The following is a 144,179-nucleotide window of genomic DNA, read 5'->3' as shown; positions in this document are numbered from 1 at the left end:
AGACACCTATTAGAATTCATATCTATGAAGTCTAGGAAGATGGCATTTTCTGCAAGGTGCTTGCTTTGTAAACATGAAATCTGACATTGGATCTCAACAACCATATAAAAACATGGCATGGTAACAATCTGGTCAGGTAGCTCTGTCAGTTTTGAACTCTCTGAAAAAAAATCTCAGAAAATGAGATGGAAGTCCTGAAGAGAAGACTCTATTGTTAAGAACACCAACTCTTACAGAGGACCTTAGCTCTGTTTCCAGAACCTATCTCGTGATTTACAACCATTTCTTACTCCATTTTTATGGGGTACAATACCTTCTTCTTTTCTCTTAGGGCATTGCACACATCTGGTGCAAATGCAGGCATGCAGACAAAGGCACATATTCACCCAAATTAAAAACAAATAAATAGATTTTTTTCAAGGAAAGAGCAGTTGAAAAGACACCCAATGTGAACCTCCATAGTCCATATGCATGTGCGTTGTAACCCTGCCACACTCACCCTCCCATCTACATATCAAGCATGTATTTGCAACATCTATGTAATACAGTGGGTAGCAAGATTTCTCTGTCTCTTTTCTTGCTTCAACAACAAAGGCATATGAAAGAAAAGTCATATTTCATGAACAACATTATCCTGAGTCACTCTTCTTTATCATGGTAGAACATACCATGAACGCTTTAAGGTTTAATTTATTTCTTTTTCTTTGAAGTTCCAGCAACTTACAATGATAATTTTCCTTTTCTTTTTTCCTTCTATGCTCAATATGCTTGGGATTCACTAATGACCTTAGACTTGTGGCTAGAAAATATTCTTTACTGTTCAGTATATATTTGTTTAAAGATTGTCTCTGTGCATTCTTTCTATTCCATGTTTTTTTGTGCTTGTAGTCACACATATTAAATCATTAACTCATGATCAAAATATATGAGAGAAATTAGAAATTATTTTATGTGTATGCAAGAGTTCTGCATATATGTATGTGCCCCACATGTGAACAGTGACCTTGGAGGCAAGAAGTCGACATCAGATCTTCTGATACTGGAGCTAAATTTCAAGACTACTGTGGGGATTCTTGGAACTAAAACCTTATCTGCTGAGTGCTTTTAAATACTGAACCATTTCTTCAGCCCCATGTATTAAATCTCCGTACATTGTCTTTTGTATAATGTTTTTTTTTATCTTTTTATGGCTCTAGGTTGGATTTTGTTTTTAACTAACCTTAGAACCTCCTTCCCCTGTACAGCTATTTCACATCAATATCAAAATCAACCTGTTGACTTCTTTTGACTCTTCTTACACAAATTTTATGATGTATGCATATATCCAATTGCATACCATGGTGCACAAATGGAGATTTGAAAGCACCTTCTGAGTAAATTCTGCTTTTGTGATTTGAGTCTTGTGGAACAATCTTAGGACCTCAGATATGATGGTAAACGTTCCTAAAACTTCCCACCAGCCCCCATCTATTAATTCTCTCTCTCTCTCTCTCTCTCTCTCTCTCTCTCTCTCTCTCTCTCTCTCTCTCTCTCTCTCTCTGTGTGTGTGTGTGTGTGTGTGTGTGTGTACATTTTATCGGATATGTTTTTATTTACACTTCATATGTTATTCCCTTTTCCAGTTACCCCTCCTGAAATGCCCTATCCCCTCCCATCTCTCCTGCTTCTATGAGGGCACTCCCCCACCTACCCAGCACCTCATACCTGCTTGCATTGCATTCCCATACACTGGGCATCCAAGCTCCACAGGACCAAGTTTCTCCCCTCCTATTAAAGCCTGACTAGGACATCCAATGCTGCACTTGTAGATGGAGCCATTGATCACCCCATGTCTTCTCAATTCTTGATGATTTAGTCCATGGAAACTCTGGGGATTAATCTGATTGGTTTATATTGTTGTTTTTTTATTGGGTTGCAAGGCCATTCAGCTACTTCAGTCCTTTCTTTAACTACTCCATTGGCGACTCTTTTCTCAGTTCAATGGTTGGCTGCAAGCATACACCTCTGTTGTTGTCAGGCACTGGCACAGCTTCTCAGGAGATAGCTATACCAACTCCTGTCAGCAGGCACTTCTTGATATCCAAAGTACTGTCTGGGTTTGGTATACGGGATAGACCCCTTGGTGGGGCAGTCTCTGGATGGCTTTCCTTCAGTCTCTGCTCTAGAATTTGTCTCCATATTTCCTCCTGGGAGTAATTTTCTTCCCTCCTCTAAGAAGGTCTGAATTACCCAAGCTTTGGCTTTCGTTTTCTTAAGCTGTATGTGGTCTATGGATAGTATTTTGGGTATTCTGAGCTTTGGGGATAATACCCACTTATCAGTGAGTGCATAACGTGTGTGTGTGTGTGTGTGTGTGTGTGTGTGTGTGTGTGTGTGTGTGTGGTGTCTGTTTGTGATTGGCTTAACTCGCTTAGGATGATATTTTCTAGTTCCATCCTTTTGTCTAAGAATTTCATGAAGTCATTTTTTTAATAACTGAGTAGTACTCCATTGTATAAAAGTACTACATTTTCTTTTTTTTTAAATTTAGAGAATACTTTATTAGTTTTTGTAATCAAACCCACGTAGATAAGACCTTACATATTTAATACAGTGTGTTACCCTTGTACAAATGGAAAAAACTTAAGTTCAACATTTCTAGACCAATATGGCTGTTAATTTCTGTACAGTGCCAACTCAACACAGTAAACGGGGATACTTTTTTCCAAAGTTGACAGCACAGCTAAAGTTTCAAAAAATTCAAATTATATATCTGTATATATATATATATATATATATATATATATATATATATATATACCAATAATAGCAGTGTGTTATGCATCAACAGCAGCAACAGCTTTTCCAGGTTCTGCAAAACTCTCAATTAACATAGATGGAGAAACCAAGATATTCCATGACAAAACCAAATTTACACAATATCTTTCTACAAATCCAGCACTACAAAGGATAATAAAGGGTAAAGCCCAACATAAGGAGGCAAGCTATACCCTAGAAGAAGCAAGAAACTAATCATCTTGGCAACAAAACAAAGAGAAGAAAAGCACACAAACATAACCTCACATCCAAATATGAATATAACAGGAAGCAATAATCACTATTCCTTAATATCTCTCAACATCAATGGCCTCAACTCCCCTATAAAAAGACATAGATTAACAAACTGGATACGCAATGAGGACCCTGCATTCTGCTGCCTACAGGAAACACACCTCAGAGACAAAGACAGACACTACCTCAGAGTGAAAGGCTGGAAAACAACTTTCCAAGCAAATGGTCAGAAGAAGCAAGCTGGAGTAGCCATTCTAATATCAAATAAAATCAATTTTCAATTAAAAGTCATCAAAAAAGATAAGGAAGGACACTTCATATTCATCAAAGGAAAAATCCACCAAGATGAACTCTCAATCCTCATCTTCGGTTGGTTTATATACAAGTGTGCAATTTCTAGGCTTGAAAGTAAAATGATGCTATCTGGTGCTGGATAGAGGAGCCTTATTTTTTATTATGGCAGCTTGCTATTTTTGTAACATGGTGATTTGGTTGAACACAATAAAGTACAGTGGTAACTGATCTCCCCTTCTTCCTGGATGAGTGAAGAGATGATTAAATGTTGATGTCAGCATCCTTGAGCATATTCAGATGAGCTTCTGCTTCTGTTGAAAAGGATGCTGTGTTTGATTGTGGTCCGAAGCTTTGAAGCACTACTAGGCACCTCTTCCTTGGAGGTCTCACTGTTTAAACATAACAGATTTGATAGCTTGTTGGTAAGGTGAGGTCCAGCTTGTCTCCACTAGGTCATCTTCATGTGAATCCGGTGGTTATACGGTTTTGTTCTAGGGATATTTCATTTTTTTAATAACGGTTTTAGCTGACATTCATGGAGAGAATGAATCCTTAGAACTGTGCCACTAGTGAAAGGAAATCCTGTCTAGAGTATGTTTCTTTACAAAGCTGTGTCACACCATCCTTTGGGCCCTCTGCTGGAAAAGTAGAATCAAGTCTCAAATAATGCCTTTTAAATTGTATCCTCTAGTATTATAGATGTAGGACAGTACTGTATCATACCTCTGTGGATGTAAAATAGCTTGTACCTGCTTTATGATACGTAGTAGTGACCGTGCTTTATCAGAGCTGTTTTTAATGATGTTGCTCAGAATGTTTTCTTTCCAGATGATGATTGAGAAGCTAATTTAAAAAAATGGTGCCAGGTACCACAAGAGTAACAGAACTGTGCTGTTTTCTCGGGTTTTGTTTTTTTACTTTTTTTTTTAATGGAGTGTGCTGGATGTCTCTACAGTTTTGTTCAGATGACTGCAGAACCTGGAAAAGCTGTTGCTGCTGTTGATGCGTAACACACTGCTATTATTGGCCTTTTTATATAAATAAATAAATATATATATATATATATATATATATATATATACAAATATATAATTTGAATTTTTTGAAACTTTAGCTGTGCTGTCAACTTTGGAAAAAAGTATCCCCGTTTACTGTGTTGAGTTGGCACTGTACAGAAATTAACAGCCATATTGGTCTAGAAATGTTTTTTTTTTCAGTTACTCCTGTACTTTATTGTGTTCAACCAAATCACCATGTTACAAAAATAGCAAGCTGCCATAATAAAAAATAAGGCTCCTCTATCCAGCACCAGATAGGATCATTTTACTTTCAAGCCTAGAAATTGCACATTTGTATATGAACCAACCGAAGATGAGGATTGAGAGTTCATCTTGGTGGATTTTTCCTTTGATGAATATGAAGTGTCCTTCCTTATCTTTTTTGATGACTTTTAATTGAAAATTGATTTTATTTGATATTAGAATGGCTACTCCAGCTTGCTTCTTCTGACCATTTGCTTGGAAAGTTGTTTTCCAGCCTTTCACTCTGAGGTAGTGTCTGTATTTGTATCTGAGGTGTGTTTCCTGTAGTCAGCAGAATGCAGGGTCCTCATTGCGTATCCAGTTTGTTAATCTATGTCTTTTTATTGGGGAGTTGAGACCTTTGATGTTGAGAGATATTAAGGAATAGTGATTATTGCTTCCTGTTATATTCATATTTGGATGTGAGGTTATGTTTGTGTGCTTTTCTTCTCTTTGTTTTGTTGCCAAGATGATTAGTTTCTTGCTTCTTCTAGGGTATAGCTTGCCTCCTTATGTTGGGCTTTACCCTTTATTATCCTTTGTAGTGCTGGATTTGTAGAAAGATATTGTGTAAATTTGGTTTTGTCATGGAATATCTTAGTTTCTCCATCTATGTTAATTGAGAGTTTTGCAGGATACAGTAACCTGGGCTGGCATTTGTGTTCTCTTAGGGTCTGTATGACATCTGTCCAGGATCTTCTTGCCTTCATAGTTTCTGGCAAAAAGTCTGGTGTGATTCTGATAGGTCTGCCTTTATATGTTACTTGACCTTTTTCCCTTACTGCTTTTAATATTCTTTCTTCATTTTGTGCGTTTGGTGTTTTGACTATTATGTGACGGGAGGTGTTTCTTTTCTGGTCCAATCTATTTGGAGTTCTGTAGGCTTCTTGTATGCCTATGGGTATCTCTTTTTTTAGGTTAGGGAAGTTTTCTTCTATGATTTTGTTGAAGATATTTACTGGTCCTTTGAGCTGGGAGTCTTCACTCTCTTCTATACCTATTTTCTTTAGGTTTGATCCTCTCATTGAGTCCTGGATTTCCTGTATGTTTTGGACCAGTAGCTTTTTCTGCTTTACATTATCTTTGACAGTTGAGTCAATGATTTCTATGGAATCTTCTGCTCCCGAGATTCTCTCTTCCATCTCTTGTATTCTGTTGGTGAAGCTTGTATCTACAGCTCCTTGTCTTTTCTTTTGATTTTCTATGTCCAGGGTTGTTTCCATGTGTTCTTTCTTGATTGCTTCTATTTCCATTTTTAATTCCTTCAACTGTTTGATTGTGTTTTCCTGGAATTCTTTCAGGGATTTTTGTGTCTCCTCTCTATGGGTTTCTACTTGTTTATTTATGTTTTCCTGGAATTCTTTCAGGCATTTTTGCGATTCCTCTCTGTAGGCTTCTACTTGTTCTCTAAGGGAGTTCTCCACGTCTTTCTTGAAGTCCTCCAGCATCATGATCAAATATGATTTTGAAACTAGATCTTGCTTTTCTGGTGTGTTTGGATATTCCATGTTTATTTTGGTGGGAGAATTGGGCTCCGATGATGCCATGTAGTCTTCGTTTCTGTTGCTTGGGTTCCTGCGCTTGCCTCTCACCATCAGATTATCTCTAGTGTTCCTTTGTTCTGCTATTTCTGACCGTGGCTAGACTGTCCTATAAGCCTGTGTGTCAGGAGTGCTGTAGACCAGTTTTCCTGTTTTCTTTCAGCCTGTTATAGGGACAGAGTGTTCTGCTTTCGGGCGTGTAGTTTTTCCTCTCTACAGGTCTTCAGCTGTTCCTGTGGGCCTGTGTCTTGAGTTCACCAGGCAGGTTTCTTGCAGGTGAAAAGTTGGTCCTACCTGTGGTTCCAAGGCTCAAGTTTGCTCGTGGGGTACTGCCTAAGTCCTCTCCGCGGCGGCAGCAACCGGGAAGATCTGTGCCGCTCTTTCCTGGAGCCTCCGTGCACCAGGGTTCCAGATGACGTTTGGTGTTTTCCTCTGGCGTCTGGATGTGCACAGAGTGCAGTCTCTTCTGGTTTCCCTGGCGTGTCTGCCTCTCTGAAGTTTTAGCTCTCCCTCCCACGGGATTTGGGTGCAGAGAACTGTTTATCCGGTCTGTTTCCTTCAGGTTCCGGCGGTGTCTCAGGCACAGGGGTCCTGCCGCTCCTGGGCCCTCACCTACGGGAGCCCAGAGGCCTTATACAGTTTCCTCTTGGGCCAGGGATGTGGGCAGGAGTGGGCAGTGTTGGTGGTCTCCTCCGCTCTGCCGCCTCAGGAGTGCCCACCTGATCAGGGAGGTCTCTCTCCCACGGGGTTTGGGAGCAGAGAGCTGCTGCGGGCCGGGATCCGCGGGCGTGGGACTTCCGGTAAACACAGGAAGTGCCCGGTCCTAGAGGAATTTTGCCTCTGTGTGTCCTGAGTTCACCAGGCAGGTTTCTTGCAGGGGAAAAGTTTTTCCTACCTGCGGTTCCAAGGCTCAAGTTTGCTCGTGGGGTACTGCCTAAGTCCTCTCCGCGGCGGCAGCAACCGGGAAGATCTGCGCCGCTCTTTCCGGGAGCCTCCGTGCACCAGGGTTCCAGATGGCGTTTGGTGTTTTCCTCTGGCGTCTGGATGTGCACAGAGTGCAGTCTCTTCTGGTTTCCCAGGTGTGTCCGCCTCTCTGAAGGTTTAGCTCTCCCTCCTATGGGATTTGGGTGCAGAGAACTGTTTATCCGGTCTGTTTCCTTCAGGTTACGGCTGTGTCTCAGGCGCAGGGGTCCTGCCGCTCCTGGGCCAGTACTACATTTTCTATATCCACTCCTCTGTTCAAGGAAATCTGGGTTCTTTCCATCTTCTGGGTATTATAATCAAGGATGCTATGAACATAGTGAAGCATGTGTCCTTTGTAAATGTTGGAGCACCTTCCAGGTATATACCCAGGAATAGTATAGCTAGGTCTTCAGGTAGTACTATGTCCAGTTTTCTGAAGAACTGCCAGACTGTTTTCAAGAGTATTTGTTCCAGATTGCAATCATCCTTGTCAGAAACTGCTATTGAAAGACCCTCAGATTAATGAGATTCTCGCTCCAATCTTGAGGACACCCACCACCCCACAAACATGCGGGACTCAGTCTTGATGTAGAAACAAGAGGTTTACTTTGGAATACCAATGCACTGGGGCTCGACATGGTCCTCATGCAGGAGGGATATGAACAGCCTCGAACAGCAGAAATGTACAGTTTATATAGTCACACAGCTTCATTAGCTCAGCTATTCCAGTGCCAAGGATATCTGACTAGGCAGATGTTTCTTGTCCTGGAGTTCCCAGGACAAGGCTGCAACTAAATCAATGCAGCCATTTCAGGACCAAGGACATCTGACTTGATATATGTTTTCCCATCCTGGGGCACAATCTATAGTGGTCAGTCAGCTTCCCGGAGATATTTCCTGCCTTGTAATTGCCCTGCAGTAAATATGATCTATACCATCTGTTCTTATGGTCAGGCAGCTTCCTAGAGAGTGGGTGGGCATGTGCTTTCTGTACTTTCTGCTCTACTGTCTAAAGTCTAGGGGCTACACAAGGGCCAGCTTAAAAGATTCTCATTCTTAAGAAATGGCTGCACTAATATCAAACGGGGATTTTTCATTCCCCCATTTTCTTTTGTGCCAAGTTCTAATCATGGAACTTCTGAATCTATGTCCTCTAGGGCAAGAGCTTGGTACTGTTGTCTCAAAATTAATAATTGTTAATGGTGCTAATTTTTTTCTCTAATAAAAGTCACCAGCCTATTTAATATATATGGTCTGAAGGTTAGAATTAACAAAAGAATTATTAGGGGTCTCATTAGGGTAGAAACTAGGGTAGTCAAACAAGGGGACCCAATGAACTAGTCTTCAAACCATCCTCGATTTGTTTCTCTCTCTATCTATCTAGTTGCTAGTCTCTAGCATCAGGATCCTAATAGTTTAGTACATCTTTTTAAGGATGGTATAACAGTCTAGTGACTATCTGAACTAACACACAAAAGACACGACTGTCTTTTAGAACTTCTAAATTTATTTAAGTTGTGATCCCTGACGCACAAGCCTAAGAAGTGTTAGGACATATGTAAAGTGTTAGGACATACTATAAAGGCATATGTAATGTCTTTATAGTAAGGGGGTGTTACATCATTTGTAATAGAAATTATACACGTACATTTGAGGGCCTTATCATGATAGAACCCAGGACAAACATAAAACTTTTGTTTCTAAAGCACACTCTTGAAGTGAGCCTTGTAGAAATCCCCTAGTCACATCTCTGCTGTATCCACTTATCTGATGTGCAAGTCTAGGGAGCTTTTATAAAAAAAAAATATGAGTGTCCCTCTAGGTCTCAGCCCCCCAGTCCAACTAGTATATGACTGGTGAGGGCTAACACTTGATGGCTGTGGGGGTGATCAGCAGCACCAGGTACGGTCCTCTCCAGCAAGGCTCAAGTGTCTGGACCTCATGTTGTCGTATGTGGACAGAGTCTCTAACCTGGAACTGGTGAGATGTCTCAGAGGTCTCCAGAACGTAGGCTATTGCCATTTGTGACCAGACTTTTTTCTGTATCACCTGTAGGTCTTTTAGTCTGGCATACAAATCATTATTACTATGATATGTTTGTTTAATAACATCATCTAATACAGTCAGAGGAGCTGAGGCCCCATATAATATATCAAAGGGAGTAAGACTGAATCTGGAAGGGGTATTTCTTGTTCTGAAGAGGGCAAGAGGGAAGGAGTGCCAGTCTCCATGGTCAATTTGGTCAGGGTCTCTTTTAGAGTTTTATTTATTTTTTCTACCTGTCTTGAACTTTGAGGTCTGTAGATGTAATGTAATTTCTAATCGACCTCTAAATACCTGGCCATACCCTGGCTTACCTTGGCAACGAAAGTGGGGCCGTTATCTAACCTGATTACCTTGGGCACTCTAAATTGGGCAAAGATTTCTTCTAGTATCTCCTTGATGACTATTGGGGCTGTCTCTTGTAGGCAATTGTTGGCATCTAAGAGATAGCAAAGGCATCTGCGCTGATGTGCTTGGGGGGTAGAGGTTTGTCCATTTCAGATGATATTTGTGTTGTCTACCATGGCAGCACCCACTCATCTCTGACCATCATGAAGAGAACTGTTCTTGTCTGTAGACAAGGTAGCCTTGGCTTTCAGCAGGGGTCGATTGGTCAGTCGCAGAGGTCTTTCCTCCACTCATAGGCTTCTGCCAGTACTTGATACTCATGCTGTGGTGGCTCCAGGTCAGTATTGTGCAGCAAGGTGACCAGATTGCCCGCAAACGGTGGAGAATCTAGTTCATGTCAGCTGACTAGTGCTCCCGTCCTCTGGGACATTCTATTCAAAGGCAAAGCATTTTTGACTTTGGGGTACTCAGCTCAGGCAGAAGAGAGCACCTTTCAAGTCTAAAATGGTGTACCAAATTCTGGAAGGTGGCAAAGAACACAGAATTTAGGGGTTAGGCATAGTAGTGCAGAAATCAGCCACTCTACCACAGTTTTAAGTCATGGATTGGGTGGTGATAATTGTTAGTGTCCAGCTTGTAGGAGCAGTGTGTTCCAAGCAGAATGGCACTAAGCCACACATCTCCCAGCATCAGGTACTGGTGCACTGAAACAGGATTTAAGCTCCACACACACACTCTGCAGACATGCATACACATGGCCTTACCCAGCCATTTCAGCCCACATAAGCCATTTCGGAAAGCAAATTTCTCATGAGCAGGGGAAAGGGACAGTCAGGGATGACCAAGAACTAGTGGGTTACTTGGCCCACTCCAAGGTCCACTGTTCTTCGGGTAGCCCAGGAGTATTAATTGTTGTCAGTATCCCCCTGTACCCAAGGTCTTATGATGTACACTGGCCTTTCTGGCGTAGAAGCACAGAGTATTGGGCCTCTGTATCCACAAAACACTGAGTGGGCTTCCGCTCTATCCTGGGGGCAGTCCCTGACCCAGTGTCCTTTTTCCTTATAATAGACACACTGATCTTTAGCCAGGAATTCTCTTCTGTTGCCAGGTACTGTCTTCCTAGTTTCTCTAACTACTGTGGCCAGTATACGTTCCTCTTCTGTCTTTTATATTTCTTTAGCTCTTTAGCCTTTTCTTTTTTCTGTCTCTTTTTCTCTAGCTTACTGCTCTTTTTGTCTTCTTTTCTCTTTCTCTTTCTCAGTCTCTCTGTTAAGATATATTCTGCCTCTTATTCTACAGCTACTAGATACAGTCCACTTATGTGCACAGACCATGAACCACACTTTAACCCTACTTTCTGTACAATTTACACTAACTCTCTCAGCAACTTAACCCCTCAAGTTTCTGCATCTTTCTCTTCATATCTTGTCCATACCTTAGCAAAATTGGTGTGGCATTTTCCAGCCCCTCAGTGATGCACCATTGGAGCCTGGCGATAGACCTGCACACTCCCTACCTTCAGGGATATTGACGTCAACAGGTAAGAATGGGGGCCTTCTGTCCATGTCTGAAATATCTTTTCTGGCCTCTAGTAGGATTCTGTATTTCCTTGGTGGTAAAGAGGACCTGTAACAGCTATTAACAAGCATCTCAAGTTGGATGGTGACAAAAAGAAGAGAATCTAGAAAATAGAGGTCCACTGAAGAGGACAACCAGCATTTAGTCACACAGCTAAATGAGGAAGCTTTCTTGGGACAAAAAGGCCAGTGCGAAAATAAGCAAAAGCTTGGTGCCTGTGAAACAGAAAGGTGAGCAGAGGGGCAGCTGGTCTATTACAGGCTCTCTTCTCTGGTCTTTGATTTTACCTTAAGGCCTCTCTACAGTGTCAGCTCAGTGGCCCCCAGAGGGGGAGAGGATTCAGTAGGTGGAGGGTAGGGAGATAAGGAGGATAAGCAGGATAGACCTGGAGGAGCCGGTCAGGAAGACTCTCCCTCGGAAGTTTGGACTGCCAGAATCTGTGAGTCTGGCAGTCTCTGGGGTCAATTATCCCACAGTTTTACCTAAGGAGGCAGCATTTGAGTTAAATCCTCCCAGACTAGGATGTAGGGCTGCTGATCAGGATGTCTGTGCGGCCCTGACTGGAATGAAAAACGACTTTTTTAGCACACTTTATAATTTTTATATTAAAAGATCCCTGAGGGGGCCAATCGACCTTAAAAGTTGGCCACTCAGAGGCACAGATGGTCTGCCTTGGTCCCTTTTTGACCTCCACCAACACGTTGTGTACTCTCGCCCTCACTTCTCCCCAGTGGTCTAGGGCAAGACTGGGGGGGGGGAGTAATCTTCTGACCCATTGTTCCAAAATACACAAGGATGAAGACAAAGAAAAACAGATAAGAGACACAAGGATCCACAAGACACAGGCCGTTTCTACATTTTGAAAAATCGAAAGAGAAAAAGTCCTGGACAGCAGATGCCCAATGGAAGTGTCCAGCTGCAGAAATACCAGATCAGGTTTATGTTTAACAAACCTTACCCTGGAGGCTACCATGAGTGAAAGGCAACAGAACCAGGCCAGACACTCTCACAAGTGAAAGGTAGAAGAACCAGGCCAAACACTCTCAGGAGTGAAAGGCAGTTATAGGCCAAAAAGCAATGCAGGCCAAATGCTCTTAGGAGTGAAAGGCAATTACAGGCCTAATGCTCTTATGAGTGGCAGGTAATTACAGGCCTAGGCTACTGAGTTTGGACACACAAACAAAAAGACAGAACAGTTAAAGGTACCACCTTACCTCCAAGAGTGGTCTCAGTGTTGAGGGGTGGTCGTTCATTCCGGACGAGCCCCCAAATGAAAGACCCTCAGAATGAGGAGACTCTCGCTCCAATCCTGAGGGCACCAACCACCCCACAAACACGCGAGACTCAGTGTTGATGTAAAAGCAAGTGGTTTACTTTGTGATACCAATGCACTGTGGCTCGACACGGTCCTCACGAAGGAGGGATATGAAGAGCCTTGAACAGCAGAAATGTAAAGTTTATATAGCCACACAGCTTCATTAGCTCAGCTATTCCAGTGCCAAGGATATCTGACTAGGCAAATGTTTCTCGTCCTGGAGTTCCCAGGACAAGGCTGCAACTAAATCAATGCAGCCATTTCAGGACCAAGGACATCTGACTTGATATATGTTTTCCCATCCTGGGGCACAATCTATAGTGGTCAGTCAGCTTCCCGGAGATATTTCCTGCCTTGTAATTGCCCTGCAGTAAATATGATCTATACCATCTGTTCTTATGGTCAGGCAGCTTCCTAGAGAGTGGGTGGGCATGTGCTTTCTGTACTTTCTGATCTACTCTCTAATGTCTAGGGGCTAAGCAAGGGCCAGCTTAAAAGATTCTCATTCTTAAGAAATGGCTGCACTAATATCAAACGGGGATCTTTTACTTTCACCTGAGCTGTTGAACTTAATCACTCTGACTGGTATGAGGTGTTATCTCAGGGTTGTTATGATTTGCATTTCCCTGATGACTTAGGCTGTTGAACAATTATTTAGGTGCTTCTCTGCCATTAAGGATTGTTGAGAATTATTTGTTTAGCTCTGTACCCCATTTTTTTAAAAAAGGGTCATTTGATACTCTGTAGTCTAAATTGTTTAGTTTTTGGTATATATTGGACATTAGCCCTCTATCGGATATAGGACTGGTAAAGATATTTTCTCAACTGATCCTATTGACAGTGTCATTAGTGTTAAAGATGTGTTGCAATTTTATGAGGTCCCTTTTATCAATTCTTTGTCTTAGAGTATTATCTCAGTTCCAAGTAGATCAAAAACTCCAAATTCAACCATCTGTTAATTCTGATATTCAGTTCTGACCTTTTACCTTACTTTTTCTCAGTTTCCCTTGATTGTTCAAGCTGTCTTCTATTATCATTGAGCACATTTACAAAATTAATTGTTACTCTTAGCATGAAAATCTTTCAACACTGATTTCTGCCGAGCCAGAGTGCTAACTAGTATGTTCTCCTGAAGACACCATATACTGAGGTATAATAGACAATCCACTGCACTCAGAGCATTTGGTAAGAACACTCCTGAAATCCCTCAGCTTCCACTGGGAACCCAGTGGACTCAGGAACCCATTATCTCCCCACAACCCTATCTTTTGAATGCCACCCTCCTCCTCCTGGTCTTTTCTGCTGAGACAGATTGCTAATTAGTTTGCACCCTGGAAAACACTATAGCCTAAGGCATCCGAGAAGATCCACTCCACTCAAGAGTATTTGATACTTTACCCAGAGACATCCTAGAAGGTCTCCTGCTCTCAAGGTATTTGACACCACAGCTTTAAGGAATTCTAGGAGTTCCTTTGTACACAGGAAATCTAGGCAACCAACACCACAGTTTGAAGACTTTTCCAGGGCCCTGTGGTATGCAGGACAAATATCTAAAACTTTCAAAGTCTCCCTGGAGTTTTGACACACAGAGGGAAACAGAAATCACAGTCCATATCCTCCACCCACTCTGGGGAACAGCTTCACACAGGACAAGAGCTTGACTCCTCCTCTGAAAATCCAACAGTCTGAAGGTCTCCCAGGAGATCTACTGCAGCCAGGGCAACAGATCAGTAGCTTCTCTGAGCCTCTGAAGATATTCCAGTTGGAAGGCCCCAGAGGAGTTCTGCAACAGCCAGGACTGCAGGCCTAACAGGAGACCTGAACCAATCCACTGATGAAGGATGCAGACTCCAGACAGAGTCACCTAACCAAGGAAATACAAAGGATAACCAGATGGCAATAGCCAAGCACAACATCATAAGCAACAGAAGCCGATATTTTGTGTCAATTTTTTTCATCCATTTACTCTGAGGTAATGTTTATCTTTGACTTTGAAATGTACTACTTGTATGCAGCAGAACAATGAATTAGATTAGGAAAAGCATTTTACAATATCAACCACCACTTCATGATAAAATGATTGGTACCATTAGTGATATCTGTGAATTACCCAAAAATGATGTTTATAGTTTACATCAAGTAATAGTCAACATTAGTAAGGGTGACATCATTTAAAACAATCTTTAATTTTTACTTCAGTTTTTTTTAATTATTAAGGATTACATGAGTATGAATGATGCATTAGTAATCAAAAGTAAAATAAGAGTTGAGATAGAATATGAATCTAACCTCACGGGTAAGTTAATAGGGACCAAATAATACATCGAGCATGTTAATTTTCTTTGAACTTTCATGATAAATTCTAATTTAGAATAAAACTCACAAACCAAACTGATAAATTAGAAATGTAGAAATGCTTGGAAAAATGAATAAAATCAAACGAATACCAAATCTGGGTCATGGACATAAAATGTTTACAGTCACATAAGAAAGGTTTCTAGATATTTGCAAGAATTCGATGATGTTTTCAATAAAAATTGCATATCAAACAAGGAGGTCATAATTTTAAACTAAAGATTGTTTAAGAAAATTCAGACTATTCTGAATTCTGAAGTAATAGTGCATGTCCTTTTATAAGGGGTGTGTGTGTGTGTGTGTGTGTGTGTGTGTGTGTGTGTGTGTGTGTGTATGTGCCTGAATCTTCTTTTGTGTGTTTGCACGTTTTTGCACAAAGGAAGTAGGATAGGCATAATTTGAGAACAGAAAAAGCATGAAGGTATTGAGAATGTATGTATCCTGTAAAGCCAGAATTAAGAAAATATAAACAAAAATATCTTTCCCCCTCCCCCTGCCTCTGTGAGGGTCCTTTGCCACCTGCAACCCACTCTTATCTCATCACCGTATCATTCCTTTATCCTGAGTCATCAACTCTTCAAAGAAACAAGGGCAATTCCTCCAATATTGCCATACAACACAATCCTTTACTATACATCCTACTGGATAAATAGTTGGAGCTAAGCCTTGCCTCAACTCCCATGTGCTCTCTGGATGATGGGAGAAAAATATCTTGAATTAAAATTATGCATGAACACAGAGTTTCATGAAAGAAACGGAGGTTGGCTAAACTGAGGCATAAGTCAATAGCAAGGTAAGGAACAGATATGGGTAATGGAAGGGCAGGTACCAGAAAAGTACATGGTATCTTGGTGTCAGTGTACCACAATGAAACCCAAGATAATGTATGGTGTTTAAAAAAAATAAAAATAATTAACCACAGAAATAACTGATGAGTGTACTAAATCTGGACTACTGGAAATTTCTTTTGGACTCTTGAAAGACAACGTTCCTGTGCATTCTAATGAAAGACTTCTCTATTCACATTCCTCTAGATACAAGTCTTATCATTCTAGAATAGCATATCACAGATCCAGAAGACATTCATATGAAAAAAATTGACGTTCATAGCAATTACCTCTGCAAAACACTAAATGTGGTTGTGTCATTCAAACACAAACAGGGTATATCATGCAAATCCATGTCCTGCCATATATATATGTTCTGCTTTCTTTCAATCCAAATTCAAAGAAAGAAATTCATGAGTGTACAGGCTTCAGTAAACTCTCCAATGACCAATTTTGTTTCTGGAAGACAACCAAGAATGGTTGTGTAGAAAGATTGTATAAGAAAAGCTTAAACATTAAAACAGAGTTGCTTTACAATCACTACTGGCTTCTAAGATCCTGAGAAGAAATTTCTAAACAAGACTTCTTCATGGCCACTACTACAATGAAAATGATCAAAGACAAATTAGGAAATCAAAAGTAATGTAGAATAGATGAGTCAGAACAAATTATAAAATTGAAATTTCTGAGTATCTGAGAAGAAGATCATGATTTGAAATTCAAACATTGAGAATATTTTCTCTTTAGTATTAAATGTATGGAAGATGGAGTGATCTTTTTGTTTTAATTGATATAAAGATATAGCATGGCATTTTCTCTGTATCTTTCTGAACATTTAAATCTTGATCTTTAGAATGGAAATTAACTTTAGATCTGTGATAAACTGTATAATTTTGGACATAGCTGGATTAAATATACTTCATTATTTGTTGTTAATTGATTCTCAAGGAAATGGAACCACATGTCTTATCACTGGTAGGACATAGTCCACAGTGTACATGGTCTACGGAACACAGTGACTATAAACTTGAGACTCCCTGTGCCTGATTTGGACTTTGTAGTACAGTGCTCTGTGTTTCTCCAGCAGCTCCAATTGCACCATTACTGGATGTCTCCCAGTGAATCATCAGAACCAATCAACTGACATCATTTCTAATTGTGTTCACATAATCAGCTTGTTGAAAATTTACAAAGACTAAGTCTGAACAAAAGTGCTTCCTCCAAAGCATTCACAAGCATGAATAATATCATAGAGCCTGAGAATTAATTACCCCCCTAAGTATTTACCTACCCAGGTTTACTCCTTTACTGTGGTCATCAGTTGCAGACCCCTACATATGAGAGTGATTTAAGAATGCTCCAGGACTCAGGTGCAATCTGAAAAAATAACTAAACATGACTATGCAGTAAACCTCTTCTCTTACCAGAAAAATAAAATCAGGCAGAAATTTGATGTGCTGATACTCATTGCAGCCCACAATCTACTCTGTCCAGGTTGTGTGTTTTGACACTAGTCTTCGTCCTCTTCAATATTTTATGTTCCATGGCCAATTGCATTGACACCAGGTGCTTTTGGAGAATAAATTTCAATGATATTAATGAGAATTTGGGGCCAAGTTGTTTCTTCATCCTTGAAGCAGTTGTGTTGTCTATGGAAAAAGAGTATTTCAAACAGACTCTGAATGACTTGTAAGTGCATTTGCTTTTTCCACGTAAATGTAACATGAGTATTTCATGAATTGTCTAAAGGTGAAGATGAAAATTAGAAAAATCACTGAGGTTTCTTTCCTGTTGCCAAGTCTAAACACAAAGGAATAATCTTAATTCTTTTACAAAGTCAATCCTATTTTTGACTTTCAATTAATCCATTGCAGGTTTTGTCTTTTCTTCCAGGTGGCCTCTGACTTAAAGATTGGGAGCTGTTGAGTGAAGAACTATCTACATTGGTACTTCATATATATCCATCCCTCTTATTAACAGATTATATTGCGTTCTAGACAGTGATGACTTATTGAAATAGATCCTTTAATATTTCATTTTTTATCATGAATGCATGCATATAAATGGCCATAAACTCTGCTGACAGTCCTTCTTTCAGTGTGTTGCTCCTAATGCATATGCTGGTCCCAGTAATATGCATGGCACATAAAGTTGTCAAGTACTAGCACATACATATTCTCTCAAATTCATTGCATGTGTTCACTTCTTGCCTTCAAAGCCTTTATCATGTTTGGAAATTGAAGATCTTTACAATCAGATATTTATACAGCATATGGAGAATGGAGTCACAACCACATCCATGTGACTCCATGCTTCACATGGTTCATGTACAATCACTAACCTTTAAGTTTCTTAAAGTTCAATTTGGCATAGTCCCTTTAGAGTAAAAAATATAGAGAGCATGTGGAATCAAATGTTATGTTTCCATTCTTCGGATAGTGAGCCTATCAATAATTATGGTGACTATTTATACCCTTTGTAACTGGCATGAGTAAAAGTTTTGGTGTAGGTTATTTTTAACTTTTAAGAACAGTTATAGAGGAGTTGCCCACTAGTTATTTTTTTGGTCATGATTTAAGTGACATAGGTATTCTTTCTTCATGTCTAAGTTGGCTAATCATGACATTTTTATGATATTTATGTCTTGTGGATTTTCATCAGTAATTTTAGGAAGTATAGGTGCAAATTTTATGAATGTGCTAAAGGAACCCATTTTTGCAGATTGCTGATTCTTGTTTTAAAACACAGCACTTTAAACTGCTAGGGTGCGCAGACAGCTTAAGTAACTGATGCTTCCTAAAGTTTAGTTGAGTGAAGTAGTTTGTGCATTGCACAAGATCTATTCTCAAATATCATTTGTGTATAAGTAAAAATTTTAATTGAAATTTGTATGTGGTTATGCAGAATATTCTACAACATTCTATGTTGATTAAATATAGAATGAAAACACCACATGAGGACAAAATTAAGTGAAAAACTGATTGAATCTAACTCAAAGTAAATCACTAAATATAAAGATATATGTTTAGTTTTCATGGATCAAATTGTATAAAATCACAAAGATAGGCATGAGAAATTATTCTTTTCATAGACATAAACACAATTTGGTATTATTTCATCCCGACTGACTCATTGTACACTCTTTTTTTTTTATTAACTTGAGTATTTCTTATATACATTTCGAGTGTTATTCCGTTTCCCAGTTTCCGGGCAAACATCCCCCTCCCCCTCCACTTCCTTATGGGTGTTCCCCTCCCCAACCTCCCCCCATTGCCGCCCTCCCCCCAACAGACTAGTTCACTGGGGGTTCAGTCTTAGCAGGACCCAGGGCTTCCCCTTCCACTGGTGCTCTTACTAGGATATTCATTGCTACCTATGATGTCAGAGTCCAGGGTCAGTCCATGTATAGTCTTTAGGTAGTGGCTTAGTCCCTGGAAGCTCTGGTTGCTTGGCATTGTTGTACATATGGGGTCTCGAGCCCCTTCAAGCTCTTCCAGTTCTTTCTCTGATTCCTTCAACGGGGGTCCTATTCTCAGTTCAGTGGTTTGCTGCTGGAATTCACCTCTGTATTTGCTGTATTCTGGCTGCGTCTCTCAGGACCGAAATACATCCGGTTCATGTTGGTCTGCACTACTTTGCTTCATCTATCTTGTCTAATTGGGTGGCTGTATATGTATGGGCCACATGTGGGGTAGGCTCTGAATGGGTGTTCCTTCAGTCTCTGTTTCAATCTTTGCCTCTCTATTCCATGCCAAGGATATTCTTGTTCCCCTTTTCAAGAAGGAGTGAAGCATTCACATTTTGATCATTGGTCTTGAGTTTCATTTGTTCTACGCATCTAGGGTAATTCCAGCATTTTGATTATAGCCACTTATCAATGAGTGCATACCATGTATGCTTTCTGTGATTGGGTTAGCTCACTCAGGATGATATTTTCCAGTTCAAACCATTTGCATACGAATTTCATAAAGTCATTGCTTTTGATAGCTGAGTAATATTCCATTGTGTAGATGTACCACATTTTCTGTATCCATTCCTCTGTTGAAGGGCATCTGGGTTCTTTCCAACTTCTGGCTATTATAAATAAGGCTGTGATGAACATAGTGGAGCACGTGTCTTTTTTATATGTTGGGGCATGTTTTGGGTATATGCCCAAGAGAGGTATAGCTGGATCCTCAGGCAGTTCAATGTCCAATTTTCTGAGGAACCTCCAGACTGATTTCCAGAATGGTTGTACCAGTCTGCAACCCTACCAACAATGGAGGAGTGTTCCTCTTTCTCCTCATACTCATCAGCATTTGCTGTCATCTGAGTTTTTGATCTTAGCCATTCTCACTGGCGTGAGGTGAAATCTCAGGGTTCTTTTGATTTGCATTTCCCTTATGACTAAAGATGTTGAACATTTCTTTAGGTGTTTCTCAGCCATTCGGCATTCCTCAGCTGTGAATTGTTTGTTTAGCTCTGAACCCCATTTTTTAATAGGGTTATTTGTCTCCCTGCGGTCTAACGTCTTGAGTTCTTTGTATATTTTGGATATAAGGCCTCTATCTGTTGTAGGATTGGTAAAGATCTTTTCCCAATCTGTTGGTTGCCTTTTTGTCCTAACCACAGTGTTCTTTGCCTTACAGAAGCTTTTCAGTTTTATGAGATACCATTTGTCGATTCTTGATCTCAGAGCATAAGCCATTGGTGTTTTGTTCAGGAAAATTTTTCCAGTGCCCATGTGTTCCAGATGCTTCCCTAGTTTTTCTTCTATTAGTTTGACTGTGTCTGGTTTGATGTGGAGGTCCTTGATCCACTTGGACTTAAGCTTTGTACAGGGTGATAAGCATGGATTGATCTGCATTCTTCTACATGTTGCCCTCCAGTTGAACCAGCACCATTTGCTGAAAATGCTATCTTTTTTCTATTGGATGGTTTTGGCTCCTTTGTCAAAAATCAAGTGACCATAGGTGTGTGGGTTCATTTCTGGGTCTTCAAATCTATTCCATTGGTCTATCTGTCTGTCTCTGTACCAATACCATGCAGTTTTTATCACTATTGCTCCGTAATACTGCTTGAGTTCAGGGTTAGTGATTCCCCCTGAAGTCCTTTTATTGTTGAGGATAGTTTTAGCTATCATGGGTTTTTTGTTATTCCAGATTAATTTGCAAATTGTTCTGTCTAACTCTTTGAAGAAATGGATTGGTATTTTGATGGGGATTGCGTTGAATCTGTAGATCGCTTTTGGTAAAATGGCCATTTTTACTATATTAATCCTGCCAATCCATGAGCATGGGAGATCTTTCCATCTTCTGAGGTCTTCTTCAATTTCTTTCTTCAGTGTCTTGAAGTTCTTATTGTACAGACCTTTTACTTGCTGGTTAAAGTCACACCGAGGTACTTTATATTATTTGGGTCTATTATGAAGGGTGTCGTTTCCCTAATTTCTTTCTCGGCTTGTTTCTCTTTTGTGTAGAGGAAGGCTCCTGATTTGTTTGAGTTAATATTATACCCAGCCACTTTGCTGAAGTTGTTTATCAGCTTTAGTAATTCTCTGGGGGAACTTTTGGGATCACTTAAATATACTATCATATCATCTGCAAATAGTGATATTTTGACTTCTTCTTTTCCAATCTGTATCCCCTTGACCTCCTTTTGTTCTCTGATTGCTCTGGCTAGAACTTCAAAAACTATATTGAATAAGTAGGGAGAGAGTGGGCAGCCTTGTCTAGTCCCTGATTTTAGTGGGATTGCTTCAAGTTTCTCTCCATTTAGTTTAATGTTAGCAACTGGTTTACTGTATATGTCTTTTACTATGTTTAGGTATGGGCCTTGAATTCCTATTCTTTCCAAAACTTTTATCATGAAGGGGTGTTGAATTTTGTCAAATGCTTTCTCAGCATCTAATGAAATGATCATGTGGTTTTGTTCTTTCAGTTTGTTTATATAATGGATCACGTTGATGGTTTTCCGTATATTAAACAATCCCTGCATGCCTGGGATGAAGCCTACTTGATCATGGTGGATGATTGTTTTGATGTGCTCTTGAATTTGGTTTGCCAGAATTTTATTGAGTATTTTTGCGTCGATATTCATAAGGGAAATTGGTCTGAAGTTCTCTTTCTTTGTTGGGTCTTAGTTTGGTTTAGGTATAAGAGTAATTGTGGCTTCATAGAAGGAATTCGGTAGTGCTCCATCTGTTTCAATTTTGTGGAATAGTTTGGATGGTATTGGTATGAGGTCTTCTATGAAGGTCTGATAGAATTCTGCACTAAAGCCATCTGGACCTGGGCTCTTTGTGATTGGGAAACCTTTAATGACTGCTTCTATTTCCTTAGGAGTTATGGGGTTGTATAACTGGTTTTTCTGTTCCTGATTTAACTTCGGTACCTGGTATCTGTCTAGGAAATTGTCCATTTCCTGCAGATTTTCAAGTTTTGTTGAATATAGGCTTTTGTAGTGGGATCTGATTCTTTTTTGAATTTCCTCTGAATCTGTAGTTATGTCTCCCTTTTCATTTCTGATTTTGTGAATTTGGACACACTCTCTGTGTCCTCTCATTAGTCTGGCTAAGGGTTTAAATATCTTGTTGATTTTCTCAACGAACCAACTTTAGGTTCTGTTGATTCTTTCTATGGTCCTTTTTGTTTCTACTTGGTTGATTTCAGCTCTGAGTTTGATTATTTCCTGCCTTCTACTCCTCCTGGGTGTATTTGCTTCTTTTTGTTCTAGAGCTTTTAGGTGTGCTGTCAAGCTGCTGACATATGCTCTTTCCTGTTTCTTTCTGCAGGCACTCAGCGCTATGAGTTTTCCTCTTCGCACAGCTTTCACTGTGTCCCATAAGTTTGGGTATGTTGTACCTTCATTTTCATTAAATTCTAAAAAGTTTTTAATTTCTTTCTTTATTTCTTCCTTGACCAGGTTATCATTGAGTAGAGCATTGTTCAATTTCCACGTATATGTAGGCATTCTTCCCTTATTGTTATTGAAGACCAGTTTTAAGCCGTGGTGGTCCGATAGCATGCTTACGATTATTTATATCTTTCTGTACCTGTTGAGGCCCGTTTTTTGACCAATTATATGGTCAATTTTGGAGAAAGTACCATGAGGAGCTGAGAAGAAGGTATATCCTTTTGCTTTAGGATAGAATGTTCTATAAATATCTGTTAAGTCCGTTTGGCTCATGACTTCTCTTAGTCTATCTACATCTCTGTTTAATTTCTGTTTCCATGATCTGTCCATTGATGAGAGTGGGGTGTTGAAATCTCCTACTATTATTGTGTGAGGTGCAATGTGTGTTTTGCGCTTTAGTAAGTTTTCTTTTACGTACGTAGGTGCCCTTGTATTTCGGGCATAGATATTTAGGATTGAGAGTTCATCTTGGTGGATTTTTCCTTTGATGAATATGAAGTGTCCTTTCTTATCTTTTTTGATGACTTTTAGTTGAAAAATGATTTTATTTGATATTAGAATGGCTACTCCAGCTTGCTTCTTCCGACCATTTGCTTGGAAAGTTGTTTTCCAGCCTTTCACTCTGAGGTAGTGTCTGTCTTTGTCTCTGAGGTGTGTTTCCTGTAGGCAGCAGAATGCAGGGTCCTCGTTGCGTATCAAGTTTGTTAATCTATGTCTTTTTATTGGGGAGTTGAGACCTTTGATGTTGAGAGATATTAAGGAATAGTGATTATTGCTTCCTGTTATATTCATATTTGGATGTGAGGTTATGTTTGTGTGCTTTTCTTCTCATTGTTTTGTTGCCAAGATGATTAGTTTCTTGCTTCTTCTAAGGTATAGCATACCTCCATATGTTGGGCTTTACCATTTATTATCCTTTGTAGTGCTGGATTTGTAGAAAGATATTGTGTAAATTTGGTTTTGTCATGGAATATCTTGGTTTCTCCATCTATGTTAATTGAGAGTTTTGCAGGATACAGTAACCTGGGTGGGCATTTGTGTTCTCTTAGCGTCTGTATGACATCTGTCCAGGATCTTCTGGCCTTCATAGTTTCTGGCGAAAAGTCTGGTGTGATTTTGATAGGTCTGCGTTTATATGTTACTTGACCTTTTTCCCTTACTGCTTTTAATATTCTTTCTTTATTTTGTGCGTTTGGTGTTTTGACTATTATGTGATGCGAGGTGCTTCTTTTCTGGTCCAATCTATTTGGAGTTCTGTAGGCTTCTTGTATGCCTATGGGTATCTCTTTTTTTAGGTTATGGAAGTTTTCTTCTATGATTTTGTTGAAGATATTTATTGGTCCTTTGAGCTGGGAGTCTTCACTGTCTTCAATACCTACTATCCTTAGGTTTGGTTTTCTCATTGAGTCCTGGATTTCCTGTATGTTTTGGACCAGTAGCTTTTTCCGCTTTACATTATCTTTGACAGTTGAGTCAATGATTTCTATGGAATCTTCTGCTCCTGAGATTCTCTCTTCCATCTCTTGTATTCTGTTGGTGAAGCTTGTATCTACAGCTCCTTGTCTCTTCTTTTGGTTTTCTATATCCAGGATTGTTCCCATGTGTTCTTTCTTGATTGCTTCTATTTCCATTTTTAATTCCTTCAACTGTTTGATTGTGTTATCCTGGAATTCTTTCAGGGATTTTTGTGACTCCTCTCTATGGGCTTCTACTTGTTTATTTATGATTTCCTGGAATTCTTTCAGGGATTTTTGCGATTCCTCTCTGTAGGCTTCTACTTGTTCTCTAAGGGAGTTCTTCACGTCTTTTTTGAAATCCTCCAGCATCATGATCAAACATGATTTTGAAACTAGATCTTGCTTTTCTGGTGTGTTTGGATATTCCATGTTTGTTTTGATGGGAGAATTGGGCTCCGATGGTGCCATGTAGTCTTGGTTTCTGTTGCTTGGTTTCCTGCGCTTGCCTCTCGCCATCAGATTATCTCCAGTGTTACTTTGTTCTGCTATTTCTGACAGTGGCTAGACTGTCCTATAAGCCTGTGTGTCAGGAGTGCTGTAGACCTGTTTTCCTGTTTTCTTTCAGCCTGTTATGGGGACCGAGTGTTCTGCTTTTGGGCGTGTAGTTTTTCCTCTCTACAGGTCTTTAGCTGTTCCTGTGGTCCTGTGTCTTGAGTTCACCAGGCACGTCACTTGCAGCAGAAAAGTTGGTCTTACCTGTGGTCCCAAGGCTCAAATTTGCTCGAGGGGTGCTGCCCACGAGCTCTCTGCGGCGGCAGCAACCAGGAAGATCTGTGCCGCCATGTCCAGGAGCTTCAGTGCACCATGGTTCCAGATGACATTTGGTGTTTTCCTCTGGAATCAGTAATGTGTGCAGAGTGCATTCTCTTCTGGTTTCCCAGGCGTGTCTGCCTCTCTGAAGTTTTAGCTCTCCCTCCCAGGGGATTTGGGTGCAGAGAAGTGTTTATCCTGTCTGTTCATTCAGGTTCTGGCGGTGTCTCAGGCGCAGGGTTCCTGCCGCTCCTGGGCCCTCCCCCACGGGAACCCAGAGGCCTTATACAGTTTCCTCTTGGGCCAGGGATGTGGGTAGTGGCGGGCAGTGTTGGTGGTGTCTTCTGCTCTGCAGCCTCAGGAGTGCCCACCTGACCAGGCGGTGAGGTCTCTCTCCCATAGGGTCTAGGAGCAGAGAGTGGAAATCCCGGTAAACACAGGGAGTGCCCGGTCCTAGATCATTGTATACTCTTAACACAAAAGCGACGGACATTTTCTACAAAATTTCCACCAAATATTCTTCTACTTTACAAACATGTAATACTAGAACATATAAATATCACTACAATTTCTTTAACATCCTAGTTTGTAGGGAGCGGAGCGGTAAAACAAAGATGGCGCCGACATCCAGTCCCGTCCTGTAGTAAATGACTTATCACGCATGCACAGGCTTGTCCCCTTGCCAGGACGGGGTAGGATAATGAGGTGATCCGGCGCTGACCTGTGGTGAACAATGGTACTGTGCATGAGCGGGTTTTGCACCTGGTGCCAGTTGGCCGGGATGTTAATATGCTAATGAGAGATTAGCATAGCCTCAACCTGCTGTGTATATAAGGCGAGCGCTTTTGCTGCTCGAGATCCCCGTATCAGCAATGAAATTGGTCCTGCAATAAAGGCTGTTGAGAAGAATCCGACCATGTTGCTTTTTCCTTGCTGGCCGAGGTGGGCGCGACACTAGTTCTCAATAGGATGCTAGTATTGTTTTAGTGTAATTGAAAGGGTAATCAAAGAGATATCATAGAAATCAATTTATGTTGCTGAGAAGTACCTACAATAAATATATAACATTCTCATGTAAATGGAATATAGGTGAATTACACTTGGATGTTAGGGCAAGCCCTTAATCTCTGCACTTAGTACCTGGCCAAAGTACATACCTGTGCATTAGAAGCTAGGATATTTTACAGCAAAGTGTCTTTTAAAACACTTGGATATATTGCCCTTTTATGACCTAAATATTATTGCTCAAATACATACAAATATATGCCTAGAGGCATGTATATTTTGCCAAATGAATGTTTGATACTTGAATTTATTTTAAAGATGATTCATTAGAAAATATTTTATTTCTGCAATATATTTAAAGAAAAATTATACATGATAAGGAGCAATAAAGAGGCCATGTTAAGAATATTGGCCACTAATTATAAGTGATTTTAAGTACAGGAACCAAAGTGTGGAAAGACTATTATGGAATAAAAAATCATGTTTTCACTGCTTTAATCAAGTCAGTTAATTTCACAAGAAATTCTGTTTAGTTCTATACCCCATATTTTGATTGTGTTGGTTGGTTTTTGGAAGTTAGCTTCTTGGGTCCATTATATATTTTCGATATTAGCCCTTTATTGAACCTGTGGTTAATGAAGATTTTTTTCCCCAAATCTTTCATTTGTCAATTTGTCCTATTGACTTGGTCCTCTGCATTACAAAACATTTCAAGTATCATGAGGTCTAATTTATCAATTCTTACTCGTAAAACCTGAGCCATTGGAATTCTGTTTAGTAACACCCCCACCCACATGTCAATGACTTAGAGAACTTTCCATATTTTTCTTCTTTTAGATTCAGTGTATCTATTTTTAGTTTCAGGTCCTTGATCCACTTTGACAGGAGCTTTGTGTAAGTTGTCAGATATGAATCTATTCTCATTTTTTTACATACCCGTGAGACCAACACCATTCATTGAAGATGTTTTCTTTTTTCCATTGTATTATTTTGGCTTCTTTGTCAAAGATCAAGTGTCCATAACTGTTTGCTTTTGAGGTCTCCGATTCTATTCCATTGATTAACCTGTCTATCTCTGTACCAATAAGATACAGTTTTTTAATCACAGTTGCTCAGTAGTATAGCTTGAAGTAAGGAAATTGGGAAGTGGTCTTTTCAGGTCTTTGAACAATTATGGTGGGATTTTGATCTCACCATTTTCTGAAGTATTCTTTGATTTTTTTTTCTTGAGATTATTGAAGTTCTTTTCATACAGATCTTTAACTCATTTGGTTAGAGTTATCCTAACTTATTTTATATTATTTGCAACTATGCTGTAGGTTGTTGTTTCACTAATTTCTTTCTCAGCCTGATTATCATTGGTATAAAAGGATACTCACCTATTTGAAAGAATTTTATATCTAGCAACTTTGCAGAATTTGTTTATGAGCTATAGAAGTTCACTGGTAGAATTTTTCAGGTATATTATCATCTGCAAATAGTGATGCTACAACTTCTTGGCCGATTTGTATCCTATTGATTTCCTTTTGCTGCCTTATGGCTGTAGCTAGAACTTTGAGTACTATATTGAATATATAAAGGAAGAGTGGGTACACTTGTCTTGTTCCTGCTTTAGAGAGATTGCTTCAAGTATCTCTCCATTTAATTTGATATTAACTCTTGGTTTGCATTATATAGTTTTTATTATGTTTTGGTATGGGTCTTCAATTCTTGATGTCTACTTTTAACCTAAAGGGGTGTTGTATTTTGTCAAATGCTTTTTCTGTATCTGAAGAGATGATAGTATAAGTTTTTTCTTTGAGTTTGTTTATACAGTAGATTAAATTAATGGATTTTCAAGGATTAATGGATTTTAAATTAATGGATAATGCAAGGTAGAACCAACCTTGCATCCCTTGTATGAAGACTACTTGATCATGGTGAATAATGGTTTTAATGTGTTCTTGGATTCAGTTTGAGAGAATTTTATTGAGTATTTTCGCATCGATATTCATAAGGAAAATTGGTTCAACATTCTCCTGTTTGGTTGGAACCTTATGTGGTTTAGGTATTAGAGTAATGTGTGTGTGTGTGTGTGTGTGTGTGTGTGTGTGTGTGTGTGTGTGTGTGTGTTTCCTTTAAGGGATTTATATGTTTCCTCTTTAGGAGCTTCTACCTATTTATGCATGTTTTCCTGCATTTCTTTCAGTGACTTATTTACATCTTCCTTAAAAGACTGTATTGTCTTCATGAGATAGGAGTTGGGTCAACTTCCTGATTACCAGGTATGTTCCTGTATATAGGGCTTCCTGCGGTGGGTAAACTGGGTTCTGATGATGCCAAAGTATTTTGCTCTCTGCTGCTTATGGTCTTGTGCTTGCCTCTCACCATTTCAGTATCTCTGTGGTTAGCTGTCCTGGGTGTCCCTGTCTGGAGCTTTCCACCTGTGTCCCTGGGTTGGTACAGGTCTCCTGCAAAGCTTGTGTAGTCAATAACTGTAAAAGACCTTCTTGAGACCTTCAGACTGTGGTGTCTTAAGAAGTGCATGCACACAAGTAATATGTTGCCCTGGATGCGGCAGCTCATCTGGGAGGCCTACAGACTGTAGGGTCTACAGAGGAGCAGATAAGCGGCTGATTTGTTTTCCTGTGTGCAGCAGATCTCCTTGGAGGCTTTCAGTCTGTAGGTTCTGTTGCACTGTGTGTAGAACATATTCTGGTAGGCCTTCAGAGTATGTGATCAATTGCACTTCATGAAGCAAGAATTCCAAAAGGCCTTCAAACAGTTGAGTTTTCAGAGCAGTAGACAAGATGGTGACTTGCTCTGGCATAATGGACAGGCCATAAGGGGTATGACCTTAGAGGATATTGAGGGATGAGGGGTCCAGAGTCCACTGGGCACCACAGTGTCCCCAGCAGCTGGGTGTTTTGGGGAGAGTACCTTTCCAGTTTTCAGGTGTGCAGTAGAATTCTTCGAGGCCTTCAGAATGTGACATCTTCAAGAAATAAAACTTTATGAAGTATATTTGTGTACAGTATATTGGCTAAAGAGTTAAATTCCATAACACTAAATATGAACTGTGTCCATCTGTTGGATCATTTAGTAACATGAGACAGCTTAATCCGATATGGTGCCTTCTGACCTCCATACATTTTCATATAATATATGATATTAAATAAAGTGTTATGAAAATTATGTACAATAAAGCAAATAAGAATATATCCTATTTAGAACAATAAATACAACAAAATTGTAACCAAAATTGTATTTAGTATTTTACATATGTGTATGTGCAGGAATTACAAAAGTGCTTGTATGTATATACAAGTGTAGATGCAAGTCATTGGCATTCAGTGATCCTTCAGTAAGACACAGAGATAGCTGTACAACACCTGAAATGGATAGAGGAGCATATCTCAGATATTCAGCATGGAAAGTATATTCTATGCACAGTTGATCCAAATACCCAGCCCCATAAAAACATTAAATAATAATTGCTTTCAATAAATGCATTTTCTAAATAAATATAAATAAATAAATAAATAAAACCCTGGAAGCATCACAACTTCTCTGTAAATAGTTGAATATTCAGTGCAAATACAATAACACCTCTTAGACTTGTTACATGCATATAATATATAATGATTGGGTTCCAATTGTTCAATAAGAACATTATATTTTACCATTCTGAATTGATAATTGTTTTTTCTTGACATGGTTATTAATCAATATAATCATCACTACATGACACTTAAGTGTAAGTCTCATTCACATACCAATTAAAGAATCAGAAAGCCAATCCTAAAGACTATCCTAAAGCCAATAGAAACAGGATGTAGGGATTTCCAAAGATAAAAGAAGATAATTTTCCCAACTGATTGATAGGGTTACTGCTGCTTATGAAAAGGACTCAAGGATAGTTTTAGCTAATCTGGGTTTTTTGTTATTCCAGATGAATTTGCAAATTGTTCTGTCTAACTCTCTGAAGAATTGGATGAACTCAGGAAGGATTACAGAGCAACAGTGATAAAAACTGAATAGTATTGGTACAGAGACAGACAGATAGACCAGTGGAATAGAATTGAAGACCCAGAAATGAACCCACACACCTATGGTCACTTGATTTTTGACAAAGGAGCCAAAACGATCCAATGGAAAAAAAGGTAGCATTTTCAGCAAATGGTGCTGGTTCAACTGGAAGTCAACATGTAGAATAATGCAGATTGATACATGCTTATCACCCTGTACAAAGCTTAAGTCCAAGTAGATCAAGGACCTCCACATCAAACCAGATACACTCAAACTAACAGAAGAAAAGGTGGGGAAGCAGCTCGAACACATGGGCACTGGAGAAAATTTCCTGAACAAAACACCAATGGCTTATTCTCTAAGATCAAAAATTGACAAATGGGATCTCATAAAACTGCAAAGCTTCTGTAAGGCAAAGGACATTGTTGTTTGGATAAAACAGCAACCAACAAATTGGGAATAGTTCTTTTCCAATCATACAACTGACAGAGGACTTATATCCAAAATATAAAACTAACTCAAGAAGTTAGACAGCAGGGAGACAAATAACCCAATTAAAAATGGGGTTTAGAGCTAAACAAAGAATTCACAGCTGAGGAATGCCAAATGGCTGAGAAACACCTAAAGAAATGTTCAAAACTTTAGTCATAAGGGAAATACAAGTCAAAACAACCCTGAGATTTTACCTCACACCAGTGAGAATGGCTAAGATCAAAAACTCAGGTGACAGCAAATGCTGGCGAGGATGTGGAGAAAGAGGAACACTCCTCCATTGTTGGTGGGATTGCAGACTGGTACAACCATTCTGGAAATCAGTCTGGAGGTTCCTCAGAAAATTGGACATTGAACTGCCTGAGGATCCAGCTATACCTCTCTTGGGCATATACCCAAAACATGCCCCAACATATAACAAAGACACATGCTCCACTATGTTCATAGCAGCCTTATTTATAATAGCCAGAATCTGGAAAGGACCCAGATGCCCTTCAACAGGATGATGGATACAGAAAATATGGTACATCTACACAATGGAATATTATTCAGCTATCAAAAACAATGAGTTTATGAAATTCATAGTCAAATGGATGGAACTAGAAAATATCATCCTGAGTGAGCTAACGCAATCACAGAAAAATACACATGGTATGTACTCATTGATAAGTGGATATTAGCCCAAATGCTTGAATTATGCTAGCTGCACAGAACACATGAAACTCAAGAAGGCTGACCAAATTGCGAATGCCTCACTCCTTCTTTAAAATGGGAACAAGAATGCCCTTGGGAGGGGATAGGGAAGCAAAGCTTAGATCAGAGGCAGAAGGAACACCCATTCAGAGCCTGCCCCACATGTAGCCCATATGTATGCAGCCACCAAAGTAGATAAGATGGATAAAGCATAGAAGTGCAAGCCGACAGGAACCGGATGTAGATCTCTCCTGAGAGACACAGCCAGAATACAGCAAATACATAGGTGAATGCCATGATTAAACCACTGAACTGAGAACAGGACCCCCGTCGAAGGAATCTTAGAATGGACTAAAAGAGCTTTAAGGGGCTTGAGACCTCATATGAACAACAATGTCAACCAACCAGAGCTTCCAGGGATTAGGCCACTACCCAAAGACTATACATGGACTGACCCTAGGCTTCAACCTCATAGGTAGCAATGAAGAGTGTAGTAAGAGCACCAGTGGAAGCAGAAGCCCTTTGTCCTCCCAGTGAATGTGATTGTTGAGGGGAGGGTGATAATGGGGGTAGGATGGGTTGGGGAATACCTATAGAGAAGGGGAGAGGGCAGGGTGAGGGGTATGTTGGCCCAGAAACCGGGAAAGGGAATAACATTTGGAATGTGAATAAGAAATGCCCAAGTTAATAAATATGAAAAAAAAGAAAAGGAAGAAGAAGAAAAAGACTCGAGGGGTCAGTGACCCTACCATCAGACAAGCTCCCAATTGATCACATATTTTAATTTTTTTTGCAGTTTTCAAATAATAACATTATAAGTTACTGCACACATCTCCCAAACTTACACATTCCCACCTCACATGTAAAACTGAATTACTCCACATTACTTTTCCTTGCAAGCACACAGACACACAGACACACAGACACACAGACACACACTACAGGTTGATTTAGTATTGCAGTGAAAGTCGGTGTTTCAGTATGTGAATTTAAACTATAAAACTTATTTGATGACTTGCTCTACTAAAAGATAGTGTTTCCATTTTTCATGGGGACAGTTTTCATTAAAAAAGTGAGTAAGACATCAAGAGGCACCAAATCCCTATGAACTCTAACCTTAATATATACTCATCTTGATCTTAGTTCCTGTGAATTTACCAATATAGGTTGATTCATAATAGCTTTGATAATGTACTAAAATTGGTGATTACTGAAACATAATAAAAGGACATTATATTCAAAATATAGTGGAGTAGACAAAGAAATGATGGATTCATTTTCCTTTCTGTAAAGATAAAAAGCATTTTGAAACCAAATCCTTGTTGTGCTGCAATGTCATTCTTTCAGATACTTGGCTGACAGATGAGTATCTGTGTATATCTATGAGATATATATATCTCATATATATATATATATGTATATCGAATGTATGATATATATTTATATGTATATGTATAACTAAAGCTTCTTCAACACACTAAAGAAAAATGGGTTATCTATAAATCTGTTCTTTTCTCCATCAGATAAGAATTTGTGTGTGGGGGGTTGGGGATTTAGCTCAGTGGTAGAGTGCTTGCCTAGCAAGCACAAGGCCCTGGGTTCAGTCCTCAGCTCTGAAAAAAAAAAGAATTTGTGTGTGAAGTGCACAAGGGAAAAGTATGCCCCAACACAGAGCAGAAACATGCATTCAGGAAACTGTAATCTTTCTCTGTTCTGAAGATCCATCTCCTTTAATTGCCTTCTGTTTTTCTACATTCACAACTTGGGTCTTGAGGCCTTTTTGAGCACCACAGCAAAGCACTTGTGAATTCTAGTAACCATACCTTAAAACACATCTTTCTCCTCAACTAAATTTTTTTCTGTTCTTGCTTTTTGTTGGACATTCAGACATAGGCTACTGGAACCTACAGTAAATCCAATTTTCAGTTATACTTCCAGTTGCTGCTTAGGTTGTGCTCAGCAAAACAATTACTATATGTGGCTTTCAAATAATATCTACTTGAAGAAGAATGAAGTACACGCTCATGTTATTACCCAACTCTATCATTCACATTTGTTCTCTCACATTAACTATTCTTTATTCAATCAGGCTGGAGATTTCCATTCTATCTGTTGATGTGGATGCTCAGTGTGAAAAGGTCTGTATTGTCATTGTTTACAGCAAGGTTACTGTATATTTTTCTCTCTTGGTAAACCGGGTTTCCCTTGCCTTACTGATCTACATGGTGGCATTTGAATATTAGAAGCAGAGTTTGCCAGGTTCAGGCTAGGTACCTGAGATTTTGAAATCAGAGCATGATGAAAGTTGGAAGCATATTAGGGTGAAAGGTAAGCTGATGCCCTGTCCTGCTCCAGACACTTTACTGCCAGGAACCCAGAGTACCTGAGTGAGACAAGGGATCAGGAACAAGAGATAGCAGTACGGACAAACAAGTTCTACCATCTAAACCACTATAGAACTTCCTTGGTGCTACACAATAACATTCAGCTTTTCCAGTTTTTGTACAGCACAGGTCTGCTAACAATGATAGCTTTTCTGATAGTGAATTCACCTGGTAGCTGATAAAAGTACTAGTTGAAAAGAATTTTAAAGAAGCTATTATATTGTATGGCTTCATTCTCAATTTGTTAAAGAAATGCTAAATACCTGGGCTATGCATCATAGGGCTTTCCCCCAATATTGGAAAAGATTGGGTTCAACAGTACTAGAAGCTGGACAGAAGTTACAATGGTTATCATGGTAGAACCACAAAAACCTAAAAATAGAACAAGAAAATTATGCAAGTGGAATGCAAATGTGACTAAGGACCTGTTTTATGGTGAAGTGCATTAAGCTGACTTTTGAAAATATATATAATGTGATAATGTCATTATGGAACAATGTCTTTGTAGGTTAATGGTGTGGGGTGTGATTGAGGTGGCATAAGAAATCTGCCTCATTTGTTAAGATAATAAAGGATTTAACAGAAGCCTTTACAAACTTCATACAGAGCTTTGCTTCAGCTGTGAATAAAGCCATATCAGACCCTAAAATCAGACAGCATTGATAGAAACATTGTCATTAGAAAATAAAAAAAAACACTGAATGTAAGAGAACAATTAGACCTTTAAAAACACAAGGAGCCCTGATAGATGAAAGGGTAAGTGAGAAAACTGGTCTCGGTTCTCAGTAGCATAATGACAATATCATAGGTGAAATCATATCTACAAATTTTGGAAATCAAAATGTCCAAGGCTTTATTTGTGGTGAATTTGGCCATTACCAAGGAAATTGTCGGGATATAAGTTTAAGAACCCAGAAATAGAAAGAATATTGATTCTAGAAAATATGATATTCAAGGAAGAGAACAAGCAGGTTCTGGTTCCTATGTGCCACAAATTCATACAGGGTACTTTAGCTACTGTGGGGAGAGAAAAACACTGGTCTAAAGATAGTCAGTCCAAGAAAGACATACAGGGTTACATCTTAATATTGGGAAAATTAAGAGGGTCCTGTCAAAGCAAGGCACAGCAGCAAACAGTAGAAGCAATTTTCCTTTGGTCAGCCAGACAGTCCCACATGGGCAAGAAAATAAAACTAAGTAGATCTGATCTTATTCATGCTACAGTAGGAAATACAGCTTTGGATCTGGCCAGATAAACTAATTCAACACTATCTAGAAAAATTTGATTTTACAAGTTCAACAATGGTATTTATGTTCCTTTGCCCTCAAGAACAGTGGGAATATTCTTGGTAAGAAATGGATTACCTTCCCAAATATTTATGTCATGCAGTTATAGTAGATGAAGATAGCAAGGAAGGAATACAAATCATGGAATATGTTTCAAAAGAGTTGTAAATTAATGTAGGGGATATAATGTTTCAACTATTTGTGGACAGCCTTTGGGACCACTCAGCAAGAATTTGACATTGGAACAAAACAAAGAAGTAGGGTTGCTCCAGGCAGGAAATTGACATGGGGCCAAGACAGAGAAGTAAGCTCAGAAAGGAATCTAATTTTAGGCTAGAACAAAGAATTAGGCTTCAAACAAGTATATGACTTTGTTCTAGGACAGGGAACTAAGCTCAGGAATTATGGTCATTATGATAAACCCTTAGAAACAGTGCTCATGGGTCTTTGTTTATTTTCTTGCTTGTTCCTTGACTATTTGTGTTTATTCCCTTACTTTTTCCCTTCAACTAGAACTGACATTATTACTTGCATGTAATTAAAATGATATAGAAGTAAAATGGGAAAAAATAAACCAGCCTCAGCCTCAGAACTGGCTGGGGTCATGCTACAATGTTGACTAATTATCTTTTTTTTTTAAATCGTTGCTCCTACACTGGAGAACCTGTTGACTGACTGAGCTAGCTTAGTCAATTATTGTTTCTTAACATCAAGAGCAAGGATGTTCTAGTAGAAATTATAGGGGCTTTTGGGAATTCTAGAAAATGTGTGATCTGGCAAGCAGTGGTTAATAATTAGAGATCCAAATTAATGGTACAAATGATTGGTGTTGACATAAAGAGTTTGGTATATATAGGAGCTGACGCTAACATCCTTTTCCTAAAGACTGGGAATCCAGTCTTTCCATTTCAGAATGATTATACAAAATTTATGCAAATTAGTAAATTATCAAGAATAAGATAAAGTGTCTGATAAATAACCTTTGTGAAAGTAGATTTCCAAACAAGAAAATTGAGACCTCATATAGTTATATACACATAAATATTCTGGGAAAGGATTTTTTTACAACAATGTGGAAAGAGAAATAATATTTCTGCAATTATAAGGATAAAAGTTAGGAAATAAGGGGTGATAAGGTAGATATTTCTGGAAAAGTATTTATAAAGGTGATTGAGAACAAACACTCTGTGACAGTTGTTTAAAAAGGACATCATATGGATTGAGTTTCCAAATTTATAAAAGCAGCCACTGCTGAAATAGCAACAGTTTTTCACTAAAATGATTATCAAACAGACATGCATGGATATAACAGCAGGTCATAACAAAATACAAACCTCAGGCCCTTGAACAAATTGTACAAGAGCATTTGGAGGCTCAACATATGGAACAGTCTACAAGCCTATGGAATTCCAACTTTTGTTGTAAAATGAAGTCAGGATTTAAGGCCAGCTAATAAAGAAATTCAACCAATAAGTCTGGAACAGCCTGGGCTTACTTTATTATTTTTATGACTGAAATCATGGCCTCTTAGAAAGCTGAGACATCTCAGAAATTGAGCTGCCAACCTTTCTTCAAGTACCATCTGCTCTGCAGCCCCAGACATGTATACAACAGAAGAGTGCCTGGTCTGCCATCAGTGAGAAATGATGACCCTCACCCTTGAGAGACTTGTCACCCCAGAAAATAGGAAGACCAGCTAAGGTATTGGAGTGTGGGTAGATGGGGATATTCTATTGGGGATGAGTGGAAAATGGGATGAGGTACTGTTAGAAGACAGAATAGGAGAGGGATAAAACTGACCTGTAAAAATGATTAAAGATAATAATAAAATATTTTCAGTTCATTATTTAGTTAAATATTTTGTGTACTGTACTGAGCAGTTATGTTAGTGGTTAACAATGTAAGATTAGGATACTGTTCTCAGAACACACAGTACAGCTTACAGCATACTGTTTCATTTTCCCAAGATATCTCATAACTTTTTCTTATTTCTAAACTTAATGTATGGAAATATATGGATATATATTGTAACAAGATTTATACATGCACAAACTAGCATATACACATGCACCACACACACACACACACACACACACACACACACACACACACACACACACACACACACATCATATCATTTGGCCACATTTTTTTTTTATTAACTTGAGTATTTCTTATATACATTTCGAGTGTTATTCCCTTTCCCGGTTTCCGGGCAAACATCCCCCTCCCCCTTCCCCTTCCTTATGGGTGTTCCCCTCCCAACCCTCCCCCCATTGCCGCCCTCCCCCCATAGACTAGTTCACTGTGGGTTCAGTCTTAGCAGGACCCAGGGCTTCCCCTTCCACTGGTGCTCTTACTAGGATATTCATTGCTACCTATGGGGTCAGAGTCCAGGGTCAGTCCATGTATAGTCTTTAGGTAGTGGCTTAGTCCCTGGAAGCTCTGGTTGCTTGGCATTGTTGTACTTTTGGGGTCTCGAGCCCCTTCAAGCTCTTCCAGTTCTTTCTCTGATTCCTTCAATAGGGGACCTATTCACAGTTCAGTGGTTTGCTGCTGGCATTCGCCTCTATATTTGCTGTATTCTGGCTGTGTCTCTCAGGAGCGATCTACATCCGGCTCCTGTCGGTCTGCACTTCTTTGCTTCATCCATCTTGTCTAATTGGGTGGATGTATATGTATGGGCCACATGTGGGGCAGGCTCTGAATGGGTGTTCCTTCAGTCTCTGTTTTAATCTTTGCCTCTCCCTTCCCTGCCAAGGGTATTCTTCTTCCTCATTTAAAGAAGGAGTGAAGCATTCACATTTTGATCATCCGTCTTGAGTTTTGTTTGTTCTAGGGATCTAGGGTAATTCAAGCATTTGGGCTAATAGCCACTTATCAATGAGTGCATACCATGTATGTCTTTCTGTGATTGGGTTAGCTCACTCAGGATGATATTTTCCAGTTCCAACCATTTGCCTACGAATTTCATAAACTCGTTGTTTTTGATAGCTGAGTAATATTCCATTGTGTAGATGTACCACATTTTCTGTATCCATTCCTCTGTTGAAGGGCATCTGGGTTCTTTCCAGCTTCTGGCTATTATAAATAAGGCTGCGATGAACATAGTGGAGCACGTGTCTCTTTTATATGTTGAGGCATCTTTTGGGTATATGCCCAAGAGATGTATAGCTGGATCATCAGGCAGTTCAATGTCCAATTTTCTGAGGAACCTCCAGACTGATTTCCAGAATGGTTTTACCAGTCTGCAATCCCACCAACAATGGAGGAGTGTTCCTCTTTCTCCACATCCTCGCCAGCATCTGCTGTCACCTGAGTTTTTGATCTTAGCCAATCGCACTGGTGTGAGGTGAAATCTCAGGGTTGTTTTGATTTGCATTTCCCTTATGACTAAAGATGTTGAACATTTCTTTAGGTGTTTCTCAGCCATTCGGCATTCCTCAGCTGTGAATTCTTTGTTTAGCTCTGAACCCCATTTTTAATAGGGTTATTTGTTTCCCTGCGGTCTAACTTCTTGAGTTCTTTGTATATTTTGGAAATAAGGCCTCTATCTGTTGTAGGATTGGTAAAGATCTTTTCCCAATCTGTTGGTTGCCGTTTTGTCCTAACCACAGTGTCCTTTGCCTTACAGAAGCTTTGCAGTTTTATGAGATCCCATTTGTCGATTCTTGATCTTAGAGCATAAGCCATTGGTGTTTTGTTCAGGAAATTTTTTCCAGTGCCCATGTGTTCCAGTTGCTTCCCTAGTTTTTCTTCTATTAGTTTGAGTGTGTCTGGTTTGATGTGGAGGTCCTTGATCCACTTGGACTTAAGCTTTGTACAGGGTGATAAGGATGGATCGATCTGCATTCTTCTACATGTTGCCCTCCAGTTGAACCAGCACCATTTGCTGAAAATACTATCTTTTTTCCATTGGATGGTTTTGGCTCCTTTGTCAAAAATCAAGTGACCATAGGTGTGTGGGTTCATTTCTGGGTCTTCAATTCTATTCCATTGGTCTATCTGTCTGTCTCTGTACCAATACCATGCAGTTTTTATCACTATTGCTCTGTAATACTGCTTGAGTTCAGGGATAGTGATTCCCCCTGAAGTCCTTTTATTGTTGAGGATAGCTTTAGCTATCCTGGGTTTTTTGTTATTCCAGATGAATTTGCAAATTGTTCTGTCTAACTCTTTGAAGAATTGGATTGGTATTTTGATGGGGATTGCATTGAATCTGTAGATTGCTTTTGATAAAATGGCCATTTTTGCCATATTAATCCTGCCAATCCATGAGCATGGGAGATCTTTCCATCTTCTGAGGTCTTCTTCAATTTCTTTCCTCAGTGTCTTGAAGTTCTTATTGTACAGATCTTTTACTTGCTTGGTTAAAGTCACACCGAGGTACTTTATATTATTTGGGTCTATTATGAAGGGTGTCGTTTCCCTAATTTCTTTCTCGGCTTGTTTCTCTTTTGTATAGAGGAAGGCAACTGATTTATTTGAGTTAATTTTATACCCAGCCACTTTCCTGAAGTTGTTTATCAGCTTTAGTAGTTCTCTGGTGGAACTTTTGGGATCACTTAAATATACTATCATGTCTTCTGCAAATAGTGATATTTTGACCTCTTCTTTTCCGATCTGTATCCCTTTGATCTCCTTTTGTTGTCTGATTGCTCTGGCTAGAACTTCAAGAACTATATTGAATAAGTAGGGAGAGAGTGGGCAGCCTTGTCTAGTCCCTGATTTAAGTGGGATTGCTTCAAGTTTCTCTCCATTTAGTTTAATGTTAGCAACTGGTTTGCTATATATGGCTTTTACTATGTTTAGGTATGGGCCTTGAATTCCTATTCTTTCCAGGACTTTTATCATGAAGGGGTGTTGAATTTTGTCAAATGCTTTCTCAGCATCTAATGAAATGATCATGTGGTTCTGTTCTTTCAGTTTGTTTATATAATGGATCACGTTGATGGTTTTCCGTATATTAAACCATCCCTGCATGCCTGGGATGAAGCCTACTTGATCATGGTGGATGATTGTTTTGATGTGCTCTTGAATTCGGTTTGCCAGAATTTTATTGAGTATTTTTGCGTCGATATTCATAAGGGAAATTGGTCTGAAGTTCTCTTTCTTTGTTGTGTCTTTGTGTGGTTTAGGTATAAGAGTAATTGTAGATTCGTAGAAGGAATTCGGTAGGGCTCCATCTGTTTCAATTTTGTGGAATAGTTTGGATAATATTGGTATGAGGTCTTCTATGAAGGTTTGATAGAATTCTGCACTAAACCCGTCTGGACCTGGGCTCTTTTTGGTTGGGAGACCTTTAATGACTGCTTCTATTTCCTTAGGAGTTATGGGGTTGTTTAACTGGTTTATCTGTTCCTGATTTAACTTCGATACCTGGTATCTGTCTAGGAAATTGTCCATTTCCTGAAGATTTTCAAATTTTGTTGAATATAGGTTTTTATAGTAAGATCTGATGATTTTTTGAATTTCCTCCGAATCTGTAGTTATGTCTCCCTTTTCATTTCTGATTTTGTTAATTTGGACACACTCTCTGTGTCCTCTCGTTAGTCTGGCTAAGGGTTTATCTATCTTGTTGATTTTCTCAAAGAACCAACTTTTGGTTCTGTTGATTCTTTCTATGGTCCTTTTTGTTTCTACTTGGTTGATTTCAGCTCTGAGTTTGATTATTTCCTGCCTTCTACTCCTCCTGGGTGTATTTGCTTCTTTTTGTTCTAGAGCTTTTAGGTGTGCTGTCAAGCTGCTGACATATGCTCTTTCCTGTTTCTTTCTGCAGGCACTCAGCGCTATGAGTTTTCCTCTTAGCACAGCTTTCATTGTGTCCCATAAGTTTGAGTATGTTGTATCTTCATTTTCATTAAATTCTAAAAAGTTTTTAATTTCTTTCTTTATTTCTTCCTTGACCAGGTTATCATTGAGTAGAGCATTGTTCAATTTCCACGTATATGTGGGCATTCTTCACTTATTGTTATTGAAGACCAGTTTTAGGCCGTGGTGGTCCGATAGCACGCATGGGATTATTTCTATATTTCTGTACCTGTTGAGGCCCGTTTTTTGACCAATTATATGGTCAATTTTGGAGAAAGTACCATGAGGAGCTGAGAAGAAGGTATATCCTTTTGCTTTAGGATAGAATGTTCTATAAATATCCGTTAAGTCCATTTGGCTCATGACTTCTCTTAGTCTGTCTACATCACTGTTTAATTTCTGTTTCCATGATCTGTCCATTGATGAGAGTGGGGTGTTGAAATCTCCCACTATTATTGTGTGAGGTGCAATGTGTGTTTTGAGCTTTAGTAAGGTTTCTTTTACATATGTAGGTGCCCTTGTATTTGGGGCATAGATATTTAGGATTGAGAGTTCATCTTGGTTGATTTTTCCTTTGATGAATATGAAGTGTCCTTCCTTAACTTTTTTGATGACTTTTAGTTGGAAATTGATTTTATTTGATATTAGAATGGCTACTCCAGCTTGCTTCTTCTGACCATTTGCTTGGAAAGTTGTTTTCCAGCCTTTCACTCTGAGGTAGTGTCTGTCTTTGTCTCTGAGGTGTGTTTCCTGTAGGCAGCAGAATGCAGGGTCCTCGTTGCGTATCCAGTTTGTTAATCTATGTCTTTTTATTGGGGAGTTGAGGCCATTGATATTGAGAGATATTAAGAATAGTGATTATTGCTTCCCGTTATATTCATATTTGATGTGAGGTTATGTTTGTGTGCTTTCATTCTCTTTGTTTTGTTGCCAAGACGATTAGTTTCTTGCTTCTTCTAGGGTATAGCTTGCCTCCTTATGTTGGGCTTTACCATTTATTATCCTTTGTAGTGCTGGATTTGTAGAAAGATATTGTGTAAATTTGGTTTTGTCATGGAATATCTTGGTTTCTCCATCAATGTTTATTGAGAGTTTTGCTGGATACAGTAATCTGGGCTGGCATTTGTGTTCTCTTAGGGTCTGTATAACATCAGTCCAGGATCTTCTGGCCTTCATAGTTTCTGGCGAGAAGTCTGGTGTGATTCTGATAGGTCTCCCTTTATATGTTACTTGACCTTTTTCCCTTACTGCTTTTAATATTCTTTCTTTATTTTGTGCGTTTGGTGTTTTGACAATTATGTGACGGGAGGTGTTTCTTTTCTGGTCCAATCTATTTGGAGTTCTGTAGGCTTCCTGTATGTCTATGGGTATCACTTTTTTTAGGTTAAGGAAGTTTTCTTCTATGATTTTGTTGAAGATATTTACTGGTCCTTTGAGCTGGGAGTCTTCACTCTCTTCTATACCTATTATCCTTAGGTTTGATCTTCTCATTGAGTCCTGGATTTCCTGTATGTTTTGGACCAGTAGCTTTTTCCGCTTTACATTATCTTTGACAGTTGAGTCAATGATTTCTATGGAATCTTCTGCTCCTGAGATTCTCTCTTCCATCTCTTGTATTCTGTTGGTGAAGCTTGTATCTACAGCTCCTTGTCTCTTCTTTTGGTTTTCTATACCCAGGGTTGTTTCCATGTGTTCTTTCTTGATTGCTTCTATTTCCATTTTTAATTCCTTCAACTGTTTGATTGTGTTTTCCTGGAATTCTTTCAGGGATTTTTGCGATTCCTCTCTGTAGGCTTTTACTTGTTTATTAATGTTTTCCTGTGCTTCCCTAAGTGTGTTCAGGTCTTTCCTGAAGTCCTCCAGCATCATGATCAAATATGATTTTGAAACTAGATCTTGCTTTTCTGGTGTGTTTGGATATTCCATGTTTGTTTTGGTGGGAGAATTGGGCTCCGATGATGGCATGTAGTCTTGGTTTCTGTTGCTTGGGTTCCTGCGCTTGCCTCTCGCCATCAGATTATCTCTAGTGTTACTTTGTTCTGCTATTTCTGACAGTGGCTAGACTGTCCTATAAGCCTGTGTGTCAGGAGTGCTGTAGACCTGTTTTCCTCTCTTTCAGTCAGTTATGGGGACAGAGTGTTCTGCTTTCGGGCGTGTAGTTTTTCCTCTCTACAGGTCTTCAGCTGTTCCTGTGGGCCTGTGTCTTGAGTTCACCAGGCAGCTTTCTTGCAGCAGAAAATTTGGTCTTACCTGTGGTCCCGAGGCTCAGGTTTGCTCGTGGGGTGCTGTCCAGGGGCTCTCTGCAGCGGCAGCAACCAGGAAGACCTGTGCCGCCCCTTCCGGGAGCTTCAGTGCACCAGGGTTCCAGATGGTCTTTGGCTTTTTCCTCTGGCGTCCGAGATGTGTGTGCAGGGAGCAGTCTCTTCTGGTTTCCCAGGCCTGTCTGCCTCTCTGAAGGTTTAGCTCTCCCTCCCACGGGATTTGAGTGCAGAGAACTGTTCATCCGGTCTGTTTCCTTCAGGGTCCGGCGGTGTCTGTGGCAGGGGTCCTGCCGCTCCTGGGCCCTCCCCCACGGGAGCCCAGAGGCCTTATACAGTTTCCTCTTGGGCCAGGGATGTGGGCAGGGGTGAGCAGTGTTGGTGGTCTCTTCCGCTCTGCAGCCTCAGGAGTGCCCACCTGACCCGGCGGTTGGGTCTCTCTCTCACCGGGTCTGGGAGCAGAGAGCTGCTGCGGGCCGGGATCCGCGGGTGTGGGACTTCCGGTAAACACAGAACGTGCCCGGTTCTAGAGAAATTCTGCTTCCGTGTGTCCCAAGCTCACCAGGCAGCTTTCTTGCAGCAGAAAATTTGGTCTTACCTGTGGTCCCGAGGCTCAAGTTCGCTCGTGGGGTGCTGCCCAGGGGCTCTCTGCAGCGGCAGCAACCAGGAAGACCTGTGCCGCCCCTTCCGGGAGCTTCAGTGCACCAGGGTTCCAGATGGTCTTTGGCTTTTTCCTCTGGCGTCCGAGATGTGTGTGCAGGGAGCAGTCTCTTCTGGTTTCCCAGGCCTGTCTGCCTCTCTGAAGGTTTAGCTCTCCCTCCCACGGGATTTGGGTGCAGAGAACTGTTTATCTGGTCTGTTTCCTTCAGGGTCCGGCGGTGTCTGTGGCAGGGGTCCTGCCGCTCCTGGGCCCTCCCCCACGGGAGCCCAGAGGCCTTATACAGTTTCCTCTTGGGCCAGGGATGTGGGCAGGGGTGAGCAGTGTTGGTGGTCTCTTCCGCTCTGCAGCCTCAGGAGTGCCCACCTGACCAGGCGGTTGGGTCTCTCTCTCACCGGGTCTGGGAGCAGAGAGCTGCTGCGGGCCGGGGCCACATTTTTTTAAAACAAGAAACAAATGGACAATTAGATTCTCTTCCTTCTTTTCCATATCCTCTTCCTTTTCCTCTTCTTTTCTTCTTTTTCTCCTCCTCCTCTTCCTTCTTCTTCCTTTCATCACCTCTCTCTCTCTCTCTCTCTCTCTCTCTCTCTCTCTCTCTCTCTCTGCCCTTCCTTGCTTCCTTCCTTTCTTTTTTCTTTCTTTCTTTCTTTCTTTCTTTCCTTCTTTCTCTTTTACTTACTCATTTTGCATCCTGTTTACAGCACGGCATTTCTTCACACCAAACCACTACCCTTCCATCATCACACGTTTTCTTCTGGTCTGAACAGGTAGATACTCCCTGCGTATCTTCCCAACCATGCACTACAAATTTCTGCAAGAATAGGTGATTCCTATTAAACTTAGGAGGTACAAGGCAGCCCATCTATAGAACATAACCCTCATGTAGGCAAAAGCCCTTGGGATAGCCCTTGCTCCAATGTTAGGCACCCACATGAAGACCAAGCTGCATATTTTACCATATAGTCAGGGATGCCTTGTTTCAGGCAGTGTATGCCATTAGGCTAGTGGTTTAGTGTCTGAGAGCCTGAAAAGTCCAGGTTAGTTAATTCTGTTGGCATTTATATGGAGTTCGTATAATTTTGGGGGCTGTAATCTTTTCTCATATAACCTCATAAGAACCACCAAGCACCATGCACTGTTTGGCTATGGATGTTTTAATGTGTGTCAGATGCTCTCCTGAGCCTCTCAGAGTGTAACCACTTTTGGTATTTGTCTACAAGCATAACCAATCATTTCTTATACTGTCTATAACTGGTACTTGCTCATGCAAAGTGTCTCATGTTAGTCTGGTTCCCTGAATCTCTGCTCCATCTTGTTCCATGCACAATCTAAGAATTTCCTGTAGAATGGGTAATTTTGAGTTAAAATTTTGTGGTTGTTCTGATATCCTTATAACACCACTGAAGTTCCTGACTTGAAACAGGAGACAGTCTACCTTGGTTTCATATCCTTGATTCTGTTAGTCATAGCTAAGGTATCTCCATTGATTCCTAGGAACCTCATATATCCCAGGATTCTATCTCTTCCTGGAGATGTTCCCTACCTGCCCCTGCCCATTGGCTGCAGATTTCCATTCATTCTAATGGACTCAAACCATTCATCTTTGAACTTCACACATCTGACTCCAGTATCTGACTTCCCTCACTATCCATCCTCCCCTTCCAATTTTATCTCTCAATCTTCCTTCCATGAACATTTCATTCCTCTTTCCAAATGAGGCTTAAGTATCTGTTCTTATGCCCTCCTTCATGTCCAGTCTCCTTAGGGCTGTGGAGTGTAGCACGGGTATCTTCTATTTTATGCCTAATATGCACTTATAAGTGAATACGTACCATGCATGTCCTTTGGGGACAGGGTTACCCCATTCAAGATGTTATTCTCAATATCCATCAATTTGCCTGCAAAATCCATAATGACATTTGTTCACAAATATTTCATGGTAGATGTACAGTTCCTACTTTGTACAACTGTTTACAAAACAACTTATATAAAATACAGTCTTCTCTATACATTCTGTTCCTGAAATATTTCTAAAGCATGGCATATGGGAAAAAGAACTTAAGGAGAACCTAGAGAATATCTGATCTTCTTTATTTGCATTTTATTTAATGAAATATAGAGTTATCTTTCAATATTTGAATTTTAACTTTTCTATTTATTCAAAATGAGGTCAAACATGTCAAAAGTATCAGTTCTTTAATCCACTTTAATTCTTCTCTATCTATATTAAACATAATCATTATTTATTTCTGTAAAATAGACACAAAAGAAAGACAAGTTAGAGATCAAAAGAGATTTCATATTAAATAAATATTTCAGCATATTTGATAAAACATTTTTCTAATACATTTTAAATAAAATATAATTTTGTAATTATTTGTATTGTATATAATTTATAAATGTTAGAGCAAGGCCTTTGGTTGGATTAAAAGGGGGAAATATGAAGAGAATCTCTTCTGCACTGTATAGACACTTCACCTGTCAATACAAGAGCCTAGGATCAATGTGCTGAGGCAAGATAAGAAGGTAGGACATCTGACAGAAGGAGAATTTTCTTTGAGATGGTCAAGTCCAGAGGAATACCCCAGACACAGAAGACAATGGTCACATGAGAGTGAGAACCAGGTTACCAGTAATGTGGTATTACTTAAAGAGAGATAAATGACTGATAAAATTATGACATAGTTGTGGAAGAAAAAACATTTTGGCCTAGGTATTTATTCATAAAATAGTATGAGTATTATAATTTTATATATAATTATAAATTATATATATATGTATATATATATATATATAATTTTGTCATTTCTACACTTCCTGTCTTTATCTGATCCTTTCCAAATCTTCCCTCATGCAACTTCTTTCATGCCCATTTCAAACTGTTAGCTACTTCTTCACAAATATTTCATGACAAAGCAAAATTTAAACAAAACCTTTCTTATCATTCTTCCTGCCATGAAAATAAAAGTTTAAACCTCTGAAATGTAACAGAGCTCCAAACAAATGCAAATATATATATATATATTTATATATATATATATTTATACCAGCCTATAAATATTACCTGTTATGCCTCTTTTTGTACTTGGTGTGTATGCATTTTACCTCCTTCAAACAATCCATTAGGCAGATCATTCTTGTGAAAGCTAACTGCCCCTAGCTCTCTATTTATCAAGTATCCTCTAATCCTTTTCCAGAAATGTTACCCCAGAAAATATTCTCACTTAAGCATTACCATGTCTATTAGTATTTCCATTGTCCATATTATATTTATTTAGTAATTTTGGGAGGGCAAGTCTCATGACATATTTTCTGATATTAGGACTTTCAATCTTTAGGCTCTCTCTTCTGTAATGTTCTCTGAGCCATTGATGAAGCACCTATGATGTAGATGAATCCATTGGAGTTAAGCTCACCAATTTTTTTTTATCTGTACATTGTATACAGTTTTGGTATTTTTGTGGTGTTCCCCATATCTGACTAAGAATAGCTTCTCTGATGAAGGGTGTTAGCTAGCTACATTCATTGGTGGGCCTAAAATTAAAACTTAGTAATGGTTTATTCAATTCTAATAATATGCTATTAGTTAGGTGACAAAACATTCTTAGGTAGACACAGAGAACTCTTTATTCATCAAAATATGGATCCCATGACATACCAATATATGAGTAATACCAAAGTGCAAATTAGGTAACATTGAAATTACCTACAGGAATGTGGATGCCTTAGAGTTCTATTGCTGTGAAGAAAACACATGAGAATACGACATTTATTTTAAAGGAGCATTTGATTGGAGATCTGTTACATTTCAGAGGTTAAACCTTTATTGTCATTGCAGGAAGGATGATGACATTCAGGCAAACATGATCCTTGAAATGTAGATGAGAGTTCTATATCTAGATCTGCAGGAAGCTGAAAAAGAACTGTGAACTACTTAGCATTGTTTGAACTTTTAGATGAAAACTCGCCCTCTAATGATAAACATACAACATTAAATACGCAAGTACACACTAAGGCCAAGTCTGCTAATATTTATTATTCCTTATGAGCCTCTGGGCATCATTTCTATTAAAACTAGCACAATATCAAAGATTGAGAGAAAGTTTGATTGGTTATTTGAGGAGTAGATATGACTCACGAATATCTGTATATCCAAGGCTACTCCAGCATATGAGACAGCTTCCAAAAGCTGAAAATATTGAGTTCAACTATGAAACATTCTGGTTCTGGTAGAAAAACAGTTTTATAAGTGTTCTTTCTAAAAATCTCAATTAGTCTATACCTTTTCCACTCAATTCTGCTGTGTTTTGTTTCTTCCCATCAACTTCTCTGGATGCTAGGGTAATCTATGCATCTGGTTTTGTCAGAAAGGGACTATCATTTTTCTTGAGATAGGGTCAGGTATTTTCTAAAAGTATTTTGAGTTGTACACCTTCCTGCTTGCTGTACTTTAAATCAAAATGTTCCATATAGGCACATAGAGCATAGCAATATTAAGAGGAGAGATGAAACCAGAAGTATTCCTTTGTAAAAACAACTGTAGGAAAAATAATGGAGATGAGATGGGGGGAAAGGAGATCCAGTGACTGGCCCAAATTGGGATCCAGCTCAAGGGGAGGAACAAAGCCTTGGCATTATTTCTCTTGCTATGGTGTTCTTACAGACAGAAGTGTGAGGAGCTGTCCTCACATACGCCATTACAGGATGGCACCGGCATCCAGCAGAACGCACCTAGTAAAAAGGGCAATACGCAGGCACCTGGTAACTTCCCTACTCAAAGGGACACGTACGCTTTGATACGTCATCTGGCATAATTGGCAGCGACCAGTCAGAGAGTGACACGTCCTAGGCTAGGATAGTTTCCTATATAAGGGATGGTTATTCCTCACTCGGTGTCTCCGCATTGTAAGCTTATGCTCTCCCTCACAAGACGCATTACAGCTTTTCTACAGAAGGATCCTGTGTGTGCCATGTCGTTCCTGCTGGCGAGACGTAGCGCGGGACATCTGGTGCTGAAAACCCGGGAAAGACCTCGCCATCGTCAGCACCTTCGGAGATCCCTTGGCGACAAGGAGGATTCAGAACTGCAGGTAGGTACGTTCAGAGAGGCAGGCCTCTCTTGGACTTTGGTCTGGGGTTGTCACCGCCTTGGGAAGGATTTGTTGAGGCTATAGTATTTGTCCTGGGAGCCACCCTACTCTTTCTTATTATTATGTTCTGTTTTCACCGTTTTCGCTGTTAAAAGGACGATCACAGCAGCTGAAGGCACGTCTCAGTCTCTCGTATATAAGTGAGCTTCGCGCAGCTCCCTTTTACCTTCAGTTTTGACTATTGAGGAGCAAGGATGTGATAAGGCCGACGTAGATAAGTGGCACTGTCCGGGGAGGCATGTGTAAGACTCCCGTACATAAGAGAGCAGCATGTCTGTCTCTACCGTTTCACCTCACGCCTTGTCAGACGGACGTAGATAAGCCGCCGGCATTCCTGGCCCATCATGGGATCCTCACAGTCTGTGGTCACGGCCTTGGAAACAGTGTTAAAGCAGAGGGACATCAAAATTGGAGGAAGAACACTTAAAAACTTTGTGAAGGAGGTGGAAAGGGTGGCTCCTTGGTTTGCCTGTTCAGGCTCGTTTACAATTGCCTCATGGAACAAACTTGGAAAGGACCTTGACAGAAAATTGGCGGAAGAGGATCTGTGCCTAGGGACCAAAGCTATATGGAAGCTGGTTAAGAATTGTTTAAAGGATGAAACGTGTAAGGCAGCAGTAGTAGAAGGACAGGCCACTCTCGAGGTAGTCCGGGACAGTATGTCAGAAACCGAACGTAGTGAGAGGTTGGGCACGCGCAAGAAAAAGGACGTCCTAAGAAAGAAAAAAGGCCCTCCCGGTATGTCCGCAGACAAGGGAGCGTTGAAAATTTCAGATTCCAGCACTTCCTCCTCTACACATAAACCAGGAGGGGGAGCCAGCCTATACCCTGTGAAAGAGTTAGAAGCACTGAACCTCGACAGTTCTGAAAGCTCTGAAAATGAAACCTTAGACTCAGAGGAGGAGGCCGAGCTAGATGAGGAAGAAGCTAAATATGAGGAGGAAAGATATTACCCCGATGAATGTAGGGGAAGTAATAGAAGGCTTCTAGCGCGGCCGCCACCAACGGCGCCCCCTCCATATGAGACACGCTCACGCGCCTTCTCACTAGTCCCCGAGAGGGTGAGAAGAAAGCTGAGTATGACATTTCCTGTCTTTGAGACTCTGGAGGGAGGACGGGTCCATGCCCCTGTTGAATATAATCAGATTAAGGAATTAGCGGAATCAGTTAGAAAGTATGGAGTCACGGCCAACTTTACTCTAACACAACTCGACAGGTTGGCCATGACGGCATTGACACCAGCTGATTGGCAGATGATTGCTAAGGCAGCCCTTGCCAGCATGGGCCAATACATGGAATGGAAAGCGCTCCGGTATGAGGCAGCCCAAACACAGGCCAGAGCGAATGCTACGGCCTTAATACCTGAGCAACAGGAATGGACTTTCGAACTCTTAACAGGACAGGGCCGCTTTGCAGCTGATCAGTCTGCTTACCACTGGGGCGCTATGCTCAGCTCTCCATCATGGCTATTAGAGCCTGGAAGGCACTCTCCAGGAGAGGAGGGATCGATAATCAACTTACAAAAATCATTCAGGGACTCCAGGAAAATTTCTCAGATTTTGTAGCTAGAATGACAGAGGCTGCAGGACGAATCTTTGGCAATCCTGAACAAGCAGCACCGCTTATAGAACAGCTCGTTTTCGAGCAAGCCACCCAGGAGTGCCGAGCAGCCATAGCCCCCCAAAGAAATAAAGGGCTACAGGATTGGCTTAGAGTCTGCATGGAACTTGGAGGGCCCCTTACTAACTCAGGCCTGGCGGCCGCCATTCTCCAATCCCAGCGATGCCCCGTTAAAGGGACAGATAAAAGATCATGCTTTTAATGTGGGAAAACAGGCCATCTAAAAAGAGACTGCAGGATGACAAAAGGAGACAGGGTCTGCAACTCTCTGTGTCTGATGTGGCAAAGGCTACCATAGGGCTGACCAGTGCCGATCAGTGAGAGACATTAAAGGCAAACTACTCCCTCCTTTGGAGACTCGGCCTAATGAGATGTCAAAAAATGGGCTGGTGGGCCCCCGGTCCCAGGGCCCTCAAAGATATGGGAACCGCTTTCACAGGGCCATGACCCTGGCAGAGGAGGTCCCCCAAGAGGCGACACAAAATTGGACCTGCGTGCCGCCTCAGACTTCTTTCTAATGCCCCAGTTGGGCATTCAGCCAATTCCTGCTCAGACTGTGGGGCCTCTACCCCCGGAAACCATAGGCCTTGTCCTTGGGAGAGGATCTCTCGCCCTACAAGGACTGATAGTCCATCCAGTCCTTGTTGAAGCTCAGCGCTCTCTTGATGTTCAGATTCTTTGTTCAAGTCCCGATGGGGTTTTTTCCATAAGTAAAGGAGATAGAATAGCACAGTTACTACTCCTTCCGTACTGCCAGGCCACGATACAGGATACCAAGGGACCCATGGGGGTCCACTGGTCATGATTCGGCATATTTGGTGGTTCACCTTAACAACCGCCCAAAATTGAGCTTAGAAATTAATGGAAAGAAATTCGAAGGCATACTGGATACTGGGGCTGATAAAAGTATAATTTCCTCAAAATGGTGGCCTCAATCATGGCCTACCACAAAATCTTCTCACTTGCTACAAGGATTAGGCTACCAGTCATGCCTTATGATCAGCTCTGCCACTCTAACTTGGACAACTGCCGATGGCCGACAGGCACAATTTATTCCTTATGTACTTTCCCTGCCTGTTAATCTTTGGGGGAGGGATGTTATGCAGACCATGGGACTGACCTTTTCTAATGAATACCCCCCACAAGTGTCCCACTTGATGTCAAGGATGGGCTATAAGGAAGGGAAAGGCCTAGGGCGATTAGAACAGGGTCATCTCACGCCGATTGAACCAATCGCCATCCCCCATAAACAAGGCCTGGGTTTTTCCTAGGCGCCATTGGGGCAGCACGACCCATATCATGGAGGATGGAGGACGCGGTGTGGGTTCCCCAATGGCCATTAACCTCTGAGAAATTACAGGCAGCTACAGGACTGGTGGATGAACAATTAAGATTGGGACATTTGGAGCCCTCCACCTCTCCTTGGAACACCCCAATTTTTGTAATAAGGAAAAAAAATCAGGAAAATGGCGACTACTCCATGACTTGAGGGCCATTAACGATCAGATGGAATCCCTTGGACCCATTCAGCGGGGACTTCCTATACTCTCGGCCCTACAAAAAGATTGGAATTTGGTAATAATAGATATCAAGGATTGTTTTTTCTCTATTCTGCTTTACCCCCCTGATAGGCCCAGGTTTGCTTTTACTGTCCCATCAATTAATCATACTGAACCTGATAAAAGATACCAGTGGAAGGTCCTACCTCAGGGCATGGCCAACAGCCCTACGATGTTTCAGTTATATGTTCAGGAAGCCCTCAAACCAGTCAGGGAGACCTATCCAAATTTACTGTTAATCCATTACATGGATGATATATTGATGTGTCATAAAGACTTAGAATTACTCAAACAAGCCTATTCCTTATTACAAAAAACCCTTAAGCAATGGGACTTACATATTGCTACAGAAAAGGTCCAAATTGCTGACACAGGTCATTTTCTAGGATCCATTATTTTCCCTGATAAGATTATACCCCAGAAACTGGAAATCCGTAGAGACCACCTCCATACTCTTAATGACTTTCAGAAGCTCTTGGGAGATATCAACTGGTTGAGACCATTTTTGAAAATCCCTTCCGCGGAATTAAAACCTTTCTTCGAAATATTGGAAGGGGACGGCCACATCACCTCCCCTCGTTTGCTAACTCCCGCTGCAACCAAGGCCTTACTAAAAGTAGAAGATGCCATAAAACAGCCCCAATTGCAACGCATTGATTGATCTCTACCTTTTTCACTCTGTGTACTAGATACCAAGGATTTACCCACTGCAGTTTTATGGCAACAAGGTCCACTGTTATGGATCCATCCACATGCTTCCCCTGTGAAGATTATTGATTGGTATCCAGCCGCAGTAGCACATCTGGCTATGAAGGGCCTAAAAGCTGCCATCTGTCATTTTGGGAATCCACCCCAATCCTTGATTATCGCATATACATCCTACCAGGTCCAAACTCTAGCCGCTAACTCTGATGATTGGGCAGTGCTGCTCACATCCTTTACAGGGAAGATAGATAATCATTATCCTAAACACCCCCTATTGTGTTTTGCAAGAACACAACCTGTTGTTTTCCCTCGCGTCACATCCCACAGACCATTAAAGGAGGGGATAACAGCGTATACGGATGGGTCAAAAACAGGGGTGGGAGCATATGTGGTAAACTCCCAAGTATTCTCACGACAATATTTTGAAACCTCACCCCAAGTGGTAGAATGCCTAGTGGTCATGGAGGTCATTGAAAAATTCCAGGTTCCTCTAAATATTGTTTCAGATTCCTCCTATGTGGTTAATGCTGTTATTATTCTTGAAACCGCCAGTATAATTAAAACCACTAGTAAGGTGGCATATATTTTCCGAAAAATCCAAATTATCCTATTAAATAGAAGATTCCCTGTATACATTACTCATATACGGGCCCATTCTGGACTCCCTGGCCCAATGAGTTCAGAGAATGATTTGGCTGACAAAGCCACAAAAATGATAGCTGTGGCCCTGGCCTCTCCTTTAGAGGCCGCTAAAGCCTTTCATGGCAATTTCCATGTCAACTCAGAAACTTTACGCCGCCGCTTCTCTATAACTAGAAAAGAGGCACGTAATATAGTCACCCAATGCCAACAGTGCTTCCAGTTCCTCCCAGTTCCTCACATCGGGGTCAACCCAAGAGGAATACAGCCATTGCAAATCTGGCAAATGGATGTTACTCATAATTCTACTTTTGGAAAATTACAGTATGTGCATGTATCTATAGACACATGTTCTGGCATTCTACATGCCACCCCACTTACAGGAGAAAAAACAACACATGTCATTCAGCACTGCCTTGAAGCATGGAATGCTTGGGGAAAGCCAAAATGTGTAAAAACTGACAATGGCCCTGCCTACACATCTCAAAAATTCCGTCAGTTTTGTGCTCAGATGCAGGTTACCCACCTGACGGGCCTGCCCTACAACCCTCAAGGACAGGGAATCATAGAGCGTGCTCATCGGACGCTCAAATCATATTTAATAAAACAAAGAGGGGGAATTATGATAGAACTCCCCCCAACACCCCAAGTGGCCACTGCTCTGGCCCTTTTTACCTTAAATTTTTTAAATCTTGATGAAGCTGGACAAACAGCGGCTGATCGACATTGCTCAGAGCCCAAGAGGACAAAAGAATTAGTGAAATGGAAGGATGTATAGACAAATGAATGGAAAGGCCCGGATCCGGTTTTAATAAGATCCAGTCAGAGAGTGACACGTCCTAGGTGAGGATAGTTTCCTATATAAGGGACGGTTATTCCTCACTCGGTGTCTCCGCATTGTAAGCTTATGCTCTCCCTCTCAAGACGCATTAAACCTTTTCTGCAGAAGGATCCTGTGTGTGCCGCGTTGTTCCTGCTGGCGAGATGTAGCGCAGGACAAGGATGGGGAGGGGAAGCCCATATAGAAGGGGACAGGAAGGGGTTAGGGTTATGTTGGCCCGGGAATAACAATCTAAATGTAAGTAAGAAATACTCAAGTTAATAAAGATAGAAGAAAAAAGACTCCTCTGTTTTGAAATTTCATTTTAGTTCTATACCCTATTTTCTGATTGGGATGTTGATTTTTTTTCCGTGGTTAGCTTCTTGAGTTCTTTATATATTTTTGGATATTAGCACTCTATCTATCAGGATGAAGAAACATAGCACCAATTCAACATAGAAACAAATAGATGTAACCACTAAAATCATACTCTTCCTAATACTCTCTGTCTAGACACAAGCATTAAAATATAAAAATATATGACAAAATGTTTCTTGTATAGCATAAAATCCCTGTCACAGTCATACCCATATATTCAGACTTAAATAACACACCAGAAAATGATCTTAAAAGAGCACTCCAGAATTGAATAGATGATTTTAAAAATTATTTTACATACTTACATTCTAAATATTGCTCCCCCTCTGGAGACTTCAACCCATCACCCTTACTTGTCTTTGGAGAGGAAGTTCTTCAAACAACCCACACACCTCACACCCACAAGCAAAGACCTTTGCTAGGACATCAACTTTCTTCAGGATTAGGCAAATTCTTTCCTACTCAGCCCAGATAAGTCAGTCCTCAGATTCAAATGTGCCAGGGTCCATAGTCCAGCCCAATTATACTCTTTTGTTGGTGTCTTAGTCTCTGGGAACTCTCATGGATACTTGTGAGTTGATACTGTAGGTTTTCCTCTAGGGTAGCAATCCTGTTCAGCTCCTTCAGTCCCTCCCATAACTCTTCCAAAGGTATCCCTGTCCTCCGTCCAATCCTCAGCCCTAAGAATCTGCACCTGTCCTAGTGAGCTCCTATAGAGCCTCTCAAAGGAGAGCCTGACTAGGTTCCTTTCTGCAAGCACTACTTGGCATCAGTAATAGTCTCAGGCTTTGGTGCCCATGGGGTTGATCCCAAGTTGGGCTGGTCACTAAGTGACTTTACCTTCAATTTTTGAACCATTCCCTGCACTTCCTTAAGACTGAATCATTTCTATGTCAAATATTTAGAACATGACTGTGGAGTCCCATGCATGCCCTGGGGGCTATGTCTCTCACTAGAAGTAGTATATACAGATTCCTTCTGCACACTGTTCTACATTTCAGCTATGGTCATTCTCATTGGGTCCTGGTAGCCTCTAGCAACCCAAGGTTCCTCCTACATTTCACCTCACAGTACTGTCAATTTCCGCTCATGTCTCTGATTTTCTAGACTTCTTCTCTTTCTCAACTTGATCCTGCCCTCTCCATCTTTCCCACCCAGGTCCTTGCTTCCCTTTCCCGCCCATGATTATTTTATTTCTCCTTGTAAGAATTATTGAAATATCCATATTTTGGCCGCCTCCTTTTTAAACTTCAAAAGGTCTAGTGTTGTGTCATGCATGTTCTGTACCTTTAGCTACTACTCACTTCTCAGTGAGTACACAGCCTGGATGTACATTTTGGCCTGTGTTAAATCACTCATGGTGATATTTTCTAGTTCCATCTATTAGTCTGAAATATTAATGATTTCAACATTTTTAAAAAGCTGAATAGTGTCTATTGTAAATGAACAGCATTTTTGTCCATTTATCAATTGAAGGCCAATTGGGTTGTTTCCAGTTTTTGAATTTTACAAACAAGGCTGCTATGAACATAAAGAATGTGTATTTGTGCTATAGTGCAGCATCTTTTGGGTATATGACAATGAGTAGTATACCTGGGTGTTAAGGTAGAACTATTTGAAATTTCTGAGGAAGCAGTGGATTGATTTCCAGAGTGCTTACACCATTTTGCAATCCCACCAGCAAGAGAGCAGTGTTTCCCATTCTTCACATTCTCCCCAGCATGTAATTTCACATGTGCTTTTGATATTAGCTAATTCTATTAATGAAAGGTATAATCTGGTGTCATCATTTTGATTTGTCTTTCCCTGATTAATATTGACGTTGGACACTTATTTTTTATTGGATATTTTATTTACTTACATTTCAAATGTTATTCCCTCTCCCTGTTTCTCCTCTGGACATCCCCTATCTCATCCTTCCCCCCCTGATTCTATGATGGAGCTCCCCATACATCTATCAACACCCACCTTCACACTCTGGCATTCTCCTACACTGGGGCATCAAACCTTCATAGGGCTAAGGGTTTGTCTCCCCTTTCATTGATATCTGACAATTCCATGATCTGCTCCATACGCAAGTGGAAGCATGGGTGCTCATTGTGTACTGTTTCATTTGTGGTTTTGATTTTGAGAGCTCTCAAGGTTCTGGTTACTTGATATTTTTGTTCTTTCTATGGGTTTGCAAAACACTTCAGCTCTTTCAGTCCTTTCACTAAGTGCTCCATTGGGTACCCGATGCTCAGTCCATTTTTTGCTGAGACAATCAGTCTCTGCAATTGATAGGGTCTGGCAATTATCAGGCTCCTGTCAGCATGCACTTCTTGGCATTCACTGTACTCAAGTTTTTCTAGGGGATTAGAAATTACTCTGGTGAAAATTCTCTGCCGTTAAATTGGGTTATTTGAGTTTTTGGAGTCTAACTTATTGAGTTTTTGTATAATTTGGATATTGAGCCCGTATAGGTTTAGGGATGGAGAAGAACATTTTCCAATCTATGGGGCTTGTCATTCTGTGAAATTGTTAAATTTCTATTCTTTACAAAAATTTTCATTTCTATGTTATCCTGGTTGTCAATTTTGATCTTAAAGCCTGAGTCATTGGTGTTCTGTTCAGGAAAATTTCCCCTATGCCAATGTATTCAAGGTTCTTTCCCATTTTCTCTTCTATTAAATTCTCTATTCTACTAGATTCTTCTATAAGTTTCCATCCAGAGGTCTTTGATCTATTTGTTCTTGACCTTTGTACAAGATGCATGGATTTATTTTCATTCTTCTGCATGGATATCACCAGGTAGATTGGCACTATATGTTGAAGGGGATTTCTTTTACCCACTATACAATTTTGAATTATTTTTCAAAAATGAAGAGTCCATAGGTATGTATTTTTATGTCTTGGTCTTCAATTTTATTTCACTGATCCACTTCTTCGTTTACTAATTCAAAGTTTTCTTGCATACAAAATAACTTACAACAATTTTGGTAAAATGTTTGTTAGAGAAATAAATTAATATTTGATTTTTTTAATTCCATCTCATCGATGGAACCTTTGATTGATACTGCTTGAATGGCCAGTAGCCAGAAACTTGACACATCAGAGACCTAGGAATAAATAAAATATTTCTGAACTTTAGCAAATTTACTGATGATATGAATTAAGACTGATAACATTCTGCTAAATTCATTGGTCAGTGACTTATTCGGCAATGATCAGGTAAGTTTCCCCTTGATTATATAAGAAGACATTCAAAATGAAGACATTACAAAGAGAGATAGAGCTTGGAAAACAAAACTCTAAATTTGAGGTCTCAATTTCATTCCCCAACTCCGAGCTGAATGTTCCCTACACCATGTGGAAGAGAAAAAGGGTAAGTGTCAGAGTAGAAGGATGACTTCAAGAGAAAAAAGTGCCTGAAAATCAAATTATGAAATCATAAATGAACTCACAGGATCTGAAGAAGAAAGCATAATGAAAAGTATAGCATGGATGTTATACACTTCATGCTAATGCTACCACATATATACTTGAGAATAGAACACACTGAGAGTACATGTGAGCTTGATTGCCATACTTTTGCTCACACTTATAACTAACACTGGATAGTTTGATATGCTCTACTTACGTAATTTCTAAAAGTTTTTACAAACTCACAACTTGTTGACTCTGACATGGTAAAAAGTTATCCAATGAAGCCTTCTTTCTAGGGGTTCAATTTGTAGGTACATAAATGATGTCACAGAAATAAACACACACACACACACACACACACACACACATATATATATATATATATATATATATATATATATATATATCTTGAAATATATTTTCCAAACTCCAAATTTTCATCACTACTTTGGACTTTGGAGGGAGACCCAAAATGTGGAGAGAACCAGGCATTCCTCCAGATATTATTGCAAACTGAAAAGAAAAACATCACTCTGGGAACAGGAAGATAGGTGCAGTCAAGCTGCAGGAGTCCTTGGGTCCAGACTGTGTCTGAAATTGAATGGACTGGTCTAACATCTCCCTGCACGCAAATCCCATGGGCTAGACCTTCAGAGGGGCAGACAGGCCTGAGAAACCAGAGGAGACTACCCACTGCCCCCATTTCTGACTCTAGAGGAAAACACCTAGCACTATCAGGGTCTGGTTGCTGCCCTCATGGAGAGCTGAAACCTAGACCCAAGGAGCGATTTCAGGCCCGAGACCAGAGGAAAGACCAACTTTTTTGCTCCAAGTGATCTGCCTGCTGGACTCAGGACACACGCCCACAGGATCAGCTGAAAGCCAGTGGAAAAGAACGACTACCCGCCTAAAAGCAGAACACTCTGTTCCCATAACTGGCTGAAAGAAAACAGGAAAACAGGTCTATAGCACTCCTGACACAGAGGCCTATAGGATGGACAAGCTACTGTCAAAAATAGCAGAACAAGGCAACACCAGAGACAATCTGAGGCAAGCGGCAAGCACAGGAACCCAAGCAACAGAAAAAAAGTGTACATGGCATGATCAGAGCCCAATTCTCCCACCAAAGCAAACACTGAATATCAAAACACACCAGAAAAGCAACATCTAGATTTTAAATCACATTTGATCATGATGATGGAGGATTTTAAGAGAGACATAAAGAACTCCCTTAGAGAAATGTAGGAAAACACAAGTAAACAAGTAGAAACCCTTAGAGAGGAAACACAAAAATCCCTGGAAGAATTACAGGAAGACACAATAAAACAGGTGAAGGAATTAAAAATGGAAATAGAACCAATAAAGAATGCACAAAGGGAGACAACCCTGGATATAGAAAACCAAAGGAAGAGACAAGGAGCTGTAGATACAAGCATTACCAAAAGAATACAACAGATAGAAGAGAGAATCTTAGGAGGAGAAGATTCCAAAGAAATCATCGACACAACTGTGAAAGACAAAGTAAAATGGAAAAAGCTACAGGAAATCCATGAAATAATGAGAAGATCAAACCTCAGGATAATAGATAGGTAGAGAAGAGAGTGAAGACTCCCAACTCAAAGGACCAGTAAATATCTTCAACAAAATTGTAGAAGAAAACTTCCCAAACCTAAAGAAAGAGATGCCCACGAGCATAGAAGAATCCTACAGAGCTCCAAATAGATTGGACCAGAAACTCCTCCCTTCACATAATAGTCAAAACACCAAATGCACAAAACGAAGAAAGAATATTAAAGGCAGTAAGGGAAAAAGGTCAAGTAACATATAAAGGCAGACCTATCAGAATTACACAAGACTTCTCACCAGAGACTATGAAAGACAGAAGATCCTGGACAGATGTCATACAGACCATAAGATAATACAAATGCCAGCCAGGTTACTGTATCCAGTAAAACTCTCAATTAACATAGATGGAGAAACCAAGATATTCCATGACAAAACCAAATTTACACAATATCTCTCTACAAATCTAGCCCTACAAAAGATAATATATGGTAAAACCCAGCAGAAGACAAGCTACGCCCTAGAAAAAGCAAGAAACTAATCGTTTTTGTAAGAAAACAAAGAGAAGACAAGCACACCAACATAATCTCACCTCCAAATACGAAGATAACAGCAAGCAACTATCACTGTTCCTTAATATCTCTCAACATCAGTGGACTCAATTCCCCAATAAAACGATGTGGATTAACAAACTAGATACACAATGAGGACTCAGCATTTTGCTGCCTACAGGAAACACACCTCAGAGACAAAGACAGACACTACCCCACAGAAAAGACTGAAAAACAACTTTCCAAGCAAATGGTCTGAAGAAGCAAGCTGGAGTAGCCATTCTAATAGCAAATAAAATCGATTTTCAACCAAAAGTCATCAAAAAAGATAAGGAAGGACACTTCATATTCTTAAAAGGAAAAATCCACCAAGATGAATTCTCAGTCCTACATATCTATGCTCCAAATACAAGGGCACCTCCATACATAAAAGAATCCCTACTAAACGCCAAAGCACACATTGCACATCATATAATAATAGTAAGAGATTTCAACACCACACTCTCAACAATAGACAGATCATGGAAACAGAAATTAAACATAGACATAGACAGACTCACAGAAGTTATGAACCAAATGGACTTAACAGATATTTATAGAACATTCTATCCTAAATCAAAAGGCTATACCTTCTTCTCACCAGCTCATGGTACTTTCTCCAAAATTGACTATATAATCGGTCACAACACAGGGCTCAACAGATATAGAAAGATAGAAATAGTCCCATGCATCCTATCAGACCACCAGGGGCTAAAACTGGTCTTCAATAACAATAAGGAAAGACTGCCCACATATACATGGAAGTTGAAAAATAAGCAATTTAATGAAGATGGAAAAAAGATAAATTACAAAACTATGTATATATTTTATTCATATAAAGCTAAATATAAATGTATAAAGAAATATCAGAATCCTGTTATATACATTAAAAAAGAAAAGAAAAACATCTTATCACTACAGTGAACTCTCCAGTGGCAAGGCTAGTTGAAACAACTGTATATACATCAGTGTCCATTTGATATAATGATGTCCATACTCAATACCCTCTCCAAGGGTTTGGGTTCTGTATGCATATGAAGAACCTCACAGTAAATATTTAATCTTTTTCCTGAGCATCCTGTATTTTATGCTGAATTTCAATAAGAGTGAGTTTCGAGAAGGAAGCAAATTGAAAAGTGAAAAGATACGTAGTAAAATTTGTGTCTTACAGCTTCTTAAAAATGTATTTTAATTGATTATAGGCATGCCATAATATAACTAGTAATTTCTTTGTTTATTTTATTGTTTAAAATGAATATAGTGATGCAAATGAGTAGAGAATGATGAATGTTTTTCATGTTCTTTCAACCTCCTAACCAACAACCAAATCAAGGAATGTTTTGATTTTAATGTTAGCATTTATTCTACTTTCAAACTGTCTAGATAGTATTTTATTTTCCACTTCTTTATACATTTCAAAATATCTATTTATTTTTTTTAATCCTTTTTTTCTTCTTTTGGGGGTGAGAACCGAACCCAGGGCCTTGTCCTTGCTAGGCAAGCACTCTACCACTGAGCTAAATCCCCAACCCTATTTTTTTCTTTTAATTTTATTATTTATCATTTTATTTTTACTTAATCTTACAGGGTTGGAAGCTGAATGAAAACGGCAATCTATACTTCAATTCATTATACATGACCATTCTCATCACACATGTCATTACAGTATATAAGGTCCTATACTTTAGGATACTATATTACTATATTAGGATCTATACAGGTAAGGAACATATGGGAGTTTTGTCTGGGAATTCTGATGTTGCATATATCATTATGCAATTTCTGGTTTATGATTGAGTCACAGCAATTTGGGAGAGATGCATTCACTTGAATATTTAGTTATGATTTCAGGTATTCTGCATGCCATCACTCCATACCCCTAGAGCTACAATGAAGTAGACTCATAAGAACTATCTTATGAGAGTTATCATGGTCCAGTGTGTCTCTTCTTCTGATACACAGATACATCACAGCAGTCCTATAAATAACTGCTACTTAAGATCTAGAGCATAATTTAGTTTTTCAGTTGAAGACATTTATTCCATATATGTAAAAGCTTGCATATGCCAATATTATCGTGGGTTTGGTTTTTTTTTCAGGTACCTCTCTGGAAACAGGTATGGTAATATCATCTACATTATTATTTTTATTCAGGTTTGCTTTGATTATGAAGTGTAATGTGTACTAATATTAATTCTAAGAATGTTTTCTTTGTACAAAGAATGACATTCAGTTTCTGTTACATTTAGCACTGAGTATAGTGATATGTTAAGAATGGCAAAGTTCAAAATTTTGTGATTCAGAATAAACTCACAGCATATACTTGGGGGAAAATTTTCATGAACAGAACACACAGGCTTATGATCTAAGATCAGGAATCGAAAAATGTGGCATTATAAAATTGGAAAGCTTCTGTAAGGCCAAGGACGCTGTCAATAGGACAAAATGGCAACCAATATCTTTTTGGAAAAAGATCTTGCATCTGATAGTGGGCTAATACTTAATATATACAATGAACTAAAGAAGTTAGACACCAGATATCCAAATAAAACTATTAAAAATGGGGTGCAGAGCTTAACAAAATCTGTCAAATGAAGAATATCAAAAGGCTGAGAAGCACTTAAAGAAATGGTCTGCATTCCTAGTTATTAGGGAAATGCAAATAAAAAACAACCCTCACACCATTAAGAATGGCTAAAATCAAAAACTCAGGTGACAGAAGATACTGATAAGGATGTAGGAAAAGAAGAACACTCCTCAGTTTTTGGTGGGAATGCAAGTTGGTACAACCACTCTGGAAATCTGTTTCTGTTCCTTAGAAAATTAGACATAGTACAATCTGAAGACCCAGATATACCACCTTTGGGAATATACCCAAAAGATGTTCCAATGTATAATGAGGACACATACTCCACTGTGTTTATAGAGCAACCTTCTCATAATAACCAGAAGTAGAAAATAATGTATATGTCCTTCATCAGAGAATAGATACAGAAAATTTGGTACATTTACACAATGGAGAATTACTGATATTAAAATCAATGACTTCCTGAAATTTATAGGAAAATGGATGGGACTGTTAAATATCATACTGAGTGACGTAACCATTCACAAAAAAACATGCATGGTATACACTCCCTGATATGTGGCTACTAGCCCAAAAGTTCAAAATATCCAAGAATCAATTAGCATATCATATGAAGCTCAGAAAGAAGACAATAATGTGGATACTTCAGTCCTTCTTAAAAGGGGGAACCATATACTCACAGAAGGAAATACAGCAAGAAAGACTGAAGCAGACACTGAAGAAAAGGTTATTCAAAGATTGGCCCACCTGGGGATCCATCCCATATGGAGCCACCAAACCCAGTCACTATTGCCGATGCCAAAATGTGCAGATTGACAGGAGCCTGATATCACTGTCGCCTGAGAGGCCCTGCCAAAGCCTGACAAATACAGAGGTGGATGGCCACAGCCAAACTTTGGATTAAGAACATGAACCCTAAAAGATGAGTTAGAGAAAGGATTAAAGGAGCTGAAGGGGTTTGCTACCCCATAGGAAGAACAATATCAACCATCCACAACCCCCAGAGCTCACAGGGACTAAACAACCAAACACAGAGTTCATATTGAGGGAACCATGTCTTCAGACACATATGTAGCAGAGGATGGCACTGTGTGGAATCAATCTGAGGCAAAACCCTTGGTCCTATGAATGCTAATTTCTCCAGTATTGGGGAAAGCCAGGGTGCTGATATGGGAGTGGTGATGGGAGAATCTTCATAGAAGCACAGGGAGGGGAGATGGGAGAGTGAGGAGTGCCGATAACATTTGAAATGTTAATATGGGTAGGAAGAAATGTAAATTCATAAAATATCTAATGAAAATATAAAAAATTCCAAACTCCCAAATTGTTTAAATTATGAGAGCATACGTTCAAATACATGTTGGACACATTGGGATTTCCAATTTCTATTCTTTCATTTACTCTTTTATTGATACATAGATAATTCTATAAAATAACTGAAGAAAATGGATGTATGTTGAATTGAACTGCTTAAAACTGGAACTCAGGAAAGATTTAGTGAGAACTGTGAAGTTATGATGTCAGTGTGGGCTGTACATCATGTTACAGGGAAACCTATGTTAGAATTTCAGGTAGCGCCATCATATAACTTATAAAATTGTCTAATGTCTGGTAGAGGAAGCCACTGTGCTCCTTAACAAAATCATGACCAAAAATGATGGTGCCTATACCTACAAAATAAATGCTACTACTACTATGAATATTTACAGCAATAAAATGATTTGTGGTATTATTGTTTCTTCTTCAGCCATCAACAGAGAATCTTCTTTCATTAGCAGATGGAAGAAATCCTGAGAACAACAAACATACTTTATGCTCGGAGTCAGATTTGAGGTCTAAAGTGGATGTCACATTCAAACACCTCTCTCTTCAGGTTTCAGGAAACACCATAGAGCAGAAACAGAAAAATTGTCAGAGCTAGAGGTGATCGAGGACACCATGAAAACATGGCCTTGTAAATAAATAGAAATATCACACACACATACAAAACACACACACACACACACACACACACACACACACACACAAACCATGCATACACATGCACCCAGAGATCAAGGCAACAAGAGAAAAAATTGATGAGTTTCTTACAATTGGAGACCAAGTTTTGAAAATAGAAGCAGATGCTTGGCTCATCCCTCATAGAGTAACAATTTCTTGGTTCTTAAACTTTATTTTATTTTATTTATTCACTTTATACTCTACTGATTGCTCCATCTTCTAAGATATTGTACTCAACATCTATCCCCCCACATTTTTGAGGAAAAATAAATTACTTCCTCCCTATTTTAACCTAAAGTTCTTTGCATATGTATTATTTCTTACAAGTTAGATTTTTTTATAACATTTGTAAGTGTTTGAACACATGAATATCTGAATTTAATGGCTTATTTTGGGCTCCTTTCCATATTTTGTCCAATACATGTGAGTTAATTTTTGTTTTATCTTGTATATTTTACATTTTTATATATAATATTATAAAGATATCCCGTTTAAAGGGAGTTTTCTAATGGGAGATAAAATTATAGTGTTTAACAGGATGTGTAATGGAGTTAGGGAAGTAAGAGGAAGGAAAAAAGCATAATTAGGTTATGTAATTATAAAACAACTCTTTTACTTGGAAAGAAATAAGAAAAAAGAAAAGAAAATCAGTTTTCTTTTTTCTGTCTTTGTAAAATTCAATTAATATTTCATTTAATTTCTTCTATGTGTATTACTGATTTTTGAGTTTTATGCTATGTGCAATAATGAAGGGATCTGTCCTTGGAAGTCAGAATTGGCCATCTAATTGCTTGATGCTATGGTTGAAAGTGAGTGTAACAAAAGATAATGCCTGGGATACATTCTTCTAGCTGGGGTACATTTTCAGGAATCAGTGGGAGAACAGGTCTATAGAATTGAAGAGACTTCAAGAGTCATGGTAAGAGATACCCTATCACTGAGATAAACACCAGGTAGAAGAAGCAGAAGGATTTTGGGAGGGACTAACTGGGAGACAGTCAGTGAGCAGGATTTAAGTGAAGAAGCAAAACAAAATAAAAATAAAAATAAATTTCTGTAATATGCATATAATGCCATCTACAAAAGAAACACAACAGGAACTAACAATTATTTTTAATATTTCTCAATATTAATGAATTGAACTCACTTATAAGAAGATATAAGCTAAAAGACCAGTTATACAAACAGATTCCAGCATTTTGATGCATACAAATAATACCTCAAAACAAAGAGAGTAAGTATCTCAGAATAAAAGCCTGGAAAAAGATCTTCCAAGGACATGGTCCCAAGAAAGAAGCTTGAGTTAACATCCTAATATCAAATATAGTAGACTTTCTTCCAAAAGTTATCAAGGAAGATGATCAAGGACACTTCATATTCATCAAAGGAAAACATACCAAGGGAATGTCTCAATTTTGAACATTTATGCTCCAAATGCAAGAACAGCCACATTCATAAAGAAACTTTACTAAAACTCCAAAAATATATAGAACTCCAAACACAAATTGTAAACTTAACAACACCCCATTCTCACTATTGAACAGGTCATTGAAACAGAAACTAAACAGAGACAGGGAGACACTAATAGAGGTTATGAACCAAATGGATTTAACAGATATCTACAAAACAAAAGAATATACCTTCTTCTCAGAAACTCATGGTACTGTCTCCAAAATTGACCATATAATTGACCACATAACAAGCCTCAATAGATACAAGAAGATAGAAATAATCCCATGCATTCTATCAGCATTATGGGTTAAGGCTGGTCTTCAATAAGAATAAATCCAATAGAAGGCCTACACATCTGTGGAAACTACACAATGATCTACTCTATAATAACTTTTTCAAGGAAAAATAAAGAACAAAATTAAAGGCTTCCAGGAATTCAAAAACAATAATGGCAAAACATACCCAGTGGTGCACAGTGAAAGCAGGGCTAAGAGAAAAAATTTCATGACACTAAATTATCTGGAAATGTAATTGGAGGGGTCTTACAGGTGGAACTTAACAGCACATCTGAGAGCTTTAGAACAAAACAAAGCAAACACACCCAAATGGTTTCAAACACAGAGCCAAAATTAACTAAATTGAAACAAATAAATAGGTACACAGAATCAACCACACCTAAAGTTTGTTCTTTAAAAAATCAAGAAGCTAGATAAATAAACCTCCAGCCAAATTTACTAGAGGGCATAGAGACAGAATCCAAATTGAGAAAATCAGAAATGAAAATGGAGACATAACAGCAGAACAGAGGAAATTAAAAAAAAATCATCAGATCCTACTACAAAAACCTATAATCAAGAAAACTGGAATATCTAGATGAAGTGGATGGTTTTCTAGTAGGAAAACTGTGAACAGGCCACATTACTTAAGGAATTAGAAGAAGTAAAAAAAAAAAAAAACTCAGAAAGCTCAGGCACAGAGGCACAGATGACTTTATTACAGCATTTTACCAGACCTTCAAAGAATGCCCAAAACCAATATTGCTGAAATTACTCCATAACATAGCAACAGAAGGAACACTACCTAATTCATTCTCTGTAGCTGTAATTACTCTAAAACCTAACCATAGAGAAACACAACAAAGAGAACTTCAGACCAACTCCGTTTAAGATTATCAATCCAAAAATACGGAACATCCTTTCAAATTGAACCAAGAATATATCAAATCCATCAATCAACACAATCAAGCAGCATTCATCCCAAAGATGCAAAGTTAGTTCAATATACAAAATCCATAAACATAAGCCAACATAAACAAACTCAAAAACAAGTATCACATGGTCATCTGCTTAGATAAAGAAAAAGCATACAAAATACAACACTTCTTGTTAAAAGCTTTGGAGAGATCAGGAATTCAATGTCAGTAGCTAAACTTAATAAAAAAACATTTTATTGCAAATGAACAGCCAGTATCATATTAGTTGGAGAGATACTTGAAACAATCCAACTAAAATCATTGATAGAACAAAAATACGCTCTTTCCACATATCTATTCAACAAAAAGAAGATCGAGGAGATACAAATTGGCAAAGAAGTAAAGGTATCACTATTTGCAGATGATACTATAGTATACAGAACCAATCTTAAATTCTCCCAGAGAACTTCTAAAACTGATAAACATCTTCAGAAATTGGGTGGATACAAAATTAACTAACATAAGTCAATAGCCTTCAAATAAAAAAGAGGTTGAGAAAGAATTTAGGGAACAACTCCATTTAAAATAGCCACAAATAATAAAAGTATCATGGGTAGGTTCTCTGCACCCAAATCCCGTGGGAGGGAGAGCTAAACCTTCAGAGAGGCAGACAAGACTGGGAAACCAGAAGAGACTGCTCCCTGCACACACATCTCGGACGCCAGAGGAAAAAGCCAAAGACCATCTGGAACCCTGGTGCACTGAAGCTCCCGGAAGGGGCGGCACAGGTCTTCCTGGTTGCTGCCGCTGCAGAGAGCCCCTGGCCAGCACCCCACGAGTGAACCTGAGCCTTGGGACCACAGGTAAGACCAAATTTTCTGCTGCAAGAAAGCTGCCTGGTGAACTCAAGACACAGGCCCACAGGAACAGCTGAAGACCTGTAGAGAGGAAAAACTACACGCCAGAAAGCAGAACACTCTGTCCCCATAACTGACTGAAAGAGAGGAAAACAGGTCTACAGCACTCCTGACACACAGGCTTATAGGACAGTCTAGCCACTGTCAGAAATAGCACAACAAAGTAACACTAGAGATAATCTGAAGGCGAGGGCAAGCGCAGGAACCCAAGCAACAGAAACCAAGACTACATGCCATCATCGGAGCCCAATTCTCCCACCAAAACAAACATGGAATATTCAAACACACCAGAAAAGCAAGATCTAGTTTCAAAATCATATTTGATCATGGTGCTGGAGGACTTCAAGAAAGACATGAACACACTTAGGGAAACACAGGAAAACATTAATAAACAAGTAGAAGCCTACAGAGAGGAATCGCAAAAATCCCTGAAAGAATTCCAGGAAAACACAATCAAACAGTTGAAGGAATTAAAAATGGAAATAGAAGCAATCAAGAAAGAACACATGGAAACAACCCTGGATATAGAAAACCAAAAGAAGAGACAAGGAGCTGTAGATACAAGCTTCACCAACAGAATACAAGAGATGGAAGAGAGAATCTCAGGAGCAGAAGATTCCATAGAAATCATTGACTCAACTGTCAAAGATAATGTAAAGCGGAAAAAGCTACTGGTCCAAAACATACAGGAAATCCAGGACTCAATGAGAAGATCAAACCTAAGGATAATAGGTATAGAAGAGAGTGAAGACTCCCAGCTCAAAGGACCAGTAAATATCTTCAACAAAATCATAGAAGAAAACTTCCCTAACCTAAAAAAAGAGATACCCATAGACATACAAGAAGCCTACAGAACTCCAAATAGATTGGACCAGAAAAGAAACACCTCCCGTCACATAATTGTAAAAACACCAAACGCACAAAATAAAGAAAGAATATTAAAAGTAGTAAGGGAAAAAGGTCAAGTAACATATAAAGGGAGACCTATCAAAATCACACCAGACTTCTCGCCAGAAACTATGAAGGCCAGAAGATCCTGGACAGATGTCATACAGACCCTAAGAGAACACAAATGCCAGCCCAGGTTACTGTATCCAGCAAAACTCTCAATAAACATTGATGGAGAAACCAAGATATTCCATGACAAAACCAAATTTACACAATATCTTTCTACAAATCCAGCACTACAAAGGATAATAAATGGTAAAGCCCAACATAAGGAGGCAAGCTATAACCTAGAAGAAGCAAGAAACTAATCGTCTTGGCAACAAAACAAAGAGAATGAAAGCACACAAACATAACCTCACATCCAAATATGAATATAAAGGGAAACAATAATCACTATTCCTTAATATCTCTCAATATCAATGGCCTCAACTCCCCAATAAAAAGACATAGATTAACAAACAGGATATGCAACGAGGACCTGCATTCTGCTGCCTACAGGAAACACATCTCAGAGACAAAGACAGACACTACCTCAGAGTGAAAGGCTGGAAAACAACTTTCCAAGCAAATGGTCAGAAGAAGCAAGCTGGAGTAGCCATTCTAATATCAAATAAAATCAATTTCCAACTAAAAGTCATCAAAAAAGATAAGGAAGGACACTTCATATTCATCAAAGGAATAATCCACCAAGATGAACTCTCAATCCTAAATATCTATGCCCCAAATACAAGGGCACCTACATACGTAAAAGAAACCTTACTAAAGCTCAAAACACATATTGCACCTCACACAATAATAGTGGGAGATTTCAACACCCCACTCTCATCAATGGACAGATCATGGAAACAGAAATTAAACAGTGATATCGACAGACTAAGAGAAGTCATGAGCCAAATGGACTTAACAGATATTTATAGAACATTCTATCCTAAAGCAAAAGGATATACCTACTTCTCAGCTCCTCATGGTACTTTCTCCAAAATTGACCATATAATTGGTCAAAAAACGGGCCTCAACAGGTAGAGAAAGATAGAAATAATCCCATGCGTGCTATCGGACCACCACGGCCTAAAACTGGTCTTCAATAACAATAAGGGAAGAATGACCACATATACGTGGAAATTGAACAATGCTCTACTCAATGATAACCTGGTCAAGGAAGAAATAAAGAAAGAAATTAAAAACTTTTTAGAATTTAATGAAAATGAAGATACAACATACCCAAACTTATGGGACACAATGAAAGCTGTGCTAAGAGGAAAACTCATAGTGCTGAGTGCCTGCAGAAAGAAACAGGAAAGAGCATATGTCAGCAGCTTGACAGCACACCTAAAAGCTCTAGAACAAAAAGAAGCAAATACACCCAGGAGGAGTAGAAGGCAGGAAATAATCAAACTCAGAGCTGAAATCAACCAAGTAGAAACAAAAAGGACCATAGAAAGAATCAACAGAACCAAAAGTTGGTTCTTTGAGAAAATCAACAAGATAGATAAACCCTTAGCCAGACTAACGAGAGGACACAGAGAGTGCGTCCAAATTAACAAAATCAGAAATGAAAATGGAGACATAACTACAGATTCAGAGGAAATTCAAAAAATCATCAGATCTTACTATAAAAACCTATATTCAACAAAATTTGAAAATCTTCAGGAAATGGACAATTTCCTAGACAGATACCAGGTATCGAAGTTAAATCAGGAACAGATAAACCAGTTAAACAACCCCATAACTCCTAAGGAAATAGAAGCAGTCATTAAAGGTCTCCCAACCAAAAAGAGCCCAGGTCCAGACGGGTTTAGTGCAGAATTCTATCAAACCTTCATAGAAGACCTCATACCAATATTATCCAAACTATTCCACAAAATTGAAACAGATGGAGCCCTACCGAATTCCTTCTACGAAGCCACAATTACTCTTATACCTAAACCACACAAAGACACAACAAAGAAAGAGAACTTCAGACCAATTTCCCTTATGAATATCGACGCAAAAATACTCAATAAAATTCTGGCAAACCGAATTCAAGAGCACATCAAAACAATCATCCACCATGATCAAGTAGGCTTGATCCCAGGCATGCAGAGATGGTTTAATATACGGAAAACCATCAACGTGATCCATTATATAAACAAACTGAAAGAACAGAACCACATGATCATTTCATTAGATGCTGAGAAAGCATTTGACAAAATTCAACACCCCTTCAAGATAAAAGTCCTGGAAAGAATAGGAATTCAAGGCCCATACCTAAACATAGTAAAAGCCATATACAGCAAACCAGTTGCTAACATTAAACTAAATGGAGAGAAACTTGAAGCAATCCCACTAAAATCAGGGACTGGACAAGGCTGCCCACTCTCTCCCTACTTATTCAATATAGTTCTTGAAGTTCTAGCCAGAGCAATCAGACAACAAAAGGAGATCAAAGGGATACAGATCGGAAAAGAAGAGGTCAAAATATCACTATTTGCAGATGACATGATATTATATTTAAGTGATCCCAAAAGTTCCACCAGAGAACTACTAAAGCTGATAAACAACTTCAGCAAAGTGGCTGGGTATAAAATTAACTCAAATAAATCAGTTGCCTTCCTCTATACAAAAGAGAAACAAGCCGAGAAAGAAATTAGGGAAACGACACCCTTCATAATAGACCCAAATAATATAAAGTACCTCGGTGTGACTTTAACCAAGCAAGTAAAAGATCTGTACAATAAGAACTTCAAGACACTGAGGAAAGAAATTGAAGAAGACCTCAGAAGATGGAAAGATCTCCCATGCTCATGGATTGGCAGGATTAATATAGTAAAAATGGCCATTTTACCAAAAGCAATCTACAGATTCAATGCAATCCCCATCAAAATACCAATCCAATTCTTCAAAGAGTTAGACAGAACAATTTGCAAATTCATCTGGAATAACAAAAAACCCAGGATAGCTAAAGCTACCCTCAACAATAAAAGGACTTCAGGGGGAATCACTATCCCTGAACTCAAGCAGTATTACAGAGCAATAGTGATAAAAACTGCATGGTATTGGTACAGGGACAGACAGATAGTCCAATGGAATAGATTGAAGACCCAGAAATGAACCCACACACCTATGGTCACTTGATTTTTGACAAAGGAGCCAAAACCATCCAATGGAAAAAAGATAGCATTTTCAGCAAATGGTGCTGGTTCAACTGGAGGGCAACATGTAGAAGAATGCAGATCGGTCCATGATTATCACCCTGTACAAAGCTTAAGTCCAAGTGGATCAAGGACCTCCACATCAAACCAGACACACTCAAACTAATAGAAGAAAAACTAGGGAAACATCTGGAACACATGGGCACTGGAAAAAATTTCCTGAACAAAACACCAATGGCTTATGCTCTAAGATCAAGAATCGACAAATGGGATCTCATAAAACTGCAAAGCTTCTGTAAGGCAAAGGACACTGTGGTTAGGACAAAACGGCAACCAACAGATTGGGAAAAGATCTTTACCAATCCTACAACAGATAGAGGCCTTATATCCAAAATATACAAAGAACTCAAGAAGTTAGACCGCAGGAAAACAAATAACCCTATTAAAAAATGGGGTTCAGAGCTAAACAAAGAATTCACAGCTGAGGAATGCCGAATGGCTGAGAAACACCTAAAGAAATGTTCAACATCTTTAGTCATAAGGGAAATGCAAATCAAAACAACACTGAGATTTCACCTCACACCAGTGCGATTGGCTAAGATCAAAAACTCAGGTGACAGCAGATGCTGGCGAGGATGTGGAGAAAGAGGAACACTCCTCCATTGTTGGTGGGATTGCAGACTGGTACAACTATTCTGGAAATCAGTCTGGAGGTTCCTCAGAAAATTGGACATTGAACTGCCTGAGGATCCAGCTATACCTCTCTTGGGCATATACCCAAAACATGCCTCAACATATAAAAGAGACACGTGCTCCACTATGTTCATCGCAGCCTTATTTATAATAGCCAGAAAATGGAAAGAACCCAGATGCCCTTCAACAGAGGAATGGAATATTACTCAGCTATCAAAAACAACGAGTTTATGAAATTCGTAGGCAAATGGTTGGAACTGGAAAATATCATCCTGAGTGAGCTAACCCAATCACAGAAAGACATACATGGTATGCACTCATTGATAAGTGGCTATTAGCCCAAATGCTTGAATTACCCTAGATCCCTAGAACAAACGAAACTCAAGACGGATGATCAAAATGTGAATGCTTCACTCCTTCTTTAAATGAGGAAAAAGAATACCCTTGGCAGGGAAGGGAGAGGCAAAGATTAAAACAGAGACTTAAGGAACACCCATTTAGAGCCTGCCCCACATGTGGCCCATACATATACAGCCACCCAATTAGACAAGATGGATGAAGCAAAGAAGTGCAGACCGACAGGAGCCGGATGTAGATCGCTCCTGAGAGACACAGCCAGAATACAGCAAATACAGAGGCGAATGCCAGCAGCAAACCACTGAACTGAGAATAGGTCCCCTATTGAAGGAATCAGAGAAAGAACTGGAAGAGCTTGAAGGGGCTCGAGACCCCAAAAGTACAACAATGCCAAGCAACCAGAGCTTCCAGGGGCTAAGCCACTACCTAAAGACTATACATGGACTGACCCTGGACTCTGACCCCATAGGTAGCAATGAATATCCTAGTAAGAGCACCAGTGGAAGGGGAAGCCCTGGGTCCTGCTAAGACTGAACCCCCAGTGAACTAGTCTATGGGGGGAGGGCGGCAATGGGGGGAGGGTTGGGAGGGGAACACCCATAAGGAAGGGGAGGGGGGAGGGGGATGTTTGCCCGGAAACTGGGAAAGGGAATAACACTCGAAATGTATATAAGAAATACTCAAGTTAATAAAAAAATATGCAAAAAAAAGTATCATGGGTAACTCTAAGCAAACAAGTAAAAGATCTGTTTGACAATAACTTCAAGTTAGGAATTGAAGAAGGTCTCAGAAAATGGAGAAATCTCCCATGCTCATGGATCTGCAGAATTAACATAGTAAATATGGCCATCCTACCAAAAGCAATCTACAGATCATTACAATCTCCATCAAAATCCAAATAATTTTTCAAAGACATGGAAAAGCAATTTTGAAATTCATATGGAAATGAAAAGAATCCCAGAATAGTGAAAACAATTCTTTACAATAAAAGTACTACTTGAGGAATCACCATCCCTTACCTCAAACTATAGTACAGAGCAATAGATACAAAAACTTCATGGTATTGGTAGAGAGATGGACACTTTGATCAATGGAATAGAATTGAAGACATAGAAGTGAAACCACATACTTAGAGACAGTAGATCTTTCTAAAATAAGACAAAGTATAAAATGGGAAAAAAAAGAAAGCTTCTTCAATGAATGGTGCTGGTCTAATTGGCAGTCACAGTGTAGTTAAAAGAAAATAGATCCATATTTGTCACCTTGCATAAAGCTCAATTCCAAGTGGATCAAGGACCTCAACCTAAAACAACATACACTGAATCTAAGATAAGGCACAGTGACAAAATACTTGTAATTTTTTGGCTCAGAGGAAAATTTACTAAATTTCTTAAACAGAACCAAATAGCTCAGGCTCTAAGGTCTACAATTGATAAGTGGAACCTCATGGTACTGGAAAACTTCTGTAAGACAAAGGACATAGTCAGCATGAGAAATCTGCAACCTAAAGATTGGGAAAAATCTTCACTATTCCCACATCCAATAGAAGGTTAATATACAAAACATATAAAGAAGTTAAAAAGCTAACTCTGAAAAAACCAAAAATCCAATGAAAAATGTGGTATAGAACTAAACAAAAATTCACATCAGAGGAATAGAGAAGAGCTGAGAATTTTGATCAGGGAAATGCAGATCAAAATGACCATGAGATTCCAACTTATACCAATCAGAATGGTTAAGATCACAACTGCAAGTGACAGCACATGTTGTCAAGTATGTGGAAAAGAGGAGCACTCCTCCACTCCTGATGGGATTGCAAAACCGGTATGACCACTTTAGCAATCAATCTGGAGATTCCTCAAATGATTAGAAGTAGAACTACTTGAAGATCCACATATAACACACTTGAACATATAGCCAAAAGATGCCTAACAATGCCACAAGCATACATATTCCACTATGTTCATAGTGGCCTGGTTTGTGATAGCCAGGAGATGGAACCAACTCAAATGTTCCACAACAGAATAAAGGAGAATGAAAATGTGGTTCATCTATACAATAAACTATAGTCAGCTATTAAGAACAAGGACATCCTGAGTTTCAGTCAGATGGATAGAACTAGAAAAAAAAATACATCCTGAATGAGATAAATCAAGTCCAAAAGGACATGCATGGTATAGTTACTAACAAGTGGATATTATCAAAAGTAGTATAGAAAACCCAGAATACAGTCCACAGAACTCAAAAGTTAACAAACCAATGTTCCCAAGTTAGGATGCCTCAATCCAACTTAGGAGGAATAAAGCTATTTAGATCAAATACCCTACAGTAGGGAGAGGGAAATTGTAGAGCTCACTTCCAGCAGAAAGACAGTGAGGGATGGTTTGCCATTCCACAGTGAAAAACTCTGACAAATAATTGTTCTTGTCTGAAAGAACTGCAGTGACAAAAATGGAGAAGAGACAGAGAAATACGATTTTTGGGCACAGGCTCAAATTTGGATCCATCTCCAGGGAAGACCCCAAGGACTTCCACTACTACTGAGCCTATGGTGTTCTCATAAGAAAAGGTCTATCATGACTGCCCTCTGAAAGACACAACAAGAAGTCAGATGCAGATATTTATACCCAACTAATGGACAAGAGCTACTGACAATTGTGGTGGTATTAGTGAAAAAATGAAGGAAACTGAGAAGAAGGGCAACCCTGTACAAGAACCAGCAGTCTCAATTTACCCTGATGCCAAGACCTTGCAAACATGGGACAACCAACTGTACAGCATAGCCACCTAAGAAATGGCCATATGTAGCAGAGGACTGCTGGATCTGACTCAGTCCATGCTGTTGCACCTAAAACTCAAGAGATTGGAAGCCTCAGGGAAAGGGGAGGTCTGGTGAGGTGTAGGTAGGGTTGAGGTGGGGACGTTCTCATGGAGAAGGGTCAGGAGGTATGGGATGTGAAACAATTAGAGCATGAACAGGGAGGGGTATAAAATCAGGAATATAAAAATGATTAATTAAATTTTTAAAAATTTACAAAAAGGAAGAAAATAAGAGAAACAATATTGAAATTGGGAGATTTGGAGACAGTGATGATGTGCTTCCAGGGTTTCATTTATGTTTATCTATGAAAATGCATACACACACACACACACACACACACACACAGAATATAATAATATAATAAAAATGATTTTTGTGAAAAATTTGTTGTATCTATTTTTCTAAATAATGTTGATTCTTATATCTTTAACTAGAAATAATTTTACATCACTTTTTGTAATAATTTTGAGTATGTGTTATATAAGAATGTATGGAGTTAAGAAAACACCTTCTAGGGTTAGGATTTCTCATGTTACTAAATATTGCTAAGGTGGGCTCAGTTCATCATACCTAGTATGAAGAGAATTAATAGCTTTGCAATCATACTGGCCACATGTTTCCTTTAACAATATTGATTTCCCTATAAGTTATTACAGGATAAATATAACATTCACCGATTTGTATGTAACCAATACTAAACAAAAATTTTTTTGAATAAGGTTGGTTCTGTAGATGACAACACAATTTGAATAATTGTGGCTAACTGTACAATAATAATTTAATCCATTACATTGCAGCACAATAAACTGGTGTTGTAAAAATATCAAATATAAGATTACTCATATGCTATACATCATAGATGTAAAAGTATCCACAGATTCATAAAAGTCAAATCACATGAATATCTTACTGGGGGTGTCTAGTTCATGAATAAATTCTTCAATCTCTTCCTTAGCAGTTTTTTAATGTTACAATTAATCATTTATTCTCTTCATTAATCTAACAGAGGTTTACAATCTTGATTTCTAGGATCCAACATGTACAGTCCTGTTGACCTTTAGACATTTTCTGTTCTGAACTGGCTCCTGCACTTACATGGTCACCAGAAGACATATTAAGTGTAAAAAGCAATAAGTAAATATTATTAAAATTCAAGATGGGAATATAATCTGAATGTTATTTTAGAGGAGATCAGTTATTATAATAAATGTGTATAGAATTACTTTTAATCGCAGTTTAAATATCAAATCTCTCTTTGTGAAAATGACATCCTCTACAAATTTTCAATGAGAAAATGTGGAAATTGCAGAATGTGATCCTTAAGGAGACATTGTTAATGATCATATGTCTATGAAGATTAACTTATGGGAGTGATTTTTTTGTTAATGCTGATGCATTTTAGATACATACAATATTCCCTTATTGGAGGAGAATTGACAAATGTGAAGATTAAGTGCAGTTGCAAGCACTCAATTTTTTTTCTATTTTGAAAAATTCATTTTGTCAGAAGCAGCCTAATCAAAACATCAGCCCCCAATCCATTCTGACAATTTTTTGACTCCAGGACCACAATCAGAACTGAACATTGAGGATAGTCCCTTAAAATATTAGGTACATACCAATATCAAGAGTTTTACCTATCCCTTCCATCGCTACACTATAATAGAATGTTAATATATTTACAAACTTATTTAACTTAATTTTGCCTTAGTTTTTATGTTTAATATTTTTTACAAGATACTCATTATCCCCTTCCCAGTCTGCCCTCTGACTCTTCCTCATCCTATACTTCCTCCCCGACCTCCAAGAGGAAATGCCCACCTCCCCAACCCACATACCTTCCTAACCACTTGGGCCTCATATTTCTTGGGGGTTAGGTGTGTCTTCTCTAACTGAGCCCAGACCAGGCAGTTCTATGTTGCATATGTGTTGAGGACCTCATACCAGCAGGTGTATGTTGCCTGGTTAGTGTCTCAATGTCTGAGAATTGTGGTTTGTCTAGGTTACTTGAGACTTCTTGTCTTCTTATGGGTCACCCTCCTTCTTGGGACCTTCCAACTATTCCCTAATTCAGATACAATGTTCACTAGAGTCTGACCATTGTTGGATATAATACTTTATGTTTGAGATCAGAAAAAGAATCTAGACTATTGACCATTATCTTGAAGAACAACTGTAAAAACAGACAGTATGCTATAATATATGTGCTCCTATGGGAAATCAGAAAATGTATTCTGATTTTATAATTGTTGGTTCTTTAGTTTGTTTTTTAGTCTGATTTGGTAGAAAGTTTGTATGTGTAATTACTGTCTGTTCTGGAACTCATATTCTGTACAAAGTTATAGATTCAACTGCCTTATGCAAGTTATTTGAAGTTATCAGGGGTGATAATATTGGAATAAATTTTAATAATAATTTGAGAATTGTTGTTCTCCCAAAGGAAACTAAACAAGTGAATGAGTACAAGATTTTAAGGACACTGTATATAATACTCATAGATATGATACTTCTATATATCACTAGAGGAATGATTGAGAGTAATCCTGAAACTAGATACATGCACTGTAACCAAATATTTTGTGGTTATATACCAATGTTACATTTGACAGAATTCCTGAAATATTTGTTCAGAGATATGATTTCTCTCTGGTCTTTTGGATAGAATTTCTGTCTGGTCTCATTAAAATGATATAGATTTTGGGTACAAAAATGCATCCCTGCATTGGATGCCAAAAAGAATATTTCAACAGCAACCATGACCCTGCCCTTGGTGCTATGGTAGACAGGGAGGAAGGTGTCCCAGACACTGCAGAACACTAGCATGCTGAAGGTCAAGAACTTGGCTTTGTACACTGTCAGGCAGATTCTTTGCCGAGACAGCCATAGTGAAGCTTCCAAGGGCCAGGCAGGCCAAGTATCCCAGAACAGAGAAGAAAGCCATAAAGGAGACCTTGTTACACACAATGATGATGTGGCCATGCTCAGAATTTCATCAATATCAACAAAGGGAGGAGAAACTGTTAGCCAAATTGCACACGGAATACATTGCAATAAGGCACATATGGGAATAATGTAGTTGGGTTTACCTGATACCAGGAAGTTTCTTAATCTTCTTCCTGGGTCTGTGACTTTGAAAGCGAGAATGATTGAAAGCGAGAATGATTTGAAAGTGATTATTTTAGCTAGAACTGTGGAAACAGCCACAGTGGATTAAATTCCAAAGGTGATTTGCAGTAAGATGCAGGTACTTCTGTTAGGATGGACAATGAAGAAAAAGGAGCAGAGAAAACAGAACCTGAGTGAAGTGATTAATATGTAGCTGAGGATTCTGTTGTTTGCCTTCACAATAGGAGTGTCATGATGCTTCATAAAGTCCCAAAGTACCAGAGCTGTGAATACAGACAAACAGAAAGCTATTAAGGCAAGAGCCACCCCACAAGGGGTCTTCATAGCTTTGAAAGATGACACCTTTCTGAATGCATTTTTTCTTTTCTGTGTTGGCATACTGCAATTCTGGACATTTCGTACACTGGTCCATATCTGATGTCCAAAGAAAAGTATAGTGCTGCTGTTTTAGAAACTTTATCGGGGTTGGGGATTTAGCTCAGTGGTAGAGCACTTGCCTAGCAAGCACAAGGTCCTGGGTTCGGTCCCCAGCTCCGAAAAAAAAAAAAAGAAAAAAAAAAGACATTGATAGAAACTTTATCAACAAGGGATATCACATAAAGTTGTTGAAATAAGCATTGCAATGCTGCCTTTGAAGCTGACAATGTAATTTCAAGGACATTACTGCAAAGCATTTCTTTCAATTCTTAATGTTCATAAAGATGTAAGGGAAAATAAAGCCAAGGAATTATTTCTTTGTCTACTTAACTCTGTAGATTTTATGTTTTTTTTTTACTTTTGATAGAAAAAAATTCTGAACATTTATTAGACAAAGGTTGATTCAAAATCAAATACATAACAAATTTGAGTTGCTTTTGAGTTTCTCATTGTTTAGGGTCATGTAGCCTCACTGTAGCTTTGGTTCTAAACACACAGTATAGTACATGGCATGATAACAAATAATGTCAGTGAATGCTTCCTGAATCCACAGACCCATGATGTACTGTACATTGTACATTAAAGTATTTATACTTTACAAAGATTTTAGCTCTTAGGTTTTTTTGCCTACATATAGGATGCATTACTCAGTATCTAAATATCAAATTAATATATATATTTGAATTTTATCATATTAGAATAAGAGTTGGAAATTTCTGTTTGAGTTGCTTGCTTAAGTTTCATAAAATAGTTACATAAACTTTGGCTTGAAATTAGAACAGAATTTCTAATGATAACTGGGATGGCTATGAACATATATCTTCCAGGTTTCTACATATTTATGTGAAGCTATTCTCACCAAGGCTAAATGCAAAATCAAAATAATTCTGAGTGCTGAAAAGTATTGAAAATCTCTGTGTTCTATGGTATCGAATATCCCAAAATAGAATTCATTATTTAAAAAAAGACAAATTAGTAGCCAAATTGGTTTTGTCTTTAATAATTATAGGATTACATATCTCCCACAAAATTGTTTTAAAACAAATTTCTCTATGAATCATTATAAGTACACATATGATTTATGTAACTATTTTATATACCTATTCACTGGGTCATATAAAATTTCTTGGATGCAAAGAAATCACAGTAGAATAAGTTAAAGTAGTCCAGCTGTATAGCAACTCAGTTTTTCTGTAAACACACAAATAAAATGCATGAGTTTGAGGAACCTATTTCTTGTCATATTCCAGCTCTGGAGAAGGCATCCACAGGTAACATGTAAGTGAATAGTTGTGGAACCATTTTAATAAAACCTTTTTACCCAAAAAATAGCTGATCTAATGGGTCATAAAGATGAATTTTGATGATCCCCCTATATTTATTTTTTTCATCTATATTAACTTGAGTATTTCTTATTTACATTTCGATTGTTATTTCACATCCCGGTTTCTGGGCCAACATCCCCCTAACCCCTCCTCCTTCTCTATAGATGGTCCACTCCCCCCCTCCCCCACCATTACTGCCCTCCCCCCAACAATCACGTTCACTGGTGGTTCAGTCTTGGCAGGACCAAGGGCTTCCCCTTCCACTGGTGCTCTTACTAGGCAATTTATTGCTACGTGTGCAGTTGGAACCCAGGGTCAGTCCATGTATAGTCTTTGGGTAGTGGCTTAGTCCCTGGAAGCTCTGGTTGGTTGGCATTGTTGTTCTTATGGGGTCTCATGTAAGCTGAAAGCAAAGATTTCTAAACCCATTTTTTGTTCCATGTTGTTATCAATTTATTATTTAATTGAGAGAAGATACCTTCATAAAATACATTTTTGTTGGGTGTATTTTATAAATAAAAAAAACTCACTGTTTCATGATATTATTGACTATTTTATGAATTCATTCCCTGTGACAGATTACAGCACTGACTTTACAGGAACAATACCTGTAATAGGTACTTGAGAATTTATTATCTCAAAATCATAGACACAGATACAACACTAAATTGTACAGCTAAACTGAGTGTATGTATACATATTTATATATATGTGTTCATGTAAAAGTAAAAATTTGCCTTATTAAATTTGGGTACTTCCTCTCATAAGTCAAAAGAAGAAGGTGGAGACTGAGTGAAAATATAATATTAATGTTTGAAAAGTAGAAAGCATCAAAGAAATAAACCCTCACATGTATCTTCATCTGGCAACAACTAAACCAACATTCTGGTTGTTGTTCCAGAGATGAACTAATATTAACAATTAAAGGAAAAACATCTGTACATACTTTGTACTAAGATGTACTTCACCTTGATCCCTTCATTTGCAATGCTGAGAACTTTCGTCTTTGCCTCATCTACATTCCTATGTGTCTCAGTGTCTGTGAATGTACTCAAGGATGAAATCAGTATTTCCAAACAAAATCAGGAAGGTAACAGAGGAGACATTGATCAAGCATAGTAACCTAGATGGGTTGTCTTAAGTTGTAATTCCCATTATGTCTATGTCATGAAATGTGGTTGTAATTGAAATTAATTTTTATGTTATTTCAGAAAATGTTGATGTACTTCTTTGGTTTTCAGAATTCTTACCTAGAAAAATGCATTTGTGGAGAGCTATTATTTGATAAGTTGCCTAAAAGCCTAGGAAGTTGCTTTACCTATAGATAGAATATTTCACTCTAGCAGAGAACCTGAGTTCAGATCCCAGTACCAATGTCAGGTGTTTCATGAGTGGACATAAATGTAACTACAGTGGTATTATTTCCTCTTGTATGTAAATGAAAATACATTACTCATCTGATATACATAAAAATTAATATAATAATATGTTTTATGAACTTTTTGTGGAATTCATTGATGATAATATTAATTCTCTTGTTTTTTCTCAATTTCAGTATACTTTTAAAAATTATTTTTGAGCTTAGTGTAATGTTGGAATGCATGACTTTAAAAGAGATCTTCTGAGTAGGTTGCTTGCTTCTACTTCATTCATCATGGCAATAAACTCATATGGTAAGCCTTAGCAACAAATGATTTTATTGAACCATCTCACAGGCATAGTATGTCTTTTAAGAACTTTAATTCATTATACAAATTAAAAGGCAAAATAATTGAAAAGCTAACCATATACTTTTTGCATTTTGTCAACCCTAAATATATTTTAATAATGGGTATGTTATGTAATGTGCTGAATTTGAGTCTCGTCATATATTCTACATCATGAGTTTAGATTTATCCCCTACTTTCTGGATGCATATCATATCAGGCTTTGAACATGGCCCTCAGAATTTTACATACTTAGCAGTTTCTCATAAAATTTCAAATATTTTTGTCTTCTTTATTAATCTTACATATAACATGGATATTGTACCTAGCAGTCTCCTAATTTAGTGCTAAGAATTTATATTACATCCAGTTCTTCTTGAGCTTCTGTATGTACATGGTATGCATACTCATATAGGATGGATATATTGATGAAATATGACAAATTTAACTCTTTTAAAAATTGGGACTAAAATCTAATGTATATGTTGTTTTATAAGAGAATAATTATTGGGAAAAATCTTGTGGAAAATTCCCTCATATTGCAGTTTTATTTCCTAAACTGTATTTTGTGAAAATGTAATCTGCCATGAACTTTCAATGAATCAATATGTGGATCAAGTCACAAGGTCTATGGGTTTGTTCGTTTCTTTATTTTTGGAATGATTTTGTTAATTATTTTTATATCTGCAACTAGTAAATGAGAAAAGTGATATATTTTATATTTGCAATTGCCTTTAGTTGCCTTCCTAATTCCAGTGGGGCACAAGGGTAATATACATTTTCATTTTTTATCATAGCAGCAAATACTCACTTGTCCCGTTAGAAATTTAATTTTCAGGTCAGGGGCTGCAAACAAAACAGTAGGCTGCCATTCCCTCCTTCCAGATTTTTCAAAATCCTGGAGAACAATCTGCACTGCACACAGAGGATGGCATCTGAGAAAAAAATATTCACATACTAGTAATAAATTTTAGCTATTTCTTTTATGCTTTATATTATTATATTAATATTTCAATGAGCTTGTTTTATGTAAAATTACTGATTGAAATTTCACTCTGTCCATTTTTAACTACCAGCTATAAATATGGGAGATACATTGAAGGAATGCTGGAAAAAATTCTGAATGTCTAGTTATTTTGAAAAAAGAGCTGATGGTTAGCTGTGTGCAAAAACTAAAGATTGCAACCTGATTGTTTTTTGTTAATTATTTTCAATTTTGCACTAACTACAGTGAATAGACAAAGAAAACTTTTTTTTATTAACTTGAGTATTTCTTATATACATTTCGAGTGTTATTCCCTTTCCCGGTATCCGGGCAAACATCCCCCTCCCTCCTCCCCTTCCTTACGGGTGTTCCACTCCCCACCATCCCCCATCGCCTCCCTCCCCCCAACAGTCTAGTTCACTGAGGGTTCAGTCTTAGCAGGACCCAGGGCTTCCCCTTCCACTGGTGCTATTACTAGGATATTCATTACTACCTATGAGGTCAGAGTCCAGGGTCAGTCCATGTATATAGTCTTTAGGTAGTGGCTTAGTCCCTGGAAGCTCTGGTTGCTTCGCATTGTTGTACATATGGGGTCTCGAGCCCCTTCAAGCTCATCCAGTTCTTTCTCTGATTCCTTCAACGGGGGTCCGATTCTCAGTTCAGTGGTTTGCTGTATTCTGGCTGAGTATCTCAGGAGTGATCTACATCTGGCTCCTGTCGGTCTGCACTTCTTTGATTCATCCATCTTATCCAATTGGGTGGCTGTATATGAATGGGCCAAATGTGGGGCAGGCTCTGAATGGGTGTTCCTTCAGTCTCTGTTTTAATCTTGGCCTCTCTATTCCCTGCCAAGGGTATTCTTGTTCCCCTTTTAAAGAAGGAGTGAAGCATTCACATTTTGATCATCCGTCTTGAGTTTCATTTGTTCTAGGCATCTACGATAATTCAAGCATTTGGGCTAATAGCCACTTATCAATGATTGCATACCATGTATGTCTTTCTGTGATTGGGTTAGCTCACTCAGGATGATATTTTACAGTTCCAAACATTTGCCTACGAATTTCATAAAGTCATTGATTTTGATAGCTGAGTAATAATCCATTGTGTAGATGTACCACATTTTCTGTATCCATTCCTCTCTTGAAGGGCATCTGCGTTCTTTCCAGCTTCTGGATATTATAAATAAGGCTGTGATGAACATAGTGGAGCATGTGTCTTTTTTATATGTTGGGGCATCTTTTGGGTATATGCCCAAGAAAGGTATAGCTGCATACTCAGGCAGTTTAATGTCTAATTTTCTGAGGAACCTCCAGACTGATTTCCAGAATGGTTGGACCAGTCTGCAACCCCACCAACAATGGAGGAGTGTTCCTCTTTCTCCACATCCTCGCCAGCATTTGCTGTCACCTGAGTTTTTGATCTTAGCCATTCTCACTGGTGTGAGGGGAAATCTCAGGGTTGTTTTGATTTGCATTTCCCTTATGACTAAAGATGTTGAACATTTCTTTAGGTGTTTCTCAGCCATTCGGCATTCCTCAGCTGTGAATTCTTTGTTTAGCTCTAAACCCCATTTTTCAATAGGGTTATTTCTCTCCCTTCGGTCTAACTTCTTGAGTTCTTTGTATATTTTCTATATAAGGCCTCTATCTGTTGTAGGATTGGTAAAGATCTTTTCCCAATCTGTTGGTTGCCGTTTTGTCCTAACCACAGTGTCCTTTCCTTACAGAAGCTTTGCAGTTTTATGAGATCCCATTTGTCGATTCTTGATCTTAGAGCACAAGCCATTGGTGTTTTGTTCAGGAAATTTTTTCCAGTGCCCATGTGTTCCAGATGCTTCCCTAGTTTTTCTTCTATTAGTTCGACTGTGTCTGGTTTGATGTGGAGGTCCTTGATCCACTTGGACTTAAGCTTTGTACAGGGTGATAAGCATGGATCGATCTGCATTCTTCTACATGTTGACCTCCAGTTGAACCAGCACCATTTGCAGAAAATGCCATCTTTTTTCCGTTGGATGGTTTTGGCTCCTTTGTCAAAAATCAAGTGACCATAGGTATGTGGGTTCATTTCTGGGTCTTCAATTCTATTCCATTGGTATATCTGTCTGTCTCTGTACCAATACCATGCAGTTTTTATCACTATTGCTCTGTAATACTGCTTGAGTTCAGGGATAGTGATTCCCCCTGAAGTCCTTTTATTGTTGAGGATAATTTCAGCTATCCTGGGTTTTTTGTTATTCCAGATGAATTTGCAAATTGTTCTGTCCAACTCTTTGAAGAATTGGATTGGTATTTTGAGGGGGATTGCATTGAATCTGTAGATCGCTTTTGGTAAAATGGCCATTTTTACTATATTAATCCTGCCAATCCATGAGCATGGGAGATCTTTCCATCTTCTGAGGTCTTCTTCAATTTCTTTCTTCAGTGTCTTGAAGTTCTTATTGGACAAATCTTTTACTTGCTTGGTTAAAGTCACACCGAGGTGCTTTATATTATTTGGGTCTATTATGAAGGGTGTCGTTTCACTAATTTCTTTCTCGGTTTGTTTCTCTTTTGTGTAGAGGAAGGCTACTGATTTATTTGAGTTAATTTTATACCCAGCCACTTTGCTGAAGTTGTTAATCAGCTTTAGTAATTCTCTGGTGGAACTTTTGGGATCACTTAAATATACTATCATATCATCTGCAAATAGTGATATTTTGATTTCTTCTTTTCTGATCTGTATCCCCTTGACTTCCATTTTTTGTCTGATTGCTCTGGCTAGAACTTCAAGAACTATATTGAATAAGTAGGGAGAGAGTGGGCAGCCTTGTCTAGTCCCTGATTTTAATGGGATTGCTTCAAGTTTCTCTCCATTTAGTTTAATGTTAGCAACTGGTTTGCTGTATATGGCTTTTACTATGTTTAGGTATGGGCCTTGAATTCCTATTCTTTCCAGGACTTTTATCATGAAGGGGTGTTGAACTTTTTCAAATGCTTTCTCAGCATCTAATGAAATGATCATGTGGTTTTGTTCTTTCAGTTTGTTTATATAATGGATTACGTTCATGGTTTTCCATATATTAAACCATCCCTGCATGCCTGCAATGAAGCCTACTTGATTATGGTGGATGATTGTGTTCATGTGCTCTTGGATTCGGTTTGCCGGGATTTTATTGAGTATTTTTGCGTCGATATTCATAAAGGAAATTGGTCTGAAATTCTCTTTCTTTGTTGGGTCTTTGTGTGGTTTAGGTATAAGAGTAATTGTGGCTTCATAGAAGGAATTCAGTAGTGCTCCATCTGTTTCAATTTTGTAGAATAGTTTGGATAATATTGGTATGATGTCTTCTATGAAGGTCTGATAGAATTCTGCACTAAACCAGTCTGGACCTGGGCTCTTTTTGGTTGGGAGACCTTTAATGACTGCTTCTATTTCCTTAGGAGGTATGGGGTTGTTTAACTGGTTTATCTGTTCCTGATTTAACTTTGGTACCTGGTATCTGTCTAGGGATTGTCCATTTCCTGCAGATTTTAAAGTTTTGTTGAATATAGGCTTTTATAGTAAGATCTGATGATTTTTTTAATATCCTCTGAATCTGTAGTTATGTCTCCCTTTTCATTTCTGATTTTGTGAATTTGGATACACTCTCTGTATCCTCTCGTTAGTCTGGCTAAGGGTTTATCTATCTTGTTGATTTTCTCAAAGAACCAACTTTTGGTTCTGTTGATACTTTCTATGGTCCTTTTTGTTTCTACTTGGTTGATTTCAGCTCTGAGTTTGATTATTTCCTGCCTTCTACTCCTCCTGGGTGTATGTGCTTCTTTTTGTTCTAGAGCTTTTAGGTGTGCTGTCAAGCTGCTGACATATGCTCTTTCCTGTTTCTTTCTGCAGGCACTCAGCACTATGAGTTTTCCTCTTAGCACAGCTTTCATTGTGTCCCATAAGTTTGGGTATGTTGTACCTTCATTTTCATTAAATTCTAAAAAGTTTTTAATTTCTTTCTTTATTTCTTCCTTGACCAGTGTATCATTGAGTAGAGCATTGTTCAATTTCCACGTATGTGTGGGCATTCTTCCCTTATTGTTATTGAAAACCAGGTTTAGGCCGTGGTGGTCCGATAGCACGCATGGGATTATTATATCTTTCTGTACCTGTTGAGGCCCGTTTTTTGACCAATTATAGGGTCAATTTTGGAGAAACTACCATGCGGAGCTGAGAAGAAGGTATATTGTTTTGCTTTAGGGTAGAATGTTCTATAAATATCTGTCAAGTCCATTTGGCTCATGACTTCTCTTAGTCTGTCTATGGCTCTGTTTAATTTCTGTTTCCATGATCTCTCCATTGATGAGAGTGGGGTGTTGAAATCTCCTACTATTACTGTGTGAGGTACAATGTGTGTTTTGAGCTTTAGTAAGATTACTTTTACATACGTAGGTTCCCTTGTATTTGGGGCATACATATTTAGGATTGAGAGTTCATCTTGTTGGATTTTTTCTTTGATGAATATGAAGTGTCCTTCCTTATCTTTTTTGATGACTTTTAGTTGAAAATTGATTTTATTTGATATTAGAATGGCTACTCCAGCTTGCTTCTTCCGACCATTTGCTTGGAAAGTTGTTTTCCAGCCTTTCTCTCTGAGGTAGTGTCTGTCTTTGTCTCTGAGGTGTGGTTCCTGTAGGCAGCAGAATGCAGGGTCCTCGTTGCGTATCCAGTTTGTTAATCTATGTCTTTTTATTGGGGAGTTGAGGCCATTGATGTTGAGAGATATTAAGGAATAGTGATTATTGCTTCCTGTTATACTCATATTTGGATATGAAGTTATGTTTGTGTGCTTTTCTTCTCATTGTTTTGTTGCCAAGACAATTAGTTTCTTGCTTCTTCTAGGGTATAGCTTGCCTCCTTATGTTGGGCTTTACCATTTATTATCCTTTGTAGTGCTGGATTTGTAGAAAGATATTGTGTAAATTTGGTTTTGTCATGGAATATCTTGGTTTCTCCATCTATGTTAATTGAGAGTTTTGCAGGATACAGTAACCTGGGCTGGCATTTGTGTTCTCTTAGGGTCTGTATGACATCAGTCCAGGATCTTCTGGCCTTCATAGTTTCTGGCGAAAAGTCTGGTGTGATTCTGACAGGTCTGCCTTTATATGTTACTTGACCTTTTTCCCTTACTGCTTTTAATATTCTTTCTTTATTTTGTGCATTTTGTGTTTTGACTATTATGTGATGGGAGGTGTTTCTTTTCTGGTCCAATCTATTTGGAGTTCTGTAGGCTTCTTGTATGCCTAAGGGTATCTTTATTTTTAGGTTAGGGAAGTTTTCTTCTATGATTTTGTTGAAGATATTTACTGGTCCTTTGAGCTGGGAGTCTTCACTCTCTTCTATACCTATTATCCTTAGGTTTGATCTTCTCATTGAGTCCTGGATTTCCTGTATGTTTTGGACCAGTAGCTTTTTCTGCTTTACATTATCTTTGACAGTTGAGTCAATGATTTCAATGGAATCTTCTGATCCTGAGGTTCTCTCATCCATCTCTTGTATTCTGTTGGTGAAGCTTGTATCTACAACTCCTTGTCTCTTCTTTTGGTTTTCTATATCCAGGGTTGTTTCCATGTGTTCTTTCTTGATTGCTTCTATTTCCATTTTTAATTCCTTCAACTGTTTGATTGTGTTTTCCTGGAATTCTTTCAGAGATTTTTTTGACTCTTCTCTATGGGCTTCTACTTGTTTATTTATGATTTCCTGGAATTCTTTCAGGCATTTTTGTGATTCCTCTCTGTAGGCTTCTACTTGTTCTCTAAGGGAGTTCTTCACGTCTTTCTTGAAGTCCTCCAGCATCATGATCAAATATGATTTTGAAACTAGATCTTGCTTTTCTGGTGTGTTTGGATATTCCATGTTTGTTTTGATGGGAGAATTGGGCTCCGATGGTGCCATGTAGTCTTGGTTTCTGTTGCTTGGGTTCCTGCACTTGCCTCTCGCCATCAGATTATCTCTAGTGTTACTTTGTTCTGCTATTTCTGACAGTGGCTAGACTGTCCTATAAGCCTGTGTGTCAGGAGTGTTGTAGACCTGGTTTCCTGTTTTCTTTCAGCCTGTTATGGGGACAGAGTGTTCTGCTTTCGGGCGTGTAGTTTTTCCTCTCTACAGGTCTTCAGCTGTTCCTGTGGGCCTGTGTCTTGAGTTCACCAGGCAGGTCTCTTGCAGCAGAAAAGTTGGTCTTACCTGTGGTCCCGAGGCTCAAGTTTGCTCACGGGGTGCTGCCCACCAGCTCTCTGCTGCGGCAGCAACCAGGAAGATGTGCGCCGCCATTTCCGGGAGCTTCAGTGCACCAGGGTTCTAGATGGCGTTATGTGTTTTCCTCTGGCGTCCGAGATGTGTGTGCAGAGTGCAGTCTCTTCTGGTTTCCCAGGTGTGTCTGCCTCTCTAAAGGTTTAGCTCTCCCTCCCACGGGATTTTGGAGTAGAGAACTGTTTATCAGGTCTGTTTCCTTCAGTTTCCTGCGGTGTCCTGCAGCTCCCTTTCTGGGAGCTTCCGTGCACCAGGGTTCCAGATGGCATTTGGTGTTTTCCTCTGGAATCAGTAATGTGGGCAGAGTGCAGTCTCTTCTGGTTTCCCAGGTGTGTCTGCCTCTCTGAAGGTTTAGCTCTCCCTCCCACAGGATTTGGGTGCAGAGAACTGTTTATCAGGTCTGTTCCTTCAGGTTCCAGCGGTGTCTCAGGCACAGGGGTCCTGCCGCTCCTGTGCCCTCCCCCACGGGAACCCAGAGTCCTTATACAGTTTCCTCTTGGGCCAAGGATGTGGGCAGGGTTGGGCAGTGTTGGTGGTCTCTTCCGCTCTGCAGCCTCAGGAGTGCTCAAGTTTGCTCGAGGGGTGCTGTCCACGAGCTCTCTGCGGCAGCAGCAACCAGGAAGTGTCAAAGAAAAATTTAATTCAAATATCTTCTCTGCCAATACTAGCCAACTATCCCCATGCCTTTCAAGCATTTTCTTAATTAGTAATTGATATAGGATTTCCCATCTCACTGAGGGAAATATAGACAGAAAATAGTTTTCTCTTGAGATCTATGCCTTAGTTCTAGTCTCCTGATATCCACTTATGTCTTTCTCTGACTATAAGCCAAACATCAAATCACCCCTTCCTCCCATGTTTCTTATGATCAAAGTTTAGTTAAAGCAACAAAGAAGCAAATTAGTATTTGAAGACATTTGAAAGAGGAACAGTATGCGTTTATATCACTGATAACAAATATTACCTTGAATAAATTAGCATTGTAAAGTATGGGATATTGTATATTAAAAAATAGTGGAATATGCAGATACTCTTTTACTATGGTTGGAAATGATAAAGTTCTGTATAATGACCGTAAATATGAAGTGTCTCATTTTCCCCCATCCTTTGCTTTATATTTATGCTAACATTTGTAATGTTTTAAAGAATATTTTGAGTTAGATTATGGAAAAGGGCATACTTGTTCTTCATGTTAATATATTTTAAGGTAGTTCCTCCATATCACACATGACAGGTTTGAGCTCACAGTATAGGGCAGACTGGCAAGAAACACACTGTGATTTTCAGACCACTGTTTCTAAAGTGCTTGTATAAAAAATGAACCAACCAAAACTACTTGTCATTATTTCTGACTTTTACAAATAATAATTTTCTCTGCATGTATTATAGTACTGTGAAGAGGTTCATGAAAGAAAATGTCATATCAATATCTTTCTTTTGTTCAATCACTTGTTTTATTTCTCTAAATCTGAATGAATTTTGGGCTTGGTTAACAGCCATTTCTGAATGTGTATGGAATATAATGTAATTCTATATGGTGTGGTGCATTACATTCAAATAATCTGTATATGTGGAACCATGCTTGCATCTCTGGATTAAAGTCTCCCTGTTCTCAGAGAATGATCTTTCTGTTGTACATTATGTTCTTTTGTTGGGTGTTTTAGTCAAGAAATATTCCATACATATGCATCAAAGATATGGTTATCCAATTTTTCCCTCTTATTACACATTTTAATGTTTTCCTCCCATTTTATGAAAAAAAGTTCTCTTCTTATATGTGAATGAGTCTCCATACATTCTGAAGACACCAAATAATATTTTAAAATATAAAGAGTCTTCTGGTCATTGATTACACTTAGAGAATATTACAAAAAATTTTCTAACTATAATGGAAAATTATTTTTACTTTTGTCTGGTTGCTGTAGTTACCATATTTAATGGTATTAGTAGCTGTTTCTTTGTCTGTTGTACTAGTGCTGTCTATATATTCCTTTGAAATTTTGATCATTTTACTTAAAAGTGTGAACAGGTTTTTCAAGTTTATTAAAAATTGATGTTTCTGTGAATATGATTTCTGTAATTCTATTCATTAGGGAAACTGGTATATGTCCTTCTATTATATGGGGAACATTTTTGAGTATAATGACAAGTGTTAGCAATTATGATTTTAGTATTTCATAACTGTAACATTATTCTCACTTATATCAACATGTGTTCTAGAGGTTTAAGGTAAGGGAGGAAATTACTGTGTAATAACAATGATATGAATAGAATATTGTTCTCTTTAACGGAAAGAATATCAAACAGTGGTAACAGTTTTATATTTATTATATTTCAGATAATTATTCTCACATGACAAATGTATACTTTATGCAGGTATGAAATCTTCAGAGAATTAGTAAAATGTGTTAAAATTTAAAAAAGAAACATAAAATAGGAGCCTAGAAATTGGGTCATGAAGTGATACAGTATTTCAATATGTTCAGTGTTACTGCTATGTAATATAAATCAGTGAGTACACACCAACCTTTTTACTCCCTCTTGCCAACTCAATCATGTCTCCATATAAGTGAAAGTGTTCACCATGTGGTAAATATGGGATGAACTTTGCTATCTTCACCTTAATCTGAAGGTGTTGAGAGAAATGTTGAATGTGAACAATATCATAGTCTTCCTGCTCTCTCTCTCTCTCTCTCTCTCTCTCTCTCTCTCTCTCTCTCTCTCTCTCTCTCTCTCTGTTTCATAACCACTCTGTCCCCAAGAGGATTAGTAAAGTGAATCGTTCTGATAAAGGAGAATAGCTAAAAGGGAAGCATTGCACAACAATCTACATATGGTTCCTTCAAGTCATAAAATGTATTTTAATTTCATAGTAAAGGCAACATCATTTAAAGAACAAAAAAGAGAAATCACAACAAAAGCAATTGGAGAAATGAAACGAACAGGTTTTATGTGGAGTTACTTTACCCAGTTGGACTTGAGCTTTGTAAATGGCAATAAAAATAGATAAATTTCCATTCTTCTACATGATGATCTCCAGTTGAACCAGGACCACTTGTTGAAAATGCTGTCTTTTTTCTACTGAATATTTTTAGTTCCTTTGTCAAATATAAAGTGAACATAGGTGTGTGGGTTCATTTCTGAGTCTTCAGTTCTATTCCATTTAATCTTACCTGCCTGACTCTATATGACTACCATTCAATTTTTGTTACTATTTTTCTATAATACAGAAGGGCATTAGGGATGTTGATTTCCCCCAAACTTCTTCAATTAAAGAAAATAGTTTTTGCTATCCTGGGTTTTTTTTTAATCCTAATAAATTTGCAAAATTCTCTTTCTAACTCTGAAAATTTGACTTTTATTTTGTTGGGTATTGCATTAAATCTGTGTATTTCTTTCAGCAAGATATCCATTTTACTCTATAATAACTGCCAATCCTTGAGCATGGGAGATTGTTCTATCTTCTGAGACCTTCCTCACAGACTTGAATTTCTTGTCATACAGAGCTTTCACTTGCTTTGTTTGAATCACACCAAGGTATTTCATGTAAACTGTAACTATTGTGAAGGGTGTCATTTCCCTAATTTATCCTCAGTCTGTTTTTCTTTAAGTAGAGAAATGCTACTATTTTGTATGACTTAATTTTATATCCAGTCAATTTGATGAAGTTGTATATGAGCAGGAGGAATTCTCTGGTGGAATTTTTGGGCAGAATTAAATATACAATCATATCATCCACAAATAGTGATATTTCGACTTCTTTTCCAATTTATATCCCTTTGACCTCTTTTGTTCTCTGATTGCTCTGGGTAGGATTTCAAGTACTATAATGAATAGGGAGGAAGAGAGTGGGCCAAGAGCATCCAGAACCACAACTTAAAACCAGATACACTGAAACTGATAAAAAAAAGAAAGTGAGGAAGAGCATCAAACACACAGGCACAGGGAAAATTATCCAGTACTAAACACCAAAGACTAATGTTCTAAGACCAAGAATCAACAAATGGGACCTCATAAAATTTCAAAACTTCTCTAGATCAAAGTGTACAGTAAATAGAACAAAACAGCAACCAACCAATTGAGAAAAAGTCTTTACCAATCCTACATACAATAGAGGGTTATATACAATATATACAAAGAACTGAATAATGCAGGCAATTCTCCAGAGAATAAAATACCCCCATTTTTATTACATTTTTTATTTACATTACAAATGTTACTCCCTTTCCTGATTTCTGGGCTATAAGCCCCCTATGCCACCCCTCTCCCCTTCTTCTATGAGGTTCTTCTCCTCAACAACCACTCCTCCTTCCCATCCACCACCAATATTCCCCTGCACTTGGGCGTCCAACCTTGGCAGGACCAAAGGCTTCTCATCCCATTGGTGCCCAAGGAGCTAGCTTCTGCTACATATTCAGCTGGAGTCATGGGTCTGTCCATGTTTAGTCTTTGGGTAGTGGTTTAGTCCCTGGGAGGTCTGGTAGTTTACTATTGTTCTTCTGGGGTAGCTAGCCCCTTCAGCTCCTTCAATCCTTTCTCTAACTGCTCCAACTGGGACCACATTCTCAGCTCAATGGTTTTCTGCTAGTATGTGCCTTTGTATTTGTCATATTCAGGCTAAGCCTCTCAAGAGATAGGTATATCAGGTTCCTGTAGCCTACACTTCTTGGATTCATTAATATTATCTAGTTTTCTTGGCTGTATATAAATGGGATATATACCCATGAGGGACAGGCTCCGAATAACCATTTCTTCTGTCTCTGCTCCAAGCTTTGTCTCCATTTTGCCTCCTATAAATATTTTTGTTTCTCCTTTCAAGGGCTTCCACACTTTAATCTTCTCTCTTCTTGAGTTTCATGTCGTGTGTGGATTTTATATTGGGTAATGTGAGTTTTGGGGGCAATATCCACTTATCAGTGAGTGCATACCATGTGTATTTTGTTTTTTGGGTGTTTTTTGTGTGTGTGTGTGTGTGTGTGTGTGTGTGTGTGTGTGCGTGCGAGTTTGGGATAAGGATGATATTTACTAGTTCCACTGATTTGTCTATGGATTTCATGAAGTCATTGCTTTTGATAGCTGAGTAGTACTCCACTGTATAGATATACTAAATTTTCTGTAACCATTTCTCTCTTGAAGTCCATATGGGTTCTTTACAGTCTCTGGCAAATATGAATTAGGCTGCTATTAACATAATGAAGCATGTGTCCTTGTATGTTAGAGCATCTTTTGGGTATATGCCAAGGAGAGGCATAGCTGGGTCCTCAATTAGTTCAATGTCCAATTTTCTGATGAACCTCCAGACAGATTTCCAGAATGGTTGTACCAGTTTGCAATCCCAGCTAAAATAGAGGAGTGTTCCTCTTTCGCCACATCCTTGCAAGCATCTATGGTCAAATGTGTTTTAAATCTTAGCCATTCTGACTGGTGTGAGGTGTTATCTCATAGTTGTTTTGATTTGCATTTCCATGATGGCTAAGGATGTTGAACATTTATTTAGGTACTTCCCATTCATTCAATATTCTACTGCTGAGAATTCTTTGGTTACCTCAGTACCACATTTTTAATAGGGTTATTTGGCTCTCTGGCATCGAACTTCTTGAGTTCTCTTTATATTTTAGATATTAGTCCTCTTTCGGAAGTAGGATTGGTAAATAACTTTTCCCAATCTGTTGATTGCTGTTTTGTCCTAATGACAGTGTTCTTTCTTTGCTTTACAGAGAAGCTTTGTCCTTTAAAATTGGGCTACAAATCTAAACAAAGAATTCTCGACTGAGGAATATTAAATAACCAAGATGCACAAAAAGAAATGTTCAACATCCTTAGTCATCAGGTAAATGTAAATCAAAAGAACTCTGAGATTCCACCTCATACCTGTCAGAATAGAGAAGATCAAAATTCAGGTGACACAGATCCCTGGTGGGATTGCCACTCTGGACATCACGCTGTTGTTTCCTCAGAAAATTGAACTTAGTACGACGTGAGGACATAGTTATATCACTCCTGGGCATATACCTGAAAGGTGCTCCAACATATAACAATGAAACATGCTGCACGATGTTCAGAGCTGCCCTATTTATAATGGCCAGAAGCTGAAAACAATCCAGATGTTTTTCAACAGAGGAATGGTTACAGAAAAATGGTGTACATTCACACAATGGAATACTCCCAGCTATTAAAAACAATTACTTCATGAATTTTTTTGATAATGGATGGAACTAGAAAATATCACCCTTAATGAGGTAATCAAACACAAAAGCACACACACACTGTATGTGCTCACTGACAAGCCAATTTGAGCTCAAATTCTTTGACTACCTAAGAAACAATTCACAGACCATATGAACCTGAAGAAGAAGGAAGACAAAAGAATGGATGCTTTAGACCTTCTTAAATGGGAGAACAAAAATGCTCACAGGTGATTATGTAGTGAAAAACTGTGGAGCAGAGACAGAATAAATGGGCATGGAGAGACTGCTACACCTGAGGAATCCATTCTATATAGAGACACCAAGCCCAGACAATATTGTGGATGCCAAGAGTACTTTCTGACAGGAACCTGATACAGCTGTCTCTTGAGAGGCTCTGCAAGAGCCTTACTAAGACAGAAAAGGATGCTTGTCCAACCATTGAACTGGAACAGGGTCCCCAATGGAGGATTTAGGAAAAGGACATAAGGAATTGAAAGGGTTTGCAACCCCATATGTATAACTACAATATCTAGAAACCATAACCCCAAGAACTTCCCAGTTCCCAGGGATTAAACCACCATCCCAAAAGTACACATGGATTGACCAATGGCTCCAGATGCAAATGTAACAGAGGATGGCTTTGTCAGGCAGCAATGGGAAGAGAGGCCTTGGCCATGTCGAGTCTTCATGGCCCAATGTAAGCAAATGTCACGTCAGGGAGCTGGGAGGTAGTAGGTGATTGAGTGTGTGCACACTCATAGAAGCACAAGGAGGGTAGATGGAATGGCAGGTTCCTGGAGGGAAAAGCAGGAATGTGGATAATATTTAAAATGTAAATTCACTTGGAGCAGAAAAGTTGGTCTTACCTATGTTCCAGGGCCGGAAGTTGCTCCTGGGGGACTGAATTTCAGCTCTCTGTTGGGCGGCAACCAGAAGGGCCTGCCCTGACTTTTCACAGGCCCCTGTGCTGAGGGGTGCCAGATGGCATTAGATGCTTTCCTCTGGAGTCAGAAATGTGGGCAGAGTGTAGTCTCTTCTGGCTTGCCTCTTGTGTCTGCCCCTCTGAAGGTTTAGCTGTCCCTCCCACAGGATTTGTGTACAGGGAGCTGCTGACTGTGTGCCTTCAGATCCAGGTGGTGTCTAGACCACAGGGGATTGGACGCTTGAGTACCCCTATCTTCCTGTTCCCAGAGGCCCTATACAGTTCCCTTTTGGGCCAGGGATGTGGGCAAGGGTGGGCAGTATTGGAGGTCTTTCCCGCCGTGCCGTCTCATGAGTGCCCACCTGTCTGGGCGGTGAGCTCCCTCTCCCACGAGTTTAGGAGCAGGGAGCTATATAGTGCCGAAAAATGGCCATTTTACCAAAAGTGATCTGCATATTCACTGCAATTCCCATCAAAATACCACTCCAATTCTTCAGAGAGTTATACAGAACAATTTGCAAATTCATCTGGAATAACAAAAAACATAGGATTGCTAAAACTATTCTCAACAATAAAAGGACGTCCAGGGGAATCCCTATCACTGAACTGAAGTAGTATTACAGAGCAATAGTGATAAAAACTATATGTAATTGGTACAGAGACATACAGATAGACCAGTGGATTAGAATTGAAGACACAGAAATGAACCCACACACCTATGGTTACTTTATTTCTGACCAAGGAGGCAAACCATCCAATGGATAAAAGACAGCATTTTCAGCAAATGGTGCTGGTTCAACTGGAGGTCAGCATGTAGAAGAATGCAGATTGATCCATTCTTATCACGTGTACAAAGCTTAAGTCCAAGTGGATCAAGGACCTCCACAGCAAACCAGATACACTCAAACTAATAGAAGAAAAAGTGGGGAAGAATCTCCAAAACATGGGCCCTGGAGAAAATTTCCTGAACAAAACACAAATGGCTTATGCTCTAAGATCAAGAATAGGCAAATGGGATCTCATAAAACTGCAAAGCTTCTGTAAGGCAAAGGACACTGTTGTTAGGTCAAAATGGCAACGAACAGATTGGGAAAATATCTTTACCAATCCTACAACTGATAGAGAGCTTATATCCAAAATATACAAAGAACTTAAGAAGTTAGACTGCAGACAGACAAATAACCTATTACAAAATGGGGTTCAGAGCTAAACAAGGAATTGACAGTGAAGGAATGCCAAATGGCTGAGAATCACCTAAAGAAATTTTGAACATTTTTAGTCATAAAGGAAATGCAAATCAAAACAACCCTGAGATTCCACCTCACAACAGTCAGAATGGCTAAGATTAAAAACTCAGGTGACAGCAGATGATGGTGAGGATGTGGAGAAAGAGGAACACTCCTCCATTGTTGGTGGGACTTCAGACTGGCACAACCATTCTGGAAATCAGTCTATAGGTTCCTTAGAAAATTGGACATTGCACTAACTGAGGACCCAGCTACAACTCTCTTGGGTATATACCCAAAATATGCCCCAACATATAACAAAGACACATGCCCCCACTATGTTCATATCAGCACTATTTATAGTAGCCAGAAACTAGAAAGAACCCAGATGCCCTACAACAGAGGAATGGATACAGAAAGTGTGGTACATCTACACAATGGAATACTACTCAGCTATCAAAATCAATGACTTTATGAAATTCAGAGGCAAATGGATGGAACTGGAAAATATCATTCTGAGTAAGGTAACCCAATTCCAGAAAAACACACATGGTATGAACTCATTGATAAGTGGATATTAGCTCAAATGCTTGAATTACCCTAGATGCACAGAACACATTAAACTGAAGAAGGATGACCAAATGCGAATGCTTCATCCCTTCTTTAAAAGGGGAACAAGATACCCTTGGGAGGGAATAGGGAGGCAATGTTTAGAACAGAGGCAGAAGGAACACCCATTCAGAGCCTGTCCTACATGTGGCCCATACATATACAGCCACCAAACTAGATAAGGTGGATGAAGCAAAGAAGTGCAGGCCAACAGGAACTGGATGTAGATCTCTCCTGAGAGACATAGCCAGAATACAGCAAATACATAGGCGAATGCTATCATTAAACCACTGAACTGAGAATGGTGTTCCCATTGAAAGATTCTTAGAAAGGACTAAAGGAGCTTGAAGGGACTTGAGACCCCATATGAACAACAATTCCAACCTACCAGAGCTTCCAGGGACTAAGCCACTAACCAAAGACTATACATGGACTAAACCTGGGCTCCAACCTCATAAGTAGCAATGAATAGACTAATAAGAGCACCAGTGGAAGGGGAAGTCCTTCATCCTGCCAAGACTGAACCCCAAGTGAAAATGATTGTTGGGGGAAGGGCGGTAATGAGGGGAGGATGGGGAGGGGAACACCCATATAAAAGGATGGAGGGGTTAGGGGGACATTGACCAAGAAACCGGGAAGGTGAATAACAATCGAAATGTAAATAAGAACTACCCAAGTTAATAAAGATAGAAAAGAAGAAAAAGTAAATAATAAAGAAATATAAAAAATAAAATGTAAATTCAAAATATTTAATAAAAGAAAAATAAAATACTTAAAAAATGAAATTATCATAATATTCCAAGAATTTCAGTTCTCTCAGACAAAACTAAACTGACAAAATTTAAGGACCAAGCCTATATATGCAACACACTCTCATGCACATTCACACATACAGAGGCTACATCTTTCCTGAGTCATACATATAATATAGCTATACACTGATTTACACACACACTCACACATGCATATATATATATATATATATGTATATATATATATGTTGATACAAAATATGTAAATATTCAGACACAAAAATCACATACACAGATATGAATTTCCACAAAATATCTACACTGGAACATATGCAATCACAGATACACACAAACACACACACACACACACACACACACACAAATAAAGGAATGCACATGCATATACGAACATACATACAGACTGACAGCAACACACAGGGAAAGGTATAAAATATACTATCCACCCCAGAATGATATTTACACACAAAAAAGTTATACTCACACATATTGACAAAAAGGCAGGCAAAGGCCGTGACAAGAACATAGAAATAGGCATCCACATATACAGTATTCAAATACAAATGCATATAAGCATATAGAAATACTCACAAAATGCAGTGTTACACAAAAATACATACTCTGACAAAGACAAAAAGAAACATACATAGTTATACAAACACACTTGTGGAAAGAAATTCATACCAAAAAATGTTGCTCGTATCTCAGTCATACAGAGAGATAAACATTTTTGTACAAAGCAAAACAAATATAAACACAGATACACAGGATGAATAAAAATGTACATATACACAGTGAGAATGATACATTCACACCTATTAACACATTTTATAAATGGAGCTGAATACCAAACTGTTTCTTGTTTAATTATTCTCAGAAACCAAGAAAGTTACCCAGAGTCAACACTGTAGGCAGAATCACTGGAGGACCCTAATGAAACTCTTCCTTGTAATGATTAACAACAATTAATTGATGAATATAAATAAATCTCATCTTCTCATCTTGGAAAAAATCATAAAGAAGTACCATTTGAATTGAATATTGGAAGGGGTATGCTGATGCATATTGGGGTGCTCCATATGAAAGTACAAATTTTAATTGATAAACTGTGCCTTCATTTTCATTCACAATTATAAGTCACTAGATTTATTTTTTCTTAAAAAAAGTTCAGAAAGCCATCTACTTTGGAAAACATTTCTTATTTCATTAAGTGTGTGCATCTGAGAGATTCTAAATGGCTATGCAACAGCAAACATCATCTGTTAGAAGAAATTATACAGATCCTTCTAGTCTCTCTCTGCACCTAGAGTTAAGGCTCTATTACAGCCATGTGACCCAAAACCTATCCAGAGAGAGCTGGTCTACCAGGAGTGCTCTCACTGCTAAGCCCACTATTAGTCCCCAGTTTTGCTCCAATAACTGTCCAAAGATGGATGCAGCAGGATCAAACAGGGCACAGGAACTATGGAGGAGCCTGGGATCCTTTGGCCTGCAAGTCCTAGGTACCAAACACACAAGAAAGGAAAGATTCATATTGAAAAACACATTTCATGATGATGATAGAAGACTTTAAGTAAGACATAAATAACTCCCTTAAATCCCTTCTGTATTTCTTAAAATACAGAAGAACACAGGTAAACAAGTATAAGCACTTAAAGAGGCAACACAAAAATCCCTTTAAAAGTTCCTGGAAAACACAAACAAAACAGAGAAGGAATTGAACAAAATCATCTAGGATATAAAAATGGAAATTGAAACAATAAAGAAAACACAAAGGGAGACAAACCTTGACATAGAAAACCTAGGAAAGAAATCTAGTGTCATAGATGCACGATTCACCAACTGAATACAAGAGATAGAACAGAGAATCCCAGGTGCAGACGATACTATAAAAACATTAACATAATTGTTAAAGACAATGCAAAATAGAAAAATCCCCTAACCCAGAAAATTCAGGAAATCCAGGAAACCATGAGAAGACAAAACGTAAGGATAATAGGTATAGAAGAAAGCAAAGATTGCCAACTTAATGGGCCAGTTAATATCAACAAAATTATAGAAGAAAACTTTCCTAACCTAAAGAAAGAGATCCCTACAAACCATACAGGAAACCTACAGAACTTCAAATAGATTGGAAGAGAAAAAAATTCCTCCTGTCACATAATAGTTAAAACACCAAATCTACAAAATAAAGTCTGATCATTAAAAGCATTAAAAAAATTGGTCAAGTAACATGTAAAAGCAGACCTATCAGAGTTCTATCAGACTTCTCCACTGTGAGATGAAAACTAGAAAATCCTGGGCAGATGCCATACAGTCTCTAAGAGAAGAGAAATTCCAGGACAGGAAACTATACCTGTGAAAAAATTTCAATTAATAGAGATGGAGAGACCAAGATATTCTTTTTTTTCTCTTTTTTGGAGCTGAGGACCGAACACAGGGCTTTGCGCTAGCTAGGCAAGCGCTCTACCACTGAGCTAAATCACCAACCCCTAAGATACTCTATAACAAACCAAATTTACACAATATTTTTCAACAAACCCAGCCATACAAAGAAAATAGATGGAAAACTCAAACACAAGTTGGGAAACTACACCCTCGGGAAAGCCAGAAACTAATCTTTTGACAAGCCCCAAAGAAGATATCTATACAAATATAATTCTACTTCTAACAACAAAGATAATTGGAAGCAACAATAATTTCTTCCAAATATCTCTTAACATCAATATACTCAATTCCCCAATAAAAAGACATAGATAACAGAGTGGATACATAAGCAGGGCTCAGCACTTTGCTGTATACAAAAAACACGCCTCAGTGACAAAGACAGCTAGCACCTCAGAGTAAGGCTGGATAAAAACTTCCAAGCAAATGCTCCCAAGAGAGAAGCTGGAGTAGATGTTCTAATATTGAATAAAATCAACATTCAACCAAAAATTATCAACAAATTTAAGGAAGAACATTTTGGTATGCATCAATGAAAAGATCTACCAAGATGAACTCTCAATTTTGAAAAATCTATGCTCCAAATGCAATGGAACTCACAATAATAAAAGAAATTTACTGAAACTAAGATCATTCAATGTATTACACAAAATAAAGTCAGACAATTTAATACCTCTCTCATCAATGGACAGATCATGGAAACAGAAACTAAACAGAGGCACATTGAAACTGACCTAAGTTATGAACCAAATGGAATAAACAGATATCTATAAAACACCTAATCGAAAAACAAAGAAATATACCTTCTTTTCAGGAATCGATGCAACCTTCTCTAAAACTAACTATATAATTATTCAACAAACTAGCCTCAACAGATTCAAGAAGATGGAAATATTCCCATGCATCGTATCAGATCTCCATGGACAAAGTCTTTTCTTCAAAAACAACAAAAATCCCACATATACAAGGAAGTTTAATAACTCTCTACTCGATGATAACTTGGTCCAGGAAGAAATAAAGAATAAAATAAAAGACTTTGGAGAATTTAATGAAATGAAGGCACAGCATACCAAATCTTTTGGGACAGATTGAAAATAGTGCTAAATGGAAAACTCATAGCTTGAGTGCATCCAAAAAAAGTAATAATAACTGGAGCATACATACACTAGCAGGTTGACAGAACACTTAAAAGCTCTGGAAAAAAAAGAACAAAATACTCTCAACAGGAGTAGACAGAAGGAGTCAAACTCAGGTCTGAAATTAACCAAGTAGAAATAAGAGTAGTATACAAAGAATTAAAAAACAAACAGAAAAACAGGAGCTAGTTCTATTATACAATAAACAAGATAGATACACTTAAGCTCTTAGCCAGACTAAGCAGCAAACACAGAGAAAGTGTGGAAATTAACAAAATCAGAAATGAAAGGGGAGACATAAGAGAAACTGACAATGTTAAAAAAATCATCAGATCCTAATATAAAACCCTATACTCAACAAAACATGTAATTCTGTATGAGATGGACCATGTAAAGCAATGACAGGGTATTGTGAGAGTGGCTTGGGGCGAGTCCAAGCATTCATAGACATAGGGATAGGGTAGATGAAAGTGGAGGAAAGGGTATAACATTTGAAACGTAAGTATATAAAATTTCCAATAAAAATAGAAACAAAACTGTACCTTTAAACAGTGAGTACTTGCTCCTTTCTCATAGCTTATTTCCTGATTATCCATTTGTTGCAGATTCTTTTCATGCAGTGCATGTGCCATGGCATACACAGCATTGTATATGCTATGACTATTATCACTAAAGTCTATATCAAAATTTTGTTCCATTAGCCATTCCAATGAGGCATTGGATGAATCACTTCTCAGTATTTTACAGTTAGATGCTGAGGTCTCATAGTTAAAGTGATTCCACTCTGACATTAATAGATATAAATCAGTGCTTCTGAGATGGTACCAGGTCTGCATAAAATTTTTAAATCCAGAAATCTCACCATGGTGCTGTAGAAAAGTCAGAGTCTCATAGAATGTTCCATGAATTATATCTCCCTTACTTGTTGGGAAATCCAACTCTGATTTGTTGATCCATATCCTCTATATAAGCAGAGATTCCCACATTCTGAAGCTCAATTCAATAATACTGTATGTGATTCCATAAATGATAACAATATTTGTGGATGACATCACAATTTGTTTGTAGTACAGTTCATTTTCTGATAGAATGAAAGCTCATTGATTGCCATCATGTTCACAAAGGCAAAGCAAATTTCCTTGTTTTCAGTCTCTTTTTTCAACTCTGAGAGAAATTGATTGCCTTCATCATTATCTGAGGCAAGAAGGCCAACCCAGTTCCAGTTGAAGTAAAGTATGAAGGAGACCATTGCCAATGCTAGTGATGTGTCCTTTGGGGTCATCTGATATACATAGGGAAATTGTTCATTATCACTGAAGATGGAATGGAGAGGTCCATAGGAAATCTGAAGGAACTGCAATACAGAGAGGAGCATAGGTGGAATGCACTTAAAAAAAAAACTTGTGGGGCTGGAGAAATGGCTCAGCAGTTAAGAGCACTGACTGCCCTTCCAGAGGTCTTGAGATCAAATCCCAGCAACCACATGGTGGCTCACAACCATCTGTAATGGGATCTGATGCCCTCTGCTGGTGCATCTCAAAACAGCTACACTGTACTCATATAAATAAAAAATTAATAAAATAATTTTAAAAAGAAAAAACCTTGTAATTCTATTTACCTGCACAGTTGATAACCTATGACTTTTCCTCTCATCACTGATTCAAATGAGCAAACGTGGATGCCTGGTATATCAACTTCTAATGGGAACAACAAGCATAGCTGTTTGACAAAGATATAACAAAGCATATTTGCATGTTATAAAAACTTCCATTCTGTCATTCAGTTTTTGTCTTGATATCTGCATATTCAATGTTTGGAGAGATTTTAATATATTTACAACTTGGCGATATTTGGCTAAAATTTTTTCAAAAAGTCAATTATGCCTTAATCCAGAAATACTTCCTAAACTCTTCAATAAGAAGAACTGATGCATAATACTTCTTTAGCTTTCAGGAACAAATATTCTTATCTTGCCCTACTTGTAGGTATTTGTTGTACCCTAGAGATTGTGACTCACATAAAGATGCTACAAATGTCTACTTCATGATAAGGCTCCAAAATAGTATGTGAATATCTGCTTCTGTCCTCCACATGAAACAGATAACCAGAAAAAAATTTAAAGTGGAAACATAATTTGGCTGCCTAAAAGTGTTAGCAGCAGATTATATTAAAAACCTCAGCCTAATAAACCCCCACGGAAGTCTGATGCAAAATTATCACACTCAAAAGTTGTATTTCTTGAAGCAATATAAAGAAACATAGGTAGATTGAACGGAGTTATCTCTAACATACAAAGTCTCTTATAAAGATGGAGAAACAATAATGTGAAAAGGTATGAAAGAATGAGGTGTCAGAACCCCATGACTCCTCTTTCTTAGGAATGTTCACTTATGAAGGTCCACTCTTGTATCTTATGAGGAGGAAACAAAAGAAAAACAAAAGAAGACATAGCAATAAATTCCAAAAGATATGATTTAATCATTATATTATTAATAAAATGATTTATACTAACTATAACAGTATATTGATAAAATTTTTGACAGTGGTTGTAATGACCATGGACACTCTGACCATTAATTCTTGGTCAAACACTCACTGGTAATAAAATGGCTAACTACACAGACTGGATTGGATATTTTCATCCTGTCCAGTGATACTGAAATGTCATGAGCTGCCATGCTAAAAAGGTTTGTCATTGTGCCTTTGTAAAAAGATACTCCAGATAATTAAAAGTTGGATTATAGAGAAAATTTTTGTAAAATAAATTTTTTTCAATCACAGTTAATCACTGATAAACTTATAACACCATTATGATGGTAAATGATAAATCCGTTATTTGAAATATTAACACTGACAATTTAAACTCATGAACAAGATGGAGATAACACATATCTGGGGACAGAAATAATGTTTTCTAGGTTTTTTAACAATATGAATCAATCTCTGCTTAATGAAGTTTGTATAAATGAAGAAACACGGTCAGCCACACAGTCAAGGCTTCAAGTTTCTCTCTATGGCCATGCCAGACTCAATTCTTCATGGCCTCCTTTATTCTTCCTTTCTGGAATCTGTGACCTTCTGGAGACCACACCTAGCAGAAGGCCTACCATGTCTTTGATTAATAAGTACTGTGGAACTACATAGATTGACATAAGCATAAGTCTAATTTCATCCACTAATTTTCTCAATATCTATCAAAGTCACCCAAAGAGAAATAATGTGATGAATTGTCCCGCGCGCGACCTCCCGCCAGCAAGAAGCACGCGGACATTTAGAAATCCTTACTGTGACCACTTATTAATCTTAGAAGAGGAAAAAGCCACACCATGCCAACATGGCGCGCTTATAAAACCCTAGTGCGGCGCACCCACACCTGATTGGTTGTTACCCATGATCTCATAAGGCACGCCCTGGAGTGGGCAAAGACCTGGCATGAAGGCACTCTTGCACATGCGCACAGTTAACTTCCTGAAAGGGGGGCCGGCTGGCGTGGCGAAGGTTGGCGCCATCTTGTAATGGCGGAGGCTATCCTGGCCTACCACGTGGGGCGCAGTGGAAGACAGCGCCATCTAGTGGTGGCGAATGTTATTGCGGCCCTCTACATCTCACCCTTATAATTTATATAATTTTATAACAGACATGATCACCCTATCGCGTGCAATGAGGAAACCTCAGCGATGTGCAAGGGCTGATCAAAGGATCACTGAGTCTCTCTCAATCCCAGTGTAATGGATCCACAGATCCATGGGGTGCAGGAGCAGAGAACTCAGATACAGAGAGAGTCCCTCTCCTCCCAGTGTAATGGATCCACAGATCCATGGGGTGCAGGAGCAGGGAACTCAGATACAGAGAGAGTCCTGAGCAAGATAACCAAATTCCAGGGGAGGCCCCTAGTATAATGGCCACAAGTGCTTGAGTGATAACGGCCTTGACACGTTACTGTTGAGATCTGAGTTTGTAAACCAACCATGGTATGAATACTGATCCACAGCATAGGGCTGTATCAAACAGAGCCACTCCTGATAAGTAGTGGGCACCTCATTTGGTCCTCCTCAGCTGTTACCACCAAGGGCCATAGTCAAGCCACTCCTATAATAAAATTTAGAATTCTCAATTGTTAGTAACTACTCCAGAAAGTTCACCCACTGTACTTGTCTAACAATAGATTGGGGGAGGATAACTCCAGACACTGCAGACACAATGTCTGCAGCAGTAATGGCTGCTACAATAGCAGCAAAAGTGTCAAGGTCTTTTCCAGGACAGTTCAGGATCAGTCATTCTTCTCTGGAACAACCAGCAGGCAATGGAACCATTTCTGAGATCTGTATAACCAGGACAGAGTTCTCCAGTCACTGTAGCTTTACACAGGTAGCTTTCTGTGAAGCTACGGTCTGTAAAATGACAACACCAGTTACCAGTTAAGGCAGCAAGAGTCACCAGAGAAATGAAGGGACAGCAACGGCTGGAGTCCAGTCTTCCCCAGCAAGCAGCAGTGTGCAGAGTCTGAGCATAGGCCACAGTGGGACGGGAACACACGCAGCGGTAACACTGACTGCAGCAACGGGAAAATCTCTGTGATGACAAAAGGTGAAGGGGGGATCTTCCATCTTCCTTTCAGGGCAGAGGAATGACTCTAGGGACCCGAACCACGAGAGCTGAATCTTCATGTAACCAGGATCAGCAAGTCTCAGCAACCACTCAGGCAGCTGGCACACTCTTGTAGCATCCTGTAGAAAAAACACAAACATTCCCTCTTCCCCATATAAAATATCTGGACAGGAACATGTCAATAAGTGGATCTCTCTATTTCACCTAGGCAGAAGTATGTCTAGTTGTAGGGTGCCATAAACTTTGGCATCCAAAATTTTAAAATTGAAATAAAAGGAGCATATTTTGGCATACATGGATAACTCCCCCTTTTTATATATTAAGATATAGTAAAGATATTATTTATTAAGGTAAGTCCTCAAGGATTAAGTTGAGGACACTGAGCACTTGTATTTATAAATTGACTTGTATGTCAAATTATTGTCTCCAGCATAATTGTTTTGGATATATAAAGAATGAGATTTTTTCACTAATTGTTCTTATGTAAGGCCTATAATCTGTCTGGAATCTTGTCCTCCCTTGTTAAAGAGCCCAGGCAATCTAGTTTGAGTTCTTAAATGTCCTATAAAGGAACAGTATTTAGTGTTCTTAACCACTAAGCCATTTTTCTAGCACCTCACAAACTTTATTTACCTAAACATAAGCATTAATTAGAAACGTCAAATCTTGTAAATATTGTCCAGATTCAGTCTTACTAGAAATCCCTGAGCTGGGTGAAGCTGGGAGTTGAAGGTAAGCAAATGGAGTCTTCCTCTTTTCGTGAGGGTGTGTTATCAACTCCATTAACATTTTTAAAGAGCTGGGTCTATGGTTTTGTTTAGTTGTCTGAGCCAGAGCACTGAAAGGACAGTGAGTTGTCAGACAAATTTACACTGAAATCACTCACTGATTTCATGTAGAAAACTTGCCTCTAATAAAGCATTAGGTAATTGAAATCAATTGTAAACCACAAGCCACACATTGGCTATCAGTATGTGAATAGAAAGTTTGATTTAAAAACAGTGGCTATACCACGGAATTTAATAATCTGTGTTGAAGCAATAGAAACTCAAGAGAATAAACAAGTGATCCAATCATACCTGTAGCCTTTTCATTAGATGAACCACCTATAAATACACTAAGACATTTCCTATGGGTAGTACGCACAAATATGTAGGAAGTACAAAAGCATGTAAAGAGTAAAATTATCAATTTTGCCTGAAAAATTTGTATATGTAATAGGCCAAATATCAGTATTTAGTAGTAACGAATTAACTGTTGTTTGGAATAAGATATGTTTTACCAGGTTTCTATTCAAAATACTTTCATGACTTCAGTCCACAACTCTGTACTAACACAGCTGAAGCTTTATCTCCAATGTGTATAACAAAGACCTAAGTCCTCTGGTAAGGTAAGGTACTTAGTCAATTAACATATCTTTAGTAGCTTAAAATTAGTTTCAAATATTCTTATTTGGAGTAGTGTAACAGCTACTCCCCAAATATTAAAGCTCATTTTAAGAGCAAAGGTTTGTAGTAAAATTTTCTATATACATTGAAAGATTTAAGTTCTAACTTCTTACACTGAAGAAGCAACAAAATTGTATAATATAAGTCTATTAGCCACTTTTAATGATATCACTCTATGGACTCTCTAAAACTGTAAGCAAGCTCATGAAATGAAAACTCAAAATCAGTCCTCTAAATCTATCTTGAAATGGCAGTTGGAGTAAGTCAACTGGCTGTAATGTTCTCACAAGTTCCAAAACCTCATCAATCCTTCGTAAATCTTGTAACAATCTCTACCTGTATGATTTTTCCTTAATTAAAGATAAGTTTGAGTTAGTGTAACGTTAGCGATCTTTAATCACAATCCTTAAATTTTCCTTGTAACACTAGAGCACCACCACAAGGTCACCTGAGTTCTGAGTACCTGACTAGGCAGCTGTTCTCCAGGGCAGTGGAAATTAGCATTAAAATACAGATAACTTCAGGGCAAGCCACAACTTTGGAAAGCAAAACTCAACCTCCAACAAACAATCTAGTCTCCAAGGCACCCCAGGTCTATCTATTATGTTACAAAGTTTGACTGTCAATTCTTACATTTGGATGCACAATGGTGCGGTCTCCAATACCTCAACAAGGGACAATGTCCTAAATTCTTTCAGAAGCCTGGTTCCTAGAATAAGAATTCCATAAAAACATTACTCAATTTAGACCTGTCTCCCTAGGTTGGCCCATGTCACACGCTATCTAGAATGACTTCATCCAGATTACCAGCTTTATGTCAACCTTTTGTTACCAATATTATACCTTTTTAACCATATCCAATAACTTGAAAGCCAATAGTCCATAACCAAGGCAAGTAGAGCATATATATACATTTAAAACCAATGAGAAACAAAATTGAAGTGGCTACACCTATCTTTAATATTTAGACCAAACACCATTTTTGTCCTTTTAGCTATGATTTTAAGAAAAGCACCTTGTCACCTGTTGAGTCAAAATAATAAGTCAGGGATTTTTCTACGAGAAACAGCTATCAACTCATGTATCGAAGAGGCTGAGAAGCTGTTGGCGCTTTTAAGATCAGCTCGTGTAGACGCTTAGACTCTGGCCAGCTTTTCCAGCTAATCTAGCCACCTGGCTCCAGGCACAGGGCTCTAAAAACCTGATTGAAACTGTTTTTTATTCATTTGTTCCTTTTTGAAACGAGTTAAAACCAAGTCAAGGTGTGTACTACCGGCAGATAAAGTTTTTACCATTTTTTCTTTTGAACATGAAACATAAAACATTTAAACAACGAGAAACAAAAACCACAGACATACACTGACAGACATGGGGACATCCTGGTGCACCAGAGACAATCAATAGACAAAGAGGGAAAAAGCCAGATGGTGTTCACGGTGACTATCCACTTGGGTGGAGTTGATATGGGCGATGGATTATCTCAATTCCTGGACTAGTCCACCAACGTGTTGAAACCCAATTCCTGTAAGATACTGAGATATATTATCTGAGCGGCACGACCGACATTCGCCAATGGTATGGAAGTGAAACACAGCCCTGAGTATTTTTACTCACAACCCAATTATATTAACTCTATCAGGCTGTGCACGGACACTGAGATGTCCTTTTGTTTGATACTCCTGGATAAATTTTCAGGCGGTCTGCCTCTATCAAATCTGATCAGTATGACTCTGTAAAGCTGTCGCGTCAGCGCCTGGACGCCGCGGCGTCCCCAGAGCTGGCGCCGGACCTTAAGCACACTTCTAACAGGCACAAAGACAAAATTTTTCTCCCAAAATACTGTGTTCCTTTTACCTCCTCCCTTCTCACCCGGGGCGTTCTTTCCCCAATCTTTCACTTCCAAATTGGAAGGGTCTGGTGCTTGAGATCGATCAGTTCGTTGCAACTTTTCACTACCCTCTGTTTCTGACCCTCTGTCGCCTCGCCCTTCCCCCAACACTCTCCGCTTTGCTGTTATAGCTGGGCAGTTCCCACGAGACCTCTGACGCCGTTTGGCGGTAACTAGAAACTCAAAGGTCAATAGAAACAACTCGAGGGTTGCCAGAGCAACCATAGCGGCACCTGCCGCGTCCGGCAGGGGACTGAGCTGGAGCAGATCAAGGCTAAACATAGTCTCTCAGAGTTTTTTACCTGCATTCCACAGTTTCTGGATTTCTTCCGTGAAACGGAGGCTTCCTCTTGGCACCAGCGATGATGTAGCTTTTTTGTGTCCCGGGTTCTCGGCACCAAATGTCCCGCGCGCGATCTCCCGCTGGCAAGAAGCACGCGGACATTTAGAAATCCTTACTGTGACCACTTTATTAATGTTAGAAGAGGAAAAAGCCACACCTTGCCAACATGGCGCGCTTATAAAACCCTAGTGCGGCGCACCCACACCTGATTGGTTGTTACCCATGATCTCATAAGGCACGCCCTGGAGTGGGCAAAGACCTGGCATGAAGGCACTCTTGCACATGCGCACAGTTAACTTCCTGAAAGGGGGGCCGGCTGGCGCGGCGAAGGTTGGCGCCATCTTGTAATGGCGGAGGCTATCCTGGCCTACCACGTGGGGCGAAGTGGAAGACAGCGCCATCTAGTGGTGGCGAATGTTATTGCGGCCCTCTACAACGAATCCTTTGCCTATGATGACTCACACGGGGGAATAAGAAGAAGTCAAAGCATCTAAAAAAGCTTATAGATGACATCCAATTCAGTCCTGTAAGCAGAAATGAGCACATAGTCTCTTCATTACAGTCATAATTAGGGAAAAGCTTATAAAGTTTTTCTTTAAATACATAGAGTGCAGTTTTTCCATTACAATAGTTCAAAGTATGTTTTATAACCAAAGACATATTTGGTAAAAGGTCAAGATTTTTGTTGATTTCATCCATTGAAAAGGCTAATGCCAAGGAATATTTGTGGTTTTGAGCTGTTTTTCTGTAAAAGAGCACAGTTTTTATTATGGACAGATGTCTATAAATGATCATTTGTATTCTGTATTGGAAGTTTCTGCATCTGACCTCTAACATGGAAACAACTGACTGTTATTGAGAGATTTGGTTGACATGATAACCTAGGAAATAAACATTTTAAAAGTTCATGTCAGTGTGTTTCCCATAAATATGTATGGGATTTACCTCTTTTACAGAGAGGATTTCCATTTCTGTTTTTGAGTGCTTGAACAGAAGTTAAAGAGAAAACCACAGATATGGACAAAACAGTAATCCTTACCATGTCTTCATTTTGAAAATATTAAGTAATATAAAAAATCAGTGTGTTATGAGAACCAGTGAGTTCATGATACTTTTTTGTGAAATAATTGAATTGGTTATGGAAGGGAAAACATGACTTGTTTACCAGTGCATAATAGTCTTTCTGCAGCAAGATTTGCTTTCCTTACTTACAATGATTTCTAATTAGTGGCTAATATTCTTAACATGCCCCATCTTATCTATCCACATCTTATTAATTTTTCATAGTCCAGTCTTATCCCTGTCCCAGGCCACCCTCCCACTATTCCTTATCCCATTTCTCCTGCCCAATCTCCAACAGGTTTTCCCCACATCACACCCCATCAGACCTCCCCACTACCTGGGTTTTCAAGACTCACAAGGGTTAGGTGCATCTTCTCCTAGGTATTCCTCTCCTGTATATCTGTCTTGGGCTTTGTATCAGCTAGTGTATGCTGCCTGTTTGGTAACTCAGACTCTGGGATATCTCAGTAGTTGAAGTTAACTGGGATTGCTGGTCTTTCTCTGTGGTTTCTATGTCCTTCAAGGTCTTCCAGCCTTTCTCTATTTCAACCACATGTGTTAATAACTTCTGTCCATTGGTTGGATATATTTATGAGTGACAGATTCATTCACCTGCTTCTTGAGCATCTTAGAGGGCAAATATCCTAGGTTTCTGTCTATAAGAATACCATAGTTCAATAATAATGTCAAGCCTTTGAACTTCTCCTTGAGCTGTATCCCAATTTGGGCCAGTCACTGGATCTCCTTTCCCCAATTCTCATCTCCATTATTGTTCCTACAGATTTTTTAGACAGGAACACTTCTTGTTCTGTCTTACCTCTTAATAGTGATATTCTCTATATGCCTATGGTGAGTATTTTGGTTCAAAGCACAGCAAGCAGAAAAGTGTACAACTGAAAATACTTTTAGAGAATAACTGATTCTAACAAGATTCAAATGAATCTTTCTATAAGATAAAACATTAAAAGATGATAGTCCCTTTCAGACAAACCAGAATGCAAAGACCCTGACTTCCTGACAAGTTGCTAGGAAGGGAACAGACCCAGCAGAATTGAGTGAAAAGGCTTAGAATAACTGAGATTTTTGGAAAGAACACTTATAAAATGGTTGTGCTAACAGAAAATGATCAAAAATATTAATGTAGGTAATCTGAAAGTTCCCTAAATTGCACTTTAGTGTTATTTATATATTGGTCTGCCATGGGATCTATATTTGGTGAGTAAAGAGTCCTCTGTGTCTCCAAAGGAATGTTTTGTCACATAACAAGTGGAATATGGGTATAATAGCATAAACCCTTACTAAGTTTAACTTTAGGCCCACAGATACATGTAGCTAGCTAACACCCTTCATCAGAGAAGCTATTCTTCATCAGAAATGGGTAACACTATAGAAAACCCATAATTGTATACAAGGTAGAGATTCACAAATTTTGGTGAGACTAACTCCAATGGATTCATCTATATCACAAGTTCTTCATGAATGATCACAGAGCATTACAGAAATGAGTGTCTAAAGATTGAAAGTCAGAATATCAGAATATTTGCCATGAGGCTTGCTTTCCCAAAATGACTGAAAAAAACAAAATCTGAACAAAGGAAATATTAGCAAACATGGTAATGTTTAATTGAGAACATTTTCTACGGTCACATTTTTGGACAAAGAATTACAGGCTACTTGATAACTATAGAGCTAGGGATTATTAGCTTTCACAAGAAGGATCTACCTAATGTATTGACTAAAAGACAGTAGTCACCATGGTAAAATACATACACAACAAGCACTAAAAGAGACATAGAAGGTTATAGACATATGTTTTCCATATAAATACATATATATTTGCACTAGCTTGCAGCTGTGTTACAGTTCAGAGGTTTAAACCTTTCTTGTCATGGCAGGAAGAATGATGAAATAAATATTACACATAAACACACACACACACACACACACACACACATATATATTTGGAAAAGACATTTGCAGATTTGGTTTTGTCATGGAATATTTGTGAAGAAGAAGCTAACAGAATGAGTGAGGCACTGAAGAAGTCGCAGAGAGGGCTGGGATTTGGAAAGGATCAGGCAAAGACAGGAAGTATAGGAATGATGAAGTTTAATATATATAATTTTTATGAATAGATGCCTAGGACAATAACTTCTCTCCTTCCCCAACCAGCTAATGCATTTATCACCCATTTATTTCCATTTACGTCATGGAACATTGCCGGTAGCCTGGTCCTTAGGTTCATGTGACCCTCATCTTCTGTGTTTGGGTTAATCCCCTGCACTTGACTATCTCACAGAATCTTCTCTGCCAGGTATCCCAACTTCTATTCTTGCTTCAAAACATTGAACCTGTTTTTTTTATTGAAAGGTGAAGAATCCATACAGTGCAGAGGAGATCCCTCCCTTATATTTCTCCCCCTTGTAGACCAACAAAAGGCTTTTCTCTAACATTGATAAATTATGTACAATAAGAATAATTACAAAATTATATTTTTATTAAAATTTATTAGAAAAATTTATTATCACCATTACCAAAATATTTATTTAAGATGAAATCTCATATAGTATCTAACTTGTATTACTTTTGTGTCTATTATACAGAAATAAATAATTATTTAGCTTAATATAGATAGTAATTAAAGTGGATTAAAGGAACTGACACTATTAAAATTTTGAACCCCTTTTGAATATTTGAGTATATGTAACAGAACAAAATTTAAAAGTCAAATAATGATGTAAAACCTATATTGTGTTAGAATAAAATGCAAATAAGGAGGATGAGATGTCCACTAATTGTCCCTAAGTTCTTTGTTCCATAAGCCATGCTTTAGATATATTTCAGGAACAGAATGTATAGAGAACGTTATTCTGTATATAAGTTGTTATGTAAACAATTGTACATCATAAGAACTGTACATCTACCATGAAATATTCATGAAAAACTAAGTCATTATGAATTTTGGAGTCAAATGAGTTGATATTGAGAATATCATCCCAAATTAAGTAACCCAGGCCCCAAAGAGCATGAGTGTTATTTATTTTCCTATAAGTACATATTAGCCATAAAATAGAGGATACCCATGCCACACTCCACAGACCCCAAAAACCTGGATATGAAGGAGGACATAAGAACAGATGCTTAAGCCTCACTTAGGAAGTTCAATGGAAAGTTGTGGAAGGCAGATTGAGGGATGGAACTGGGAGGTGGATGATATAGTGTGGGGAGTTAGATATTGGAGTCAGTTGTGTGAAGTTCGAAGATGAATGGTTTGATGTCAATTAGACTGAATGGAAATCTGCAGCCAATGGGCAAGGGTAGGGAGGGATACTCTCCAGGAAGAGATAGAGTCCTGGATTATGTGAGGTACTTACAAGTCAATGGATATAACTTAGGTAAGACTAAGAGCATCAAAGATATGAAGCCATGGTAGACTGCCTCTTATGGCCATTCAGGAAAACCAGTGATGTTATAGGAATTCCAGACCACCCATAAGATTTTCTACGAAAAATTATCCTGTCTACAAGAATTAATGCGATTGTGAATGTAACAGGATGGAGAAGACACTGAGGGACCTAGCCGAAGATGAAGCATTTTACATGGACAAGTACCAATCCCTGACAGTATAAAAAATGCTGTTATTCTGGTAGACAGGAGTCAAAGATTGCTGCACTCTGAGAAGCTCCACAGAGCAGCTTACACAGATACAGCATTCACAGCCAAACACTTCATGGAGCTTGGGGATTCATATTAAGTTATATGAGGAAAGATTATAGCCCCTAAAATGATTTGAAAATCATAGCAATACCAACAGAATCAAATGACCTGGACATCTGAGGCTCTCAGATAATGAACCACTAATCAAATAGCATATACTGACTGGACCTAGGCTTCTCTGTATATAAGTAACAGATGTGCAGCTTGGGTGTCAAACACTGGTAAAAGGGCTATCCCAAGAACTGTTGCCTATATGATGGTTATATTTTACAGCTCAGCTGCCTTGTATGGTATAGTTGGAGAGGAAACAACTATCTTTGCAGATATTTGTAGTTCACAGTTGGGAAGATACCTAGGATGTCACTACATGTTTAGAGCAGAAGATCAGTAATGGTGAAAGGATAGTGGTTTGGGGTGACAATAAGTCATACAGTGTGCAGGATGTAAAGTTAGCAAGTAAAAATGAAAGAAAGAAAGGAAGAAAGGAAGGAAGAAAGAAAGGAAGGAAGGAAGGAAGGAAGGAAGGAAGGGAGGAAGAAAGAAAGAAAGAAAGAAAGAAAGAAAGAAAGAAAGAAAGAAAGAAAGAAAGAAAAAAAGAAAGAAAGAAAGAAAAAAGGAAGAAAAGAAGTGGAAAAGGAAGAGAATATGGAAGACGAGGAAGGGAATGAAATTGACCTTACGTTTCTTATTTTAAAAATGCCATCAAAAGGTATGTGTGCACATGTGTGTAGGGGGCTATGTTTGCATGTATGTATGAATATTGTTACATTCTATATATCTATATATTTGCATATATTAACTTGGGAGTTGAAAAACATCAGATATTTTTGAAGAATGATACAATATGATGTAAGCTGTACGGTATGTCTTGAGAACAGTATCCTATTCTTCTAGAAGAACACACAGTGTTGTAAACCATTAACCTACCTGCTCAGAACAGTACAAAAATATTTAAATAATGAAATGAAAATTATTTTTTATTATTATATTTAATCTTTTTCTATAGGCAGGGCACTATTTATCTCTTTCTCTCATTCTGTATTCCAACAGCTCCTCATCCCATTCTTTTTATTCTATTATTTTATTAGATATATTTCTTTACTTACATTTCAAATGTTATTCCCTTTCTCAGTTTCAGATCCATAAGTCCCCATACTCTATCCTCCCACTCCCCCATACAGGTATTCCACCTATCCATCCCCTTTACTGCCCCCCCCCTGCATATTTCCCTGAACTAAAGGTCTAACCTTGGCAGGACCAAGGATTTCCCCTTCCACTGGTGTCACAACAAGGCTATTTTCTGCTATATATGCAGTTGGAACCCTGGGTCAGTCCATGTACAGACTTTCGGTAGTGGTCTAGTCCCTCGAGCTCTGGTTGGTTAGCATTGTTGTTCTTGTGGGGTTGCAAGCTCCTTCAACTCTTTCAATCCTTCTTGTAATTCCTGTCAAAGGGTTCCTGTTTTCAGTTCAGTGTTTTGCTGCTACCATTGGCCTCTGTATTGGACATGTTCTGGATGTGTCTCTCAGGAGAGATCTATATCCGATCCCTTTCAGCATGTATTTTCTAGCTTCATCAATCTTATCTAGTTATGGTGGCTGTATATATATGGGCCACATGTGGGTCAGGCCCTGAATGACCTTTCCTTGAGTCGCTGCTCTAAACTTTGCTTCTAATTCCCTTCCTCTGAATAAATTTTTTCTCTTTTAAGGAGTTCCCACTCCTTCTTAAAATGTATCTGAATATTGGTCATCCTTCTTCTTGAGCTTCCTGCAGTCTGTGGATTGCATTTTGAGTAGTTCCAGGTTTTGGGCTAATATCCACTCATCAATTAGTACATACCAAGTATGCTTTTCTGTGATTGGGTTACCTCATGCAGGAAGTATATCAAGGATCTCCACATCAAACCAGATACACTCAAACTAATAGAATTAAAACTGGGGAAGAGTCTTGAACACATGGGCACTGGGGAAAATTTCCTGACCAAAACACCAACGTCTTATACTCTAAGATCAAGAATTGACAAATGAGACCTCATAAAACTTCAAAGCTTCTGTAAGGCAAAAGAAACTGTCATTAGGACAAAACGGCAACCAACAGATTGGGGAAAGATCTTTACCAATCCTACATCTGATAGAGGGCTAATATCCAAAATATATAAAGAACTCAGGAAGTTAGACTGCAGAGAGACAAATAACCCTATTCAAATTGGGGTACAGAGGTAAACAAAACATTCTTGGCTGAGGATTTTCAAATGGCCAAAAAGCACCTAAAGAAATGTTCAACATATGCTTCACTCCTTCTTTAAAAGGGGAACAAGAATACCCTTGGCAGGGATTAGAGAGGCAAAGATTAAAACAGAGACTGAAGGAATACCCATTCAGAGCCTGCCCCACATGTGGCCCATACATATACAGCCACCCAATTAGACAAGATGGATGAAGCAAAGAAGTGCAGACCGACAGGAGCCGGATGTAGATCACTCCTGAGAGACACAGCAGAATACAGCAAATACAGAGGCGAATGCCAGCAGCAAACCACTGAACTGAGAATAGGACCCCCGTTGAAGGAATCAGAGAAAGAACTGGAAGAGCTTGAAGGGGCTCGAGACCCCATATGTACAACAATGCCAAGCAACCAGAGCTTCCAGGGACTAAGCCACTATCTAAAGACTATACATGGACTGACCCTGGACTCTGACCTCATAGGTAGCAATGAATATCCTAGTAAGAGCACCAGTGGAAGGGGAAGCCCTGGGTCCTGCTAAGACTGAATCCCCAGTGAACTAGACTGTTGGGGGGAGGGCGGCAATGGTGGGAAGGTGGGGAGGGGAACACCCATAACGAAGGGGAGGGGGGAGGGGGATGTTTGCCCGGAAACCGGAAAAGGGAATAACACTCGAAATGTATATAAGAAATACTCAAGTTAATAAAAAAAAAAAGAAATGTTCAACATCCTTAGTCATCAGGGAAATGCAAATCAAAATCACCCTGAGATTCACCTCTCACAAGTCAGAATGGCTAAGTTAAAAATCTCAGATGACAGCAGATGCTGGTGAGGATTTGAAGAAAGAGGAACACTCCTCCGTTGTTGGTGGGATTGCAAACTGGTACAACCACTCTGAAAATCAGTCTGGAGGTTCCTCAGAAAATTGGACATTGCTCTACCTGAGGACCCAGCTATATCTCTCCTGTGGATATACCCAAATATTCTCCAACATATAGCAAGACATATGCTCCATTATGTTCATAGCAGCCTTATTTATTATAGCCAGAAGCTGGAAAGAACCGAAATGCCCTTCAACAGAGGAATGGATTAAAAAATGTGGTACAGCTACACAATGGAGTACTACTCAGGTATTAAAAACAATGACTTCATGAAATTCATAGACAAGTGGAATGAACTAGAAAATATCCTCATCCCATTCTTTTTCCCCCATCTCCAAGAGGATATACCCATTTTCCCACATCCCCACACCTCTCCGGATCTTCATATTTTCTAGGGTGTCAAGTCTTTTAAGGGTGAGGTGCATCTTCTCTCACTGAGGCCAGAACAGGTAGTGCTCTGCTGTATATGTGTCTGGGGCTTCAGACCAGCTGGTTCATGGTACCGGTTGTCAACTCAGAGGCTGAGAGATCTTGGGGTTTCAACACTTTTAGATCTTGATATGGGGTTACCCTCTGCACAACTACTTCCAGCCTTTTTCTTATCCAACCACAGGGCCAACTGACTTCTGTGCATTGGGTTCCTGACTCATTCAGGTGATTCTCGAGCCTCTATAAAGGCAGCAATGCTAGCCTCCTTTCTGTAAGTACATCATACCATCAGTTAAAGTATCAGAACTTGGAGCCTCCTCTTAAATTTGGACCCAATCTGAGATGATCACTGGATTTCACCTCCCTCTGTCTCTTCTCAATCTTTTCCCTGTAGTACTTTTTCCCTGTAGACAAGAACAATACTTGGTCAGAGATTTTGACTGTGGAATAGCAACCCATCCCTCCACTTGATGCACTATCTTTCTATTGGGGGCGGATTATTCAAATTCCCTCTACACACTGTACAGGACTTCATCTAAAGTTCCCTCTCTTTGAATCCTGAATTCTCTCCCCTTTCAGCTCTTTGGTACATTCTAGAGGTTCCCTCAACTCCCCAGGTCCCAAGGTTCTCTATTTCAATTCATTCCATTGAATTTCAGTTCACACATTGAACTGGAGTTTTATTAAATTTTAATTTTTAAACCTATAAACGTTTTTCAAATCTATAAATGATAGAAGTTAGTGATAAAATTAAACATATTTCCAATTGTCCCTTAACATTAGATGTCCAAAAGTAAAGCACATATGATTGACGTATACATAGGGGTTAGGTACCCAGAGCAGAATAAGGACATGGCCTATAAACATAAAGAGAGGATGACTACAGAGATAGCGGGGTCTACTCATCAATGTTAGCCTATAGAAGACTGTGATGAAGAAATAAGAACCAGTAAAATACAATGTTACATGTGTATGAAATTGCTATAATGTATTTTATTACATTGTATTTTATAGAACAATGACATCATAATCATAATAAAGAGATTGTAATAATGTGTTCCATGAACAATGAACAGCATTGGAAATCTTAAATTCCATGTTTAAAAAGAAGTATTCTTATGTTCTGTGAAAAATTACTCTGGTTATGTCCTAAATATCTAACAATTAGACAAAGAAGTACAGTTACTTGCAAAATCAATGATGGTAAACGTGTTAAAATTTTATTTTAAATTATCAACAAGAATCAGAGGAAAATATCAACCCTGTTCAGCTCAAGTCTAATGATATAAAACACCTATTACCCTCCACACGAAATAATTGGTCTGTATTTACCTTGAACTCTATATATACTATATTATCCTAGGAGATGCCTATGCCCAAATTCATCAGTACAATTATGAATCTAAAGGCATATTCTTAAATGAACCTTGGATACTAGGCACAGAAAATTCCTACAAATGTATGAGGTACTGTGATGGCAGATTTTCAATCCATTTTTTTTTGTTCTACCACATTAAATAACCTAGGATCTGCAAGAAAACTGCTGCTGTAGCTTTTCCTGACACTTGACCATGAAATATCTCCTGAGAAAGCCTGAGTTTTTCTCATCCTAAAAAGTATCCTTTTCTGTTTCCATTTTTTACCTCTCCCATATTTCACTTGTTATATTTTGTTACAAAACAAGCCACTGCAGTGAAAATGATAGGATGAATGCAGATTTTTACGTCACCCTCTTATTCTCCACATCAAAAGTGCCAATATTTTAAACACTGCAATAGCAGATATTTCTTCAAGCCTTCTCTATACTTTCTTCATTATTTCAAAGATATTAAATAGGCAAATCCTAATGGTATAGGATTTTTCTCCCCCTGCCTTGGAATCACTTCACAAACCTAGTCTACCTTCATTCTTAAGTGTCACATCCTAATTCCTCAAAACATGTTTTAACTGGAATTCGCAGTATCCAAAAGTAGAATTCCAATAGAAAAATTTTATTAGGCAACACAAATCCACCAAACTCCAAAAATCAAGGAAAGAAGCATAGACCAAAATGCATAACACCCATTTAACACAAAACAAAGCAGATTTCAGAATCTGGAATGTAATCTTTCTAATCATCTGTATCTAGACATATGCATAAAAACACGATTGAATACAGAAAGGACAAAATGTCTCTTGTAGAGTCCAGAATCTCTACTATAGTCCTCCCCTTTCATGATAACTCACAAAATACACAAGATCCAGAACTTAAAAGAGCAATTAATAATAAGACAGATGTTTTCAAAAATTATATACATTCCAAACATTGCTACCCTTCCCAAGTTCTTCAACCAATCCCAGGTTCCCGTTGCTTCCGAAAGGGAGTTCTCCCAACCAACTAAACCTACCTCATTACCACAAGTACCTCTGCTCCATGGGACATTAAATTTTTATAGAATTACGAAAATTCTTTAAAACTGAGTCCATATAAATACAGCCATCTTCTGCAAATAGCATAGAGGCTACAGACCAGCTCATGTATGTTCTTTGGGAGTTGGCGTAGTATCTGGGGACCTCTAGGGGTACAGAATATCTGATAGTGTAGGTCTTCCTCTGTGGTTGTAATTCCCTTCATTTCCCTTAGTACTTCCCCTAACTATTTCATTGGTGTACTGGACATCAGTCCAATGATTGACTTTAAGTGTCTTCATTTGCATTCGTCTTAGTAAGTCACTGGTAGAGTTTCTCAGAGGACAGCCATGCTAGGCTCTTTTCTGCAAGTAGCACATGACATCAGTAAAATTATCAGGGATTGGTGTTCACAAAAGGGAAAAATGGATGTTGGGCTGGTCACTTGATGGTTTTTCCTCTAATCTCTACTACATTTTTGTCCCTATGTTTCTTTTAGTCAAGAACATTTCTGGGTCAAAATTGTTTAAGGTAGCTTGGTTTCCTCATCACTCCACTTTATGAACTGTGTTTTTACTGGAAGTGGTCTTTTAAGGTTCCATCCCTGACTGTTGCATACTTCTTCTAAGATCCTCCTTATTGAGTACTGAAACCCTTTCACATTCCAGTTCTCTGGGACTTCCTAGAGTTTTCTCCAGATCCAATTCCCATACAGATGCATATGTTGATTCATTTTCCTTGTCTTTTGGGCTTCTCACCTGCCTTCCACCATATCTGATCCTGCCCCTCTTTGGTTTCCCCTCCCTTCTACCACCAAGGACCCTCCCTCCCTCTACTTCCCATTATTATTATGTTCCCTCTTCTAAGTGTGATTGAAGCAGCCTCACTTGAGCCTTAGTTGTTATAAAACTTCTTATGGTGGGTGAGTTGTCAGTTAGATATTCTGTACATTTTGGATAATATCAAATTCTTAGTGAGTACACATCATCCACATCATTTTTGGTGTGAGGTGACTCACTCAAGTATTTTTTACTTACATCCATTTGCCTGCATAACTAATGTTCTAATTTCTATTGTGTAAATGAAAATTTTCTGTATCAATTCTTAGGTTTAGGCTCATTTGGGTTGTTTCCAACTACTGGATTTTACAAATAAATCTACTATGAACATAAGGGAGCACTTTTCTTTGTGATACGGTAGTGCATCTTTTGGATATATGCCCAGTGTCAGAATAGCTGGGTATTCAAATAAAATTATTTCCAATATTTTGAGAAACAACTGCATCAGTTTCCAGAGTGGTCATACCAGTTTTTAATCACACCAGCAAAAGAAGAGTTTTAATTTTTCTTAACATCCTAACCAGTATTAGCTATCACTTGAATTTTTGATCCTAGGCATTCTGATTATTTTAAGGTAGAATCTCAGATTCTCACTGATTTGCATTTAACTGATGACTAAAGGATGTTGAACATATCTATAGTTACTTCATGGCCACTAGAGTTTCCTCTGTTGAGAATTCTCTGTTTAGCTTTGTACCCCATTTCTTCCATTGGGTTGACTTCAAAATATTCTCTAAAACATTTTTGTCATTATCAACCAACAAATTGTCATCCATATAATGATAAATAATAGATTAAAAGAATTACTTACAAATAGTTTCTAATGGTTGTTGGATGAAATGTTGACAGAAAGTTGGACTATTTAACATTCTCTGTGAAAGAATATTCCAATGTTATCTTCCCCCTTTGGACCACAGTTGTTCAGACTAGGTGCTGAGAGAGCAAACATTTTCCTATCCTGCTCATGTTAGAGTATTGTGAAATAGCAATCTTTGAACTCAATTACTATTGTAGGCCACGATTTCAGTAGTAAAAATGGTAAAGGAAGTTCAGGCTGTTAAGGACTTATTGACTGAATTACTTGGCTAACAGGCCTTACATCCATTGTTTTCCTTATTTCTTTTTACAATAAAAATGTAGAATTCCATGGGCTGGTAGACTATTCTATATATTGAGCCTCATTGTACTGGTTGATCAAGTGCTTGCAATCTTTCTTTTGTTATGACCCACTGTTCTATATACACATGTCTGTTCCATAACTATTTTATGGAAAGACTGTTGTTATTTCAGCATGGCTACTTTTATAAACTTAGAAACTCAATTCCAGTGATGTCCTGTTTAGACAACTGGCACAGCTAATGGTTGCACCCAATCACCTGTATCAATACTTTTCCCGTAAATATTTCCCTTATCACCCCTAATTTCCTCATTTGCTGTCATGGTAATTGCAGGAATATTAATTTGATTTCCCCATTTTTTTAAAAAAACAAAATCTTTTCTGAAAATATTTATGGGTATACAGCCACATGAGGTCTCAAATATCCTGTTTGGACATCTATTTCCCACAGATTATCCATCAGGTACTTTGTCTTATTCTTAATAATTTACTTATTTGTATAAATTGTGTGTAATTATTCTGAAATGTTGAGACTAGATTGAAATCTTTAGGAAAAGGATACTAGCATCGGCTCCTGTATATACCAAACCCTTTATGTCAACACCATTCATATGTGCCACTAATTTGAATCTCTAATTATTAACCATTGCTTGCCAAAGCATGCTTTTTTCCAGAATTCCCAAAAGCACCTGTAATTTCTACTGGAGCATCTTTGCTCTTCATGTTAGGCAACAAGAGTTGACCAAGCCAGCTCAGTCAGTCAACAGGTTCTCAAGTGCAACAGCAAGGTTAAAAAGACAGAGAAAATAAACAACATTATAGCATGTCCCCATCAGTTCTGATGGTGAGGAAGGATTATGTTACCCAATCTGCTTTTATACCATTTTAATTACATGCAAGTAATAAGGTCAGTTGTCAATTAAAAGGAACAAGCAAGGCAATAAATAACAATAGTCAGGGATCAAGCAAGGCAATAAACAAAGTCTCATAATCACTCTTACGAATTGCTTATCAGGATGGCCAAGATACCTGAGCCTATTTCTCTGTGCTAGCCCAAAGACATTTTTCTTGTCTGAAGCCTACTTTGTTCTGACCTAAAATCAGATTCCTCTCTGAGCTTGCTTCCTAGCCCTGGCCCAATGCCAAATTCCTGACAGAAATAGCCCTACTTATTTGTCCTGGTCCAATGTCAAATTTCTGCCAGTGGTCCCCAAATGCTCTCCACAAATAGTTGCAAAAGTATATCCCCTGCATCAATTTGCATCTCTTTTTAAACATATACCCCGGTTTTTATTTCTTCCTTGCTATATACATCTACTATACCTGCATGGACAATAAATACTTGGGAAGCAAATCCACTTCTTCCCAAGATTATTTTCTCTGCCCCTGAGGGTAAAGGACCATAAACACTAATGGTTAATCTGTAAAACTAAAGAGAACTTTTAGAGATAGTGTTCAAGGAGTGTCTGTGGCCAGATCCAAAGCTGTACTTCCTCCTATACCATGAATAAGATGAGAAATACTTAGGATGTATTTTCTTGCCCGCATGGAACTGCCTGGTTGACAAAAGGAAACCTGCTCATACTGTTTGTCAGTGGTATTTGAGTTGAGAGGAACTTCTCTTTTTTCCCAAGGTCAAGATGTGACCTTGTGTGTCTTTCTTAGATTGACTATCCTTAGACCAGTGTTTGACCTTTCCACAGTAGCTAAAGTATCCTATATATCTTTGTGCCTTACAGGAACCAGAACCTGCCTGTTCTCTCCACTAAATATCATTTTTCTAGAAACAACACACCTTCTATCAGGGGTTCCTAAACTTATATTCTTACAATTTCTTTGGTAATGACCGAATTAACCACAATTAAAGCATTGGGTATTTTGATTCCTGAAATTTCTAGATACAATTTGACATATGATATTGACATTATCCTTTTGAGAACCAAGACAAGTTATTTTTTCCCTTATCCAGTCATCTATCAGGACTCCTTGTGCTTCCAATGGTCTAATTGTTCTTTTACATTCTGCACTTGCATTTTCTAATGTGAATGTTTCTATCAATGGCTGCCTGGTTTTACTATGGCTCTACTCACAGCTGAACCAAATGTCTTTACGAAGTTTGTAAAGGCTTCTGTTGAATTCTGTGTTATCTTAATAAATGAGGTAGATTTTTTTTCCAGCCTCCACAATCAATCCCACACCATTAATCCACAACAAGACATTGTTTCAAAATGACATTATCACATTGTATATATTCTCAAAAGTCAGTGTAATGCATTTCACCATGCAATTGGTCTTTAGTCACATTTATTCCACATTCTTAATTTCCTCGTTCTATTTTTGGGGCTTAGTCAGTCTACAATGTTAACCATTGTAACTTCTGTCCAGCTTCTAGTAATGTTGACTCCCATCTCTTTCAACTTTGGGGGATAATCCTATGCTACCTAGCCCAGTCATTTAGCATTTCTTTAACAACCATGAATTTAAGGCAGCCTGTTTAAAATTGTTTTCTTCTAGTACTTTTATAGGACACAAGGCACAAGGTGAATTCACTATCAGAAAAACCACAATAGTTAGCAGGCATGTGCTTCACAAAAACTGGAAAAGCTGAATGTACTTGCATAGCCCCAAGGAAATTCTATAGTAGTGTACATTTTTGAGCATATTTGTCTGTACTGTTTTCTGTTCTTCTTGGCTGCTTGCATCACTGAGCTACTTTGGGTGCCTGGCAGTAAAGTGTATGGAGCAGGACAAGGCATCAGCTTACCTTCCATGCTAATTTGCTTCCAACTTTCATCATCCACTAATTTCACAATCTCAGATACCAAGCCTGAACCCTGGGCAACTCTGTTTCTAATATCCAAATTCCACCATATAAATCAGTGAGGCAAGGGAGTCCTGGTATACCAATATAGAAAAATCATAATGATTTTTAATGGAAAGTCAATTTTATTTGATGTTAGAATGGCAACTCCAGCTTGTTTCACTGGGGCATTTGCTTGGAAAGTTCTTTTCTAGCCATTTACTCTGCAGTAGTGTTTATCTTTGTTTCTGAGGTGTATTTCCTGCATGCAACAAAATTCTGGGTCCTGTTTAGATATCCATTCTGTTAGTCTAAGCCTTTTTATTGGGAAATTGAGTCCATAGATGTTGACAAATATTAAGGAATAGTGATTGGTGCTTCCTGTTATTTTCATTGTTAGAGGTGGATTTAGGTTTGTTTGTCCCTGTTTTGGTTTCATTGCAAGGAAATCATATTCTTGCTTTCTGTACAGTGTAGTTTCTCTTCTTGTGTTACAGTTTTTCATCTATTATTCTTTACAGGGCAGGATTTGGAGAAAGATAATGTATAAATTTGGTTTTGTCATGGAATATCTTGGTTTCTCCATCTATGTTAATTGAAAGTTTTGCTGGATATAGTTACTTGGGCTGGCATTTGTGTTCTCTTGGGGTTTGTATGACATCTTGCCAGGATCTTCTGGCTTTCATAGTCTCTGATGAGAAGTCTGGTGTAATTTTTATAGGTCTGCCTTTACATGTCACTTGACCTTTTCCCTTATTGCTTTTAATATACTTTCTTTGTTTTGTGCATTTGCTGTTTTAACTATTATGTGATGAGAGGAATTTCTCTTCTGGTTCAATCTTTTTGGAGTTCTTTAGGCTTCTTGTACGTTTATGGGTATCACTTTCTTTAGGTTAGGGAAGTTTTCTTCTATAATTTTGTTGAATATATTTACTGGCCCTTTATGTTGGGTTTCTTCATTTTCTTCTATACCTATTATCCTTAGGTTTGATCTTCCCATTGTGTCCTGGATTTCCTGGATGTTTTGGGCTAGTGGCTTTTTGCATTTTACATTATCTTTAACAGTTGTGTTGATGTTTTCTATGGTATCTTCTGCCCCTGAGATTCTCTCTTCTATTTCCTGTATTCTGTTGATGATGGTTGTATCTATGGCTCTTTGTCTCTTCCTTTGGATTTTTATACCCATGGTTGTCTCACTTTGTGCTTTCTATATTTTTTTTCTATTTCCATTTTCAATTCCTTCACCTGTTCGGTTGTCTTTTCCTGTAATTCTTTCAGTGATTTTTGTGTTTCCTCTCTAAGGGCATCTACTTTTTACGTGTATTTTCCTGCATTTCTCTAAGGGAGTTCTTTATATCTTTCTTAAAGACCTCCATCATTATCATAAACTGTGATATTAAATAGAAATCTTGCTTTTCTGTTCTGTTTGGATATCCAGTATTTTCTTTGGTGGGAGAACTGGGCTCTGATGATGCCAAGGACTCTTGGTTTCTGTTGCTTAGATTCCTGTGCTTGCCTCTAAACATTGCATTGTCTCTGATGTTTGATTGTCTTGCTGTTTCTGAAAGTGACTTGACCCTGCTGGAGCCCTCTGTGTCACCACTCCTGTAGAATTGTTTTCCTGTTTTCTTTCAGTCTTTCCTCAAGACAGGTGCTCTTATTTCAGGTGTGTTGATGCTCATGGAGACTGTCCTCAAGCTCTAGGCGCTGGAAGGAAGCAAAGGTTCCTGCCCCTGATTGCTCCTGTAGGTCCTTGAACCCCGTGGGGGGCACAATTGCCACTATGCAATTCCTTCTTGGGTCTGGACTGTTGGGAAAGGATATTCTCCTCTGACTTCTCAGGAGTATTCACACTTCTGAGGGTCCAGCTCTCTCCCCCATGAGATTCGGGTGCAGGGAGTTGCTTGTGCAGTTCAGTCTGGGAACAGATCAGAACCACAGATACTGGCGGTGGTCTGTTCCTATATCTCTGTGTCCAAAGGCACTGTGTATTTTCCCCATGGACCAGGGATGTAGACTGACATGTGCAAAGGTTGCAGTCTGTCCTGCAGCCTCATGATGTCTGCACACCTGGGTGGTCTGCTCTAAAATAAATGATCCAAAGAAACAAGCTGGAGTAGCCATTCTAATATTGAATAAAATTGACTTTGAACCAAAAGTTATCAAAATTAGATAAGGAAGGAAGGACACTTCATATTCATCAAAGGAAAAATCCACCAAGATGAACTCTCAGTCCTAAATATCTATGCGCCAAATGCAAGGGTACCTACATTCATAAAAGAAACCTTACTAAAGCTCAAAGCACACATTACACCTCACACGATAATAGTAGGAGATTTCAACACCCTCTCTTATCATGGACAGATCATGGAAACGGAAATTGAACAGAGATGTAGAGAAACCAACCAAAGTTATGAGTCAAATGGATTCAACAGATATATATAGAACATTCCATCCTAAAACAAAAGGATATAACTTCCTCTCAGGACCTCATGGAACCTTCTCCAAAATTTACCATATAATCAGTTATAAAACAGGGCTCAACAGATACAGGAAGAAAGAAATATTCCCATGCATCCTATCATATCACTACGCACTAAGACTGGTCTTCAATAACAACAATAATGACTTAAAGCCCACATATACATGGAAGTTGGACAATGCTTTACTCAATGACAACTTGGTCCAGGAAGAAATAAAGAAAGAAATTAAAGACTTCTTACAATTTAGTGAAAATGAAGATAAAACATTCCTAAACTTATTAGACACAATGAAAGCTGTGCTAAGAGGAAAACTCATAGCTCTAAGTGACTAAGCACAGAAAACAAAATTTTAGTTATTTGAGGAAGATATAGTTTAAGATATAGTTACTAGAATTCACAAGTGCCTTGTTGTGGTGACTAAAAATGCCCCAAGACCCTAGTTGTGAATGTAGAAAAGCAGAACCCTTTCTATAGGACCTTCATAACTGAGAAAGATCACAGTTTTCTGAATGCATGTTTCTGCTCTATGTTGGCATAATTGTCTTCTCGATACTTCACATACAAATCCATATCTGATGGAGAAAGGAGCATATTCTTCCTACAAGTTCAGCAGTTTTATAGACAGTCCATGTTCCTTAATTGTGTTGAAGAAGCCTTTCGATTATATATACATATACATATAATTTTACAACAATCACCTCAATTCAGTGCCTCCTAATGTCTTATTCAAGCTTTTATGAAAGCTGTCTCTATGAGAAATGGAAACTCTGTCTTCTAGTGAAGCAAGACATCAAGTAAGTTTCACAGTTTAAATTCACCTACCCAAACACTGACTTTCAAAGCAATACTAAAGGCAATCTGTAGGATTTGTTTGTGTGTGTGTCTGTGTGTGTGTGTGTGTATGTATGTATGTGTGTCTGTGTGTGTGCATGCATGTAAAAGTAATTTGTAGTTATTCAGTTTTATCTGTCTGCTGTGGATATGTAAATGTGAGAGGTGATTGTTGAAAAATTATAATATTAATATTTGAAAACTGCAAAAAAATTTAAAATGTCATGATTTTGGCTCTCATCTGACAGTATGGTTACTGATCACTTGAGTCTTTTTCATAAGTAGTACTAACCCTATCAATAAATGGAAAACCTTTGTTTATTTTAGCTTAGAATTCCCTACATCCTGATTCTAATGGCTTTAGGATAGGTCATCACTTTTCTCAGTCCTCAATTGCCCTGTATATGAGACCTCCTTTTTAGTGTCATGTAGTGAAAATGATATTGATAAATAACCATACCAAGGGAAAACAACAACTATCAAGTGAGAATAGTAAAATATAATGTTCGTGTTAAAAATTCATAACCCATTTATTAGACTATAAAACATATTTTAACAAGTCTAGGAAGTATTATTTCAATTTCCGTGAATCTTATATTTACAAAAATGTTGCTGTGCTTCCAGGGTTTTATTTATGCATTTTTATTGATAAAATACATTTCTGGAAAGCAATTATTAGTTAATGTATTTATGGTGCTGGATATTTTGGTCAACTGTGCACAGAATATACTGCCCATGCTGAGTATCTGAGATATGTTCCTCTATCCAAATCAGGTGTTTCACAGCTCTCTCAGTATCTTACTGCAGGATCCCTGGATGCCTCAATTGCATCTACATTTGTATATCCATATGAGCACTTTAGTAATACTACACAAAAATACACATAAATAAATACTAAATACATTTTTTGTTAATTTTTTTATTTATTGTTCAAAATAGGATTGGTTATTATATGTTTTATTATAAATAACTTTCATAACACGATTTAATAGCAAGTTTTATGTGAAAATGTATGGAGTTCAGAAGACACCTTCTAGGATTAGGCTATCTCATGTTACTAAATGGTCCTACAGGTGGAATCAGTTCATATTTAGTGTTAAGGGATTTAACTGTGTAGAATATACTGTACAGATGTATACTTTAACCAGTTTTATTTCTTGAAGTCTTCACATTCTGAAGGCCTCCCAGGAATTCTGCTGCACAGATGGCAGCTGGTTAAGAACTTTCCCCAAAACAGCTAGAAGCTGGGGACTCTGAGGAGCCCAGTGTGCTCTGGATCCACCATCCCTCAACTTCTGCCCAAACTCCAAATCCCTTCTAGCCTGTGCATTATGTTAGGGCAAATTACAATCTTGTGTGCTCCTCTGAAGATGCAACTGTTTGAAGGCTTCTCAGGAGACTTGCTTCATGCAGGCAACGGATTACAAAGTCTGAAGGCCTCCTAGGATTTCTCCTACAAACAGTGCAACAGAACACAAAGACTGAAGGACACCAAGAGGCAAGCTACTTGCAGATTAATAGCTTCACTGCTCCTCAGAAGTCCAAAAAATCTGAAGGCCTCCCAGGAGATCTGTTGCAAACAGGAAAACAAATCAGTGGCTTCTCTGCTCTTCTGAAGGGAGATCCACATAGATTACACCAACTCAGAATGATATTTCCACACAGAGACATTTATGCTCACACCCAATGACAAAGGGGAATACAAACAGAAAGATATAGGCAGACATATACACAGTAAAACAGATATGCATTACAAAAACTCATAAAATATATGCAATGGTACACAAAAACACATACTCTGACAAATACACAGAGAAACATACATATATATATGTACATCTACATATATATATATATATATATATATAATCTTTCCAGATAGAAATTCATACATAGAAAAAAACTGTTGCTTACTCAGTAATTATTCAGAGAAATAAACAGAGAGAAACACATATGTACAAACCAACAAAAATATAAGCACAGATACAGACACACACAAACACACACTCATTCATATATATATATATATATATATATATATATATATGTAAAATCTTGATAAAAATAAATTCACACACACACATATCTTTCCATAGTTCTATATGCAGAATTGAATGCCAATAGTATCAATTAATATTTTCTGTTTTATTACTCTCAGAAACCCAATTAAGTTACCAAAAGCCTACATGCCTATGCTTGGGACAGAATAACTGGAGAACCTGCCACACTCCCTCCAGTAGAGTCTGTGTGACTGGGTGAAAGCCTGGTACACTCACCTGAGGAGACAATTTCAAGAAAGTCAGTCTCCTGGAGGGGATGGCTGCACTATCAGAAGGATACATGCTTCACGCATTGAACATGGAACATCTTTTCTTGCTATCTTGTTTCTACCCTGTGTACTTTTGCTCAGGGCATGTTTTGCCCTACTATCCTCCCATGGACAAAGAACGATCACAGAAAGTACAATAGAGGTAACCACTAACCCTATTTTGGATTTGGCCTTTCTGTGGGAAAATGTTACCATGTATCTTATGGAATTGGGGCTTTTGACTGAACTACAGCAATCAGAATATGCTTTACCAGAACCCCCTGTAAAGACACATAGCCCTTGAAAGTTAAGATGGTTAGACAGGAAATAATTCCAGTCACTCATTCTTATGAGTTTCCTTCATAGGATATTAGAATTTCTAAAAAGAGGGGGCTTTGTGGCATTTCTAAGAGATTTGTGGATGGCAGATGGCAATGGCTTATAGTAGGGAAATGGTGACTTCCCCCCTGTAAGCAGGATGGGGCCAAAGCATGCTCCGCTTGATCCCCTTGCCATATATAAGAATTTGTGATGAATCTGGGAATCAATGGATCAATCACAATGGAACAAAAATATCATATTATTCACTCCCATTTATGGAGAAATTTGCACAATCATGACCCTCATGATGTTTATTATTTAAAGAGAATAGAGATAGTATTATTACACAGCTACAAAAGCCAGAAGTACAGTTAGTGTTAGAATTAAATATATTAGAAGAAATTAGAAAGAATCCCATATATGATGAATATAATTTGTCAGCTTACAAAGCAACAAGAAGGTCACTGTAAAAGTCTTAGATATTTAACTACTAACGACAAGTACTACTGAGTGGCTTGCCAACTTGGCTATTGTCTCAAACATTAGAGATAACATCAACTTCACATGTTCCTTGCAAATGAATTGTTTACTGATTTCTTAGAGTTGGGTCCAATTTATGAATATCTAATAAGAACATTGTAAAACTGTTCCTGAGAACTTTTGTCCTTTCTGTTCCTGTGTATATGCAACATTGCTTTTCACTTTGCTTTATGATTATAAAAGTCTGATTCTTGGATAGTAAAATCACATTCAGATTCAAGACCACCTTGTGTCTGTGTCTGTTTGTCATTTGTTAACTCCTTGCCCACCTGAAACCAGTCCCCCTGGGTTGCCTCAACGGTCTGTGGCAAGATCCCTTATGAAAATTATAGCCTACATTTCCATACATTGGCAAACATAAACAAAATCTCACATTTTCCTCATGGAGAAAATCATGAGGAAGGGCTCTTTATAATTTAATATTAGAAGGGGTATACTAATATCCATATGCTCTGTATGAAACCATAGATTGTCATTGATAAACTGAATCCATTCACATTCATAACAACTACTAGATTTCCTTCTTCTGTAGAAAAAATGTTGAGCAACTTATCTATTTTCAGAAATGTTTTCTAGTTCATTTAGTGTGAGCATCTGCGAGCCTCTAAACGTTTATTCAATTGAGGAAAACAAACATCATACAATAGAAGAAACTCTATCTTCAAGCGGTGAGAATAGCTTCCACTGTGTATTTTCTGATTGTCTGTTTCAGATTTTTCTCGTGGAGTATATGGGACATGGCATGCACTGCATTTTACATGTCATGATTACCCATCATTATATCCACTTCGAACTTCAGATTCTTTAGCCATTCCAATGAGGCATTATATGTATAGATCTACTGTGTTGTAGAGATAAATGCTTCATAGTTAAAGTTAATCAATTCTGGCCTTATGAGATATAAATCTGTGCTTTTGAGATGATTCAATGTCTGCACATAAATTTTAAAGCAAGATATCTCACTATGATGTTGTAGAAAAGTAAAGTCCCATAGAACGTGCCATGAGATCAGTCTCGGTTACTGGTCATGAAATCCAACTGTGATTTGGTGACCCCTATTCTCCCTATGCCTGGAGAAAACCACATTCTCACTCTGAGAGCAAGAGTATTATATATTTCCTCAAAAACGATAACAACATTTGAGGGTGATGACACAATACAGTTGTAGATCTCTTTAATTACTAATTTGAATACCTAATCATAGTTTGGGATCGTGTTCACAAAGGCAAAGCAGATTTCATTTTTTTAAAACTCTCTTCTCAACTCTGAGAATAATTGAATATCTTGACCATCATCTGAGATGACAAGGCCAACCCATTTCCAATTTTAGCATAAAGGAGACCATTGCTAATGCTAGAGATGTTCCTTGAGGGCCATCTGATACAGATAGGGAAATGACTAGAGATGGAATGCAAAGGTTCATGGGTAAGCTGAAGGAGTTATAACACAGAGACCAGTATGTTTGATTTCACATAAAAAATATAAATATATTTTCCTCAAACAGTTGATTGCCTGTGTTTTTCCTGTCATTCTTGATTCAAAAAATCAAATGTGGAAGCCTGGCATACTCATTTCTAATGGGAACAGCAAACATTGTTGTTTGACAAAGTGGTAACTAAGTTTATTCACATGTCATATTATCTGTCATTCTGCCTTTCAGTTTTAGTCTTGATATCTTGGCTTTCAGTGATTGGAGAGATTTTAATACATTTAAACCTTGGAAATATTTGATTAGTAAATTTATTTTAAAAATGCATTTGAGCCTTTATCCAGAAATATTTCCTCTAATATGAAACAGGAAAGACCTATACATAATAGTACTTTGGCTTTTAGAAACAATATTCTTTTCTTTCCCTAGTTAAAGGTATTTCTTGTACCATAGAAGTTGTGACTCCCATAAAGATTTCATTTTTAGAATCAGGCTCCACCAATCTTTGGGAACATCTGCTTCTGTGCTTTCTCAGGAACCAGATAAAAAAACAACGTAAATTTAAAAATACAAAAAGATTAGGCAGTCTAATAGTTTTAGCAACAGATTAGAATAAATGTTTCTTCCTACTAAACACCCAGGATATTATGGGATAAGCATTGTAGGCCACAAAATTTTGTATATTGAGGAAAATATACATAAACTAAAAAAAAATTTGCTGAAGGTATCTCCTCCACCCAATGTGTCTTATAATGATGGACAAATATTTGTGTGGAAAATGTGAAAGAATCATGTATTTGAACAATATAGCTGCCCTTCCTTAGAAAACTTTGCTTTTGTAGGTCCTCTGTTGTGACAAGGAAAGAAAGGGATAACAAGACAAAACTTCAAAATAAGGCCCCAAAAGATATAACACATAATCATTACATTATGAATGAAAATGACTTATAATACCTACAGAAGTATGACCATGAAATTTTTGCCAGATGATCTAATGACTATTGGCACGCTGGCCATTAGTGGTTGGTAATGCACCCAGTTGTAGTAAAATGAAAAACTGCACATACTGGATTCGAGGTTTTCATCATGTCTAGTGCCACTAAAATGTCAAAGCTGACAGGCTAAGAATGGAATGTCTGACATGGCAAAAATATACTACAGATACTCAACATATTTGTAAAATATAATTCTTTTGCAGTACAATTTATCACTAATGACTAAATTTCTGACAGCATTATGATTATGAAATTAACTCTATCATTTCACAGATTATCAAGGATGAGTTAAACATATGACAAAGATTAATGTAACACATATCTCAGGACAGACTTGTTATATTCTATATTATGGATGAACTTGAAATATATCTCTGCTTAATGAGACTTGCTTAAATAAACAATCTGAGTGCAATTCTGTCCAGGCTGAGATTCTCTCTACTACCATGCCAGACTCATTTATTCATGACCTCCTATATTCTTCCATTTTGAACTCTGTAAACTTCTAGAGCTGGACCCTAGCAGAAAGCCTATCATGTCCTTGAATATTAAGTACCCTGGAACTATGGCATAGTTAGACACAAGCATAAGTTAAATTTCATTCATGAAATTTCTTAAGGTCTGTCAAAGTAACCCAAAGAGACATAGTATAAAGCATGCCCAGGTATTTAAAAAATGCAAAGATGCCTCTCACCATGGTCCTCTAAACACCAATGAATTCATAACCTAATCATTACAAACATAATTAGGGAAAAGCAAATAATTTTGTAAATAAAACAAAAGGGGAATAAGTGACAGATTCTCTTCTTGTAAAATGGCCAAAAGTGTATTTTATCATCAGAGCCATATTTGGTAAAAGATCAAGGTTCCTGTTGATTACATCCATTAAAAGGGCAATCCCAAAGCATATTCACAGTTTGTTGATGTTTTTTCTCTAAAAGAGTACATTGCTTATAATCATCAGATGTCTATGCATGGTTATTTGTACTCAACATAAGCATTATTCTGTACTGGAATTTTTGGCATCTGATCCCACAAATTGAAACAAATGTCTTTTATGTAAGATGGGGATTACATGAGAACTAGAAAACTAGCAAACACTTTAAAAGGTCATGAAAGGGGGTCTCCCATGAATAAGATATGGTATTGACTTCATCCACAGAGAGCATTTCCATCACTGTTTTCCAGTGATCAAAAGTAAACACAAAACCACAGATACTGGCAAATCAGTAATACTATCTACGTCTTTATTTTGAAATTATTATAATGTAAATAATAAATGTGATATGGAAGCCATTGCCTTCATGGTATTTTCTTGTGAAATTAACTGAAATGATTAAGGCAGTGAAAACGTTATTTATTTGTACATAATACCCTTTGTACACTAACATTTCATTCCTGTACTTACGATCACTTAATATTCTTATCATGTGGGCCAATATTCTTATCATGTCTTCTTATATCTCTCTTCATCTTGTTTAATAGTTCTTTCAATCTTTTGCTGAAATAAAATCTTTTCTAATGATTTATTTTTAAATAAGTTCAAATATCAAAAATGCTTTTCATAAAATATGTCAGTGGTATATATCTGTATTTAGTTGAGTAATAATACTTATGTCATTAAAGGACAATACAGCCAAATGTTTTAAAAGATACTTTGCTGTAGACTATTCTAGCTTCTAATGAACAGGTATATACTTATGCCAAGTATTGAGTGCAGAGATTAATGGCTTACCCTATGACCTAAGTATCGTTCACCTATTTTGCACTTACACAGGACTGTTATATATTCATTGTGGTCACTCCTAAACAATACGATTTAATTTTTAGGATAAATCTTTGATTACCTTTTTGGTTACACTAAAACAGCACTAGTATCCTCCTGGAAACAAACATATTAAGGAAATTTCAGTAATATTTGTATGTGTCAGTATTCTATATTTGTAAAGTAGAGGAATCTTTGGTGGAATTTGTATAGAAAATGTTCACCTTTTTTCCAGTAAAATTAAACAATGACTCAGTAGGAATGTAATAACATCACATCGTGTTTGTGTTTATGGAAAGAATAATATCTCCTGTCTCATACTTGTCATTTTATACAATCTAATCCGTAAAACTAAACACAAAACTTTATATTTAGTTATTCACTTTGAGTTAGAAAAAAATCAGTTTTTCACTTAATCTTGTCATCCTGTGGTATTCTTTTTGTAAATAACATAGGTTATTGTAGAATATTCTGTATAACTGCATAAAGTAGCAATTAAAATTTTTACTTATACACAAATATATTTGAGAATAGGTCTTATGCAAATGCACAAACTACTTCCTACAACTAAACTTTAGGAAGCATCAGTTACTTAAGATGTTTGAGCAGCCCAGCAGTTTAAAGTGCTGTGTTTTAAAACAACTATCAGCAATCCACAAAAATCTAAATGTTTATCACATTGGTAAAATTTACTAATATTAGTGATAAAACCCACAAGATGTAAATACTATAAAATGTCAAGATTTACCAACTTAGAGATGAAGAGAGAATACATATGTTGCTTAAATAATGGCAAAAATGAACTAGTAGGCAACTACTATATAACTGATCTAAATATCCCAAACCACAAAATTTATCTGTGCCATTTATAAGGGATATTATCAGTCACAACAATTATTGATAACCTCAGTATTCAAAGAATAGAAACTTTGATTCCATATGCTCTATATATTTTTTGCTCTAAAGGGACTATACTGAATTTAACTTTAAAAATATTAAAAGTCAGTGAATGCACATGAACCATGTGAAGCACAGAATCATATGGATGTGGTTGTGACTCCATTCCCCATATGTTGCATAAATAACTGATTGTAAAGACCTTCTATTTCCAAACATGATAAAGGTTTAGAAGGCAAGAAGTTACCATATGCAATGAATATGAGAGAATATGTATGTGATAGTTCTTGACAACTGTATGTGCCATGCATATTACTGGAACCAGCATATTTTTTAGGAAAACCCACTGAAGGAAGGACAGACAGCAGAATTTATAACCATTTATTTGCATGTATTTGGGATAAAAAATGAAATATTAAGGATCTATTTCAGTAAGCAATGACTGTCTAGAATGCATGAACAGAGCTATTTATGAAGGATCAAGCTAGATAGTTTATTATTTCATAGCTTCCAGCCTTTAAGTTAGAGGCCATCTCAGTGGAAAGACAAAAACTTTCATGGGCTAATTAAAAAGATAAAATAGGGTTGGTATTGAAAGAGAATTAAGGTTCTTTCTTTGTGCTTAGACTTGGCAACAAGAAAGAAGACTCCATGATTTGTCTACTCTTCATCTTCACTTTTAGACAACTCATGAAATATTCATGATTACATTTACATGGAAAAAGCAAATGCACTTACAGGGCATTCACAGTCTGCTTAAAATACTCCTTCTCCATAGGCAACTGAACTGCTCCAAGGAAAAAGAAACAACTTGGCCCCAAATTGTCATTAAAATCATTTTGATTTATTCTCCAAAAGCACCTGGTATCAATGAACTTGACCATGGAAAATGATATAATGAAAAGAAAGAAGACAACCTTCAAAATACACATATCAGTCCCACCTTAAAATTGGGTAGTCTAGATTGTGAAGTGCCATGAGTATCAGTATATCAAATTTTTATCTGCTTTTATGTTTCTTGAAAGAGAAGAGATTTGTTGCATATTTATGATTAATTTTTTTTCAGAACACACCTGAGTCCTGAAGGTTTCTTAATCACTCCCTTTCATGGGGCTCTGTAACTGATGACCACTGACAATGAATAAACATGACTAGGTAAATATTTAGCAGGATAATTTCTTCTCAGGCTCCATGATATCATCAGGTTCTGCGGAACATCGAGACTGATTTCCAGAGTGGTTGTATCAGCTTGCAATACCACCAACAATGGAGGAGTGCTCCTCTTTCTCTACATCTGCACCAGCATCTGTTGTCACCTGAGTTTTTGATCTTACCCATTATGACTGTTTTGAGGAAGAATCTCAGGGTTGTTTTGATTTGCATTTCGCTGATGACTAACGATGTTCGGCATTTCTTTAGGTATTTTTTAGCCATTCGGCATACCTCAGCTGTGAGTTCTTTGTTTATCTCTGAACCCCATTTTTAATAGGGTTATTTGTCTTCCTGTGGTCTAACTTCCTGAGCTCTTTGTATATTTTGGATATAAGCCCTCTATCTGTTGTAGGATTGGTAAAGATCATTTTCCAATCTGTTGGTTGCCATTTTGTCTTAATGACAGTGTCCTTTGCCTTACAAAATGCTTTGCAGTTTTATGAGTCCCATTTTCGATTCTTGATATTAGAGCATAAGCAATTCGTGTTTTGTTCAGGAAATTTTCCCCAGTGCCCATATGATCAAACTCTTCTCCACTTTTTTTTCTATTAGTTGGAGTGCATCTGTTTGATGTCTACGTGACAGTAACCATATTTCTACTGGCGTTTTAAATCTCATGTCTATCTTGGGCTTTTGAAACCAAATGAGATGTGGGACAGCTTTCTATCATAGCAGGTCACATTGAGAGCACAGCATTTAATTAAAAGCTCAAAAGCATTTGGCATCAGAATGAAGTTATCTTATAAATCACTCACTCACACACACACACACACACACACACACACACACACATTCTGTGTACAAACATGTTTTTCCTGCATGTATATGAAAATGTAGTTGTCCCGCGCTATCGTCTCGCCAGCAAGAACGCACGCGGACACCAGGATCCTTCTGCAGCAAAGTGTTTATTGCATCTTGAAGAGGAGAGACGCCGAGGCCCCAGAGAGCGTTAGCTTTATATCCCCCAAAGTAACGTGTTCCTTCCTGATTGGCCGCATAGCTGTGATCTCATTGGCACGCCCCGGGGTGGGCAAAGACTTGGCTCGAACAAACCCTTGTGCAGGCGCACTGCATCCTTCGGGGTGGACAACAGCTGTGCCCTGTACTAACAGACAACAGCTGGTATGGGTGGCTACCAACATGTAGTATCTTCAAAGGCCAGAAGACTTTGTCAAAACCCATGGAATAGGATGTTCTCTAATGCAAGAGAATGGGCAAGTGGAGACAGTATCTGGGTTGTTCCTAAAGCCTCCATTCATTTTCTTCTTCAACTGCCAAGCTTCCTGTCAACTCTGTCTCTGCTCTTGATTTTGAAGCTCACAGTCCATAAATGATGAGAGTGTAGAGCAACATTTTCCCGATGGAGTTCTTGACTGAGGTTGGTGCTTAGTCACAGTTGCCACTGTCACATTCTACATTGGGTACTCTCCTGACTTGAAAGAGAATTTGCACACAACCTGACTTGGAGGCATAAAGTGTAGTACCAAGGGAATTCCTTCCCATGGTATCACATGGGTGGGCTGAATAATTTATTGCCTTTTTCCCCACCATCTACTGTAGTCTACTGAGCAGTGCATGATTACTCCACATACAGTTTTAACAGAGATGCACAGTGTTTCCTCAGCAACTATCATCCAGAATATTTTGTCCTTCACCATAATGTTTAATCTGAATTTCCAAATATTTTTATTTGGTTGACAGTTCTGTGAGATTTCATCACAATGGATGCCCCCTAGCTCTCTAACACCACAGCCCTCCGTGAGTACATTTGCATATGCATGTATGTGGTATGATTTTGTATAACAGCTAATTCTTAACATAATAAGATATATGTTGTCCCTTGAACCATCATTTGAATGTGTTTTATATAGTTAAAAAAATTTATCTGTGACCACAGAGATATTCTAAATAGTATTATTAACTTTTTATTACCCACCATTTAATACTGGATGAGATGTACCTTATAAATAGATATTTTTTAAAGTTTGTAGTTGTCATAAAAATTTGCCTTTTTTATAGATGACTAGAAAATACCAGCATGTTTTTTATGTTCTTGGTTTGTGCACATTAGTACTGACATTCTCTTTTGGTTACTTTTTACAAACCTGATAATCTTGCTCATAATGAAGCATATTCTGTGACCATGAAGGCATGTTTCCAATCCACATTTGTATCCAAAAGCCTTCAGCAATTTTATAATAGTATACATTGATAGTAATGATTATTACTATGAGAAACATAAACAAAGTATTGTTAGACTACATAGACTAAACATGTTTTGTCTATTAGCTACATTGACATAAGTCTATGCTTACATTTTATTGCTGAGATCTAACAACCCTTCTGATTTAGCATCTCAGAAATTCTTCAGATTATTAATAGTTTTCATTTATTTTCATGCAAAAATGGGTGTGGCTAAATGCTAAAGAGAATCATGCCCATTAAAGAATGGACTTCCGGAATCTGACAATCAAAATCATTTTCTTATTACAAACTACAACTGGAATTCTAGGAAATACCTCTATTCATATGCAAGATCTACACAAAACATGCATTATAGCCTACAGATTTGATTCTCATGTTTTAATGTCAGCCAATGCCAGGATAGTTCTGCCTATAGGAATGCCCCACATACTGGCAACTTTTGGGTTGAAGCAGTATTTAAAAGAGTTAGGATTCAGATTAATCTTGAACTTTAAAGTGTTGGACGGGGTATGTCTATTAGTACCACCAGATTCTTGAGGGTCTTCCAGACCCTCACCATCAATCACAGGGAATCCTGTTTAGGGATCAAAAAGCCAAAGTTACAAAGTACATTGGACCTTCCATTTCCTTTCTCTTGGTCTTGTCCATGTTTAAAAATTTCTCTTTCTTTGTGGACATGCTTGCCAAAAGAAATTACAATAAAATGACAGTACACCTACATTTTGAACACTGCTCCATTGTAAAGTATGATGAAACAAATGACTTACTCTATGCAGCATTGGTGATATGCCCTGAAATCTTTTTTGGGCTCATAACCTGGCTCAGAGGCCCCATTATTGTCATTCTGTACAGCTACAATCAAACAGTTCAAGGTATCCAAAGCAGTTATGTTTCCAGAGGAAACTCAGTCAAATTCAGAGCCCCCCAAAATACCTTGAACCTAGTGTCTCGCTTTCTGGCTTTTTATTCTATGTCCTCCATCTTAAGAGGCTGTATTGCTTTTGTACATTATCAGAACCGGTATCTGGTGATCAGCACTAATCTCATTTCTCTGTGGTTTCTGTTTTGGCCCGTTTGTTCATATGAGTCATTACATTGTTATGTACAGACTCAGATTGGTTTGGATAAGGAAGTAAACCTCTTAATCTTATTTTAGTATTTCAGTGATATAGTTTGCTTGATAACTTTTTTTAACTCACACTCATCCTCAAAAGTTCGATAGTGAGAATTAAACACACAGTACCTTGTTCATTTAAAGATTAGCTTAAACGAATATGGGCATTTGTCAGCTGGTTAAATTAACATACTCTCTGAGATGATCATCTTCTGTAAGGCCCACTATAATTTTCAATTAGTAGCTTGAGCATCTTTGCCCTCATTATATACAACGGAGCCACATTTAAGAAAATGTCAATAAAACTGATCTTCATGTGGCTTTCATCCTTTCAGTGCAGTTTGCCTGCTTGAGAATTTCACAGACAACCAGGGGTTCAACATTATAACAACACATAAAAATGAGTCCATGATGGCCATGAATTTGACCTGAAGTACGTTCTGGTACCATCCCAGTTGCTGTAGCTTGCACCATGACCATAAAAAATGAAATTATTTCTTTCACTTCATAAAGATGTCAACTCTAAATGAATGATGGTTTTGACATAATCTTGAGTTTTGCTTGCTAATATTCTATTGAACTTTTTCATAATTAGTGATAATTGATTGCAAGTTTCCTTTGTTATTGTTCTCTACCCAGTTGCACACCATGTTAACGCTAGCTTTATCAAAAGAACTTTGAACAAATTAATACTGCCATTATGAAAAACAGTTTTTTTGGTCTCTCAAAAATGTAAAACTTTGCTCTTTGTCCCATGTGTTTAACTCCTGGAGCTATTCCCAAAGAACGCCATATAATTCCATAGAAACATTCACACATCGAAGATCATTGCTGATCTGTTTATTGTAGCAATGAAATTGTGCTCTTTTATATATTCATATTCTGAAAATTCAAATATGAAATTCCTTTTATATAACATGGACTATAATTCTACTACATTGAAAAATGCAATCACAAAATATTCAGAAACATTGATTGATTGACTGATTGATAATGATTAATATTAAGCCATGTCACTCAAACACAGAAAGAATAAAGTTATATGTTCTCATATCTATGTACATCTAATACTATAATATCTACATGTACTTATGTAAATTGATATAACTTCAATATTACATTTAGAAGCAAACCTAAAAAGTAAATATAATTGATGGACATTTAAAAGGATTTAGACTTTATAAAGGAGGATATAGAGATAATATACTTGTATTTTCAATATAGTAAATGTATAGTTGTTTCTGGTGCATAAAAGTTATAAAGTTTTATTGCTAGAAACAGTGTAAAATCTTAAGCAAAACTTT

The 144,179-nt window shown here is 38.2% G+C and overlaps 5 pseudogenes; 3 read left to right on the top strand and 2 right to left on the bottom strand.

The window, feature by feature from the left end:
• On the top strand, positions 17,157-17,303 carry Vom2r-ps51 (vomeronasal 2 receptor, pseudogene 51; annotated as a pseudogene).
• Positions 48,871-53,827, top strand: LOC148007227 (igE-binding protein pseudogene; annotated as a pseudogene).
• Positions 53,828-78,531: 24,704 nt separating this feature from the next.
• Vmn2r116l-ps28 (vomeronasal 2, receptor 116 like, pseudogene 28) lies at positions 78,532-139,228 on the bottom strand (annotated as a pseudogene).
• On the bottom strand, positions 134,115-139,276 carry Vom2r-ps49 (vomeronasal 2 receptor, pseudogene 49; annotated as a pseudogene).
• Vom1r-ps46 (vomeronasal 1 receptor pseudogene 46) lies at positions 141,962-142,897 on the top strand (annotated as a pseudogene).

This window comes from Rattus norvegicus, chromosome 1 (genome assembly GCF_021556685.1).
Source record: "Rattus norvegicus strain SHRSP/BbbUtx chromosome 1, alternate assembly SHRSP_T2T, whole genome shotgun sequence".
Lineage (NCBI taxonomy): Eukaryota > Metazoa > Chordata > Mammalia > Rodentia > Muridae > Rattus > Rattus norvegicus.
This window is presented reverse-complemented; position numbering and strand designations above follow the sequence as displayed.